General features: G+C 29.6%; 1 protein-coding gene across 4 annotated transcripts; it reads left to right on the forward strand.

Annotated features, from left to right (window-relative positions):
• The first annotated feature begins 28,272 nt into the window (after nucleotides 1–28,272).
• On the forward strand, nucleotides 28,273–102,904 carry LOC129963377 (uncharacterized). Of its 4 annotated transcripts, none has more exons than XM_056077724.1 (17): nucleotides 28,273–28,473; nucleotides 78,688–78,928; nucleotides 91,645–91,737; nucleotides 91,867–92,001; nucleotides 92,257–92,370; nucleotides 92,512–92,594; nucleotides 93,005–93,104; nucleotides 93,244–93,301; nucleotides 93,455–93,549; nucleotides 94,052–94,204; nucleotides 94,942–95,098; nucleotides 95,299–96,184; nucleotides 96,738–96,982; nucleotides 97,286–97,405; nucleotides 98,159–99,553; nucleotides 100,427–100,491; nucleotides 100,915–102,904. In XM_056077724.1, exons 2-17 carry the CDS (start codon nucleotides 78,728–78,730, stop codon nucleotides 102,007–102,009), a joined length of 4,995 nt encoding a protein of 1,664 aa, XP_055933699.1. In that variant the 5' UTR covers nucleotides 28,273–28,473; nucleotides 78,688–78,727; the 3' UTR covers nucleotides 102,010–102,904. The 4 variants fall into 4 exon arrangements, with proteins under 4 accessions (XP_055933699.1, XP_055933708.1, XP_055933692.1 ...); XM_056077733.1 differs by lacking the exon at nucleotides 28,273–28,473 and adding an exon at nucleotides 50,209–50,356; XM_056077717.1 differs by lacking the exon at nucleotides 28,273–28,473 and adding an exon at nucleotides 71,324–71,589.
• Nucleotides 102,905–120,219: the final 17,315 nt, after the last annotated feature.

Raw genomic sequence — 120,219 nt, forward strand, 5'->3', positions numbered from 1 at the left:
ATTTGAATATTTTTTTTTCTTCAAATTTTGAACGATATCCATTCAGAGAATGCTGTCCATCTGTCCGAATATCAGTTAACAAGATAACTATTAAAAAGAAGTGAGCTAAGAATCGAAAAAATTTAGTACTCAGAATTAACGCTTAAATTGTAGATGCGTTTCAGCTTGGAACGAAAGCTGAAAAGAGGTTGGCTGTTTGTCATTCTATATTTTTATAAGCATATTGTTATAAATTGGATTGAGCGAGGATAGAACCTGGGATCTTGTGGTTCGCAGTCCAGACCACGATACAAATGCAATTGCTCGGGTAGCATAGCTGTTAACTGGATTATAAGCTTTCACCACAGACTCTCCCTCCAGTGAGTCGGAGGTGAGACGAACGATATGGCTGTTGAGTAGTGATATATTAGCTGTTGATTCTAATGCGCCTGTACCCATTTGAGTAGCGTCAAGCGTTATGGTGAGCGTATGTGGGTGAGTGGTTGCTGTTGCTGCGTCAAGTGAGTCTGACGACTTTGGTTGCGGGTAGATGGCGCCACAACAGCTGTACGAAGGTTGAAGGTTCATCGTCCGAGGTCACCAATGTGGCTAATTGTGATGAGCGAGGATAGAACCTGGGACCTTGTGGTTCGCAGTCCAGTAACATGACCCCGATAGAAAAGCAATTGCTCGGGTAGCGTAGCTGTTAACTGGCTTATAAGCTTTCACCACAATATAAATGCAATAACAACACACAATGACTTTAAGATATGAAATTTAATATGTGATTTTGTGGCTATAATTGTAGTTTTGTTTTAAGTTTTAGTTTTCATTGGTGCAAGGAAAAAAGGCTTCCAAAATACTCATTCGAATCTGGTGCTCGTGGATTAACTGCTTGTGTTTATAGACCGCAATTAGTCGCCAAAGATTTCACACTAATAGGCTCTTTTGTAACTATTATTCGCCAATAGCATGCACTGGTAATTAGCAATCCATTTGTACAATCCGGGACTTCGGCTAGAGACAGGGAGAAGTGTATATATTCGACAAAAATCCAAAGAATAATAAATAAGTAAAATAAAAATTCAAAAGCAATAAAATAACAAACAATTAAAGGTTTTTTAAAAATTAAAAACAATATGAAATAAATATATTTTTAACAAATAATAAGTTTAATGAAAAAAAGTAATACTCTACCAAGAATTCTTCAGAAGACAATCTCATTAAAAATTAACCTCACGAGTGGTTTTTGTAAAATTAATAAGCATAAGCAGAAAATGCTAGAACATTTCATTCCTTTTTTAAATCCATATCAGCCTCATTTGGGTTGAAAGATCATAAATCTTCAGGTTATTCAAATTATCTGGCTTATTGAGAAATCCTATCCATTTATTATCCATTGATACCAGATTTTCTGAATATCAGTCAGAGATCCTGACCAATGGGATAAAGACATCATCCAGAAATTTGTAAATAAATAAAATAAGAGTTCGAAAAAAATTAAACTACAATTAAAAAAAGCAGAAAGAAAGAAATAAGCATAAATAAAATAATAATTTACTTTTTTGTTTATCTTTAAACTGGTTCATATTTACTTGAACATGCTTTTAATCATACTAGAATGGCCATATTTTCTGTACAGTGAAATTGTAAGAATAATATTTCAGAATTGAATCGAATTTCAATTCTGGAATCTACGATATCATGTTTATTTTGAGTGAGAGATTGTCTTTTTTATAGTCACGGAAAATTCTTAATTTTAATCGCAAGTATTTCTGCCAATTTTACTAGTAAATGCATGAAATAGTTTCAAATTTTTTTTTATTATAGTATAGCCTTAAATTATTATAAAAGTCCAGAATATTTTCCTACTGGACTTTTTGGCCACTCTCCTATATTTTTACAACTTCTTTATTTAGTCATAGGGGCGCTATAATCTATTTCAATAAATTCAGCATAGTCACTTTACTATATACATTATTTCCTTGGACGTATGAAATACCGTTTTGAATTTTAAGGGCTTAGGAGTCATCTATCTATCTATATATATATAGCCCCTATTACATTATTCCAATACTATATATACTAATACACTGTGCCGGCGTCCTGGCATAGGGGCATCCGTGATCTGGGCGTCCTGGGTTTGCGTCCTGGTTCGAGCATGGTTGTTCTTCATCAGTTCTATCTGTGAGATGTGCGAATGTGCCCCCCTGTAAAAAGGGGTTGTGCAAGCGAATGTGATGCGTGAGTAGCTAAGTCGTACTCTTTCTTGGCCCTAGTTGGCGCTACGAACAAAACAAGAGACGCTCCCCCACCGGCTTAAATCGCTGTCTCCGTAACAGCGGGCTTGTCCAGGGCAAGTGCCATAAGCAACAACAACAACTAATATACAGTACTATATTTTACCAATCACAATAATCTAATATAATATACACAATAATCGTGAAAAATATAGCCCCTCCCCCGATGTAGTCCGCACATAAGTAGATGACACTCTCTGAATGAAAGTTAAATAATACCAAACTATATTATTTATGCGTCTTTATTTCATCTTATATATTTTTAAATATTTTAAATCGTTATCGATTATATTGCTTTTGAATATTTTAATTTTATTTCGTCTTGAATATCCGCTAATCTGAAAAAATATCAAGGATTGCGTGCCCAGATGTTAGAACAACCCGGATTTAAGTTCAGATAATTTGTTTATTTTAACTAAATTGAAAAAATATACTATTGCTATAAATAAGAACAGAAACTATGCTTAGATTTTATTTCTAACTTTATGACAGGACTTAAAGAAATAATAAGTGTCGACTTAAAATAGATGAGGTAAAATACTATTGTATGGTGGATAAATTTTATCTACTTCCTGGTGTTATTTTTTTCCAGTAGAAAGCGCCAAGTTGATATTAGTATTCAAATGACATTCGACGATAGATAAATATGATAACCAGTAACATATTTTTCAACTAATTTAGTTTATTTCCCTTTGTTAGAAAATATGATGGTTGTTTCAATTTTAACTCACTAGGTTATCAGTTTCAATTGAAGATACCGCATCTTACATTTAAAAATATATATCATGAGAATTCCTAGTTTGAATCGTTATTTCATTGTTATTCATTTGTTATCACTTTTAACTTAAGTTTTTATATTTAGCGAAATATATTATAGATAGATAGCAATATAATTCAAAGTCATAAAATAAATGAAATAGCTTTTTAATTCAAAATATTGGGCATTGAAATGAACAATAACCTAAATAAAACATGAAATTCTTCAGAGGAAAAATGAAACGAAATCATGCTTCAGATCTTCATAAAAGAGATTTATAATAATTGAAAAGTATTATAACAAAGCTTGCGTGGATTTCTGAAAGTAATCAACGGGAGTAGTCTCAGCGAAACTTTCTCGCATATACACCTTAAAAAAAGGTGTTACCTCCCTTTTCTACCGCTAAATAATGTGAACGTTGGGAGGACAATAATTGTCATTACAGAGCCCCGATTTTTGCTTTTTGATTCCCGAACTCGAAAATTGGGTGGTTCGTAATATAGTAAAGAAAACCAGTGCACGCATATAAATAATCTTATACCACGTATTCCAAAAGTGTCTATTAACGCCTGCTTTTTGACGAGTTTTTATGCGATTTAATCGTTGAAATGTGGTTAATACACAAATTCCAATGTTATAAATTTGAGCGCCTTTTTCTTTTCAAACGATTTAAACTAAAAATTGTCACAGAACTTCAATTGTAGTAACGAGAAAACATACAAAATTTCATTTATTTAAGTCATGTTTTTGAGTTATCGCGTTTGCATTCTTGCAAAAGAACCGACCGACAGACCATTAATCTCTTGGTGGATTTCAAATTTTAATACATATCTACACGCATTTTTTTTTTTTGATACTACTTTTTTTTATACTACTTTACAATACTTTTTTTTTGTATACTTCATACACAAGAAAGTAAAAAAGGATATGTTTATTTTCAAATAGAATAAAGTCCGGATAATCAAATTACCAAAGATATCGCACGAACCCTAAAAAACTGATACCCTATAAATACAAGAATTTTCAGCAATATTTTCAGGTAGTCTAATTTTGCGCTTTCGTTTGATTCACAAATTATATGCTATTAATTCTTGCCATCTTTTTCTTAGAATATTTAAATTACGTTAAAGAGTTTTGTAATTCTTTTACTTTTTTTTATCTTTATTTTTTTTAAACTTAATTTTTTTATACTTAAGATATTGATACAAACTCTTTTGACAATGACCCCGGAATTAAATGATTTATCAGAATTCAGTTTTTCATAATATTTAGTATTGACAATATGCTTATATGGAAATTAAATTGAAATCGACATAAAAAGATACTTGGATTTTTAAAATTGGGGAGTTCAAATGGGGAGGATCTAAAAATTACTTCGCATTGTTGATAGGTTCCAGTATTGGCCTACAATACAATCATTATATTGAATATTTATACATTTATATCCAATTATAGATACCCTCCTCCCGTCTCAGGAGGCAGGAGAGGAGCAGGCGGGTTGATTAAAAAGAAGTCATTTACCTAGTTGAGAAAAAAATTGTAAAAGATGTAGATTCTAACTATTACAAAATTTGAAGATAATGTTAACACTTTGTCACGTATTATTTTCGAGTTTCTGTTTTAGAACATTCACTTAATCATAACAGTATTTATAACATCCGCTTAAATATTCTGCGTGCAAACGTGAAAATCATGTATTTATGACTCATAATAAATAAATAAAATATGCATTTTCAGAAAGTTATTAAAACATAAAAATAAACTCTGTTACATAAAATTTGCTCATATATAAATTAAGTTCCATAAAAAAAATTTTGTACAAGCTTTTATCCGCGACTTCGTACGCGTGGAAATAGATTGGAATTTATAGCATCAATGGCTTTATCTTTTGTTACTCCTGCGCATGCGTGAATTTTCAACGCCAATTGGGGTAACACAAACGTATGAATTTTCTACGTCAGTTGGGGTAACGCAATATAGATTATAAATTTTTAATTTCCTTTATTCTGTTTTATTTTAATTCAAAAGTACTTCAGAATAAATCGGAAAGATCGATTCATTAACAATGTTTAATTTTAATTGTATCGAACTCTAAGAAAATAAACCGAATCGTTTGAAATAATAGTCAAAATCATGTTAAGCCTTATCTCAGTGGCGTGGGGGGAAAAAAACCCTGAAGCTTTACTCATTTGGCGATTTTTGGCAGGAAAATTAGTTTTTAATTAATAAACAATTAACCACTCAATTAAACGGAATAAATAATAGCCTATGTCCTATTCCAGACTATAATCTATATCTCAGCTAAATATCATCCAATTCCGTTCAGCCGTTCTGGCGTGATTGACTAACAAACATCCATCCATCCATCCAAGCTTTCACATTTATAATAGTAGTATAGATTGAAGATTAAGAAACTGAAACCGGGGGCTGGAGATTTGAAATATTGTTTAGTTATAAAGGCTGCTATAGAAATCTAGCCCTGACCAAAGTGCGGTTAACGAAGAGTTTACTTACTGGATTTTGAACATTTTTATTGATGTAATACAGCCATTTAAGAACTCTTTCAAATTCATATAATATAACAACTTAATGAACTCATCTCATAGACAAGGTATGCTTACTCTGCGTGAGAATAGACTCAAAATATGATCCACACTTGGCCTTTCCAGATAATCCGCTTTCTGATTTGCGTGTATCTAGAAATTAGCGGTACAAACTTAAATAGAAATGCCGCATACAATATGTAAATGAAGAATGAAATTTCTGCGCGAATTCAAATTTCCCACCAAGTTTGCAACCGCCACACCGCTTGCGTGTGTCTGACTGCATAGTTTCCTAGGAATCATAGCATGTAACCTTGTAAACCTGGAAATTACCATTCCTCTCTCATGTTAGCTAAAGAAGTAAATAAATATATTACAGAACGTTTTCCAAGGCTAAGAAAAAGTAAACCAACGGACTAACAGAACATTCAGAGAAATATATCTACCCATCCCATATTAATGAGGATAATTCTATTGTTTCCCGCGCCGTGGATGTTCTTGTGACCCTGATTCACTGCTTATCGCTTTGTTTCGACAGAGGACATAAACCCGTTTAATGACAGAAATGGCATTTTTTAAGCACTCGTATTATCATTTTCTGTTTATTTTATTCGATTCTTTTATTGTAATCCTTTATTTTTGGAAAGAAGACGAGTTGTTTAATTGTGTAAATTACGGTCGCGTCGTTAATGTCGGATCATCGGAGTATAATTGAGTCTAATGTATTTATGATATGAAAGTGATAGAGTCGGAAGATTGCTATTTTATGCGACTAACGAACCGTGAACTCTCCTGGAAAGAATGGCAGGGCTCGTGCAGCGTATTTATTTTCTTTAAAGGATTGAATTCTCTTGAATTCTCAAGGATAAGGAAGAGACGTTTATTTTTAGCATTTTGCCTCCTCTTCGTTGGTTATTTTTTTAATCGGAAAATTTGTATCAGATTTAGGGATTTTATGCCCTAGGCAGAGCGTTTAAGGATGCTCTTTTTTTTTTTAATTAACTAGTTAATTAATTTCACGTCTGAGTACAGTTTTCAATTTAGCCAACATTTAAAGGATATATCTTTCCTTACTTTTTTAGTGACTCTACAATACTGTATATGTTATAAATTATTCAGTATTTTTCATGATTCATTTTCATACACAATATTATTTCAGCAGATGTTTGGTCTTTGCACATACTATAATATTAGATTGCCGAAATGAAAAGTGGACAAGTTCAATGAAAAGAATACTTTTATTGGAAATCAAAATAAACTACCATCGTTGTTGTAACATAGGGCGCGTCGTTTAGATAGCAGGTCTATGTTGTTGAAAGATGGTGGTTGATTCTTGAGAAAGTCCTTTACAGCTTCCTTCATTTCGTCGTCCGAATAAAAACGCATTCCGTGTGATGCTCTCTTAAGTGACTCAAAGATGTGGAAGTCGCAGGGTGACAAATCCGGATTTACGGTGGATGTTCCAACACCTTCCAGCGGTTCCAACACCTTCCATTTTTTTTTTTTTTTTTGAGCCGTGTGGGAAGGCACTGTCATGGAGAAGGATCACTTGTGTGAGAAGGCCTGGCCATCTGCTTTTAATTGCTTTCCGTAGTTTCAGAGTACTGCAGTATTGTGTTGAATCGATAGTTTCCCTTTGGGCAGAAAAATCAGTCAACAGTAATCCATAGCAATCGAAGAATCAGAAACCGTACAACCGTGCGTTGTTCCGTTCTGGACGCATCCGTGCATAGCACGACCTTACTTTCGATTATATTTCCTCTAATACGAACAGTAGTCCGCGTATGTAGTGCACACCTCCTACCACCCTTTTTGGTGGTGCTGCTATTGCTGCAATCATTCTGACACAATCGCAAGTGTCTACTTTTCATTTGAGCAATCCAAATTACAAAGTGAACGTTTTCAAGAATCCCATGCAACGAAGAAGCAGCTATTCTTGCATCCAGGTTATTCTTAGATTGGATCACTCCATAGGATATGATTTCCAATCTGAGAAATAATTCAAAACAAATTACATCAGGAAATTATCATAGAAAGAAAATATACTTTGATTGTATATTTAACATTATTACCATCATTAAATGGTCTTCAAACACAGTACAAGATAGATTTATAGTACGTATGATCAGTGAAATGATATTATTATTGGATCTTTTGCACAGATTCAATCGTACTGGCAACCTTTTGGGCATCAGTCGCAAAAAAGTAAGCAAAAATTGCCACATCTTATTAAAATGCATAAAATATGCAGCCTACAGAAGTATGCTCTGGAAAAAAGTTAAAATCATTCAATTCAATATTCCGTATTCCTTCGTTTTGTCTCAAGCTTTTGCTAAGAAAAATCATCTAACTACCTTTATTCATGCTATATTTATAATCTTTCAAAAAGAAAAAAGGTTAATGTAGGGGTATGGATTGATTTCTTCACTTGAATGTTCAGAGCTTCAAGAAACGATATGGTATTTTTACTAGAAAAAGAGTAGACTTATTTTATACAAAAAAAGAACATAATAAGAAAAATTAACAGAGCAAGTAGAAGTAGCTCTTTTGACAGGGGAAATAAATGTTGAATTCTTATCGGTCAGATTACATACTGGGTAGTGATACAACAATCCATACATGTTTAGAAAATATGGAATACGCAAGATGTTAAATCCCAAATAGTACTCCACATTTTTTTTTTTTTTTTTTGCAACGAATCAAATTTCCTGAAATTTGAAACCATTGAAACCAATATTTAAAAAATAACCATAAAAAAACCTTCTAGAAGTATCAGGCGAAAATTCTCAAATGATTATGCAATGTTGAAAGAAATCTAACCTACTATTAAGCCGCTCTGAAGGAGAAAAACTCCAAAAATCATTGAAATATTTCTTAACGAAAACTTTCTGAAAAACCATAGTGGAGAAAATGAATTCAATGTCTTTTATGTGAAGAATTGGCTTACACAAAATGTTCTACCTACTTTAATAGAAGTTACATGGAAAAAATTGCAGTTAAGAGTTAATTTACTTGTAAAAATTTACATGTAAATATTGTAAAAATTAGACAGTATTCCAAAATATTTGTCTAAATTCTATAGACTACCGTTTATATCTAACATTTTTTTTTCATCATAGATGTTTTGTTAATTCTGGATATTATAATGCATTTTATTTCTGTTTATAAAATACTATATTTTTTCCCACTTTTTGTCGATTTCTATAACAAATTTTTAAGTATTCCATATTTGTCACCCAATTAAATATTTCAGAAATTTACATCAAAATAATGTATTTTTAAATATTGTCTATTATTTACAGTAAATAAAATGTTCATTAGAAATTTTACATAGACAATTTTCGAATATCAACATTTTTATTCATAATCTTTTTGCCAAATTCCATAAGAAAAAATTGATATTCCATATCAATTTTGTTATTTCTCCTTCAATCAATTCTTTCTCTTTCTCTAACAACAATAGTTGAAGTGGATTGTTTAATTTTCAAATAATTTTCTGCGACATATTTTGAGATAAGTCAGTATCAATGCTGATTTCTTTATTTACTTAAATCCAGCTCTACTGAGTAGATGATAGTGCATTTCCGTTTTTCTCAATCAAAGAAAAGTCATTTTTTTTTTCAAATCAAAAATCGTTTGCATTTGTTTTTTCGGTTCAAAAATCGTTTGCGTTTGTATTTTCATTTCAAAAATCGTTTTCTTTTGAATTGTTGTTGAAGTTAACTGAAGAGCATCTATCTGACCTAAATTAATAACAAAGACAAGAAAAAATTATTTCTTTTTAGGAAATTTATAATCTACAACAATCTTGATAATAGACTATTAAATAACTACATTTAAAAAAAATATTGAGAATTTCCAGTGATCTCATCAATATTTTAATTAGCATGAGAACCACTTAATGCAATTTTTAAAAAATATATAAGGTTGTAATGATTTAGAATGTAAATAAAGCAGAAATTAAAAAATACTAAATTAATTTAACTAAATATCAAGTAACACCATGTATACCATATTTCCTAGTTTAATAACATTTCACCAGCTTTTAAAATTTGCCCCAAATTCCAGATTGATTCAAAATTTTCTCCTCTTTGCAAGAATCCATTATTTTAGAAAGTTAGTCATTCAGTTCTTTAATTAACTTTAATTTACTTCAGTTTTAAAGTATCTTAGATTTCAAGATTAAAAATATATTTTTAGTCATCTGAGTACTTCCTGTTATGCTTAATAAATTATGAACAGAGTGAGTCAAAGTAAAGTTAGCTCTCAAATGGGATAAATAAGTTGAGACCATCTTATAAAGTATAAGTTGTAACATCAGATGACCGGAAATATTTTCTATCGTTTGAGTGGTAGCATAATTTTCACTTATTCTGTGCAAATGATAAGAAAGAAAACTAAAAAACGATGCGAGGCATTGAATACATGCTATGACATTGACACAGAGATTTCATAATTAAATTTTGATGCATGTAACATATTGTCCCATTTAGACATTTTCACATAATACATTTATAACAATTGAGTTTAAGTAATCTTTTTAATTGAACTATGTAACTATCAAAGAGAATATTGAAAAATCAACAACAACCTCAAGCGGTCTTACAATTTATCTAAACGTCTCAATTCGTATTAATAACTTAGTACATATTATTTTGAAGGGCAGATACCCGATTATGCATATTAGGCAACTGCCTGATGTCCTGTCTGTCTGTCCGGCTGTTTGGATATAAGTTAACAAGATAATTACAAACGAAAAGAGCAAGATAGGCAAAATTTTTCACACACATTTAACATCTATAGTGTAGATACCTATAAAATTTTGAGCCAAATCCAATGAGAGACTGACCGTCTGTCCGTATGTACTTTCAGAAACATGTAAACGCTATAATTAGAAAACGCAATGAGTTAAAAATATTAAATTTAGTATGGGATTTTGTAACTACAAGTGTAGCTTTCCAACAAATATTTGTTTCAATTGATTGTGAAAAAAAGCATATAAGTTACAGATTCGATTTTCGATTGTTATTAACCGTATGCCAAGACTTAATAGCCAAATAATTCATCAAAAATAAGACGATAGTTTGAACAAAAATGCTAAATTTACGCCAAAGGCTAATATTTCGTAGCTATTGTACGCCAGTGCCATATAATGCATTACCTGTGATAACACAGGCTCACAGTCAGGCTGACGAATCGAGTGTAATGGAACGGATAGGGGACTATATACATCAACTAAGACTATAGCACAAAGTATTAATGTTATTCTAATCTATATCTATACTTATATATAAAACTCAATATGTGTGTGTGTGTGTGTGTGTGTGTTGGCGCTCTACAGAAAAGACCATTTGACCTACAGCTACCAAATTTGGTACATGTATACCTTGGAGGCTGGGAATGTGCACCTGGGATTTCTTTTTTTTTTAATTTTTAATTAGAATTTTAATTATTAATTAAAAACTAACTTTCCCGCCAAAGAAATCTTCATTTCCCCTCCACTAAATGAGTAAGGCTTCGGTTTTTTTTCCCCCAGCTAATGAGGTTAGGTTTAACATTTTTCGAATGATTGTTTCAAACGATTCTGTTTATTTTCTTAATGTTTGATGCATTTAAAATTAAACATTGTCAATTAATACATCTTTCAGATTCACTCTAAAGTACTTTTGAATTAAAATAAAACAGAATAAAGGAAATTAAAAAATTTCTAATCTGCATAGCATTACCCCAACTGGCGTAGAAAAATTCACGCATGTGCGTTACCTTAACTGGCGTTGAAAATTCACGCATTCGCATTGTATTCTGATTGTTGACAACTATTTTCAATGGATGCGGACTTCATTTAAATTATATTTAGGTTAGTAGTATGCTTTTGCAATTAAATTGTATTTATGTTAGTTACATATTTTTTGTATATGCTTATAGTTTTAAGTGCATCGTTTTTTTAGTAATTTTTTTAATCTGTTTTCGACCAATTATTTTAAACGATTCTGTTTATTTTCTTAGTGTTTGATGCATTTAAAATTAAACATTGTTCATTAATCGATCTGGTCATGATGAATCTGAGAAAATTTTGTTGACAAATTCTTGAAATATTACATAAATTAAGAAATATATTATTTAGTGCCCATAAAGTTGAAACGCTCAGTGACTGTTTTCAGCAATCATATTACAAAAAAATACTTTGTTTCAGTAAAAAATATTATTATATTAATTGCAGATTAATCCTTTCCACTTTAATTTAAAGTATATATTCTACGGGAGCTAACAGAAAATTAGAGAGATACATATTACGTTATGACTGAAGGCGTTTATAATATTATGAGTGAATTATATGACTATCAAAATTTGAAGTTTTAAAATATTTTGATGAAGAAGCTATTAAAGTAGGAATTGCATAAAATATTTAATTATTAAAATTTTAACGAACATTAAGATTGGCGAACCGGCTAGTCGCCAAAGGCGGCTAGTATTTAATAATTCATAGAATTTACTAAGCAACTAGGCTTATAACATTTTTCAATCAACCAGCCTGAGACTCTTCTCAGCCAAGCGGTTTTATGCTACTGTCTAGTCTGCGTAATCGGATATCTACCCCTGAAAACGACATGTACTAAATTATTAATACTAATGGAGACGTTTAGATAAATTGTAAGACTACTTTAAGCTGTTATGTTTTTTTCAATATTTTCTTTGATAGAGTTACACAATGTAATATTATTTGCATAAAGTTAATTCTTACTATACTATTTGTACACTTTGAACATTTCTTTCCTACTCGTGTTGCAATTTTTTAGTTGACAATGGATATAATCCCTTGAACAGCTTTTATCAGACTCAAGTTAAATGCCTGTGAACATGATTTAAGTATTCTTACATTTTATGTTATAACAATAATTTGAAAAAAAAAATTCTTTATTTGTTTGGATGGTTGAGAGGGTCATTGCTATGTAAAAAATTAATTAATGAAGATGAATATAAGAAGAATAGACTTGAACTTTAATAAGCATTTATTTTATGCAAAAAAAAAAAAAAAATGATTTTTTTCTCCATATTTGTTAGTCAATTTCAGCTTCCCAAATACAGAATATTTAATAAATCCTCAAATTTAGTTTCATTTGATTTAAAATTGTATCAATTCTATGTTCTAATTCAATTATTCCCTTTTTTATTTCAGTAATTTTTGATCCGGTTATTATAGAAATAACCCCTCAAAATATAACAATACTTATACTGTTATTTGCCTACTAATGTGTAATTCGTAACTGCTGCTATCGATTGTTTTTAATTACGGCTTTTTTTTTTTTGACATATTCTTTTTATTCATCTCTCAAACTTACAATCTTTAAAGCAGTTTTAATTTTATTTTTTCAATGATTTTTAAATTTATCGTTTTCTATTGTAGAATTCTCATGATGTCAAATTTATGTATCGCTGACGTTCGATCCCGCTTTTTTTAACATCGAATTATTTTCAGATCACAATGGTAATTTATAATAAATTGAACAAATGTAATTAGTATTTTTAATTATATTTGCCAAGCCTGATTGTGGAATAGATAAAACAGGCAATTGCCAAGGGTACCCGCGACATTTTGATATATTTTTTGTGGTATTTTATGTGTATATTAATTTTATGTTTTCTCTTAATTTAAAAGTTGCTCTGTGCTTGAATTGATTCAAATTAAAATGAAGTATCGTTTAAATGTTAGAACATCATTCCAATATTTCTAATTAATTATTATTCACAAATTTTAAAGTCTGCATCTATAATTAAATAATATTCAGATTGTGTTCAAAAGTCTTTTTTTAATTGCTTTTAAACTTGAATCTTGATCATTATTATGCGAAATACTGGAACCATTATTCTCAAAAATGATTTGGTATATGGTATAGGAAATATTGTCGATGGGAAAAGAGATTCCATGGAATTGCATTCTCTTTGCACCCATATAGGGTTTATTCGGTCCTGAATCTATGCGAATTTTTAAGCTGAAAATCCATTGCTGCGTAGTTGAACTCTGAATTTTAAATAAATCGTCAACAAGCAAATTCAAATACAATACACTCCGATTATCCGCGGAATTGGATGGCTCGGCCGCCGCGGATAACAAAAATCGCGGATTATCCGAAAAAAGCTAAAAACGGGTATAGCAAAAAAGAAAACAATCATTCCAACTTTGAACAATCGTTTTATATACAATAAAACGTAAAATAAACAGCAGGAAATGTTTAACTAACGCTGAATATTTTAGTATATCACTCAAAACTAACCTAAAATGCATTTTGTAAATGAAAACTGAAAAGTGCTTTGTATTTACGAGAGGCGTCAAGGATACACAGAAAAATTAATACATATGTACTGTTTTAATACTGTAATGTATTATGTAATTACAAAAGCATAATTGTAAAACTGCACCTTTTAAAAAAAATCAGTCAAAAAAAAAAAAAACTTTGTGTGGCCGGCGGGGATAATCCGCACCGCGGATAATCGGGAGTCTACTGTACAGGATAGTGTTTTATAATGGATGAAGATTTATAAAAAATTGATAAAAAATTGAAAATAAATGAATTATTTTTAGCTGTGGAGACTAAGTTTTTGCGTTCCAATTCTTAATTGTGGATAAATTTCCTTCATTGTGTTCCAAAACGAAAAAAGTTGGATAATTTTTGGATTAACAAAGCTTTGAATCATTATTTTCCTCATACTATGAAATAATTTAAGAATGAAAAGTTAAATATATAAAATAATGATAGAATAAATGAATTCAGAATTAAAAATTTATTTAAATGAGGTGAATATAAAACCACTATTTAAACACTTTTTAATTAAAATTTTTAAACTTAAATCAGATGTTTTCAATTCTCAGCAAATTAAAAAAAAAATGCTTTTTTAATTTAAAAAAAAAAAACCTTTTTCTGTAATTTAATTGCTGTTAATTTATACAAAACTAGTATAATAGAAAATAACCCTCAATGTAATCGATCGGAAATGAAACAGACTATATGAATAAAGATATCTTGATTTATAGCCAATTTGAATATTTGGGAAGATTGTCTGGACGGTTAAAACGACCTTGTTTGCTTACATCATTTATTAACTACCTACGCCAAAATTCTACCAATAAATCTGATTAATTCTAACCGTTATAGAAACAAGCTTCGTATCTCTTGATTCGAAGAACCTGACGGAATCCTAAATCATTGAAAAAATCTATCACAAATAATATAATTATAAGTATTCTGAATTGGAGATGGACCCTTTTCCTTCATATCGAGTATACAGCAGAGTATTATTTTTTCGATTTCATTTAAAAATAAAACGATGATGATGAGCCATATCTAGAGATCATCAGCTTCCATATGGAAGAAACGGTTGGCGAAATCGGATAATGATTAGGGTTCGGTGATGTGTTTATTGGTTTTTCTTATTATTTTAAAGATATAAATGAAGATTAAAAAAATAAATAACATTTCAGGTGCTGATTATTATTTATTTTTATGTTTGTTATTTAGAAAAAGTCGAACGCATGTTTTAAATGCGAGTCGAACGCATGCTAAATGAGGATTCAAATTTCATCCATAGAGTTTAAAATCCATTTATTCGTAAGCAGATATTATATTATTCACATTTTACAGTTTGCGTTAGTTTATTTATTTGATATATTCCTTTATAAATCAGTTTTAATAAGGGACTCTTTAGATTTATTTATTCGGCAACTAAATTCTTTTTTCGCATTTCATATAATGGGAATAGTTACTTCAAAGGTATCTGATAACTAGCTAATCAAGTTTAAAGAACATCATTTTCCTTTTGTAGGGCTGTTTACTAAGTTTAAGTTCTAAAATTTTAAATAAATTATTTTTATCTCAATATATGCTAATTAATATTCCAAAGCTTTGATAGAAGCAATTGAGATAAGATTTGTCGCTTTTAAAAATCTGCGAAGTGATAATCTGATATTTAGGGGAGGGGGGTTGTTATTGTTTGTTTGTTTAATTAGATTGAAGTGCAAATAATAACAGTTAAGAAATAATAACAATTTTGAAGATCTGCAAGAACTACTTTGGAATGAAGCCCAATCGAAATAGCAGCAAAACCTCTTCGCTGTTCTTGCAACGACATTAGTGGAACAACGATCCATCCCGAAAGATTTATCGCGAATAGGGTGGATTTTCTGAAGATCTGGATCTTGAGGCATCGATTCTCAGAACATTAATATTCATTGGGGGAGCATATAGTTTAAGTTTTGCTTCAATAGAGTTTACTGGAATAACACACGACCTTAAGTAATCTATGATGGATAAACAACGTATTTCTTTGCATGCAGGGCCGGATTAAGTTCTCTAGGAATCTTCAGGCAATGCATTTATTTATTTACTTGTAATCTCTTTATGCGCAGTTTGAAATAATAAATTTGAAATAATAAGACCTTTAAGTTTGGTTTATTTTCAGATATGTTGATCTTGATCAATATCTCGTTTGTTAAAAAAAAAAAAAAAAAAGCAATTTTCAACAAAACAATATTTTTAAAAAATGGTACGTATTTTTTTTTTTCAATACCATCTAAATACTATTTAAATAGACGACTGAATAATAAAACAACGGGACGCTTTGAATTATAAAACAACGTTTTGAATTTGAGTTGAATTCAAGAACGTCTCGTTGAACGTTTGAATTCAACGAGACGTTGACGTCGTTAGGGTGCTCGGGAACGAATTTGCAGTCTTTGTCGTTTTCTTTGATTTAAAGCGTTTTTAAGAGAAGGAAAATAAGTCTTTAAAATATATAAGGGAGTAATCATGTTTTAAAGAGTTCATATAACAATATCTATTTTTTCAAATTAATTAATCAATTAACCAGTTTCAGTTACACCGGCGCACATAATTACCCCAGTTCGTTCCCAATTATCTCAAAGACTATGAGATAAGTGAAAACAGCTATTTTGACAAATGGTCACAGTAATGAACTGATTTGAAGAGAATGTATTTGAAATGATAAAAAGATACCACTGTTTCTTATCTCAAATTTATTTTAAAGCCACGCTGCCAACTATCCCAAATTACTGCACTTTTTTTACTGATTTTCAATAAAAAATATATTTTATTTCGTGAAGTATCGCTTACCAATTGTCATAGATGTCATAAGTTTGAATAATCAATCCATGCTAAAATTATCAGCATAGTCTCAAGTCTGGAGCTGCTTTACCTTACTGTGATATTTGTTATTAATACACCCAGAAACAGGTATATTCTTCCTACAAATTCTGTAATCGTGAAAGATAATAAATGTTTAATTGTAAATATCTTATGCAATCTGTAAACCAAATATTCTAACGGAGCATGGCAGAAAAATTAATCTTATTTCTTATTGTCGAATGGCAACAGTCAAATACAAACAAATCATTGTGGCGATAGGATGTGAGAAGCATAGAACCTGGGACCTTGTGGTTAGCAGTCCAATAACTAAACCGTTTTACCAAAACAGCTGTTCCGGTAGAAGAGTTGTTAACTGGCTTATATGCTATTCACCACATCATCATATGAACTTTTCAAACTACTTTGTTGTTGTTGTATTTAATTCAATGCTTTGCTCAATGAATCTGCAAAATATTATTAGAAATGCTCCGAAAAAAACATCCCTGAGTCATCGAAACTTCTATTCAGTCAAAGGAAGAAAACGTAAACGGAATCAAGATGATAAAAATCAGCTAAACCGGGCTGAAAATAGGTTTAACCGTTGTTAGACATGTCGCTACGATTTACATCATTGAAGTATAAAATCCATTATTTCACACCATGCGATAAGTCATTTTATGAAATAACTAAGTCTTAAATAACTGAATTATACGCTTTAACATATTATATACTGTTATATACATGTAACATTGTTTTGGTTGAAGCAGAATATGCAGGTTCGAAGAGACATGTTATTTTTTAAATTAATTTTAATATCCATTTCGTGAAAGCATAATTATTTACAAGCAGAGACGCGGACAAGGCACGTCCGCCACAGTGCGTCACAAAAGCAGAAGCAAGAAAAAGAACGAAACAAATGATCACTTGTCTTATATAACATAGGATTTTCGGCCACGCGTCAATGGAATACATGTGTTGACCTTAGACTAGGGCAACGGAAGTATCACTTTCATTTGATATGTAGTACTGATGGCGCCTTATTTTTACAAAGGAATTAATTAAACCGAAAGTGGAATTAGATCAGGAAATAAGAGAATATTTTACTATGGGCTAAATTAAGATAAAAGTTTGAAAATTAATTTGGATTAAATTAAGAGTTTAAAATATCATTACATACATATATTATATACTGTTTGTTTCAGTATCCTGAGTATCCTTTTCGAGAATTCTATCTCAATAAGGGGTGAGACACGGAAGAATGAATGCATTTCCGGAATTCTTCATCATTCTTTGATGTTAATTTCCGCCCTATTAATTATTTTTTCATTCAATTTGTTTCACGTTTTTTGATTTTTCATTCGTTTCTGACCACATTATTTTATTTTAATTCAAACCATGAGTGATACGAGTTTATTTTATTGTTAAATGTAAACATCTCCTTTTTCCATCGTTCCTCTCACCCCTATTTTGACGAATTAAACCGATCCTAACTCATGCGCAAAAGCGCCGAGGACTTTAGAATCCGTTAGGAAACAATATACATTTAAGTTTTCTCGAGTACTAATTTGAAGTAGACTAGTTCATTCCATTCATATTTTTAAAGATTGTAAAATTACAAAGTGAAATTTTAATGAATGTATTTTTCTTATTAGTAATTTCATGACCCAAAAAGTCGGTGTTTTGGACAAATAATCGGAACCCCGAACGCGACTTTTTCTTTGTATTCTTCTTTCATTGTTAATAGGTTTTTGTGAATAGTTATTTACATAACTTCCACTTCTCATACAAACTTTTTGGGGGGAAGGGGGAGGATTCTTTTAATTATTACTATTATTTATTCATAAGTTTTAGGTTTTCCACTATCTTTAGCATTACATTCGATTATTCCGAATTGTCACATTACTGGTATGCCTTCCATTATATTACATATTCTGTGGCCTATGATCGAAATAACAGATGGTACGAGAGAGAGAGCAAACAGAAGGTCACATCGGCAGGTAGGGCCTTCGAAACACGACACCGATGGCGGCGACCATGAATTTGTGTCGCTGGACGAGACGCTCTTCCGGCTCGTCGCCACTCAGCCGACGCGCACGCGAAACAGATACCTGCACAGGAAGTCCTAAAAATGTTATTGTTTTAAACTCTGTTGTGCTCCGAGGTGATGCAAATCGACAGTGACAGATGATGTAAAGGGATTAAAATAAATCAGAATCAGAGGTTAAATAGTTTGTTCTCTAGAAGGGCGTTTTTTAACCTCTTAGTGCCGGAATCCAGCTTCCTATATCAGTTTTCGTCGCATTCGAAGGAGGGTGGGGGGGGGGGGGAATTTAACAGAAATCTCCCCCCCCCCTGTACCTTTGTTTTAATTTTTGGAATTTTGAATATCAAATTTGTTTTCATATAATTTACACGTCGTCTTTTATTTATAAGCATTTTCTATTACTTATTTGATTGTATATGCATCATATTTTATTTTGTTTCATTGATTTATTTCTCATATTTGTTCTGTCCCCCCCCCTACGTTTTATATCTGCCCGTTACACTTAATTAAGATGCCTGCCCCCACGCATGAAATCTCTATGAAATCTTCAAGCAGGCCACTTAAGAACTGTTATCACAATAGGGCAAAAAAAAAGGTTTGAAAGTAAGATTGATAATCCAAAGGTATAAAAGATGCTCTGTTTTTCCGGGTGCTAGTTACTACTTCTCTTTTGCTATCCACAGATGCTGTATTCCTGTACTTCAATGGTCAATCGATTATTTCTTAAGAAAGATAAGAGTTGTACCTTCCAAAGCATAGCCGACTCCAACGGTATGCATATAGGACGCCAAGGATATAAGATCGATAATTCCGATCATAAATTTGAAAATTTGATCGCATTATATGGGTGTAAAAGAAATTGAAACAAAACTTATATGTGTGCAGATATAGTATATACTTTTTTTTAACTCGAAAAATGTTAATATATATTTAATTCTGAATATTCCGAAAAAACGGCTGACGAGAACTTGAATTTCGCAGAATTCTGATTTTTTACTTCGAATTTGCACAATTCTCCCATAGAATCTAACAGGAAAGTCACAGGGACATGAAACTACAAGGCGCCATTTACCATTTTTAACCCCACACGATTTTTTACAAATTTAAAAATATATTATATAAAAAATATTGGTATACTTTGTCCTTATTGAGGCTTAAGTACATGTACTAATATATGATAAGCACAAGAGGGACACCACAATAATTTTCAAAAGGTGCCAAATACTCTGGAATTAGCCTTATCCTAAGAATTGACACATTTTTGACACATCTGACACATCTGATTTTATATACAGCAAAACACATGTTAATCATATATTTCGCACTAGAAATTTGAAATATCATTATGGTACATCTAGTGATAAGGTCACATATTTGGGAAAGGAACTTTCAAAATCCACCGAAACCCGATTACACCAACGATGTATTTACTATGAGATGGGCATGATTTTCACATCCATATTGAATGTCCAGCGTTTGGCTTATTTCAAAACAATAACAGTGACACAGCCAATGTTGCTTAACAAAGATTCACTCCTTTTTGCTTTTTATGACAAATTTACTAACCCTTTTGCCTTTTACAATCCATAAGATTTTATGCCTTAAGTATTAGAGTTTATAAAATTTATCAGTAAATCTAAAAATTTCAAATATTTTACCATCGATTCTACTACAATACAAAAATATTTTTATTTTGGCAGAATTCAGTTTTGCTTGATATTTTAAATAATTTCGAATGTATGCATGTGAAATGAAAATTTCATTTGTCCAATGCAATGCAGGATTTTATTATATTTGTCCAATAATCGATAGGTGTTTTAAATTTTCCACCAGTCGAAGGCGAATCCAAGACAAGGTTATTCAACTTCGAAATTTATGACATTAAATAAGAAAACGAGTCTAAATTGTACAGCGGATAATTTAAGGTTACAGATGGTAGCAGAGTATTTGATTAAAGCATTTTCATTTCAGAATAATAAGTAAATAGAACGCATATTCCAATCGACATTGAATAGATATCTAAAAGTATCCACCCAAAGTGATTAAACTGACATTGAATTTTTTGTAAACATTGTTATAACCATCTACAAAAGCTTCCTGTTTCCTAGATATAACTGTTTCAATGTAATTGTTTCGTTAAAACGTTACTTTTATAGCTTTGTTAATTCTTCATGCTATGTTGACCAACCGTGCATATTTCCTATCAGATTTCTCCAGTGTTTTTATTCACATTCATTAACGAATTTGTTTACAATATACAAACTCTTCCCTTGTTTGCATGAACTCATTTTAATGAAAAGTACTTGGTGAAACCAAGCTTAGCTCAACAGTTTTTTTTTTTTTTTTTTTTGTAATTTTTTTTGAGAAAATATTTTGATACTAATCACATACTGATTACATATGAAAATTTTCAATTTTACCTACATATGAACTGGTCATTTAAATGAAAAAAAAAATCATGAATATACTTAGTTTAGCATGTTAACCGAATTGGTTAACTCAATAAATGCATTGTGGCTATTGGATGTGAGCCGAAAGTATACGTATTCGGAAAATGTCATATAGCGCCATCTTGTAAAATTTTGAAGTACCAGTAAGTTATCATCTTATGACAACAATGCAAGTACCACAAAATTTTACGAGATGGCGCTATGTGGGATTGTCAGTATGAGAGCAGATAGACTCCTATATAAATAAATAAATTAAAAAAATAAAACCTTATCTAAATATAAAATTTGATCCAAATCTAAGAGTCGTTTCCGAGATACACGAAATTTATATATATATACAAGAATTCCTCATTTAAAGTTATAAAATAAATCACATGTTGTTTTACCCTTTAAAGGGCCATTTTTTTCTAGTCATATTATGTTAAAATATTTTTAGGCTTGAAATTAGAATAAGAAAAGGGATTCATTTAGCTTATTAGATAAATTAAATTTGATTAATTAATTAATTTGGTTAATTAATAATTAAGTATCAAATAAAGACACATCATTTTGTGTAAAATAAAGAATTAAAGCATCTAAGTTTCTGACTTACTAAAAAAATTTGTCAGAACTTATGCCAACCTGCATAAATTCATACAAAGATTGATAAATTTGGTGGGAAGCATACTTCCCACGGCCCTAGAAAGGGTTAAAGGGTGGCGAAAACTATATTTATGATAAATTTAAGCTTTAAATCTAAGTGAACATAGTGACAAAACACTAGAAACTACTTACGCTTTCTAGTTAGTTATTTTAAGAGTAAAAAAAATTTGAGGTTCAGAATTCTAACACAAAATTTTTAAATAGTTACGAGAATAGGAACACGATTTCAATAGCAATAATAGTGAGGGTAACAAACAGGTAAAAAGGCGAAGGAAGGAAAAATAAAAACTTGCACTGTGACTTTGATCGAATTTTCGGTTAAATCTTTGCCCTCATTTCAGAAGGAAAAACTTAAAACCTAATTTTTGAGATTACCTAACAATCCGATTTCAAACCGCACCATAAGGAGGGAACAAGTGCAGAGAAAACTAACTTTGGCTCAAGATGAGCAGAAAGAAAAGGTGCATAATATTAAAAGATACATAAAATTACTATCTTATTCAAAATTTGATTGATTATCAAAGCTTTTACTACATGCAATTTAGAGAGTATATGTTATCGTTTTGTGATGACAGTAGAATTATTCTCTTGACGTCATTATCACATGATAAACAACACTGTGCCTGTCATCTTACATCTACCTAAATTTTGTCTTAGGCTGCTTTATGACTTTAGTATGACTGCTTTATGACTTAGTTCCGAAATTAAAACTAACAAGCGCAAGTGTTGTATAATGCGTATATTCATTTTATGGCGAATGGATTAGCGCCAAAACACAAGTCCATAATCAGCAATGGTTAGCGTAATTTGGCAATATAAGACCAGATTAAACTTTATATGGGCCATTAAAAAAAAAAAACTTCGATATTTTATGATGATGTATTTTTTATGATTTGAATTTAAATTCATTGATTAAAAAAAACTATTGATCTAAAAAAACTATAAACTATTTTTAATTAACAAATATTATGTTAAACGAAATAGCAAAATATTTAATTGAAAGTCTCCATTTAAGGAAATGGGTTTGGTAACTGGAGTATAAGAAATTTTAAAGGTAATTTTAATTAAAATAGAAACAAAATTATAATTAATAATACTTTTGATAATAACTACATTTATTAATTATTAATAATATTTATTTTCAGTTTTTAATACAATTTAAAAATTACAAAAAGCTTACCCGCGCTTGTTTTAAACTTGTAAATCAGTCATTTAGCTGTGACAAAGATTGGACCACAGCGATATCACCTGAATTTCAAACAATTTTTTTATTTTTCTTTGAACAAGTTCGAGTTATAACGTCATGAAAATAAAGTCATACAAATTCCTCTCATCCCGTTTTCTCACCGGTTATTTTACATCAGCAAAGGAAGAAGAAAAAAATAATAATAGAGAGAAGAATTAAAAATTACATATGTTCCTCTCCCCTCAAAGGACAAAAATGTCGATAGAGACAATTCTTGTATTATTTCATTAAAAAAAATCAATAAAATGCATAGGAAAATATTCTGCTTTCATTCATCAATTACCATCAATAACTAGGATTATTATTTAAATTAAAATTGACAGAAAGGTTTTTATGATCATTACCGATGTACTTTAGGTTAATCTAGCTCTCGAACTCGAAAGGTCATTCATTCTAGAACTTTTTTTTCTGGAGTAGAGATGGTTATTTAATAAATCCAGATGTGTCATATTACCCTTACTTCCTCCCATGAATTTCGATAATATTTAATTATTAGGTAAAAAAACAATAAAAAAAATTACACCTTTTATTTTTTTTAAATCATATAATATAAATAAAAGGAGCAAAATTTAAAATGATTAAAAACATTATAAAACTTGTTTCATATTTCAATCACTTAATATTTATTGAAAAAAATAATTACATTATATTTCTTCTCTCCCCCCTACCTCCGAATTAACATCTATACAAGTGAAGTGAATATTTATAGTATTTTGTTACACTGATAGACATTTCATTTTTCTCACACATCTTAATCAGTTATTTCCGATTTTATTTCAGCATAAACTAAAACATAATGAAAGTTTGATGAACTTCTAGGTAATTCTAGCTTTGAATCCGACGAGAGTACATATAAGAAAAAAGATTCAAAGTAAATAAAATTGCTGAGATTATTCAAACGTATAATTGAACTCATTCTAAATGTTATTATATTTCCTGAATCGCTTCTTGTTTATTCAGGCTGCGCATTCAGCAGATGTTCTCTGCATACTTTTAAGCTGAGTCGACGAACTTTTAGAAATTTTTACTAATCTATGAATTAATTCCTTATTCCTTGATCACATTCAAGTGCGAGATTCGCACATCTCGCATTCCAGTTTAATGCCTAATAATAGATTTATAACGCTTTTAACATAAATTCCGATACGAAGCTTATCGGTTTACGGCTGCTTTAAGAAGAAAATTTATAGGAAATGCTTTTCTGTTTATCGAACATAACGTTGCTTACTCAATCGTATAATAAAAAGCAATCCCACAAATAATTTTATTCTTATTTATCATAAAACGTAAGCTCCGAGATCAGAATCCATCACGAACACGAAACGTGTTCTTTTACGTCAACTTGAGATTAAGGCGGGAAAAAGAGCGCACTAAACAGTTTTTTTTTTTCTTCTTTCGAATGGTTGTGTCATTTCTTCTGTCTGGTTGTTCTTCTCGCTACGTCGAACGCGACATTCCTTCGTTTCTCGCAGAGCGCGTAAAAATATAACTGTGGTTATTTGTAGTCTTCATAAGTAACAGTCCTCCTGGCAACTATAGTATACGGGTCATAAGCGACGAATAAATGGTTGTAGACTTGGAATGTTGACCGCACGTTAGCTGCCTTAGGGCTGGAGTTGGCCCACATAACGCCAGAGTATCTTCACATTCAGAGGTGCATTTATCAAAGGCAGGCCGCTTACAATGTTTGATGAGTGAATTAAGGAAAATATAGGACATTTCATGTCTGGGTGGTTTCAATAGGAATAGTTTGCCCCAAACAGTCTTGTTTTAAGCAAATAAAATGATTCTATAGCAAAGAGTAACACTTTACTTGAAAAAATAATGATACTACCTATTTCTAATTACCATAATTCCATTATGTTTGAAAAGTGGAAAATATATTTTATCTGAATAACTGTAATGAAAGAATTAAATAATTATTCAAGTTTTTTTCTAAGTAGAATTCAAATAATTTTTTAATGTTTGAAATGAGTTGATTTGCCTTCTGAATTAATCCTTTTCTTACGTTTATCTATATCTCTTGTAGATCTTTAGTTTGCTAAATTGGCATTATATTTTTAATCAGTTCTTTTTAATATTACTTATTTTTGAAGTAATAAGTTAATCTGTCTACTTTATTATATATTGAAAATAATCAATAAAAGAGTTACAATACGAATCATTGTAAATACGATACAAATTAATATATTCTAAACATATTATCCATATTTAAAAATTTAACATCATGTTGTCCCGCTCAGTTTTAAGCATATACCTTGAAATATTTGTTGGCTACTTTAGTGTTACTGTATTCCAGCTACAAATCTCGCAATAATTGAAAATAATGGCTTTGTAAACAAATATCAATAATTGTTGATTATTTTTCTGTTAATAATATGGATTAATGACTTTTTTGTATATTAAGAAAAGAAATATATACAATCTCTTGAATTTCTAAAAAAATTATAATTTAAGTAGGAAATAACAGATTCCTTATATTTAATTGCCTAATTTTCTGTTTTATTTCTCAAAAAAAAATCTTATTTGATATAATTTGTTAAACTGAACATTTCCCAGAATAAGTGACACTGATTCCACACTATACTTTCTGCACTCAGCAAAAATGACAATTGATTTATATTTAGGCATTTAGGATCCACGATTCAATGATGTCTGTGCAAGTTGAATTGAAAACAAAAATTATTAAGCGCGAAATAAATCAAAATTGATCAATACAAAAAAAAAATAATCGCCGATTTACTAGTTTTCAAGCAGTGAATAAAATCCCTTATTTTCTCGTAAAATTTACTTTAAAAATAAGAGAAACTAGAATTTTTATAATCGGGATCCCGATTAGACTAGAGAAGAAAAAATAATTTTAAAGTAGACTAGAGAAGACAAAAGGAATTTAAAAGGAATTAAAAGTAAAAGAAGGACTTCGTTAGCTAGTACACACCATAATACACCTATATTATTAGGAAACTATCTGAAAGGACACATCACAATGGTAAAATGTTTTTGTTTAGGTAGAGATTTTGGCATGAACTGTAGTTTCACTGAAGCTGGCTCTTAAAACTCTCCGTAACTTTTATAGTTGGAATTCATTATATTTGTTTTATTTTTTTATCAGTTTTTATCAACTATAACATTTCCTCTCTAATTTCCAAAATTTATAGAGAAACTTTTTGTTTGCTAGTGGTTCCACTTATTTCCATTCAAAATGCAATCTGTGAGAAAATATAGCTAAGCGATATCTTCCTAAATAAGATTTAAAGACCAAAAAAGGCACTTACGGATTTCTACTTAGTGTCCACTTTCCACAATAATAAAGAAAATTGCAACTTATCTCAATAACAACTAACTTTAAGTCAACAACTAACGATTTTCAACGTAACAATGACATAAGCCGATTGATTGTGATTATTTATAATCGTAATCCAAAGCTAACCATTAAATAGTATTGGTAAATACAGTTGAACCTCGCTTAATAGTAACAAACAATTTTTTATCAAACAAACGAGCGAGAAACAATTTTTTTCTGTGGGAATCCATGCAAAATAGGACAATGCATTTCATTCCGAAAAAATAAACAAACAAATTTATAATAATGTAATTTATGCATAGTTTTGTTTACATGATAAGTTTTTTTGCTCAGGACATTGCTTGATATTTGAAAAGGAAAATTTTATTTCAGATATTTTCATAGTCTACAAATGAGTTAAAGGGTTTTTAAATTTTAAACTTTTTAGTAGTTGCAAAACTGTTCTCAGTTTTCTGTTAAACTGTTTTCATATTTCAGATACCGTTTGCACCTTGAGGAAAGAAACATTTTTAAGGGTATAAATAATATAGTTAGGCAATAACTGATATGAGATCAAAATAGTAATAAATCATATAAAATTTTAATGGATTAATTTTATGGGATTAATGAGTCAATTTGAATAATTTAATACAGTTGCAGAATTTAATTAGTAATATAAGGTTTTATTTGATATTTATTGATTAAAGACAAATAAAATTTAAATATATCTATTAAATATTTATGAATATGATATTTATTGATCAAAGACGATATTTTTTTAAATCTGGCTAAATATTTAGTAATTTGATATAGGAAAATATATTATTAATCATTATTTATTTCATTATTTATAGTTAATCATTATTTATAATTTTTTTATTCACTTTATTTAGAAATTTTTTTTATAATTTAGAAAAGCGTCATTAACCTTTTTTTTTCCCGCATACTCAAGTCACATAGTAAATCAAACATATTTTTATTTTGAGGTATCAAATTTATTTTTATTAGATGTACGAATTTTATAAAAATACAGAAAAACTCATTTAAGAAAAACTAACTGGGGACAGTTATGTTTAATTGTATTATCAACTAATTAAGGAAAAATTACATTTTTCAGTAATGTAAGAAATACTAATTAAGAATATTTAAATGGAAATTAGAGTATGCATAGAAAATGTTATGATATTCTTGTATGCAATACTTTAATCAAAGAAAAAATAATGTTGCCACTTTCCCAGGCTTAAAATTCTTTCTTTATTTCATTTTCTAATACATATTTCTACTTCCTATAATAATCTAATAGCTTAGGTCAAGAAAATGATACAGTTTTATAGATTCTATTTTAATTCTGTCCATAAATCGTATGAATATTCTGCAGATACTGCAATTCAGATCAAATCTATATCATTAGGAACCACCCATTTATTTCACATGAAGAGATTAGCGTAGTGGTGCACCGTAGAAATAGTTGACGTACTTCTAAAATCATTAGAGTTCGATAATTTAATCTCATAAAAAAAGAATTCGAAAGACGATTGACCCGCTCTCAAAACTGCACATGCGCTCAGGTGAGTCGGCTCTTGAGTGCAGTGACACGTCAAAGCTCCTAGAATTCCACAATGAAGAACTTATCGCTAATTTGGCAAAACGTATTCTAAATATATGTATTAAATTATAAGTTATTAATACATTTTCTGACTATATTTACTGGTTACTCTTATTTCCTGACCAAAGCAAATCTTATACCAAAGAACATCGTACAATTTTTTGAAGAATTATACTTAAATTCGCCTATTTGGCGATCATTCAGTGAGATTTGGCGACTAGTGGACCGAATATCGTAGTGTAACCTCGGCGCGCATGAAACGCAAACATTATGAATGGCGAAAACATCGTCCGTATGCGATGTTTAACTTCCGAAATTCATTTTTGACATGATCTTGTGAAATTTTTAGAGACCTTTTGGATTAATACTACACTAGAACCTTTCTTATTTTTGGATTACATTTCGGAAGAACATTTTAGCTCTTTTTGACACCTGCTTTTCAATTATGTGTTTCGATTTCAATTCATTGTGATTTAATATCAGAGGTAAGTTCAATACTCATTTTTGATTATCAGATGCTGTGATTACAATGAAATTTTTCTAAAGAAATATGATGCTTATAAAATGGTGAATAATAGCAACCTTTGTGATACGGATTTGACATAAATATTTTAATTCTGAATAGTTCGAAGTTTAATCGATCTTTGACTAAAAGAACTTTGATGACTGTTCTGCTCAAAACCCTATTCTTCTGAAGTCAAACAAACAACTGATTTTTTTTTTAAAAAAAACCTTCTGTTATAGAATTCGAAAGATCGCTTCAAAGTTATCACGAAAGAAACAGACTATAATATGAAGTTTCATAGAATAATTTATAAGGTATTTTCATTAGAACAAAATCTGATATTCCTATTAGAAAAATTCTTCCAAAAAGATTTCAAATATTGAAACGAATTATTCATAATTATTAATTAATCAGTCTTTCTAATATTTTAATCATGATGAAATCTGTGTATGAATCCATCACGTAGTATTAAATGTAAAATAACGATTGAAGATATTTTTGCTGCAAATTCAAAACATGTTTGTAAAAGTGGAATGTGCAATAGCTTCCTTCTGTGGAACATTTTTGTGATGTCCAAACCTTTGTTAAAATCCCTGCTATTTTAAAAAATTACTTAGATTATCATATTAAAAATGAATATAGTAATAAATCGTTTCTTTTTATTAAAATACGACGTGGAAGAAAATACTGTGTTTTGCATCTAATTACATTCTATAAACGCCAAATCGGATTTCCTTTTGTGGTAATTAATATGCAGGCAGTTATAAAAACATGGTTTTTTTTATATTTCTCTTTTTTCTGTATTTTTTAGGTAGCATTTGCAATTATTGAAATAGATTTAAGTTGTAAAAATAATCGAATATTATTTTAGGACTAACTTAATTAAAAATCTTGTACTTACCTTTTTTTTCTAGTTTTGAATCTTACTTAGAATCTTTTACAATGTTACTTAGAATTTCCTATTATTCGAATAAGGTTAGAATGCTAACTTTATTTAAAAGTTTCTATATTAAAGCTACATATAAATTAAATGTGAAAAGGTTGAAGTATATAAAAAAATTTTAATAAGAATATAGAAATAGAATACAGATAAGATTCTGTTGCTTTATTGACATAAATAAATAAAGACTAATTTACAGATCTAAACTAGAATCTTTATCGAACAATGCCATCGACCTTAATGAAAACTTTTTTTTTTTAAATCGTAATGAATACATAAAATGTATTCACTCTGTTTAGATTCCAGCTGTAAATTAAGTTTATTTTTTCTGGAGTTGGATTGTTGAACAATCAACTTTTACACAAACAATAACTTGTTACATCTATAACTGCACTACAAACAACTCTTATTCTCTTAGCCGCTTCGTTTTATGACTAATGTTTGCGTGCCGGCACTATGTGGGTCGAGTCTTTTGCTTCCTGGTCATTGTTTAAGTCGAGTGGTCGTTAAATAATGAGTGTTATTTTTACTTTAGCAGAGTCACTGTGTCCGTGACGGTCTTTCAACCTGGTCAACTAAAATCGTAGTTAAAAATTATTGCTGGGTTGGAAGTTGGAGTTTATAAAAGTACAATTGCAGGCAAGAGAAATAATCAGAAGTACAAAGTAATCGTTATTCTTTATTAATGAATGAAGCATTCTTAGAATGATGTAATAGAAATTATGAATAACATGAATATATGTGTTCATTAAAGAATTCTGATGCAAAAAATATCTGAAAGAGTTGAGAAATTCAAAAATTCGACCACTAAAATACAAATTTTTGTTCTTTCTTTTTTTAATCTCCTTTTTTTAAAAATAAAATATCATATTTGATATTCAACTACGTTTGAAATCCAATACTAACTCCGCAAGAATATTTTATCCAAGATTTTTGAATTCGAATAAATATATTTTAATTCATATTTAACATAATCTAAACTAATAATAAATATAATGTCATAATTAAAACAAAATGGCGAATTGACCGAGAATTCTATATTGAAAAAGTTTTAAATTTAAAAGAAATGTTGAAATTTTTTGAATAAAGTTAATATATTGACCAAACATTGATAATTTCTTTTTGAATCCCTCTAAATCATACGAATCATTAATACATTTAATAACATTTTTTTATTATTCTTCTTGAATATAGAATACTTCATATAGTTTTCTTTACTTCATATAGAAGAATAATTTTGAATGATATTTTTATTTTATTAAAATTTGCGATTTTTAAAAACGCAGAATGGGTCTTTTAAAGACAGAAAAATAATGTTATTTTAGTGATTAAAATAAAAGTTAATTAAACTATGAAAAAATAAACTATTTGTAATTAAAGTATGAAAAAATGACTGAAAGAGTGGAAAAAATATAGTATTTTTGAAAAAATAGTTTGTTTTATAATAAATTAAAATTGGCACAATAATTGATTTTTAATTAAAAGTACATATTATAATCAAATTATATTATTATGCAAAGTTATTTTAATTATAATCATAAAATATTGATTAGTAAAATCGTCCCCCCCCCCAGCCAGCCAGTTTAGTGGGTTTTGAAGCCCCGAGAAGTATGGGGGGAGGGGACAGTTCATCAAGATATTATAATAAATAATTTTATGAACTTTATGATTATAATTAGAAATATTTTATGATTCAATAAAGAAGAGAACAGATACAATATGTATTCTTATATCAATAATAATACTTGCAACATGCTAATATAAAAGCAATAAATAAATAAATAAATTCTGTAACTTTATTTTTTTTAATTTAATTTTGGCGAATTTTAAATTTTTGATCTAGTACAAAATAGGTTGGTGCTGGGGCTCCTTCTTGACCGATTTTAGGGATTCTGTTTTTCCAGCTATTGTATGAAATAATATGCAATAGTTTATTATGTTAGTGAAGTAGTGTGGAAATGAGATTTATTTAGTACAACAAAAACTTTCTAGCCTTTTGTTTTTAAGAACTCATTATTTGAAATCTTATTTACCGTCTTTGATGTGACGAATTATTTCAAGTTATATATAATACCTTAACATGTAGATATATTTCTATTTTTCTGTTGATCAGGGAAAAAATTATTTCGGTACAGTCAGTGCTAAATTAGAATTTGTCCTTTTTTTGAAAAAATTCCACTGAAAATTTATTTTGTTTTCTAGAATTTGGGTTCAAAGGTAATCAGTATTTATATATAAGAATTTTTTTTCTTCAATTTTTATCGGAAAGTTTACATTTTTATTCGGAACTTTTTATTTGATCTTATCAGTTTAATTAACTAACTTTCACATGCTGTTTCCTGCAGTTAAAATCGTTATTAGATGAGTTACTTCATTTAGGTTCTAAGAACGAAAATGCTATGAATCGCGTTACATTCTTTCATAGTTCACCTCTGAAAAACGCGGTAGAGTAAACGTTGATGTTAACATCTGATCTTTGCACCAAGTCTTGTAGCAACTAAATGACGCACCTTTCAATTTGAACCGAAAGGAGTTAACAGGTGCGGCTGACCCAAGGAAGCAAACGAAATGCATGCAAGTGATAACTGGAAAAGCCTCTTATCTTCGGATGCATTGAATGGAGGAAAAAAAAAAGAATATTAATAATTCTTTACGTTTTATTTTAAACAACGTTTAGTTATAGTATAACATATTGTTATTATTGTTTTTAATAAGTATATTTTAATTAATATTTGTTTTTTTTTAATTCTTTAAGATCTTGAAATAATTTTTAACCTATAAATTTGCAATTTTTTTCTTTAACAGCTTCAAAATTTATTTAATCAGACAGTACATTTGATTCATCCATAAATATGACAACTCAATCAAAATTCGAACATCTTTTATTTTTATTTATAAGATACAATAAAAAGTCTAGTAAATTATAGAAAGTTTGCAATTTAGTGCATTTTTTTAAAAAATTACATGCTATCAACTAATATTAGACAGTATGAATTAAATTTTATATATCGATGAATTATTTACATTCGTTTATTAAATTCTGTTTGGAAATATTATTTTTATGACAAAAATAATCTAACATTTATTTTCCAATCTTGAGTCATTAAAATGTGGCGTGGATTTTTGATAGCAACACATAAGTCTATATTTTAAATCCTAAATTTTTATAGAATTGATTTCATGTGCAGTTGTACCTGTGTTACAAGTATTCGGAATTGTTATTAAAGGTATCTATCTCATAATATGAAATTGGCTTTCTCCTTTTCTCTATAAATCCTCTTTTTATAAATATTATAAATTTGTTATCGGGTTATATAGCTTTTTTACATTGGTAGAAAAAAAATTTGAATTATTTTTGTTTTCCTTCGAAATTTTTGTCTTTTATTTAATTGGTTTTTGCTTCTTTTTTTTATCTACTTCCTACAATATCCGATTATTCTTGTGCATGTTGCTTTATGCGATAAACTGTAAAAAAAGCTGTCTACAATAGCATAGTTTAGTGCATATTTTGAGCATTTTAATTTTTTATCTCTTAACTTCTTTTTATTTTAAAAAAGAATGATCTAATAACCAGAGAAAAATTTGAACTTTGTTCGATTTACTTCTAATATATAACTAATATGTATTATGGCACTTCTAATTTTGAACATTGTATAAATAGCTTAATTTACTATTTATTTAGTAATAATGATGATGTTCTTTCTTTAATGATGTCTTAAAATTTAATTAACAGGATTATGGAATATTAAGTAAATTATTATGTGTTCATAAACAATATTATGGAATAGTTGATAAATGATTTTACGCGTTTAAAAATAGACAAACGTGTTTAATTATACTTTAATTACTCGATTTAATTGCAGTTTTAATAAAGTTAGCAAAAGAGCAAAATTAGTTAGCAAAATTTTTGATTCGAACCTTTTAAAATTAACCGAAGTAGGATATCAAGATTACATTAACATGCTATTCTGTTAATTTTCCACCGTAGCTTAATAACAAAAAGATAAAATTTTAATGTATATCATTGCAATTATCTAAATAACCGAACATTCCTTAAAATTTTTTTTTTATTGATCGTCAGTAAATGCTTTTATTCTTTTAAGAAAAAGAATCATCTGTTTTTATTATGAAAATCTCTTGTATGTGCTTAAACATTAACATTGGGTTTTCATTATTTAAACGTATATTTTTTTGATAAAATATCGATCTTATCATCCATTTGGGTTGTATTTTTTTCTGCATAACTTTTAGTAAAAATGGTTTCAATAACTGAACTTTTAAATAGATGAAACATTTATGTTTTTGTTTATAACTCACTCTTTTGCCTCCTCTTAGTTCTACGTTTGTGCATAAAAGGTTTCATAAAATATAAGAAAATTCTTCTTTTATAATAAAAAAAAAACTAAATTTTGAAAATGTTTCCGCTTTTGTCTACTTGTAAAAAACAAATATCATTCGTATACAAGGGTAAAAAAAAAATATCTTTTTTGTTTGTGCATTCATAACAAAACAAATTTTATTTGAATCAGAAAATTACACAAAATGACTACTACATAATCCTTTTGTCAAATATCCTTAAAATTACACCTGATTTGCCACTATCATAATTTGCGAGATAAGCATATGCTTGAACACTCGGAGTTTCTCGGGATCATTGTACGATTTGTCAACACACAAATCACTATTTCCCACTCGGAGGAGAGCAACTCAACCGGAAGTCGTATGTCCAGCTGCGTAATGATTAGCAGAAGTTTGTCCATAACACTAACGCATACATCACCTTCTCTTGTTGATGTTACTAGACGGACGGAAATAATGTATTAAAAAAAAGAGGTAGGAGACATTAATTTCATCCAGCTCTCAGGCTTTAAAAAAAGAAAGAGATAAAAAAAAACACACCCAAGTTTCCGCTACTGTAATGATCTCCGCCCTCTTTTTGTCATTTGCTGGAACTGAACGCCGTCCAAGATATTGTTTCCTTATAGCTGACTCAGATTTTAGATTTTTTTTTTCACTGCTTTTGTCCTCCCATGTTAAATATTATTTTTGTTTTTCGCTCCCTTCTTCAGATTACTGTGTCATTTCACGGTTTGGTTAGTATCGTTGCCGTTTTAAATGCCTTTGCGTATGCTACTAGTTTTTTTAAAAAAATAAAATGTCTTCTATGAAATAATGCGCTCGTTGTTCGAAAAGTTCGTTCAACCATCATTTGAATGAAGGAGAAAAAAAAAAAAGTATTCAAGATTTCTTTAGTTTTTCTTCGTGTTATCGTAAAACAAATTCTGCAGTCATTAGCGGGAGCTCCTTCATTAACTTGGCAAACTTTTTACAATTTCTAAACTATCATATTTTCATGTATTTAATATGATATATTAAGAAAACGGGCATCGGCGAAGTAGTGGATCAAAGATGATGAAGTTGAACCAAATTTTCTAAATAAATACGCATTACTTTATTTTATTTAGCATTGGATTATATTTTATTTCCGTAACATTATTAGTTACATTACTTTTTTTGTAGAAATTTCAAAATAAATAATTAATTTGTACTGAAGAGAGCCAAAACTAATGATTAAAAATATAAGAAAATAAAAATTTCAGAGTTTAAAAGGAAAAAAGTAAACATGACTCTCCGAATTTTTAGTAACTATAAAAATAAAACAAACTAATTTCTTATTTAGTTTTTAATATGTTGAATTTGATTGTTGCTTATACGCATTCTTTAAAAATTGTCTGGGTTATTTTCTAATTAATTAACTATATTTTTTGTGAGTAGTTTAATCATCGGTTAACCTTCTATTGTAAATTTTGTGAATATTCTTAATTTTTTCTTCAAAATTTCTCTTAAATTGATTGTAATGTTATTGCAACTTTCATTACAGTTTCATCTGAAATCATTTAAATCATCATTTAAATCTGAATTCCATCAATGTCGTAAAATGCGTTTTTTATTTTAATTGTCTATTTAAAAGATTTTAATCTCGTATATATCTTATACAGTTAATATGTTACAGAATTGTTTTTGCATGTTTTCTAACATTTAATAAATAATTATTTTGAAAATATTATTTTTTAAAAACGGAATTCCAATATGTAAATGGCAGTTAACGGGATAAATTGTCATATAATTTTGAATATTTTCATTTTTATTGTGCTATTCTTCGTGGTCGCTTTAACCATGTGGTAAATGTCTCGTTTTCGGAATTGGAAGCCCAGAGGTTTGTGTCCCGATTATACTAAACATTCACCATACATTCTATTGGTGTCAAATATCATCTTATTGATATAATGTATAAAATGTGGACAGAAGAATGTCTCAAAAATTTGCCACCAAGACTTCGGAAAGACCATATGACCAGACTTCAAAATTTCACGTTGCTTCAAAACGAGATATTTATGTAACTAAATTGTGTATATATGTAATGATATTTTAAACTTTAATTTCAACTTAATTAATTTCCAAGATTTTATCTTAATTTAGCTCATAGTAACTTCATTCTAAAATATTCTCTTATTTCGTGATCCAATTCCACTTTCTCTACTTAATTAATTCAAGAGAAGCTTTATAAAATTGCTTAGTCAGCTAAATGCCGATACTTTCACACGCTCGGCTTGAAGGGGTAAAAATGTCCAGTAAGCACATTCTTTCTTAAAAGATCCCTGTGTTTCTCTTACATGTGATTGACATGCGTCAGAAATCCCTATCAGAATCTTATTAATATATTGGCACTGTGAAGAAATATTTTCCCTATCAAAATCTAAGGTTATATAAAGCGAGGGATAATTTATTTCGGCCTTTCTTCCCTACTGCTTTTGCAACGCTTTGTAAATAATCATGCTTGCCTCCCGGAGAGAATAAATCGAACTTTAAAAATTAATATATATATATATATATATATATATTCATTTTAAACACTTGTTGAGAAGACAAGCTAAAAATTTTTGAGGGACTAATTTTTTAATGATTTCTAATAATCTTTTAGAAACGTTTTTAATGAATTATAATTTTACTATATTTTTATTTTTATTTCGAAAATTAAACAATTTGTTTAGTTTTATAAAAAAGGATAAAGTTGTAATAAAGGATTTATTTAAAATATTGCTATATAAAGCACATTTTTGCATTCAGGAATGTATATAAATTATAATAAAGTTTATATTGTTATTATGCCTATAATCTTAGAATCTCGCGGAGTCTCCCTTTTGCGGTGCTCTTTTTCTAGGTTCGACTGCACTGTGCCTCGAAACGGATACATATTTGTGAGCAATTTTCGTAAAAGTTTCTCGCAGTGCAATACAAGTTTAGCGTTTTATTCCGCGACACTTCCTAAACAACCCAAGTGGTTTGACAACTCATTCGCGACACCATTTCTCTCCTTCATTCCATCTTTTATTTCGTTTTTGTTTTTTCGCTCGCCACTGAAGGAAACGTACAAGAGTAGAGGTTATCGCATTCTTCTGGGTTGCTCATCTTCAGGCGGATCCAGTCTTTCTCTTGTAACTTCTCTCTCTCTCTCTTTTTTTACCTTCCTTGATTGAGGTCTATCTGGAGTGTGAACGTATCAGTACCTCGTTTGGAAGATGATCGGCATGCCACGAATTCTCCCTTAAGACTATAATTATATTATACTCATTTTTTTTAATATCTGCCAGGCAAACACCTGATGAAGCCATCGGAGGATTATCTAGATTTTAATTTTCTTAAATGGATTGCTGAAAATACAGCAGTTCGCAGTATTCATTTGATCAAAGCAGAAGTCTGAAACTTTAAACGAGCGCAATATTTGGCATGACCATTCAAAAACCGTGAAATAAATAATTAAATTACAGGCACGGACATGCGCATATTTTTATCTGTTTAAATTGGTCATTATTTTCATAAATACTGAAATATTTTTGAAATTTCAGTGACAACAATTTCCGGCGAAAGCATCCAGGCATATTATCTAGCGACTAGTAATGCATTGCCTTGTATTTTTTCTCATTCAGTATGCGCAAAATTCAAATAAATCAGTACATTTAAAGCGCGTGTTTATAAATTGATTGTATTATTTAAATCTAAATGAAGCAGTGATTTTAGACATGTTCAGAGAAAAATTATGATGAGGATTTTTATCAATACTTATAAATATTGACGATCAAGCTTATGTAATCAACGATCTTTGTGTGAAAGCCAATTTAATTTCCATTCCTGGAAACATGAAATTTTCAAATGTTACCTTTTTGTGAAGTAATATTGGGTTGTTATATGTTGCGTTAGTAAAAATAAGAAATTATATCCATATGGCTAACCTTTCTTTCTGTTCATAAATGGCAAGATTTCTCATAAAATATCCTCGATCAGTATTATTGTCTATTGTGCTTTTCTCTATAAAGATTAATACGATAGATCTTAAAATCTACTTTATTGGGGATAATTCTAGTCAACTTAATTATCTTATTCCTTGGAATTAATGTTAACAAATTTCATTTTAAATAGTAAGTGAAAAGTTTAGCTATTTGTTAGTGTGAATGGCATCTTATAAATTAGGGAAAATTTATTTTCTTTTCATTTTTCACTCTTAAAAGAAGCTAATAGAAACGGATGCTTTCAAAATGTTCAAAGCCCTTAAATTCACATACATGCTCTTATTTAGCACTACTATTCACTTTTTAGAAATTATTTTCTAAATTGTGTTAAATAAGATACATTGTCAGTATCAACATAGTCATTACAATTTTTTTTCTTCCTTAACTTCAGTAAAATCACACTAAATTTGTTTATAGTTTTTTTTTTAAATTTATCTCATGGAAAAATAATAAAATGATAGTTTTCTGGTACGGTGTTATGCACTCTATTTGTTAAGATAGTATTGAGGATCATACATTGGAATCATGGATTAAGCTCTTGGTACTGTATATGATGTTAAAATTAATTTTAATGAAGTAGTTACTGATACAAAAACTGGAATTGCTTCTCATTTTGTTATACATGTAGTATATATTATATTTTACTCTTTCTGCTGTTGTATTTCCAGTGCCATAAAGCATTGTAATTTAAAATAAATTACAGAAAGTGAACTCGGAAAAACTATCATCGAAAAGCTTTTTATACAAGGAAGAGAAGTTAGATTGTTTACTTTTAAACTGTTGGCCAACCAAGCACTCGCCGAAAGTCAATCGGCCGTACTATTACTTAATGGATTTCTGCATATTGATAGATTCCTTTTTGTAAATTGTATGGTATTAAAAGTTATTTCGAGGAGTGTGAAATTCTATGTGCTATTTATTATTTAAATTGGACTTGTATACTTGCCACTACAAAATTAGATTATAAATTTATCATTTCATTTTGTTATTGTTTATATGTATAGACAATGTAGAGTTTCATGTCAAAATTCAGTCATTTAGATTCTTCATGAAATCTGCACCATTTTATGTCCATCTGTGCTTCTGGCATAATTTATAAGGCTGTTTCTTTTTCAGGTTTATAAGGAAAAAAAATGCCATACATAAAGTTTAATGAACTTTAATAAATATTTTTTTTAAAATCATGAGTGGCGGAAAGAAAGTGAAGATAATAAAAAATAATAAAGAAAAAATAATAAGTTTGGTTGGCTGAGTTAACTCGCGAAATTTTCTTTAGTCATTGTAAGAAACCGGATCGCTCAAATGGTAATTGTAGCTAAATTTAAATTTTTCTGAATGTGAAATTAAAGTCGCAGAACTAATTTTATTTCTCTGCTAAAGAGTTTCTCCGACTAGTTTTTGAAATTTTATTTTTTTACTCCTGTAAACTAGTTTTTCACAATCGCGGCCAGGGAAAAATTATTTGTTCTGTTTTATTTTATGAGATCGCGATCCATGTGCATACTATTAAGTATTGGATAAATAATAAATATTTCGATGAATTTTTTTAAAAATTGATTTTACAATTTTTTTTTCATTTCCTAACTCACATTTTCGAAATCCCAGCATACAAATTTTACTTTTAATTATAATTTAATATTAAAAATTTAAGACATAATTTATGACTGGAATAAAGACAGTTTTTACTTTACCAAATAATTCTTTGATGTTTTCAGATGTGAGATTTTTCCATGTTACTAATACATAGCAATTTGGATTTCGAAAATATTTAATGTGCGTTAGAAAATGGAAGACTGGAAATTTCATAGTAAACTGTAAATTTGCGTGCTTTTGAGATATAAATATGAAAGAAAAAAAAGTAATACAAAATGGATTCGAACCTTAATGTTTGCGTGGAGAAACACAATTCCTTATACATTATTACTCTTACAAGGTAAAACATAAAAAGTTGTTTTCAGGTAGTACATGCAAAGAGGATTTCATACCTAAATACCATTAAATTCAAATGACACGTGGTTGAAATATATCCTCATTGAACATCACCAAATCATTAAGAAGGCTCTGTCTAATATGGCAGGAAAAAAAAGCTAATAAATGAAAAAAATAAGAGAGAGATGGCATTGCTCAAACGCATTAACTTGAGAGCCATAAGTAAGTTGCAATTACCGATGTATGCGAGAATTAAAAAAACAGCCTCTCAATTCCCCTTGAATTAACATACCAAGATTCTCTCCCCCCTCCCCTTTTGCACATTAGCCACTTCTATAATGGCTCCTACCTGAAGCATCGTGACCCTCTGTGGTAGAGAGAAGACACAAGGATCGCGTGAGATCCAAGCAAATGCGTCTCCAGAGGCGATGGTGCACCCTCATTGGAAATCTGGACAGGTCTCAAGCACTTCTTCATGGCCCCCGGGACCCTACATCATTGCGCTGAAACGGAGATAGGGCATTCAGCAATTCTTCCTGCTCTCTTTATCAAAAGCCATTAATTTGCCCTTCTAATCTTTGATATCAGAGGACGGAGACGTTTTTTAGGAGGGAGCAAACTGTGTTTCGAAATGCTGAATTTTGGTTCAAAGGTAGTTTTGTTACAAAAATTCTGCGAAACTTTTTCCTTGAAATTTTGAAATCTTCTAATCATTGTTGCGAGAAATGTGAATGCATATTCTGCTGGGTAATTATAATATCCTGTGGTGTTAATTTAGCGCAATATAACCATTAATTTTGAATGACTGTTGCGCTATAAAAATTCCCAAGGCAAGACATAAGAGAGTTCATTGCGCTTGGTTGTTTAAAGGAAAATTAATATCACAACATTGTTTGCCCTCTTATATATGTGTGTGTGGGTGTAAACATTTAAATTTTGAATCAGATTCGTTAAACGAAGACAGAGAAGATACTTTCGAATTTTAAACTTCGTTTTATTCCATCCTGGGAGGCATGATTTATGTACAAGTAGCACTGACAAAACACATCCTCTCACAGTGTGCAAAAGAGTGAAAGAGAGCGTAAAAAGGGGGGGGGGGATATTTCTCCAGTGCTTATATACTGTGAGATTTTGATAGGGATTTCTCTACACGTGTCGACCCAGGTTAGGGGATTATAGGGATCCTTTAAAAGATTGTGCTAGGCTAGACATTTTTTTTATTCCTTCACTCTTGAAGGAATCGTTGACCTAAGCATTTTTACAAAACTTCAGTTGAATTAATTAAATAGAAAAAGTGGAATTGGATCAGAAAATAAGAGAACGTTTATAGAATGAAGTTAATATGGCCTAAATTAAGCTAAAAAATTAGGAAATTAATTTAGATTTTAAAATATCATTGCATATATATAATATGAGAATAATAATTTCAATTTAGCTACACTGTTTAAATAATTTCCTAATTACTCGAATTCTGTCTTAATTTCCATTTTTTTATCTAATTACTTCTAACACGCGCTGAACAAAATTACTAACTCCGTCGTTCCCACACCAGGAACGGATGGTAAAAATTCTTCACACCTTCATATCTTTTAAAGGTACCTAAAATTCCCTTGCCTAAATCGACACGTGTCAATGAAATATGAATGTACAATATCCCTATCAGAATCTCATTTTAAAATCGGTGAAGGGAAAATTTCGGGCACTTTAGCTCTTGTATCCCGATGTAGACTGATACATCTCTTATCTCTTTTCTCTGCACGTAATATGACTCCCGTGGTGAAATAAACCTTAGTTAGGATTTCAAAAGCTTCTTCTCGGCCGCGAATGTGCAAAATTATATTTACATATATGTGCACGTATGTTAGTGCTTATAACATAACATGATTTAAAGAAGCAGGTGTTGAATTTTTTTAGCAATTTCTATTCTTCATAAGAGCGAACATGAGAAAATATTTTGAGCTTAAATACTTTTTGAAAACACTTAACCGGCATAGCACTTTGGTTTCATGAGAAAAATAATAGCCTGCACAATTCAGAACTTAAAGTTTCAATAAAGTTTGAGGGATTAAAAAATTATTCTTTTACTTATACAAAACTATGCATTCTCTACTATTCTAGCAATTGTTGAAATTCACCAGTGAATTTCGAAACATATCAAATAAATCGGTGAGGGATTTTTTTTTGTTGCTAAATATTATTATTTCTTATCTACACTGGCAAATGTCGACATTCCATATGCGTTGGATAAAAATATTTTATTTCTTTATGGCAAAAATGCAATTTTTAAATCATATTTTATTATTTAAACTTAATATGAAATATGTCAAAATAGGAGAAAGTTTAAGTAACAGCTCATGCAAATAAGCTGTTGAATCTAAAGCGAATAATAGATTCTAAATAAATAAAAAAGAGAGAGTATATTATCTGCAATAAACTGATGCAGAAATTATGTGGACCTAATACAATCTAATTTGCTGCTTGAGTATACCATTTTAGTTTGGTAATTTATAAAATTTTGATTCTTCGACACCATCTAAATGCCAACACTTTTCGGACATCTGTACGACTACGACCAACATTATTGTATTATTTGAATGGGGGCGGGATTTTCTTTTTGAGATGAGTAATGTTTTCATTATTTGCAGCACAAGATTCTTTTTTTTTCTTTTGGACGTTAACTCTCGTTGTTCATTCAAGATTTATATGAAGACATGGTAGGTTGCAGTTCTCTTCATTATCTTTCTTTAGAATATAATTTTCGGTATGATCAGGCCTCGAATTTTCTCCATAACTATTTCTCTTTTTCTCTCTCTTTAACTCATCTTTTCGTTTCGAGTCCTTCCAGAGCTTATCTGTGCTAGTCGTCATACCCCGGCGATGGTTCGAATATACGAAACTATAGGAAAATATTGTTGTTGTTTTTTTGTCAGCGTTTTTGGTGTAATCGACATTAAGTGGAAAATATCAGCATTCATCAATTCCGATCTTTTAAAGTAATGTATACACACAATTTAAGTAGTTTTTCTTTCGTATAATTATGAAATTAGTTCATTGATATTTAAACTGTTTTAAACTATGCAGTTTTAATGATTATAACTATAATAATATTAGAGTTTAATTAAGAACTAAATTCTAGTCAAAAAGTATTAAAGCAGTTGATTCTTATTTTGAAACTAACACGATATAGTTCAGTATTATTTACATTGCATTAGAAGAATAAATATCAGTGAAAAGTAAATAATTTGGAATCGCTCAGTCTTCGAATGCTTTTAAGAGTGAGAGCGTAATTGTCTCCGAATGTAAAGCGAGAGGAGATATCTCGATAAATTTTGAATAATCTCGATAGCCTGAGACCCAAAGTATTTTCTATTTTGGAGAATTTTAAAAATCCCTATCATGAAACTTATGAATTAACTCACAATCAGAATATATTTTATTTTGAAATGTTACATTGCCGTTTTCTTTTAAACTTTTTTTTAAATCCCTTTTCTTTGCTCTTATATTTCCTAACTTACATTTATATCTTCAAAGTGTATAAGATTCTATTTCTTCCTTTTTTTTTTTTTTTTTTTTTTTTTTTTTGTAAATAAAGTATGTGGGCGTCTTTTTAATTGACTTCCTTTTACATTTAAATCCTTATATTGTCTAACATATCTTTAAGTAACCAAATAATGTAAATTTTTAAAAATTATGTTTTTATAATAATATTTCAAAATTTCATTCTTATGTCTTTTTCTTTTGGAGATAAACATAAATTTTTATAAGCAATTTTTAGAAAATATATTTTTTGAAATTTGTTTATGATAAAGTGGTGAAGCTGTTTTTGTATTATCTCAAATCCAGTGGCAAAAGAGAAAACAGGTATACATAACCGAGCGTTGGATTGAGATTAGAAAAAAAAATTATTGCATTTATGACATTTTATAAATCTAAATAGGATCTGGGGCCAAATAAATAATGCCGTGCCTCGGGCATTGCTTACATTTTCAAAGCCACAGATACTAATTGTGGACAAAAGTTGTCTGGGCACAATTTACACTTTATATTTTTGCATTTTTCCGAATCTGGTCTGAATAACTATGTTCTCGCTCTCTCTGCATGTGTAAAAAAACTATAAGCAATCATTGCTTTCCTCAGAGGGATGATGAAAGTGATAAATTTATTAAAATTATTTTGTTTTGACAAGGATTTTGATATCCATATTTCAACTGGGAAAATTCAACGAGTTAACCACGGTTGGTTGTAATTTATGAAGCTCGATAGTTAAAGAACAAGATCATTAAGACAGTTTAACATGGGTTTGACTACAATCGAATAAAATTCAATAGAAACAGCAATGTGGAGCAGAATAAACTCAACTTCGTAATTTCTTTGTATTCGGGTTTTGTAACTCAATTTCTATTTTCTTATATAAATTTTTTTTTTCTTCCATTGGAAAGTATTCTTTTAGAATAAACCTGTTTGTAAAAAGCTATTTCTCATTCTGGAACGATTACAGCTTATTCAGATATCCAGTAATGTTTCTGTTCTAACTTGTGAACCGACACAACTATTTAAAATTGCATTAGTACTTCTGCAAGTCTTTGTTTCGGAATAAAACTCTAGAATTTCCCATGGACCGTTGCAATTTTCCTTTTTTCTATGCTTCACAAGCATTTTTCCTTTTCTTAATCCTTTCTGGGTTTTTTTTGTTTTTTTTTTTCTCCATTGTATATTCAGTGCTTCAATCAGAAGCCGAGATCGTGTATCTCTGTATGTCACAATAGAAATTAAACACTCTTGATAACAACCAAATCGTGTTTTCCCTACGCAAACCTGCGTGAAAACAGCATTATTTTCACAGTTAGATACTCTGTGTTTCTTCTCTGTGAACCCTCACCTTTAACCCATTAAGGTTCCACAATCATAAACTGCTTTTCGAAAGTTTGTGGAAGCCCCGCAGGATAATTTTCTTGACGAGTATTCTCACGGTCAGGATACATCTTTTACCATCCTGACCTCTTTCATGGATATTCAACATGCTATTATTCACCCGATGAGCTTTTTGCATATTCGGTTTCTTTTATAACATGCTTGCTTTATTTCTATCTATTCTGTCCTATTTCAAACTGTTCTTAATCCACCAGAATGTTTTTACTTTAACTTTCATTTTGTTTATTATTATTTGAAACTTCTTATCTGATTTTGAAACAAACTTTATTGAATTGCTATCCAACTTACTTTACCTTTTTTTTATTCCATCTGTTACTTTTAAAGCCTGCTCTTTTTTCTTCTTTTTTTTGTGTGTGTATAAAGAAGAAAAATATGCAATTAAATTTATTTAATATATATTTCTTTAATATTGTAAATATCGTTAAGACCGCGCTAAAATACGAAAATCAAATGAGGCGACATGCTTCGAAGTTTAGTTTAAAATGCAATAAATTGCTGTTTTAGCTATACAGTGAGATTGTGTCCAATTAATATTTCATAATAATTTTAATGCATTATTGGACTTTTCAAACAATGTTAATGAAATTAAAAATATCTTTTAATTTCTACTCTTTTTTTAATAATTGAACGATATGTAATAGTAATTATAATATTTCAAAATCATTGACTAGAAAGGTTATGTGCAACTTCTTGGAGACGACTTGAAACCATGGATTTAAATGATGGAATTATTACGGATCACACTGTACCATGTCACATAGTCATAATTGTTCGCGATTAGCTTGAAGAACTTTCTGGACAATTTCAGCGAATGATTTGGTCAACTAGATCGCTTGATCTTCTTAATATGCCCCATAAATGTCTTAATCGAACATTTATGGGAAATTATCGAGAAGTCAGTTCGCTCCCAAAATTCTGAATCGGCAACACTTTCGCAATTATGGACGTCTTATAAAGGCAACATGGCTCAATATTTCTTCAGGGGACTTTCAACGACTTGTTGAGTTCAAGCCACGTCGAGTTGCTGCATTAAGTCGGGCAAAAGGAGGTCCGATACGTTATTAGGAGGTGTCCCGTGACTCTTGTCACTTCAATATATATCTGCAATAAGTACTATATAAAACTAAATATGCTTATATGCATTTGTATATGTGTGTTGGCGCTCTTTAAACCCAATTATTTGACCTATAGCCTATAAAATTTATAAAAATTTAGCCTATTTGACCTATAAAATTTCACATTCATATTTACGATGGAGGATAAGAAAGTGCACTTCGGAGTGATTTTTAAAAAATTTCAATTAGAATTTTTATTAATTTAAAATGGGGTGAAATTTTGGAAATAGGCATGATAGCGTCTGAAAATATTATTGCTCAAAAATTAATTTTATATCGTTTCAAAATTATAAAATTTGGCTTTTTAATGAAACTATTTAAAAAGCGTGCAGATTTTTTCAAAATTTTAGCAATTTTTTAAAATTATTTTTTGCATAATTTCTAACAATAGACTGCATTGTTGCTTTGAAATTCAAACCATTTTTAATGTTCCGTCAAATACTTAATCACTTGATTTTTTTTTCCATTATTGAAAGCAAAAGAAGACGGATTTTATTTAAATCCGCGTAGTTACCTAAACGACTTAAAACAGTGAACTTAAAATATCGCAAAATTATCGACCGCATATTTTATGTTTTTAATAGCACTATTTTGCCATGGATCTGGTCTCCATTGGAAAGATCAATGCACACAAAGAACAGAGCATAAAAGACAAAATACGGTTTTAATATCTAACTATTTGAAGATATCATAAACAGGAAGTATCTAAATGATTTAACTTTTCTCCGAATAATTCTCCACGAATATAACCAATATTTCCGGTGAGTTATAAAAGGAATTGCAGAAAATACTGCAATTCCTTTTGCAGTTCACTTTAATATGATTTCGACGAATGGAAGCTTTATGATCCGCATATTTATCGGGTTAAACTTGAGAGGAAATGAGTTACAAATAAATGCATTTTATTGGTTGTAATTTTCCTTCTGTTATGAATAATTTATGAAGGGCGGTGATATTTCCGTAACTTCCGGCATTTGCAAAGCGACATTCTGTACGAGTCATAAAATACGATACGATTCTGAATAGGACGATGCGCTTATAGATTTATCTTTCATGTAACTATTAGATATGATATCTTTATGGTTGTAATGTTTTGTTATAGAATTCCGAAAAATCGGTTCGAATCTACGAATAATGCATAGGAATAGTTGTTCAGATTGGAATTTTAAAGTTGAATATGAAATTTTGAATTAAATATTCTGCAGTGAAAATTCTGACTCTTTTGGCAGTTTGATGCCCTGGTCATTATTATTTTTAAAAGTACCTTGTAAATTTGAATTCCTTGGTAATTGTAAAATGCATCTTAATCAAAATGGTGGGCTGTCTATATGAGGCAGTTGTTATTATTCTTTATTTTTTGACAAGGATATTTTCTATAAAAAGGAATTTTTAACATTTCACATTTATGAATGCATTCTGTTTCTTAGAATTCTCAGCATTAAGAGTATCCTCTCTGAATCATTTTTCTGGTAATCTCATGTATGTTAATAAAATGGAATTAGTGGAAAACTTTCTCTTAATTGTATATAAGGCATGCATTTAATGAAATTTCTTTTATTCCTTGCTCTAATAATCTGTTATATCATTTCTATCCATTATATTATTTCTATTGAAAGGGATTTCTATTAAAGGGATGTGATGTTTATTATTTCTTTTTATCAATTTCGATGTGAAATATACATCTCATCGTGAAATATTTGAAAAAAGATATTTAATTTCAGAATCAACCAGCAAAAATATTTTGATTTACAAAAACAATAAAATTGTAGAAAAGGAAAATTAATAATTTCCCGATTCTCCAATTGCCCGTCTGTATCGTGTCTAATTCTGAAATCTGCAAATTTCCCTATGTTGTTATTTTTATTTATTGGAATATTTAACACAATTTACTATCGGTACAAAATCTCTCTGATATTATATATTTTGCTTTCAGCATTTATGTATCAATACTTTTTATATTAGTAATTAGATATGTTCCTGTTTTAATTTCTTCATTGATTATTAGAAATTTTCAATGATGCATCATACGGTAAAATTTAATGAGATTTTTTTTTAAAATTCTATTTTATTTATTCTGCGTAGAAAATGTCTTTTCTACCTATCACGAACAGATAACCCGTAATTTTTTTTTTTTCGAATATTGCCATGGTATTTATCATTTTTGACTTGACTTCAGTTGCTTCTTTGGAACAATAAACGTGAATAACTGTCATTTTATATCTACAATTTGATTGTGGCATGTTTACACAGATGAGACCATAACAAAGAGATTTTTTTAATGTACAGGTGAAACCAGATTAAATTCATAAATAATATTAAATAAAAAACTTGATTTTTTTTAAAGACATGTCTTTTTACTCCCTAATATGTATTTGCAGTATATAGCTTGATTGTGATCTGTCTTATTATAAAACTATCTGTATAAAGATGTGGTAAAAAATTTAGTTTTTGTACTCTAACTATTCTGTAATATTAGCGGACATTTTTAGATTCACAGTCATTTAAAATAAATTAGTGTTACAAAAGAATGCTTGCGTGTCTGCACGAAAGCAATTTATCTAGAAGTGTTAGAGAAATTTCTTCGACTTTTCAATCAAATAATGTTGAAATCTTTCTAAGAAATCGAATCGCCTGAAACAAGAAAATTAAGCTATGATTTGATCTCATAAATTTGTAATAAATGGTGATGGGAATAGGGTAGATTAGATGACATTTCTGAGATCTCCAATTTTTTAACTCTATGTGTTGGAACGTTGCACTGCTTGTATTGTGTTACCAAGAGCAACGGAAAGTAGTTAAGAACATTGGCTTAGTGTGACCTACATAGAAAGTATTCAATTTTGAGCCAGGAATGATTCGAAATGTAGCGTATTTTGAAGATCTAAATTTGTTTCAATATTTTAAGACAGAGAACTGAGTCAAAATTTAGTGCTAACATTTGAATCTGTCTGGTTTTAAAATTTCAAATGAAAGACAAATGTTAACCAGTTAATTATTTTTGACGAGTATACTCGTCATGGAAAAAGTACAACATTTTGAGTTATGACGACTTTATTCATCAGGAGTAATAAGTAGTGACAATTTTCAATTTGAATCTCAATTTTAGTAAAAAAATACATTTATTTGGAATTTACATATTTGTAAATTTCGAGATGTTTAAAATATTTTGAGGCCATGTCGAAATCAAAGGAAATAATAAAAGATAATTGGTAATTATTATAAAAAACCACATATAATATGAATTTCTTTTCTTAAATATATCGCTGTGTTGTATTAGTTATCCCAGAAGCAAATAGGCAACCATAAATTGTTTTAGACTATTCAATAAGTGGCACGCTTGGTAATAAAAAGCAGGATGAGGATCCTTTTGTACCATTCTTTGCTCAATACCATTCTCTAACAGCAAATTAAAATAATAAATTAATTTGTTGTGTTTCTTTTCATCTATATGCAAAAAATGTATTTTAGTTTAAGTAAAGAAATAAATGTGATTATTGAAATTAAAAAAAAAGTGATTTCATTACATCATAATTTCATATTTCACCTACTCCGTATTTGACGAGTATACTTGTCATCTCTAAATTTTTGAGACAGAATTTAGATACGCATTTTCCGAAGAGGTCGAAACAACTTTATTAACTGTCTGATCGGATATTGTCCATTTTTCTGAAATCAAAATACATGTTACAGACTTCTAAAATACATATTAATAAAATACATGTATTCAAAAGAATTCCCAAATTAAATATATTACTGTAATTCAGAGAAAAATTTCAGATAAAGAGACTTATTAAACGTCATTATTTGAAATAAAGTATATTTCTTTTTCAGTAAGCTTTACATCTATTTCATATGTATGCGAAATTGATGTTTAGGCGAAGAAAATTTGAATAACGCTTCTTCTGGAATGACATTTGCAAAAATTAAATATTTCATCATAACAAGTTAAAGAGCGAAAAGTCAGCCTTGACATTGACTTAGACATTCTGGAATGCGATTTTGAAAGTCAGCTTCGTATAAATTACGAATCCTGGCCATGCTTGAAGATATGTTTCTGTTTATCTATGAGCAGATGGAAAACACCAGATTCCCATTCTTGCCCTAAAAGCTACGTTTTAGTGCTCCTGTAAAGGCAAAATCACTGACATTTATCCATCAGGATGGAAATGATATTCCCTTTGTTTTATCAGCTGTTTTGAAAATTCTCTCTCGAATGGAATGCAGCTTGTTGCCGAAGTACTGGTAATGCACTGCATTCCTCTGAAATGTATATTACATCATTTCAAGACATTGCAACGACAAATAATATTAAGAATTAGACGTATTTCAAATTTCTTGTTTTCAATGCACTGGTTATCCCGTTTCTCACTTTGCTGCGTCGCAGTGTTACCTAAGTTTTATGATTGTAACTCTTTGATAACGGGTTATTCAGAAACTTGACATCCAATCGCAGAAATATCTTTGTTTTATTTTTAGCGAATATACAAAAGGTATTTTTAATCTTTTTTTTTTCTGACAACTCAATTATTGTTTTTCTGCTATATAAACGGGGTGGAAAAAGTTGGCGCATTTTTGGAATTTCTATGTCTTATTTATCAGGTATGTATTCCCTCCTCCTTTTCTCATATTGGTGTGAGATAATTATTAGATTTGATTTAGTTTAGTCATTCATATTACGTTTAATTGAAGATTGAAAACGAACTGAAAACTCGAAAATAGTTTTCCCTATTTAAGAATACCCAAAGAATCATTTTATAATGAGGTAAACGATCAGGTAATCTTCTAAATGGTTTTGAAGAGCGTCTAAAGAGATTGCTATTGATCGCCCTTTCCGATCGATCGAACAGTTTTTCATGATTTCCTAACATTTTTGCTTTTGGCACTTGCAATGTACAAATTGTAGTCTTCAATTCAATCTTAATTTCAATAATTTTCACAATAATAAAATAAATTTATTTAATAATAGCATAAATCAATTACTTAAATTATTCATTTAAATTTTCATGTATCAAATTTTTGAAAATTTAAATCTTTTCGGGTCTGAATTGAATAAATATTTTATTAAATTACTTATCTCTTGTAATTATAAAAAATGAGTATGTGCGCGTGTTGACGATTTATAGATCAGACCTTAGGGTTTGACAATAGGACTTTATAGGTTTGACGGTTTGATATAGACGATTATCAAACTCATGGTTACAAATTTGACACATATATACCTTAGAAAATGGAAATGTGCACTTCTGAGCGGTTTTCTTTAAAATTTTAAATATAATTTTATTTAATTAAAAATTGTTGCATTGTGACATTTTGCCGCTATTACTACCGAAAGGATTTTACACCATTTCTAAATTTAAAAAAATGTCTTTTTAATGATGTTAATATAATAATCGTGCAAATTTTGGTAAAATTTCGGGCAGTTTCTTAAAAATATTCTTTTGCATGATGTCCAGCAATAGATTACATTGTTGCCTAGAAATTCAGACCTTTTTCATTGTTTCATCAAATATTTGATTGTATGATTTTCTTTTTTTGCTGAAAGCTAAAGAAGAATTCTGTTTAATATCTGTGTAATTTGCGAGATGAATAAAAAAGTGAAACTACAATACCTCGAAATTTAAACGATAGATGAATTGTATAATTACTTTTTTAATAGCGCTGATGTTATAGGGATTATGAATATCATTTTATATCTAAACGATTTAACTGAAATTTGTAAAACCACTATCCTCAGAGAACCAGCTTGGGAAGACCAAAGACAACTAGTTAAAAATAAAATGCAGTTAAATTAATATATTTTCAGCTTCATACTCCTTTATATATGCGAAATGGAAATTAATGCAATTTTTGTTGCGTCTCACATTTCCCAGGGTAATATTCTTACCCCTTATTATCATTATAATTGAATTAAATTACTCTATAACACGACGCATTTAAATAAAAACTAGTTTTATTTTAAAAATTTTAAACTTGTTTGCGAGCATTGCAAGTAAAAGGAATTCTTAAAGATCAGCTGTCAAGCTTAAAATAGCTTCATTTTTTTTTTTTTCGTCTCAAATTATTCCCTTAAATTATATATTTTCATCATAAATTCCACGCTAAATCGTATATTTCTATTGCTCTTTTCATTCATAACAAAGAAATGTCCTTTTTTATACAAATAATGCATTTTCCATAAGTTTTACTCAAATTTTGATATTTCGAATGTGTTTTTCTCTCGATTTAAACTATCTAAAGTATCTTAACCCTTTGAACACCTTTGAAATTTTTGTCTGTTTTAATGCATTATGTAATGAGTCGTTTAAAGTGGACCAACTTGAGAAATACGCGGAAGAATGGGCGCAGACAAGTGGACCCACTTTCGATATTCCAACTTTTCTTAACGGCTACAATTGAAAGGGGTTAATAGCTTTCCATTAGGGTATGTGACGACCTCATTTTCAAATTCGCGATGGGGCATTGAACTGATTGAGCCTTGAACTGTTTTCTTTGCTTTTAAATCATAAAAAAATTGTGCTAAAGATTTCAGATTGCTTAAAGTATGTATTGAACTGTCTTCCTTTATAATTTTTTTTTCCGTTAACACTTTCCTATTGATAAAATATGACGCATTCTTGTTCACAAAGGGTTAAAAGGTCTGAATTAAAAATACATATATATAAAAAATCATATATGTATTCTGCTTTCCAGTCCCTTCCCCTCCCTCATTTCCCCCAAAAAATTCTTTCAAGACGTGTTACGTCACGCCAGGGATGCCTTCCATCCTTTTTTTTTATATAAGAGTTTACAGTCATTGTATGCATGCGGAGTTATTGTCCAATGTGTAACAATGAAACTGCTCCCCTATTTTATGCTCACTCAATCGGAAGGGAAGTTTGTAGGGGACGAGGCTCTTATAAAAGAAGAGTCCTGCCATACATGGATGACCCATTGGCCTCTTGACTTCTTTGTTTGGTGAGCATTCCTTCCGCGATCATCACAATAGAGTTGGGGTGCTTCCTCTGCATATAAAAAAAAGCAAGTTCGGAGCTTTAGGTGCGAAGTGAACAAGCAGTGGAGGCATTCACGTGCCGATGCATCGATAAAGTAGTACAATACGGCATTCTTCCTAGAGGCGCGTTCTTGCATGCAGACCGTTTAAAACAGACTTTTTAAATCAAACTCCATTGTCGTTGCCTAACAGGTGTGAAATTAAGTATCTTGACGACATGGATTTGAATGTTTGTTAGACGAGAATTAAAGATCAGAGGGGAGATAGGTAAGATGTGACGACGGTTGTTTTTGTTTTGCTGAGGCAATTAAATCGATACCGATATGATAAAAATTTAATGCATTCTTTTAATTCAAATCAGGGCGATGCTTAGAAGGCTTCTGTTTCGTCAAATCTGATTATAATGATGGTTCGAGACAACCCATTCAATCAACTGAAGTCGCGATTAAAAGTGACCTCGCTCTTCCAACCTAGAATCATAATAAATTTTCATTCTTTCATTTCATTTTTAAGGCTATAAATGCTGATTTTTTTCTAATAAAAATTAATTTTAAAATATTATAACAAATGGCATTTTTTTCTTTTTTAAGAGGTAGCTTTAATTTAGTAGATCTCACAATGAGGTTTTTTTTTAAAAAAATAATAACTATTTAGATAAATGTTCGCAAGCAAGTTGAAATATTTTTTAAACGAAACGAATTGCTATTTATATTCTAATGAATTATATCATGAATGTAAAAACATGGTATAATTCGATGCTGTGATAATAAAATATGAACACATTAATCTGCGAATACCACATATTGCAGCCGAGTTTTCAATTCAAGGAAATCGCGGAATTATCACCTGGAATATTAAGCTTACCTTATAATTTAGATAAAATCTTAAGTACCGAATGTCAAAGTCATTCTGGCTAATATTTAGTTGCTTAGCTGGCGTAGGTAATAAAACAAAACAAAGAATTCTGTTATAAAAGCATGATTTAAAAAAAACGTCATTTAAATTATGATTATTGATTGGGTGTAAAGAAAATAACGCATCAAAGCGCATTAAGTTTTGCATATATATTACCAGTCCATAAAATTTAATTTTTTTAAACGTTTATTTGAAGTGGGATTACAATTAAAAGAAATCTAGCCATAAATTTACATTCATTTTACTGTTAAAATAATTTTAGTTTACAATTGACATTATGAACAAGAACCTTCTTGCACAAGTAAAATTTTATTATTTTTAAATAAGCAGGAACGATAATTACCCTTTTTATTTTCCTCGCCTCTATCAAATAGACAGATTGTCAAAAATGCTAAAATAATTTTCCTTAAATTTTATTTTTAAAAACATACGCTGAGAATCAATAATTAGATTTGATTTTCCTTTGTATCGGCAAGATACATTTTATTGTAAATCATATCACTGCTTGCAAAATTAAATTAATAAAAGTAAAAAAAAAAAAAAAAAAAAAAACTTTGTTATTGGCCAAAATATAATCACTTGTCCAGAACGACACACTGGTAGAATTTCCCAACATTTTATACCTATTCAGCGTAGATATCATAAAACGCCAACGTTGCAGAATTGAGTCAGTTCACATTCACGTGATGCATATCAAATGCGCTGTTCCAATTCAATTGTGAAATTTTGTGTGCATCTTGCAGAAATGGAAGCTGAAACACCGCACATTTAGACGACAGGTACATTTATATTTGTAATTTGAATATTACACTATGAGAATCGACTTCATTTAAAATATTTGTAATCCTTTCCAAAAAGCCATAACCGAAAACATTTTTACCCGTCGTATGCAATACCCATATATATATATATATATATATATATATATATATATATATATATATATATATATATATATATGATTATATACAGTATTATATATTATACGATATACATAAATATTATAAATGATATGTATATTATTATTATATATATAATATAACAATTTTTGTAATATCTCGAATATACTTTCAATATGTAAACTGATTTCCGTGGTTAACCATTTCATTTAGACGAGAATAAAGTAGTAATTCATAAATGTAAACATTATATTAAATACTTGTCTTCGCTATTATTTTAAATATTCATGTATCAATTTTGAACAAAATTTAAAAATTAATTATGTAAGAGAACGATTTTTCTTATCAGTCAGTGGCTAATAGAAATTCCAATAACTCATTCTTTTCTGCTAGCATAAACATTAGACAAATAGGTAGGGTGTTGGTTTTAATCGATCCATCAAATAAGTTTTTTCCATTGTAGTCCACTGAACATAATTGATAGACATCGAAGCCTATTGTTTGCTTCAGGGTGGCAACGCATTTGGAAAATTTAACTGGGTCCAGAAGAAGTGGGATGCCCTGGAGCTCTTCCAGTAGCATAACTAGAAATAAATCTCTGGCGAAAGCTCTTTGTTCTTTTTTCAAACACAATGCATCGGTGATTTCTAAACTGTCGCCCTCTTTCTTTAAATGTTCTCAGGTTTCTGACTGAAATTGTTTCGTAAAATGAAATATAATTCCTAGGTTAACGAAGTGGTTTGTGAATGGTCTCAAAAATGCTTTTTGTCACTTTAAGGAGTAACTGATATGTTGACGGCATTGATTATGCTTGTTCGAAATGTGTGTGAAAGAAAGAATATATTTTCGTACTCTCACATTAAATCAAATTACTTATTCATTATTGAATAAGTAATTATTCAGTACAAATTACTTGTAATTCAGTACTGAAGAATATTTGAATAAAAATTAAAAAAATTTTAAACATATATTTGTTTATTTAATGCCACATATTTCTGCAATTCAAATTATGGGTATATGTTTTTGAAGATTTCTGAAAGGAGAAACTGGCACCGGTAGTCAAATATCTTCCAAATGATTTGGTGCAGAAGTTTGTAGAGGGAGGGATGCCAACGCGGTGTCATCTTTATCATATGATCACGGTTCAAAATTATGTGACCTTCCCAAAATAGTCTTCTTACTGCTTCAAAACGGTATATATGCTAATATATAATTAAATTAAGCTAACCTGTTTATAATTCAGATAATAATAAAATTGTGCAGAGTTTAAGAAAGACAAGTATCTACTTTCAGCAATAATTATTCATCTTTTTATCAATCATCTTCATCAATTAAGTTTAAAAATCGAATGACATAATTTTATAAATTCAATCCTGTATTCTGACCATTTGTTTTATGAAGGGCATTTGGAATATTTATAAACTAATTGCATCTAAATTTAAAAGTGGGACGGAGTAAATGCCAATCGCGTGACAATTTGACAAAATTGTCAATACTTATACCCAGTATATCTTACCTTATTATCAGTACGAATTTGTGGTTTATATAGAAAAAGATGTTATGGAAGTTATTAAAATGCACATTGCTTAAAGTTTGATAGCGTTTTAACCACGTGTTCTAGGGGAGTTGCCGATAACGCGACTGATAAAAGATACATGAAAGACAATAAGTGGACCCTTTCACCTTACGGTAGTTACGCCAATGAATGTATTGCCTTATACCAGAAACCTTCAAGGTTTTTGAAAGCAATTTTTAAAGGGCGTACACCCAAAATAGGGCTCTAGTTGAATTCTGCATACGCCCTCTCTTATTATGTATTCTTAGACTCTTGAACAAGAAACAAAGGGTTTGCCCCCCCCTTTCTGTTCTTTGATCCCATTCAGTTTTGGGTCACGTGTTTGCCTAGGGTGGACGGCTCAAGAGACTGGAGAGTCAAGTGATGTATAAGTTTTTTGTCATGTGAGCAATAAAAAGAACTCTACAGATTCTTGTGGTTCTCCTGAATGAAAGGAGAAGCATAAAGAGTTTTAATATCACAGATGGAAGACAGGGAGCATCCCGATGAACTGCACCTTGCATCGTTTGTGCATCTGATTAAATATGTTTTTCATGACTTGAAACATATTCAAGAACAGACTTCATGGGCGTTTTGGTGATGGTGAATTTTTTATTTATATCTCCTCTTATGAGAATCTTATCAATGGTCTTTATGTTTTATTCTTCTTGATACACCAAAAAAGCTTCTACATTTTATGACTTAAAAAAAAACGTGAATTGAAATAAACTGTAACATACATAGTTGTCCAAGACATAATTTCTGTTCAGAATTTTTTTTTTTAAATTTTGGGCGAATGGTTTTGATATTATATGTTTATAGATAAGGTTAAAAATAGTAGACAGGATGTGAAATTTCTTATAATGTCTCTGTGAGGATTTACTTAATATAATTTAGCTAGCTCGTTGATTAAAGAGGGTGTTGTGGCATGGAAGGTGGTGGCGTTGTCTGTGTATATGGTATGTGGTAGTTCTCTTCTACTGGCAAATATTTGTAAGACCAAAAGAAACTTCAGATGGTCAAAGAAGAACACTTCAGGCCAGAAACAAGTTCGATGCGCAAAGCTCTAGTAGTGGAGCATGTAAATAACGTGAAGTAAGCTGTATTTGAAGGTTTAAAGGTCCTTATATAAACTGGGCATGCAAAATCTATCCCATTAGTATCGAAAGATATAAGGAGTAAGTCTGTCAGCTGGAAGGGGTGCTTCTATTTCATTAGAAGTTAAAACATGGGTCAATTTGCACGGTTAACAAGTTTTAATCATTCGCTTGATGGCTCGGCGACCTCGGAGTATTCAAAACTCTGAAAGAACTACACGAACACTCAAGTAATGTAAACGAATGTGTGTCTAATCAACAAGTGCACAAACTAATGAGATCCTTCAAGTAAGATTATTGTAGCAAGTTTAGTAGTAATAGTTCAAGTAACATTGTAATCAAGTAGCAAGCAAAACATTTTAACATAATTACTTTTAGCTTGAGTGGCATCACCCTTATTATTGTTGTTATTCTATTAATTAATTTTTTGACTTGTAACGTCTACGAATCGTGAAGAAAATAAATATATATTATACTAACGTCTCTCAACAGAAGGAATGGAAAAAGAAACGAAGGAACATCTTAGAAAATATTAAACTTTTTTTTTTAATCATCAGCGAAAATTTTTTAAATATCTAATCGAAAACTTTTATCATTAATCATATCAGGTAACGAACAAACACTGCATTTACATACTCTCTGATTCATTTTCTGAATTGCCTTAACTTTTCTTTGAATTCAAAAAAAAAAAAAAAAAAAAAAGGAAGAGAGAGAAAGAAAAAGAGGAAGGCCGGGCGAGATTGAATAATTCCATTTTCAATCGAGCGCATTTATTAAAAAAAAAACTATTTAAAGCCACGAAATGAATATTTTATATTATCATATCTATCATTTGAAAACGTAATTCAAAATTAATTTAAATACAACTAATCAGCGAATGAAAAGTCTGTTTTATTTCGTTCTGCTTATTTTTTAGCACAAACGTTAATTTTAAAACACGTAATATTTTAATCTATCCCTGCATGTGGAATTGAAACCATAACCGTAAATCTTTGAAATTGAAATACTGTACATAGCAATTTACATTGTTTTCCAATAAAGCTATACTTTGTTTTTCAAAGCACGTATAACTGCAGCCTTCCAGATAAATGTTTTGATACTTTGACACTTTAACGTGATTGTTTTGCTAGGTTTTCAGTGTTCTTTCTGGGCTACTTCGGGAGCTTACGTGATGAACGAACCTTGTTTTCTCAGTTTCTCTAATTAAAAGTATCGCACGATTTTCTGCGCCAATTTCTAGATCGTGATCAATTGGTTATGAATCATGTAAGGTGTAATTATTTTCAAACGCCTAAGCTTACGTGTGTTACATAGCGCCACCTTTTAAGTATTTATTTTTTATTGAAGAATCAGTGGCCAATATGTCGATTACATTGTTCTTAGAAATCCATAGCCCATGGGAATGTTCCAAGTTCAGTTGCTCATAAAAGTAACTTTAATTTAATAATGTTGAACAGTTCTTTGTTTCTGGAAATGATAGTAAATGATAGTAAAAAGAAAGGATCTTCCTACTCATTGATGATTTTCTAAAAAATATTACTCTAATTTTTTTTTAATGTTAACTAACTAGGACTCGTTACAGCATTTTAATTTAGATATGGGAAGATAAGTGTACAATTTCTGTACAACAGCTGTATTGGCTTACTATTCGTTTCAGGAACCCGAGACTTAAAACGTTTCGACGTTTATACTTCGCTAAAAGGTTGTACGCAGAAAGATGAGTGGTTATTAAGTTTCCTAATTCCCTTTATCTATTGCATACCAAATGCAAATTTATCCCCTTTTATCTTCCCTTTCACCTATTTTTTGACAAAATAAACACTTCCTGATGCATGCGCAAAAGAGTGAAAGGGTTCCGAATCCGAGAATGAACAGTACTTGTGGTTTTTCTGAATTAATTCGTTTTTGTTATTTGAAGCTAAAAGGACAAAATTCGCAATAATCTAAAACGTGGTAATTTGAAGTCTGAAAGGAGATTAACAATTTGTAAATTTTTGATTAAGATGGAATAACAAGAAAATCTTTACTCAAATTTCCAAATTAACTGTGCATGTGTAAAAATTAATCAAAGAAATGTTGAACTTTTATTTTTTTTCTATAAACCGTTTTATTTTTTCCCACCTTACTTCATTTTCATGTTTGTTGTGAAGTCGTCATGGAAGTATTCTAAATGTAAATCGTTCCAGCTAGTTACGATTGCCCCAACAGTATTATGAAATAATTTTAATTTTAAATATGGCTTCTGCTAGATCTCTGGTTATTTTCAACTGGTTTGACGGTTTATTGTAATGGACATAGTAAAATTAATTATTGTCAAATTAAAATGCACATATTCTGAATTATCATGTATCTGCCTTAGAACAACTAAGTGTTAAAGTTCATAAAATATTTTTTTTAAAATTCGATCCTTTTTATTTTATTTTTAAATTTCACGTCTTCAGCAATTCTTATCTGCTGATAAGCCACCCGAATCTATTCTATATTGGAATAGTTTGCTGCCTGTGAGGTGTGTGTGGATTGGTCTCAGCCGGAGAAGCGCATTTACACTTGGATGGCTCTGAACAACAAACGCATATGGCGTGAAGAAAACCTTTATTCGATTTTGCAAATTCCAATCAATTCACAGAAGGTTACGGTATGATGTGACTTTATTAAATAGTTTATCCATAATCCGTATTTCTATGAGAAATTAAATCGAGAATTCCATTGACATGCACAGCATAACTAGATTAGCTCTTGTGCCATAAATTACAAAATGGCAATAACAGCAATCCATTATCATAATCCATAACTAAACATCTTTTTTCTTCTCTGTTATAGAATACTTTAAACCCACCAATCTTAATAGATCATCGTATTAGTTTAGTTTGTTGGATTTAATGGCACGAGAGCCAAGTATATACTGCTCTTATCATATGGTTAAAAAAAAGCTGTTTAAAAGAGCTCTAAAATAGTTCAATCATATCAAAAATCGCTTAAAATTTATGGTAAAATTGTAAAACAATGACGTTTTGCTTTTTACCTACTATTTAGAAATTAAATATATCATCGTCTTGGGTACAGCAACTTTAATAGTGATAAAAGTATGTATAACATTTTTGTGGGCTTTTCTAATTAATGTTTAATTCTTAAGTCGTAATGTTAATGTTTAATTCTTAAGTCGTAATGTTAATGTTTAATTCCTAAGTCGTAACGTTAATGTTTAATTCCTAAGCCGTCTGAATCTCAGTGAATTTAGATACTAAGGATCGTCATACAAGCTGGTCAGTCATGACAATTCAAGAACCTTTGCCGAGGCTGAAATCATGGCCGTTTTTTGTTGTTATTAATTGGACTGTCGCACAAGAACGACATGGATTTTAAAGTTCAAAAAATTTGTTACACTGATTTTATTTTATCTGAATCTGAATGCTTATTTAATTATGATTTTAAGCTCGCTAAAAGTATGAATTAAACTAGAAAGTTATAGATTGATTGTGTAATAGAGCTTAAACTTGTATATCAGTTCAGAATGAAAAATATTCATGCCGCTACAGTGCAAAAAATCTTAAACTATATATGAGATAAAAGTTGCTAACAAAATCACTTTTAAAATTGGTGGTGTTAAAATAAAAGAGCATTATATTTAATACTTTTATCATATTATACAGCGCTATAGCAATAAAAGTACTATATATGCTTTCGATGAGCAGTATGTAATGACATTTTTTAGTTCCTCAATTATTTAATTAATTACGTACTTTTATTTAGTCATATGTAGTTAGGTCCTTAGTTTAAGTTTTGATAGGGGGCTAAAGGACTAACCAAGGGCTGTTAAATTTGTTGAGACTATCGCAGATTCAAAGACAATATTTCGTGTTACACCCTTAACCGTTCAAGGAATTTGCGTCATTTGATTATTGAGCTGAACATTATTAAATTTAAGTGAGTAGTTGACAATAATAACCAACTTCTGAACTTGATTTAAATTACTAAATCAATTTTATCACATATTTTAAAATAAATTTATGAAATAAACAGCAACTGACGGAATTGTACTTCTTATTTATTATAAAATACGGATGTCTAAATATACGACGAAAGGAAGACCTTGTTTTCCAGCGTTTTTTATTTGTATCAGTATTTCTATTGTTTAGGTAAACATATTTTCTCAAATGTGACTTGACTTGAAGGAAATCAAAATGCGGTCATTTGTAGCTGAATCGAATTTTTGATTTTTTTTCTTTATAAAACAATAGGAAAAATTGGAATGACACTTTACGAAATTCTCTTGTGACTTTTTTAAAGTTTTGCCTCCTTTGAAGTGGGGAGAAAAAAAAACAAAAAAACTTCCAATTTCCTTGAGGAAAAAAAAGCAGCTAACGAATATCTTTCCCGCCTCTCTCCAGGTGTAATTCATTTATTTAATGAATGTTCTTCTTGATGAAGGAATGTAGGCACCCTGTGTTTTCTTGTCCTACATGTACATGAATATATAATTTGACTTGCTAAACAACTTGGACAAGATCGAAAGGTTAGATAATTAAAAGTGCAAATACGCTGTCGAAGCTGAATCTGACAGAGCTAAAGGACTTACAAATTTTCAGTCCGTGTATTGAGAATAAGAACCTCTTTCCTCCATTAAAATTGCCTCGCTTTGTATATGGAGAAAAACAGATTTGGGTTTCAAATTATTACTGTTTATAGAGGAAGTAAAATTTTATTAGCTCAAGTGTCTTGATTTTAAAAGAATGGAGTGGAAAAAGTTCCGCTCCTATTCTTCTTGTTTCTCGCTAGTTGCTTTATTAATTAAAACTTGTTTGTGGCAGTTCTAACTATAAAATTTAATATTGCATAAATGTAATTATGAAGTAAATATAGAACATCAGTTCACCAGTTGATTCTAAATATAAAAGCAATTTTAACGAATTCTTAAAAGTGAGTTATTTTGGGGGAAAGATAACGCATTGCATGCAGTACTTAAAAAATGCATGGAGAAAATAATTTTTAGGAGTTATTTTAATTATTAAAGCATCAATTTTTAAAAATGCACTCATATTCATAAATTCTGCATTTTTATAAGTTATAATGGAAAAAGATCATAAAAATTCTTAAAATGTATGTGAAGGAATATCTTGTCTATAATTAAATACAGCATATTAAATATTTATTTGCATATTGGAAAAAGATATTGCATATTAAATATTTATTTTTTCTGGAAAAGATATTTAAAAATAATAATTAATAAATAATAGATAAATATTTTTGCATTTGGAGAAAAGATATTGCATATTAAATATTTATTTTTTCAGGAAAAGATATTTAAAAATAATAATTAATAAATAATAGATAAATATTTTTGCATTTGGGGAAAAGATATGGTATATTAAATATTTATTTTAATACGCAAAATGGAATATAAAGGCAAAATATCTTGTGGCCATGAAATAATTTTCCTTATTTGAAGGCATCTGCAATTAAAACTAATGAGCAGAATGAAACCAAATTTTATATGCTGACTAATGAAGGTGTGAAGAGTTGAATTTGACGCACGCACGCAATCACACACACGCACAAAATCTTCGATAAGAGAGATTTTTAACGAAAATGAGTCAATGCTTATAATGAATATACGAGAAAAAATATTTCATTGTTTTTAGAGTGATTAAAAAATGAATATACAGAAATGAATGACATACAGTATGAAATTTAAAAAAAAATATTCTATTATTTATCAACATTAAGATCCCTTAGACCACATGGGTTGTTTTCGATGAACTGTTCTTCCCTGTTTGCAAAATATTACTTCGACGACTTTTGGTGCAGAGTTTTAGGTAGATTCCTATACGAAGATTACCTATTGCAATGGGTCTCACGGCACAACTTTAGAAAAATTTCTGCAAATCTTCTCCAATCATGGTCTCTAGAACTCAAAATAACCCGTCGTTTAAAAGTTATGCGTAGAAAGCGTTCCCCATATTATCTTGCGAACAAAATAATTGCAGTAATTTCGTTTGGATTTTAACCGACTTGGAATATGCTGTTAGAAATGTAGAAACCTCGGGTGAGTTCGTAAATGGGTCATTTAGCTGAAAGGAGTTGGAAATGATGGGAGGTTGAAGTTTTTATTTCGCTTTAATTTAATGTCCTAAAATTGCCGATAGATAAATCAAATTAGCAAAATTAGCGCCTCATTAAGACGAACAACTTTTGTATTTAAAGGTTTTCAATAACTATTCGATATCTTAGAAGTTAAGGGCTAAAAAGGGATTTTCAAGCTCTAATTTTGCCTAAAATTAGATTAATCAAATATTAATTTAGATGAAAAGGAATCTATCTTTGCCTTCCAGCTTGCCGAGAGGATTTTTTTTTAAAGGAAAGGAGAAGATTTATCCTCTCATGCCTTGGGCATTTTTATATAAAATTGTATTTCAACTCGTTCATTAGTCTTAGCTACAGATACCTTCAAACCGTTCTTCATTTGTTGTTTTAAATGTTTTTTTTTAATGGATAGCAATTGAGTGGCTTAATATCATGATTTAAATACTATTTTAGAATTAATTGAAAATCCTTAAATTTAGATAAAATAATTCTAAAAATTTAATTTTTTAAAAAATTCTTTCAGCTTTTAGTTTATTAAATTTGTGCCACATACAGAAAGGCAATTCATGAATTTTTTTTCATGATTTTTTTAAAAAACTTTTTCATTTTCTGTGTTACTCTTTCTCTCTCTCTCTTTCACACACACACACACACACACACACACACACACACACACACACACACACACACACACACACACACACACACACACACACACGCACGCGCACACACGCACGCACACACACACACACACACACACACACACACACACACACACACACACACACACACACTTTTTTGATTCCTCTTTGTATATCCACTTCTTGGGCATCTCGTATATTCGCGGTATCTTTAGATTCAGACGAATCCTGATCCTTGAGCACCACTGAGTGGCGATATAATATGTATTTGTAGGTGTCTAAAATATGCACAAAAAAAAAAAAACTATATGAACAATTTTTATTTTAAATACAGAATTTTATTAAAAAATTATTATTGATGTTTTACATTAAATATTATTAAACTGTATTATTAATTTAAGTACAATAGGATTATTTTCGGGTCAGTTTAACTGGATATAATGATACGTCATATAAATTTCCTTGTATAATCAGTTTAAACTGCAATTATTTATTAAATAGAATGCCAATAGATATGTATTTTTCTGTTGCCTCCATTTGTATTTATATTTGATTTTTTTTTCAAATGAATAAATTGGAAATAATAGAAATGCGAATTGATTCATTATGAATAGCCCCTTTTTGCTTTAAAAGCTTTAAAGTGAATATAGACGGGAAACAATGACGTTGAAATTGAAAGACCAGGTCAATATTCTTTTCGAAGTTACAGACACATCGTGTGTCTGCGTACGGAAGCACTGGCAGCTGAATCGAGCACCTGTTATCCGAACTAACAAGGAAACCACGGAATCGGTTGGAAACGCGCATTCGTTTGGTTTGTGGTTACTTAATTTTTTCGGAATAAAATTGTAAGCAGCTATTTCTGCTTATAACTGAAAAGATATCTGATATCTGAAATAAGAAATGTATGAGCCGAATTAGAATGCCACACATGAACTACTATCTCTTCGAAAGTGGATCCCCCCCCCCTCCATCATTAATCTTTTAAATCTTACAAGAATTCAAACAAAGAAATTAGGGAGCGGTATTCTATTTAACTTTCCTAGGAAAAGCATAATATATTCAATATTATAATCATTAAATCACGTACCAATATAGCACTTACAAATATGCAAAGAAGGGTCATGAAAATTAATCTAAAATTAAAAGCCGTATTAAGCGACAAGCCTTCATCACCATACGCCTTTCTGTTTCGGTTCCACCCAGATTTGATTCATTAGAATGGCATGTTGAATAAATGACGATACTTTTTATATGTTGTTAAATGTTTTAATATTCTGAGTATCATAGCAAAGCATTTCAATGAAAATGCTTATAAAAATTTACCATGAGAATTCGAAACAATCTGTTTTAAAAAATTTGATATTTGTTCACATATTTCAGTGAATCTTTCCATGCACTTTCCTATTGGTTGAAAAAACAGAAAAAGACAGATTCCCTGTTAAAAGTAGCGACATATAAATATCTTTCAGTTGTTTTTTTTATTCTTTCAATTGAAGAATGCGTAGATTAGGAATTACAAATGTGTCGTTGCTTTTACTAGTCAGCATTGAAATATAGTTTATTCGTTAAAACCTGTTATGCTTATTTTGAAATATTAAATTTTCAAACTCACATCTAAAGATTTTAAAATAATAATTAAAAAAAACTTACTAAAAAAATTAACAGAACAAACTCAGTTCCGTGTATCGCAATCAAATTGTTCTAAATCACCTGTACAGCTTTTCTCTTAATCTCGGTAATGGTTTCGTTTCAAAACAATTTCCCCTTTTTGCCTCAAAACGGAAAAGATCAACTGATGTATAATAGCCATGCATGCTGGGGAATAAGGCAATCATACTTTGTGGCCACTCAACCGAAAAAGAGGGGCACTGCTCCCCCCACAGCAACGGTTGCCTTCCACGGTTCGTCTCGAAAAGATTTGCGAAAATAAGGAAAATGTACCCCCGTAATAATAAACATCCACGCGCACACCTTCGTCTCTGCCCACCTGTTCGCCCAGATCCCTGTGCACGAGCTACACTAATCCCCCGCTTTCGCCTCAAGAGCCGCTTTTGCTTTTGCCTTTTTTCTTTTTTTTTGATATCCAGCCAGATTGACGGAAAGGTGGGGAGAATGTTGTGGGTTTCAGCGGTGCGGCCTTCTACGGTCCCAAACTACTTGCCATTCGGGTGATCTCACCCACAGATTATTTTTGGAATCGATGATTCAGTGATGATATTGTTCCACGCATTTGGGTCATTAGAGCTGTCATTTTTTTGTATGCACTTTTGTTTGTGCAGTGATTGTTTTATTGTGGTCATTCTTTTAGACAAAAAAAAAAGCTCTTAACCAAAACATCGCATAATTTATTAATACACATTGTTGTTTATGAATTTTATCCAAAACGACTTTTGTCTGTTAATGATGTTCTTGCAACTGATACATATATGTAAAATATTTTCTGAAGAAACAGGCGTACAGTTCTTACTAATTTTTATTCTTCATGATTTTAAGGAAATAATCCGATTTTTATCTATTCCCAAAATTTTTCAATTAAAACTATGACGAGCACGGTTTGGCATATCTGCTAGGAAGACACTAAGCAGAGAAAAGAGTGACCGTAAGAAAGTATTTTGAACTTATATAGTTTTAGAAAAGAATTTACCAACTTAGCATTTTGGTTCTGTGGAAAAATATTAGCCCGTACTGTTCAAAATTTAAAGTTCAGCCTGAGATCGAATGCTTAAGAAACTATTTTTAGAACACAGACTAATTAGAAATTGTTACTATGTAAAAATATAATTATGTTTGTTTATAAGGTATGAAAAATGTATCTTCTTAAAATTAAAGTCCGATAAATAAATAAACTTTATTTATTTTTGTTTATTTATAAAATTGGATCTACTGTGAGATCTTAATGAATACTGCTGCAATTGCAATGGTTATAAGATCATATCACAAATTATGTTTTGATATAATTTATTAATTTATAAAAAAAGATCGTAATTGATTTTATGAAATTATATATATTATCAATCGTTAATAATGTAATCAATAAATTTATATTTATAAATATAAATTTAAAGACCTTGATTGAAAAACAGATTAATATTAGGTGCTAAGCGCTTTGTAATATCCAACGCTAAGCGCTCTGCACTTATTAGCGCAGTAAGTGCTACGCAATATCCAATAATATAACTAAACTATTATTTAAAATAACGTATAATTCTTCTCCTCGTAATAAAAAATAGTGCAAATATTTGCTGCAAATGTATAGCATTTCTGTATTTATTGGAAAGAAAATAATTACATTTTTAAATATGTATTTCAATCTCATTTGAGGAAGTAAGTTTATTTATTCGTATGGAATTCTAAGTACAGATTCAAATTTGCATGTATTCTCAGATTCTCAGTGTTCTTATATGATTCGTGCAAACAGATTAATAAATTGTTATTTATCACTGTCATTATGAGTCAGTTCTTTCTCAACTATTAATCAAAATTTAGTTACATCTCACCTTAAATATTACAATAGGGGCAGTATAATTAACCCAGCTACGTACGAAGACATTGAGATCAATGCCGTGACGACGATGAGACATTTCCGTTGCGCTGCTCCATTCATGTCAGTGTTTTCTCTCGTGATGTTACCTTTTCACCTGTCAATCGCTCTTAAAAACAGCTGCTACGTAACAATACTATTTTCAGACATGATGAGTCATAGAAAAGACGTCACTTGATTACGTTATTCCATTAGTTTTGTTATCGATGAATGAATCACTATTCTTTCTCACGTACGTTTTCTAAAATAATTGTGTGATATTACCTCTTTGTAGTTTAAAGGAAATTGAAAAAGTCACAAGAATGAATTTTCTTAAAGAAATGGGAGGAAGATCTATAATGTCTGAACTAAAATAGGATATTCAATGTAGGGAAGATTCAAAATAAATATTGGATGCTTGAAACACTCTGTTAAAACCCTTTTTGGTTATAGATGAGAGAAATATTAGAAAATAATATTAGAGAATTAGAGAATAATATTAGAGAAAATAATTTCAAAGTATAATAATTGATTTATTGAAACAATCTCTTGCGTAAGAGATTGTTATTGATTAAATCTTGCAAGTAATATGCTTTCTTAGATTTCAAATAGTAGATTTGAAATCCATCAAATACTAGCATTTCTCCATTGCACAATTGTGTACTGTGAAATATGTATCATCACAATATCCTGCAAATTAATGAAATGTTTTAAGATTAAATAGTTTGTAAAAAGTTGTCAAACCATAATAAATTTGAAATTGGCAAAAATAAAATTGAAAAGCATTAAAACAAAATATTCATGATCGCTCCATGCCACATCTATCGAGTGATGTCATTCTAAACTGTTTTATGCCATTTGGTATGGTGTGGAGTGGAAAATTGGAAATCGAACCTACCTGATTTCCCCCGCACCATTTGATACTTAATGAATGTGGATGGGGAGAGAGACGTTTGAAGTGTATGGCTTTGCGTTGGGCATTAGTAAAGAGTCGATGGCCTATGAATGGACGAGCTAACAAAGTGGAATGCCGCCACTCCATTGGCGAGGCATAGAGCGATTGTAAATGACTGGATTTATGTGCAATATTAATCTCTGCGTGTCAAAAAAAGTAAAAAAAAAAAAAGTTAAATTTACAGTTGATTCCTGTATGCTTTACGATACCCGTTATGAAGATCAAATTGTTCAGGAAATTCACTTCCAAATATACTTCTATGTTGATAAATTTCCCGAGAATCGAAATATTTAATGATGCTTAATTTTACAACGTTCATATATTTTTGATTAGCGAATTCAATATTCTTTTTATAAACTTTTCTCCATAATTTTATAGGAATTTTTCTTTCCAAAAAACATTAGTTTTTAATTTCTTTTTTAATGAGAAAATGTTTTGAAATGAGATGCAATTAATATAATGCAAAATGATCAATCAAATAATCATTTGCATCTGTCAGCAAAGTAAAGCAAAATGCTTCCAGCAATTTTCAGTTAAAAATAAATTTCATAGGCGAAAAATTAATATGTGGAAAGAACACGACCAATTCTTAAGGTTGAGCATGGAAATTTGCTAAGATCAGGAGAAAAATTAAGATGTACTTGCCGATATTAAATGGAGAGTAAAAAGAAGTATCATAGTGTATTATTCATTTATACAGATGCAAGTTGTTGTCCTTCCCCATTACTCAATTTCACTTTTCTATAAAATAAATAATTTTGCATAATATGTATTTATGCTGAAACTTCCATGGGTTGAAATATTTTCATAATTGTTTTATCTTTTATGCATGCTTTGCGTAAATGCTTTTGAATTTATTTTATTTTTTAATTTTAAAGGTTTGACTCTCTTCGAGAACTTTTTTATTTGTTTCAGCTCTCTGGTATACAAATTGATAATTATATATATATATTTTCTTTTTACAACTTTTAAATGTTAACTTTTTAAAAATATGTAAATCATAATAGCCTTTACTGGAATAAAATGCAACTATTAATTTTTAGAATATAATTTTTTCCTGAGTAAACAGCCCCAACGCCTTATCACAATATTGCAACCGATTAATATTTCCAGAAGTAACCTGTGCTTGAATTCAGAAACAAGAACTAAAAATATAAAGCAAAATCGAGTGGCGGGAAAAATCTAGGCACGCTCCTGACCCGTGTCAGTGGTATTCTTTCTTTTGCACTTTTCAAGGTCGCTCAGAGGTGATTGGGAGACTTCTTGAGAGGGTCTACTCATGGATACCCCCCATGAAATAGAGGGAGGAGAGGCCCGGGAGAGTTTTGGCGGGAACTGATTTGCTTTCCGAACACATCTCTTCAAACCTGTTCCAAAGAGCGAAGACTGGTTAGCATTACTCTCGTAGGTCACGCCCCTTGCGTACGCATGCGCGCTGCACGAAGACGTAAGAGAAGTACGCTCCATGTTGGCTACTTCAGCACTTTTTTGAAGCATTTTTAGATTTCCTAAAAAAAAAATAACGACAAGCATTTATAAGAAGGGATTTTAGTACTATGAAAACTTCAAAAAATATTATTTATATTTATAAATAGTTTATAATTTTTTAAATAATAAATACATTTTAAATTTATTATAAATAAAAACTTTTTGGATTTCTACTTGTATTGAAAACTGCATGTTTGTAAGAACAAAACGCTAATGATCATTTTTTTTTTTTTAATTTTGTATTCCGTTTTTTAAATTATTTGATAAAATATCTTCAATAAATGTTTCCATTAGGTTGATTACAGCTGCTTAGCAATTATAGTAGTGGTTTGTTTGCTGTTTTAATTTTTTAAAAATTGAAATTTTAACATAAATTACATTGAAATAAATTAATTTTTTTAACAACTAATGTTTACCTACCTTATTTAATTTTTGTGTTCTTGAATTCCGAAAGAAATTTAGGTCTTTGATGGATTTTCAAGTGAAAGTTTGAGAATTAATTTGGAGCCAGTAGAATGAAATACATTCAGTATTTTTAGGTATTCTGGCCGCAATATATTCAATTTTATTTAAAACTGATATTTTTTAAAAAATCATTTGAGTTATGCCTTTGTTTTAAAACATTGCCTCTAATTTAAATTTGGAAATATATTTTTCATATAGCCTCAATTCTTATTCCATTAGGCATTCCGTTAGTATTTTCTTTCTCTGATTTTATTCTATTTCCATACTTTTAGAATTATAGTAATTGTTACTTAGATTTTGGAAAATCAGATTTTTTCAAAGACTTTTTCCGTTTTTCTTAATTTAAACCAACACAGAAATTCATTTCTTTTATTGGTGTTTATATTTCATACTTATCATGTGATTTGCTTGGTTAAAAATCTCTCTTGTTGCACGAAAAAATATTTTTTCCTTCATATTTCTATATAAAAAGACATTGTACGTACAAGTGTATTGTATCTTTTTTTTTTTTTTACAAGCAAATATTTTGAGCAAACATCAAAAAAATTTATTAATTGCATTTAAGTTTTGATATTGTAAATATAAATTTCATAACTTAAATAAAATAAAAAGTTATATTTTCGGATGAAAACACTTGCAGATTATTTCTTTATGCTTTCTTATTTATTTCTCTTCAATTATTTTTTCAGATTAACTTACAATCTTTATTAGAAAATAATCTATTGTTCTTTTTTATTTTCAAAACGGTTTTATTTCTTAAGAAATTTGTTTTCAATTATTAAATAATATTTCGAAACTTTTGAAAAAATTTCAAGTTCCAGAATGTATTTTCCAATTCAACACGATATTTTGCAGTGTTAAATTGAAGTTGGCGCTATAATTTTTCTGCCAAATGTCTTCGCTTCTCGTCTGCTTGCAAAGGAATCCTTTTTGCAATACAGCAACCCTGGACGCGTAGTAATCCCAAACTTAACTTCAGCAACAATTTTGTTGACACTTTGACATGGCTCTACGGGATCTTATTAGATCTTTGGCAACTTAAAAAAGTGTTTTGAAACATAAGATAGCGATATTTAAGGATTAAATTGTGCACAGAACTTTGCAATCGTATTGCATTTATTCCGAAGTGCTGCGCTGTAGATTTCCATTTGGCGATTTTCTGCGTTCTACATCACCGTTGCCAGGAGCAACCACAACAACATGATGGAAACTAATTTTGCAGGTGAGTTTGATTTCAGATAGCTGGTCGGTTCTGTTTCTCTTTTTTTCTTTGCAATTTATTAAAACGAAATGCTTCGTTTTTTTCTAAGTTTGCTTATGAAAGCAAATAAAAATTGCATTTTGCTATTTTTTTTACAATTGTAAAGAAAAATTCTTTTATTCGTTCATGAATTAAAATAGAACGAAGCTTATTCCATTTTTAAGCAGAGCATGATTTCAGTAATCTAAAATTAATTTTCGAATCAACAGCATGTTTTGGAATAATTATCAATTTGCCAAATTTTAATTTGCAAGGAAAAATTTCTAGATGTCAAATTTTATCAAAAGTTATATCTTAACATCATATAATTACTGTTTCTCTTAACTTTGTATGTGCGGTTTATTTGCTACATATTAAATACTCATTCAGAAAACATTTCTTTTTCTATGTATGCGACAATAGGAGCTCTGTATGTTTTAATTGATCTATGCTTAACCTTCCTGTGATTGAAACTGGTGGGACTTAGAACTTGAAAACATTAAAGTAAAATAAAAAAAAAAAAAAATACTCATTTGTATGCGATCTTAATATCCGTTTCTAGCTTATTACATGAGAAATCAATAAAATTAATTTAATAAGCATTCATTAAAATTATTGAGACCGAATTTGCATATCTGACGACATTACTTGTCATTTATACAAATAATATCTCTGAGTATGTGTTTGATTTTAAAGAAATAATAATAAAAATAAAATAAATACTGAGCGTTCTGTTTAATATGTAACATTACGATGTAATTTTGATATGCTATGTAGACACTCAAGTGATGTTATAGATGACAGCCTTTTCTTAAACTTATTCCTTTTTAAATTTACATTTGTATGTTTTAATATGCGAGTTGGAGTCATTTCGGCACACACCCTTGTGAGAGGTGTGAGGGGAGTATGTAAAACAGTTCAGAAGATCTGAAATATATTTTATACTTGAAACAAAAGTATGTTTGATATTAATATATTTGAGTAGTGTTCAATTTCCTGTGGCTATTTTAAGACAAGCTTGAACATCAGGAACCGAGATTTAAAAATAAAATAGAACTTGTTTAATTGACATTTTTGGAAAGAAATGTTTTTGAATATTCGAATCTTAATTTCTATTTTAAAGTTGAGAGGACCCAATTTCATATATCTTAAATTTTAAGATAATCCGAATTTTTATTTTGGTCTTATTAGTAATAATCATTATTTTTTCGTTGCATTTTTCTTGTAGGGATAGTGTAAAATCATGAAGTAATATATATTGCTAGTGTAATATAAATTGCATTCAGTGTAATATATATTGCTATTATCAGATTGATAATAGCAGTATATATCTCATTGATTGAACGAATTTATCGGAGAAAAAATAGAAAAATCTTTATTTTTCTCCCTTGCTACATGCGCCAATCAATTATATTATAAAATAAAAAAAATTAATAAATTTAGTTTGATAAATAATATAGCATTCTACGTGAATGGGTTGTGTTTTATGATTGTTATATTGTCAGGTTAATTCAACTTAATTAGATGCAATAATTGAAACTAATTTTAGTACCACAAACTCAAAATAAAGATAAAATATTTTTAAGATATCAGTTCATGCTATATCAAAATTGCTATTTAAAGTTATTCAGTTTATATTTTGACATTTTTTAAAAGTATCATTCACCTAGTTCTGACTAATTTAAATCCATATTTTGTATGAGGAGGCTTAGAAATCGCATAAAACATGTCCATCTTCTATCGTTTCTTTTATAGGTAAACAGTATGGAGTAAAAGTCTTAAGAAAAAAGTTTAAAAAAAATACTCCTAATAGTCCCCCCCCCCCATCAATTTAATCTAAATATCTACAGCATTTATGATTAATAGTTAAAAATATTGGTTAGATGTATTTGTACTTCCGGAACAATGTAAATAATTTATTTTTAACGTTAAACCACGATCATATATCTGTTTAATTTTGATAAATGCAGAGTGTAAATTTTTGTGTTCCTCTCCCGCCGAATTCTAAGAAGTCCCTAATGGAAAGTATGTACCTGTGTCCTTCACGTCTCCGTCCTGCTAGTGTGACAAGTGGGGGTGGAGTGGAGAATGGAGGGTAACTGTAATGTTAGTATAGTTCACTAAAAAAAGGAATTTCTGCGGAAATAATAACCTAGGGGGTCTCCAAAGGCTATCATCTACCTTCTCTTGGAACTCCAAGAACTTTCCTAGTAGATAAGCCCTGGAATGCATTATCTTATTATGACCGTTTCCCAGTAAAGTATTTTGATTTCCCCATTAGTTAAGCCATACAAGTGCGCAGAATAAATCCGTGTTTGTTTACTCAGTCATTAAAAAAAAAAATTATTTTAATAGTGCTGTGTGCGTAATTAAGTCTTCCGTTAGATGCACATTTCTTTTAAAAATAATAATTATTTATTAACATTTTTAAACATTTTCTTATTTAGAAATCATTTTTTCTATCATCCTTTTATTTTCTGCCTTTTTTAGGTGCATGCAAAAAGACAATGCATCAAGTCTATATGTGTTCAGTACTTTCACGTTTTGTGGGAGTTCATATTTTATCTTTTTATTTTTTTTCTCCAAGAATTGTTTATTTTAATACCTTAGAATGTGACTAAACCCTTTTTCCTATTTAATTTTTTAGAAGTTTATAAAAAAAAGTTATAAATCATGATCTTTATAATTATTTGAGAAATATACACATTTGTCAAATCTTCAGCAAATTAAAAAAAATAATAAAATACAAAGATTTTCTTGTAACGTAAGAAAGAAAATTATTACTTTTTACCCCTTCCCCCCATTTTTTGTTTCCATGTTATGTTAAAATTATAATTCTAATTGCCCGCATCTTTTGCTAAATTTTTGTCGGAAAAGAATTTGAATGATGATAATGTTATTTAAAGTTTCTTTTCTTAAAGTAACCAGTCATTCCGGATTTGTTTGTAAATTGAAATAAATATTCCGACTCGCCCTGTTCTTTATTTTTAAAAAGTTATATTTAACAGGATTTAATTTTTTTTAAGTTGTCGCTTAAGAATGGCCCTTTTCGTTCGCTAATCAAAAATCTGTTGCCTGTAAAATACTTTTTTTCTGGAATCGTGTACAATTTCTAAGAACGATTTTATTTTCCCGTACAAAACACAAGAACTATTAAATATATCCTTCGCCTTTTGAGAACCAGTGTCGAACGTAATGTACTACTGTTCTTTGTGACAGTTAATTTGATTGACAGGTACTTGTTAAAATATAAGATTTATTTCTTTACTTTTGCGCAGTTTTTGTTCATAATCTGTTGATTAAATCGTTAAAACCAATCAACTTTGTTACTTTCGTTATGCCTTTAAAGTATAATTGCATTAACAAACCAGTAATGACATTGATAACAAGGTCAAACCTAATGGATAAGGCATCTTTTGTGGGCCTTCAGCCGTGGTCACTTGATTTTTTCCCCCTCCCTGCTTTAGTTTTCATTTTACGTTTTAGACGTTCTTGAAAAGCTTCTTGTATAAATGTTTTGGCATCGTTCCCAATTTGTATTCGGCAAGATCTCATTTCATGTTTCTCATTATGCTTCCTATTGACGAACATACATTTTTTCTACCTCTTGTCATCCAACCTTGATTTAAATCGATGCTCTTTCACGACCCAAACTCGTACAACAAGATTAAGAAACATAAGTGTAAATTTATGGGAAAACAGTTCAAACTTAATGTTTTCTCGACTAAGAATTTAAACTTCTTAATTAAGTATCGATGTAAGTTGGGACCTTCCCGGTAAGTGGGGGGAGAGGAGTTCTGAGAAATATTTTCTAACATATAAAATCACAATTAACATTTCATTGCTATGAAATTTCGTATTTTGTAAAATATTTTTTCTTTTTCATTTAAATTTATTTAAAACTTTTCGGTGCACATAATTCATCCTATATCCTATCCTATCCATCTTTTAATATATATATATATATATATATATATATATATATATATATATATATATATATATATATATATATATATATATATATTATTTTTTAGTTGAAACTGTGTGAAAATTTTTGTTTTTCACATATATATTTGTTATCGTTCGAGCGTTATATTATATAAAAAAAGTATTGATTTAAAAGTATTCTGAATAATAAAATTCCATTTGTTTTAAAAGAACAATTAAATCCAAATTATCTAATTAAAATCCGAACTTAATTAATTGAAATATTTTTGAAGGTTTGCATCTAGATAGTAATAAAGCACATTATTTCAATGTGTTAAAGTTACGATAAAGAAATACGACTGATCGAAAATTTTTTTGCTTACTTTTTCAAGAAAAATATGCCTGAAAGTTTGTTGTCGTTAGAAGCAAAATGTGAAGTAATATTCGTAAATATTCTTTTCGTATTGAACATAAAATATTATATTGATAATTAATAATTTCTTTATTCATCCATATTGCTATTAAGAGGTTGCAGTATTCTTTTTATATTTTTTCAATAATTTTCAATTAAACATCTTTTGACTTTATCAGCTGGGACTTTTCAAAGGGATTTGACTATTTAAGATAATATTAAAATAATATTACAATTTTCTAGGTATCTTACAAATGAATGAGTCATGTTTGTGAAACCATTTCGTTTTTTGATTGTAGTGGATTCGTTTATTGATTAAAAAAAAAATCTCCAACCAGAATACTTATTGTTCTGCAGAACTTTTCGATAGGAAGATGTTTGCCCAGAAAGAATCCGCTCCGTTCAACAATGTGTTTAATAATCGGAACATTAACCTCTTTCTGACATAATTCGTAATCATTCTTTCGTTTCACTATTGTCTTTGTTTCGAGCTATTTTTTTTTCCTTGTCAGCTATGCGAGTAATTTGTTTTTTAATTTTTTGTAATGTTTGTAATGTGTGTTTGTCTTAACCTAAATAATTTTATTTTGTCTTACCGATAATACTGTTCTTTTAAATTAGGAAGAATGTGTAATTTTAAAAGTAAATGTTTTCTATAGGTGTTTTTTTTTTTTTTAAAGATTTGAATTTAAAATTTTGCCGATGTATTACGAATAACTTAATTACTTAGTGTAAGGTTTTGTAAGTCGTTAAATAAAATGACTAGACATCCTGTTTTTGACATACTGTTTTGATTTTTTGTATTACTTTTTAGTAAATAATTCATTAAAAAAGGTTTTAATATCTTTTGAAGAATTCATTCAGATTTACTACACAAAAAATATGGTCATCTTATTATAGTATATAATAAATAGTTCATTATTAACCATATCGTTTAGTTACAAGCTCATAAATACTAATAGCAATGCTCTATTAAAGTATTATTTGAATAAATATCTTTATTCAAGTACTCCTTGGTGAACACTGAGAGACCGCATGGATGTAGTCAAGTGACCAAATATTCCAGAATAAGTTTTTAATTTATTATCCTGACTTGAAAATAAACATCCCCAATATCTAATAAAGATCCGGGCTGATGTTCAGAATATCCGAAAATTTTATCTTAAGTAATTAAAATGTTGAACATATAGTAAAGGTACATGTTAGTTCATGGTACAAAGGTAGTTCCATGGACATGTTAATTCGTAGAATGCAATTCTTAATTTTTTAAACATTATTTTTCAACTATTGTATGGATCTATTTGTCTAACCTATTCACCATCTGAATTGGTCTCGTCTCACTTGAGTGAAATTATACTAAACACTGAATTTCAACATCGAGCCGTGAAGGTGAGTAATACAAATTAGCTCAGTTATATCATAGTATGTCTAATTAAAGGGTCTTTTGTGATGCATACATCCGGCGATTGCATCATTTTTAGGTATTCTAGAATAAAGATAAAAAGGTTTTATCTATAGAGATAGCAGATTGCTTAAAAAAAGTCATTCCTCGATTTAAATACTTTTTTTCTTCAGCAGTTTCGATGTAAATTACAAGAAAAAAATGTTTTACATAAGTTTCAATATTCTTTAAATTCTTATTCAGTGTTTCAGAATTTAGAATTTTGGAAGTAAGAATCAAGAGTTTTAAGCAGATTAGATTTTTAATTAATAAATTAAAAGGATTGATTCGTTCAAATCTGGAAAATTTATTAATAATTTATGTTGTCATTTTATTTGTATTAAATTTGTTATTGGAAAATTTTTAGCTTGTTTAATTCTAGCAAATCCAAACTGAAACAAAAAATAAGAATGAAATTAAAATTCTTTTTTAATAAGGTATTTTCGTAGTCAAAATTCTAATAAAAAATACCTAAATATACATATTTAAAATTATTTGTTGTTAATTTATTCAAATATCTACTTATGTTTGTAAACTTTGAAAATAGACAGATTTCAACTATCTACAAAAAAGAAAGAAAAAGAAGGGGGAGGGGCTCCATATTGAGTGACCTTACAACATTCTGCAAACTGATTTATTCTATTTAATGGTATTCCCATGTTTTATTCTTTAGTAATTGTTAATCATTTATATTTGAAATTTACAAAAAATTCAGTTATCATTAATAGCTTCTGCGTTTAAAATTGTATCATCTAATTTTCTGTTAATATAGCAACTATAATCGAACCAGCAATTCAGTCTGTGCCGTTTGCTATTTCTATCCATTATTTTTACATCTTCATGATATGCAACCTTAGAAAAATTATTTTGGGAACAATACTGGGTGTATTCCCAATCACAATTGAAGCCCTTGTGAAAAGGTCGGATTAGGCACAATCGTTGATCGCTTTATGCTGCTTCTTGACGCACTAGGGAGGCCACTCACTCTCCCCGTTCAAGAGCCCTCGAGTGTTTGACGCACGAGCACCCCCATCTCCCGCCTACTCACAGAGCCCTGTCTACGCAAGAACACCAAAACCGATTTTGAATACCTTTTATCGGAAGATTATTTTCCCTCTGAAACCAGATCATGTGGGATAGAGCAACGATCTTGTACCTTTTCTGTTGAAAAGTGGAGAATAGCTTGAATTTGTTCTTTAAAAAAGTGAATGATTTATTTTCAAGTGCTGAAGTGATTGATTTGAGTTAACGGATTTCCGATAGCAGCAGGAACTAATAGCTTCTTTTTGTGTTCCAGCTGAATTGTGGAAAATGCTGTGAAGTCCTCATTCCAGAGGATGAGTCCTGGTCCGACGCCCGCTCTGTCGGCCCTACGGACCCCCCAGGCGAAATGCCTCACAGTAGGGGGTCGGGCCGATGGAGGATTCCTTCAGTATGTCCAGCTTCTCAACCCTAGGAACAGCATGTCCATTACAAATACTAAAGGATTACTTAATATGCCGGGTCAAAACAACTGCTTCCTCAACAGTGCTGTACAGGTAAGATTTGTTCATATGCTTTCAGTTCATAGATATTGTAAATTTTTAAAAATAGATTTTCATTCAATATCAACTTCCAAAATTTAAAAGAAGCAGTATCATTTTTTATTTATCCTAATGTATTTTAATCGTAAAAAAAAATCGATTTTTGAATTAAACCCATCTTTTTGTGTTTGGTCATTTGCTTATTATAAGTCAAAAGTGTAATGAGATACGTCGAAAAAACTTTTATATGTAGTCATTGTACCAAAACTGCACATCTGTATCAAATATTAAATGGAATCTATTAACAATAAGAGATACATTTTAATTTTTCATAACTATGTTATGAGAGCAAGTAAAACCGCACTATGAAAATAATTATTTCGTTATTGCTGTTGCATTAACTATTATTTTATTATTGCCATTCACATCGAAAACATTACATACAAATATTTATACAATTTATTTGTGTGCTTAGTACTGTGATCACAATTAAAAATGAACTGCGAAGAAAATTAACGATTATAAAACAGGTGTTGTTAAATACATACATTTTTGGATTTTGATAGAGCGAAGAATCATTTATAAGTTCCACTGTTTATCGTCGGAAAGCTTCAAAAATTCCGTACTGAAGGAAAATCAATAACAAAAGTAATTTTAAATACTTTTATAAGAATTCTTTTTTTTTTTTTTTTTTTGTCAGTTGGAAGTATTTAATTGCGTGTCGTCTGGACAAAAATATTTTCGACTACATGCTATAAATGGCAACTTTATGTGAAGTAAATGAAGAAAACATTCCCATTTTTTTTTAAAAAAAACTTTTACCTGTGATGTTTTTAGAATTCTTAATACAAGTACCCTCTAGATTTTCATTTCATTTATGTCGTATCACAACTGGTTGTTTCGGTGGGGGAATTGCTACATTTGCATAGATCCAAAATTTACAGTCGTGCAGGGATCGTCTGTAAGTAATTTACTGCCGAATTTTAATTAAATTGTGCACTTTAATTTAGAAATGTTTCCCATTACATGGAACTTAGGGTGAAAGGAAGATGTTGGTTATTAGGGGTCTTTGACTCCTTTCAGGTTTTTCTGTCTTTCTATTCTTTACTTATTTTCTCTTTTTAAAATTCTGGAAGTGTTTCTCAAGACTCTTTTACGACAGAGAAGAAAAATGGAGTTTTCGTTTATTTTGCTTTTCAAACTAGAATATTTTTTTAGGGAAAGTTTGTATTCCTTCAAGCCCATCTGACTTGCAACTGGTTTTTGTCTTAAAAGGTTGCATAGGAAGGTCTTCTTTATGCATTATTCACATGGCTTTTCATATAAGCTCAGACTTCTGGCGCTAAGCTCGTACTTTCACTTGAAGTTATTGCTCACGAGATGTACGTGATATGTGACGAAAATACTAACTCATTTCTATGTTACCACGTTGAACAAAAATCTTGAAATCTAAGTATTTTTGCACATTTACTGAAATAAGTTATATGATACTTTTATTTTCTGTAAAATATGCTTTTTACTGTGGGAAAACTCGCAGCTCTTTTTCATTTTTTTTACTATTAAAATGTAACTGTTACATATTACTTAGTATTTGTTTTAATAAAATAATCATTGAGTCAAAAGGAATTCAAAATCAGTTAGACTTCTGCGAAATATATAATTAAAGACCACATTTAAAGCTTTTAAAGTGAAAGTGAATATCGGTTGATAGGGATTGTATTCTAACTATTTTTCCATGTAACATGCATTTAACACTTTTTTAAAACGATGGAAGAACATAATAAATTTGATTTTAATAAATAATTAAATATTATTTAACAAATGTACTGAAATCTGTACATTGCTTCTTCATATAATACATTACTTCGAGGGAAACATTATCACTTAACATTTCCATTAATGATAATAATGCAGTGAGACTTTGGCTGTTGTATATATAGCAAAATGAACTAAGATGGTAATTTAAAATGCGAATTCTGCTGTTGTTTTGGGGGTAATAAATTTGATCTGCAATATAAAATAAATTTGCTTTACATTTTTTGAAAATTCAAAAACGCAAGAAAACAGTATAGATACTCTCCAAACTTTAATTAATGATACTCGCCAAAAATTAATTAATGATAACATTTGATAAATTGCAACAAATTGGTTTTATTATCTGATAACGTTTTTTTCAGAATGTGCAATCGTTATGAAGATTTTTTGGAATGATTAAACCTGATAAAAAATATTTCTTTTATTTTTTTCATAGACATATCTGGCATTTTAAAATAAACTGATTCCATAAAATAAAAAAAAAGTTCTTTTATATCTAGGATTCATTTGCATGGTATTAACCATAAATATCTTCCTACACTATTAGCGGATTTATCTTTTGAATAGCGGGTTTTCACACCTACGCTTACGATAACTTTTACGCAAGGGTAACTTATAATTCTTAACATGGCTTTGCGCTTTTAAATTGTCGGATTACAGATTCTCAGTGTCACTCTATTGTACTCAGCAGATTAAAGAATTTATTGATCAATAAGTTAGATTTCAAAGAAGGACAAATTATAATTGTAGACATTTATTGCTTTTAAAAATGGATTGAGCATTTTTTGAAGTATCTTTTTTTTTCCCCTATGTTAAAAAAATAAAATTAGGTCGAATAACTTTTAATAGCTTTCTTATTACATTCTTATAATTTCAAGATTTTAATTATGATGAATTCTAAAAAGGGAAAATGTCTCTCAGTTACAAAGTAAATTTGTTGAGGTTTTGAAATTTATGTGTTTCTTATTTTTTAGTCATTTTTGTGTTTCTTTTCAATTCTATTCAACCTACTAAGTAATTTAAAAAACATTTTTAAAATTCTTCATTTTGTATTTTAAGCCTGTAGGATAAAATGCAGATACAGTTACCCCCCCTTTTTTTAATGTTCTGTTTTTCTGAACTCATTAGAATCGCAATAGAGATGGGGGGGGGGAGAGGAGGTCGTAGGGAGCGCTCAGAACGAAGGGCTTCAGCTATGAATTGAAAGTGAATGTTTAGTGACGCAAATATTGATTTGAATCAAAATTTAAAATATTAAAAGCTAATTTAATCAAATATATCATAATGATTACATGTTAAAGATGCTAGGACGACTTTTGAAAGACGAAACATAATGGAATCGAGAGAAAAAAAAAGTGAGAGTAATTTATATTTTCTTATTTTAATAACGAAGTAGATTCTAAAATTGTATTTTATTCCACTTTGAGAATGATTTTGCCTTTTCTATGAAGTTTCTATGTCAATAAATTTTGATCAGAGTTGAACTATCTGATTAATACGTTGTTCAATGACATCTAAACTGAAGAATTCTAATGATATTTCGCAATATATGAACATTATTCATATATTGCGTTGTCTTTTTGAGCTGTCGGTGCTGCGTCAGAATTGTCTGGAACTGTTTATTAAACTTATCACTAAGAAGTCAGGTATTTTACTGCGCCGCAAAAAAACTGCTACTTACCGCGAATCATGCATCCCCTGTTCCGCGCCCCCGGTATCTGTTCGAAGAGTCGCAGTCATGTTATGCATATGCAATAAGTAATTCTGACGAACCTGAGCAGAACCGTGGATGCGCTTGGCTGATGCTTAACGATTACTTTTCACTTTCTGGAAGTTCTTTATAAAAGCTTTTCTCTGTTTGTCGCTGTTATTATTCTTGTAACATTTTAACCCCAAGCCCTCCATTCTTTTTCCTTTTAGGATCGAAAACGTAAGCATGCGTTTCGAACGAAATTGAAAAAGATCGTTATGGGCGATTTTCATTGGTTTTTGGAAGTGGGTTTTTAAATGAAATGTTTTTCATGAATACAGTTTTGTGTAATAAAATTTGAAGTTAATTTTTTTTCTTCTTTTTCGAATATTTCTATGTAATAATTCTGCCTTTTCCCCCGCTGAATATATATTGATTTTATTTCACATTATCCCCCCCCATCCTTTTTTTTTTTGAGAAGAAAATTGTAAAATAAAATTTCTTGATAGTATTTTCTAGTGACAATTCTTTATTATTTATGATTACTAATTTTTCTAAAAATAATTTTATTGCGCAAGAGAGTAAAATAGCTTATGTATGAAATAAGGTAAATAAATCATATAATTGAATTGTCATTCTTAGTGGTATTGAATTTCAAACATCCTTCAAAAGAAAATTTTATCCAAGGTTAAACCTACAATGCATCCTGTAGTCATGGGGCTACACGTTTTTATTTCCAGTTGTGAGCTTCGCACGACTGTTCTAAAGAGAAATAATGAGTGTATCGAAATTCTCTTTTAAATGCTATTTTGGCTGTAGAAAAGGCCGATATATGGGAATATCTATACTAGAATTAGATTTAAAACTGGGAACTTGGAAAAATACTAAGATGGCTGTTGTATGAATAGTTTTACCATTAAAAATACTATCAAAATATTTTTCTTTTTTGCATTGTAAAAAATATATTGATAAAAAGGAACTTTTATATTTATTGTAGAATTATTATAATGCGATTTCTGTTATTGGGATATAGTTTAATTCGTAATGTAACCATTTGACACATTTAAAAAGAATTCAAGAAAGAACTAATTAAAATTATTTTTAAACATTTTCCTCTATTTATATGTAGCTATTCAAAGCACATTCATTTCTTTTGTTAAAAAATAATAATAATAAAATAAAAAGTCGTGCATTCTAAGAGTTAAATATAAATGATTGGTTCCAATTACTTTCATTTTTCAGTGGTGTTGGATACATAGCATGATTTTCTGCACTTAGTTGCCAATAGTGATATTAGAAAATATGAATGGCGCTCTAAGACATTTTTTGTTTGTTTACATAATTATCTCTAAAAGGCGTCATAAAACGCATAAAAATTTTGTTCGCCTTGGTAACTAGTCCATCTACACCTTCTCGCTTCTTTGTCTGTTACCATATCACTTCCCCTATAAATGAATTTCGAAACCCTCAATATCTGCATCTTTAAGAATGATTTATGCGGAACTTCTTTTAATATAAACTACTATCAAGTTACACAAGTTTCGCTTTATCTTCTTTCTGTTTTAAATTCATGTAGTTATTATTTTGTTTTGGGAACATCATCTCTCATTTTATTCACAGCTCGCCTTGTGTTAACTGCTCGTTTTTGATTTTTCTTCGCCATGCGACTACAAGTTTCTAAATGCAAAACTGGAGCAAGATTAGTTGAAGGTGAACAAGGTTGAGTGTCGTAAAACACGTCTGTCAGTACGGACGAAATAAATATGATGATGACAAATAATAAGATTAATTTTTACCGCACATAGTAATTTGCTTATAGACGAATATTCCTAATTTCTGTTTTTTTCCTCTCTTCCCTGCTTTCAATTAATTAAGTTTCCTTTTAAATCCTGTTTCTTCTTTGAAGTCAAAATTACCAATTGTTCATTTTTAGGTTAATGAAATGAAACTTGTAGTGTCATAAGAAGAATAACTGTCTGGTGGTGTGCATATTGTATAAATAAGTTCAAGGTAAAAAATATTTGATTTAAAGAATTGCATATGCAAAATTCGATATCTTGCAATACATTTTCAAATTGGTTCCAGAAGTATTTGTAATAATAATTTAATATTGAAATCGGAAACTACGTTATAAATTTTGAAAAATTTATTCTTTGAACATTTCTTAGATTCAATTGAAGTTGAAGTTGAGTCTTGTCAAAATTAATTAGAAAATTTTTTTCTTCATATCTGTACATAATTTAAAATAGTTTTTCAAGCCCCCCCCCTTACAACTGTATGCTTACGCTTATATTTTACACCGCTACTCGAAAATAAATTGATTTTAAAAGGCATAAAATAAAATTCTAAACTGGATCACGCTTAAATGCAGTATAGACATAAAATCAGAGACCTTCAAAGAATAGAAACTAGACCCGAATTTATAAATGTAATATTATATAAAGCTATCCGAATTTATAAATGCAATTAAATTGCTTTTAATAACTCTTTATTTCTAATATTCATTTTAAAAACTAAATTCAGACTGACTATTGAAAATAAAATTTATCTCTAGATCATAATTTGAAATTTTTTTGTTTATCAATAAATTTTATTATTATGGGAAAGTAATTGTATGGGAAAATTGCAATTTATTACACCATGAATTAGTAAATAATTAGGTGTTTAAAAAATGTACAGAAATATAAATAGTATTAGAAATTTAATGCATTTTTCTTTAGATTAATTTTGTAACTTTGTTAGCGATGTATAGGAAGTACTTTTGTCGCGAATCGGCGGTCACACTCGTCTGTCCGTCCAACCGACCGGTTTTTAATTGACGAATGGCCGAGTCGTTTTCGAGTCGCTGCATCATCAAGAAAGGGTCAGCGACACTTGGCTACCTTTTAATGTCATCATTAGACCTGCAGTGTAGTTCCGTGCATTCAGGAGTTTCGCTAAAACAACGCTTCTGAAGCGAACAAAAATTTAAAGGAAGAATTTTTAAAATTAAAATAAAACTTTTATATAATTATCATTTGTATACAATTTTTCGATTGCAGTTTGTGTATTATAACTCGATATTTAAGCATCGTAATATTTTAATTTAAAAATGACATTAGATATTCAAAATATTGCTTTCTTGCAGTTTCATTTTTTTCCCTTAAAAAATATTTTGGTTATTTTCTTATTTATTTAATATTGACTTCCAGTTCATTAAAACAAATCGGTATTCAGATGAAAATATTCATGTATATAATTAGAAAGAAATAATTTTCTTCAAATCTTGAGATTTGTGCAATTTTTATACTCTTAATCTAAACAGAATAAAATGAGATATTTTAAAATCGCTATAAAATGTAGATAATATTAATGCTGTACATAATATTAATAATTTACTTTAACACGAATCATACAAATTTATTTATTAATTTTTCTGTAATTATTTGCAATTTAATAAGCAATATTTAGGTATTAAATTTTACTATTTAATTATCTAAATTGAAATTTATATATAACGAATATTCTGTTTGATACAATATTGGAAATTACAAAATTCAGTTCTAATTTCTGTTATTTAAAACCTATCTTAAATGTGTAATAAGTATAATGGGAAATGAAACGTTGCAATAATGTATATGAAATTTGAATTTATTTATTCCTGTTCTTTATATTGTAAATTTTCTAGAAACGTCTAGAATTATCTAAAAAAAAAATGCAACAGTTACAGATTAATTTTTATAAATATATTTCGTGTTACAAAAAATATCGTCTATTTGTCATTTCATTTGAAATTAAACAAAATTCTATAAGTAGCCTTTTAAAATTAATTAATTTTTATTTATTAACATATTTTACTACTGTAAAATTACACCGAATTTTTGTAATTGTTTTAATTAAACATTTTCCATTTTAAGATTAAGCATAAATAAAAGCTAGTTTAAAATATTGTGAAATTGTTGAAAGTTTTTTCTGGTTGTAGAATAAATTATGACGAGAATAGGATTTTAGCGGAAGCTAATTTGAAGGTTACTTTTGTTTATTGTCCTGCTCACAGGTAGGCATTATTCCGGTTGTATTAGCTCTGAACTGTAGTGAAAGTGGGTCAAATAACTTTTTCATCCATGTTTTATTTCACTGTTTAAAATGGGCAGTATATGTGTATAGAAAATTACATTTTGATTGATAGACATCGATAATTTAAGAACTCATGAAATTTGACTTATGACAAATGCTTTAATTGTAGATTTCTAATGGAGTATTTTAGCCAGCATATCACGGGGTATCGATGGAATATCCCTTTATGTAGGCGATTGCTCTTAGATTAAAAAGTAGATCGAAAATAACTCCGGCAAGTTAACAACTTTAACCTTCCCAATATGAAAACCTTCATTTGAAGTTTTTTTCCTTTATTTTTCACCTTGTTTGTTAATACGATGTATATATATATATATATATATATATATATATATATATATATATATATATATATATATTGTTGTCATTTTGCGGATTGCTTCGAACTGGAATCTCGCATCATCGAACAATCACCCCCCCCACACACACACACACTCCCTCGATGACCTGCATGCAACTTTTTGTATACAAATGTTAAATTGTTAGATTTATAAACTAGTTGTAAGCGCTCATTATCTCTGTAGCAGAATAAAACACGATACATAGAGTCTAACAATATATATTTTATGACTCTCTACAGACTTCATATGAAGTGACTAGGAATCCAGATGGATCGAAATTCTATCCATTTGGGCATGGGACTTTCGAAATCTTGATTAGATTTAAAGTTTAACTAAGTAATTTATGATGTGCAATGTAATTTCAGTTCATAAGTGTTATTTCAAAGTTTTAGCAAAGTACTTTTCGCTTGAGGATGGAATTAAGTTTTTGATCTGTTGTTAGCTTTAATATGCGATATTAATTGGAAAGAAAAAGGAAAAAAAGAAAAAGAATAAATTTCATAATTTCTGTATTGCTGCGAATAAAATTTAGATTCTTACTTTCTAGGTAAATATTTTATGGGCATTCTATTTAAATTCTTCCCTTCTAGATGAATATTTTATTGATATTCTTTGGTCAGACCGATACTATTTCCATGTAATTTTTAGATAATTTCAATCTAACTTATTTATCACTTTATATTAGAGAGTCATGAATCAACATCTCAAATTTATTCAAGCATCCGATTATCTGAAGTTTACAGAAAGCTATTTAATAAGCTATGTAAAAAGAGTGAATACATAAAGAATATAAATTGCCCACATTATGCTTTTGTAAAGAATAGAAAATGAATTCTAATTTTTCATATTATTGTTATTTTCGGGATGGGAGCAAAGGAGGATTCATGCTTATAGAAAGTGTTATCTTTTAAACTGTATTCTGTTTTCAAAATAAATCGACTAATTAATTGAAAATGAAATGATTCTCCTATTCAGCGGCAGTAAATTGTGGATTATAAATGTGAAGACACTCAATCAACAGCCATTTTTCTGAAGAATGTATTTGTGGTGAGAGGTTTGTCCTAAACCAGTATTTTAGTATATCTGCTAATTGAATAAATTTTTAAAAAATCTATGTAATATTATATAAATAGTAATTTCTCTTTATCTTAAATTCAGATTCTTTAACTGAGGTTGTAGTTTTTCATATTTCTGGAGAAATGATTATAAGATTTTTGCATGTTCCCTAACAAGTTTAGAAAAAGAAAAGAATTAATTCTTCGTCACATGAGGGGGCCTTTTGCTTTTGTTAATACTAAGATATTTTAAAGAGGGACGGAGGGAGGGTGAAGAGAAGGCTTCTTGAAAGATACTGATAAAAATCTTTTCTTTTAATTGCCTGCAGCGGTGTCACTACAAAATGTTCCCAGTGCTTTGTTTTCGCTGTCTTTCGACGCCGGAAACGGGGTTCATTACAGTGGACACGGTCGACCGACTGACTCCCCGTCCCCTTTTGAATTGCTTTTTCACTCTCCATTCTCTTAATCTCACGATAGTACTCTAAGTCGCCTGGGGCCATAATCATGCAATGAGTTTAATTGTTGAGATTCGTGGGCCTCCACTCCCGATTGCGTGTTTTTCGCGATGTCTGGCCTCGACCGTTTTATCTAGTTTTCTTTAATTTCCTTTGTACGCTTAAATCAGCTTACTGCACCCTCTCATGAAAAAAACATGTGCTGTTCTCGGAACTCTTTAAGATGAGTAAATGTGTGGTTTCTAGTTTATTTGAATATGTTTGTAAGTGTTGTTTTGTTCAGTTTTTCATCAATTCATTTTTTAAAAATCTTGTTTTAAGAAAGGATATCGTCTTTTCTTTCATTGATTTAAACAAATATTTTTACATTAAATGACAAGAAGTTGTGTAGTTTCTTAATGGGTACACGCTTTGCAAGTATATAAGATTCAAAGCAAATTGGAAAATATAACTGAAAACTTTCTCTTTTCATTGAAACATAGTTGTTCATGCTGAACATTCCAGTGCAATTTTAGCCAAGTTCAATCCAAAACAGTCTAGAGCCGATGCTGAGACACATTTTAAACCTGCATGAATGATGATTGTTTCAGATTTACTGAGAATGAGACCTTTGTTTATTACAATATTAAACGCGTTTATTACTTTTCAGTTTAACAACAATAAATTTCTTAACCTTTTCTTCAGCACGCCATTTTAACTGTTATTCGTAGATTGTCCTTGCAAAATAAAAATATTTTAATTTCAAAGCTAACATATAGCAAAATTCCATCTTCTCGGACTACTTAATTTAATTATCTTCTTTATTCCCTGTTCAAAACTTCAGCTTCCATAAACTATTATGACGATTTCGGTTAGAAGATAGAAAGTTCTTCATTTTCTGTATTATTTATTGAAAAGAAATCGTCATCAATTAGTAGCAAAATAACATATATAATCTGTTTCATTTTATTTCGTCTTGAAAATTATTATTAGATTTCCGTGATTCGAAGTGTGAAAACTTTTTAAATTTCTTCGCTTTCGGCTGTATGTATTGTATTTTATCACTTGCAGTCCTAAAAAATTCAGAAAAAAAAAGCTCTCCCTCCTACCGGGGTTTGGTGTGGTGTTTCTAATCGCTTTCCCTGGCATTCCCTCACTTTGCGTGTCAACACTCCGTGCCACCCCGTGCATTCCTTCGAATGGGAGATGGATCAAAGTGCCACCTCTCGACCTCGGAGGGGAGTTGCGGTATTTTTCCCCGAAAAAATTTTTATGGCCCGAGCTTGTCCCCCCTCATTTTCTTCCAGGGGAGACGTTGGCGTTTTCTTTCTTATTTTTCTGAAAGGGCCATCTGTTCTCCTTCACTAGTTCAGTTTTTGAACCCTTCTTCGTCCCCTAATAGAGCGGCGTATTCTGTATCAACCGCTCAAGGAACTGTAAATGGACCTTGTCGAGTGATACGTTTATCCTACTTGTTGAATAAATAACGTCCCGCAGACATCTCCAAGGTCTGACTTTATAACTTCCATTTCCCGTGAGGGTGGTTTTGAAGGTTTCCTTCCCTCTTTCACTAAATAACTCTTGAGAGTTCTTCATTGATGGCGTTGCTCTTACCAGATGATATTTGATTCTCCTTTTATTGGCCATTTATGTCCTCTGGGGGAAAAAAATTCCTTTGTACTTTTATTATCACCCATCTCTGAAATTTATTTATGCTATGTGTATTGATAATGCTAGAAATGTATGAATTTTTTTGGGAGGACATTTAAAGGTTAATATTTTTTTCATTTAAATGTTAATCGATTTCGTAAATTCTTGAATATCATTTGCAGAATTTTCATATAATTGAATGAATATTTTCAAAATTTGCACAAAATTGGATCTTTATCTGTACACAAAATACACCTAAATCTCCGATTCCGCCTGAGGTTAAAAAAAAAAAAAAAATCCAAGATCGATGTTAATATGCCAAAAACTGGAATGTGAATTCTTTCATTTAGAATCACTATTCCCTAAATTTTATTTTTATCCGTGGCTAATATGTCTTACCCGTCTTAAAATATTTGAAACTGCATGTACACTGAGCAAAATATTATTGAAAATATTATACTATTTGTTATTTGATTGAAAGAAGGAACAAATATCAACGATTACTAATATATTTTACCATCGATTTTATATCAAAATTCAAGTTAGAGCCGAATGAAATATTTTGGTTTCAAATCCATTTCGAAAATTGGGTTGACCGATATCTAGTAGTTTGTGTGTTTTGAATGTACGAATAAGATGTCGTATTATTTTAAATTGCTTTAAAAATTTCATTTGAAATTTATTTCAGACGTTTGTTCTGTTTAAGAAACTACCTTGTCATTCTATTAATCGCTCAATTTCATTTTCACTCATTGTTTTCCTCCTCCTTCATTTAAGATTTCACACACATCTATAATAAAGACGATCGACGGTAACTATTATCGAGACGTGATGGGAAATGCAATATCATCTGCGAAAAATATCCTAAACGAGACGCGTGCCCGACGCAATGCCCATTGTTTAAGCCATAAGAAGGAGTTTGTCCGAGCATAACGCCATTCTCTGGAAGATAAGTTAATGTTCTTAAAAATAAGGTATAAGTCTTTAATTCGGCACGCTCTGCCGAGAACGACATCCGGTGTTGGAAATTTTGTCTTGGAAGAAAACCGATTGTGGTGATAATGTGTCGTTTTTCTCCTAAGTGCCATTGATGTCCAGGCGATGTCGATTTTAATCTAATGTAAAAATCGTTTGAGGCTCAGAACTTTTTTCTGTTTGTGTAGGAGCTTGCCTCGTGCCGTGCATCACGCCATTGCCAATTACCGACGGGGTCTTTATTAAACACACCGGTACTCTTATTTGTTTTTACATTGGAACTATCTATTGTTCATCCTTCCAATACTTTTTTTTTCTTTCTGATGTCGATTCTGCCAAATGGAAATTCATCCAGTATCTAGAAGCAGCCTGTAGTACAACGGTTTATGTCAGATAAAAGCTGCAAATTTTGAGGAATATTAGCCGGTACTATTTTCATTGATTTCTGCTGTTTAAAAATTACAGCATTTTGTTCTAAAGAATTTTGAAATATTAATCTTTTTTTAAATATGATAGAAAAATCTTTAATTCTGTTTTAAGATTGTCTAAGCGAGAATCTATTGGAGATGTATATAATCAATTGCATGAAATTGTTAATAAATGATTTTGTTCTTAAAAATTAAATCAATTGAATTTCCTCAATTTATTTCAGGTTTTGTGGCATTTAGACATTTTTCGTAGAAGCTTTAGAGAGCTTAATGGGCATGCTTGTATGGAAGATTCATGCATATTCTGTGCTTTAAAAGTAAGTCGAGGATAATTTTTTTTTCATATATTTGTTATTTATAATTATTTATTTGTATTTAGCGATGTTATTGCCATTTAATTAAAAATTACCTTTTGGGGTTAAAATGTTGATTTAATATTTTTTTAGGAATTATTTGCGCAGTTCCAATACAGCCAAGAATCAGCCCTTCCACCTGATGCATTGCGTCGTGCATTAGCCGAAACTTTTTGTGATCAGAGAAGATTTCAATTAGGATTCATGGACGATGCAGCTGAATGCTTTGTGAGTATCTTTTCTCGTTTGCTGTGATGAAAATACAATACCTTTATGTGAGTCTTATTTATTCCTGGTATCTGCATCAAATAAAATTGTTGGTTAAAAAATGCATGTGCAAGAAGTTATCCTAGAAAAAACTTCCTTTGCATGTATATAATATTTTAATAATTTTGGATTTTAAGTATCTATGATAGAAATGCTTTTCTTTGATGTTTATGTTGTGAATTAATTTTTAAACCATTCCTTTTGATCGAATTATAGGAAAACATTTTAATGAGGATTCATTTCCATATTGCTAATAATGAATCAGAAGATATGTGCAGTGCTGCACATTGCATACCCCACCAAAAATTTGCTATGACATTAGTTGAACAAGTAAGTTTGTCTGTTGTCTCATGAGATTATTACTTATGGGGAATAGAATTTCTCTTGTCATTTATTATTTTGGATACATTTTATTGGATTTATTTTAATGAATGGATTTTTGAGTAACAATTTGATTTTTGTTTTTTTTAGACCGTGTGCCACGCATGCGGAGCTACTTCTGAACCTTTGCCCTTCACACAGATGGTTCATTATGTACCTTCCTCAGCACTTTGGTATTTTTTTTTTAATTTTTTTTTTTGACTTATTAGGACATTTTGCAATCAATTTTTAAAAGTTTCATTTGAATTTTTTTCCCCCTTAAAAGTTCCATTTGCTACCAGTTTTATTTCACAAAGATGCTTCATAACTTTTTAGATTTTGACTTAAAAAATTCTTTTGAAGTTTTGTTTAAGCATTATTAATTAAATTGAAGCTTATATATGATGACTCATTAATTTACCATTATTCTATTTTTTTAATTTATGAAGCTGTAAAAGTAATTTATTAAAATAATTTGGAAATGGAAATTTGTATTTCATCAAAATGTGGTATTTGGTTTTTAAATATTAACAGAGTTTTTATTTATATTAATAATTTTTAATCCTTTTTTTTTGTATATTAATGTATTAAAATTATCCCTTAGCTCTCAGGCAAAGTTGATGAAGGAAAAAAATGAACCTATGCCAAATTTTAGTGAATTACTTAAGAGAGCAGGTGGACTTGGAGATCTGAGAGATTGTCCGGTATGACATTTTAAATTTATCATTTATAGTATGTTTTAGATTTAGTTGAATGAAGAGCTGCATTTTTCAGAATCTAATATACCTGTGATGTAAAGCAAATGATGGAATATTCAAACTAAATGTTTTCATTCTTTTTTAGAGTTCATGTGGTGCTGTTATTCAGATTAGAAAAACACTCATGAATCGACCAGAAATAGGTATGATTTCTCAATCTATATTTGTTTTTAATCAAATTGTTGAAGCATGTATGATAAATTTAAAATTATATGTCTAATTATAGTTCATGAAAAAGTTTTTTTCTCCTTATTTTTTTCCCCTCCTAATTTCTTATTTTTGCTTTTCATAAACAGTAAGTGTTGGACTTGTTTGGGATTCTGAACGCCCAACCATTGATCATATTATGGATGTTTTCAAGACTATTGGAATGTCTCTTAAACTTCAAGATGTAAGCAATATTTTATTATTTAAGATATTTTTCACATTTATTTTCTTTGCATTTCATTGCCACTGAATGCTTGTGTCTTATTTACTTCTTAATTCTCATTTGTCTGAAGTATTTTGAATTTTTATTTTCATTTATTATGAATATTGTATAATTTTTATTTATTAAATTTTTCAGTAATGGCTAGATGTGTATTTTCAATCAAGTAAATGATAATAATAATACTTTTTTGTGAAAGTGTTTTAATTTGAACATTTACATTTATAATCAGTAAAAACTATGAACTCAGTAATTTAATAAATAAATTTTTGAATTATTACTTTAATTTGCATTTCCTGCATAATGATGCAAGCTTTTTATGAATCAGAAGAGAACATTAAGTTCATTTGTGCTATGATAACTAATATATTATGATCCTCATAGCTAGTATATTATCCATTCATTGTAATATACTACCATTTTCTACAACAGATGTCATTTAATTAATTGGTGCATTATTTTTTAGGTATTTCATTCTGTTGTTGACAGTCGATGGGCAGCCTCTGCAACTCATCAGCTTGTGGGAATAGTGACATATTATGGGAAACATTATTCAACTTTTTTCTTTCATACGAAATTAAGAGTGTGGATATATTTTGATGATGCTGCAGTTCGAGAAGTGAGTGAGAATATTTTATTTCTTATATTTGATTTTAACTTGAATTTCTACTTCTCATATACAATTATACAACATTTATAACCTGATGTTAATAATAAAATTCCAGTTGCTAATAATTAAAAAAATAAGCAAGAAAACACCTACATAAATATGTGCAGTAGATTTTAAAAAAATTCTTCGGTTAAAATACTAATTGCTAGTAATAACAAAAATAAGCAAGAAAACACATAAATATGTTGTAGTTAAAAAGAAAAATTCTTCATTTAGAATATCTAGAACTTTTTTAGGAAATAACTTGATGTGACATATTCTCTAAAGAATTTTTACTTCAGCATTACTTTATTAGCAAAATTTACTTGTCTTATTCTATTTTTATATACTAAATATTGCAATGAATTTTCTGTTAACATTTTGAAATTAAAACCTGTTAACTTTAATTAAATTTTTAATGTTAAGAAGTCAAAATTTGAATAATCATCTACTTTTTAAAAAGTTTTTTTATTTAATATTGCTTATCAATGACATATTTCATTACTGAAGGGTTTGATACTGTTGAGAATTATTAATATATTTGCTAAATGATAGAAATACTTTAGTTGGCCTCTGACAATTTTATTGAGATCTTATTTAGTGGTAGGGGAAGGATTATATTTAAACGATCATATTTGTAAGAAATATTTAAATTTTATTTTGTTTATTTTTTGATAATAGTAATTAAAATTTTTTTTAAAATATAGATTGGACCTAAATGGGAGCAAGTGGTTGAGAAATGTTGCAAAGGACATTTCCAACCTTTGTTATTACTTTATGCCAATCCTCATGGAACACCAGTAAACACTTCTACTGCTCCAAGATTAGTAACTGTTGTTCCAGGACACAAGAAGAATTTAAATGGTAAAAAGGATTTTTATTATCTTGATATTGCATTTGTAACATTTTATATAATCCTGATGCAAATTTTATTAATGTATCCATACATACAAATTTTTTAATTCTAATTTTTTCTTATAATTAAAAATGTTGAAAATTAATTCTTTTTTTTTTTTTACTGATTTTGTATTGCTTAAATCTAATTTAAATTCTTTCATTTTTAGCTCAAGAATCTTGTGGTTTAAGTCTAGGACATGATAAACATTCTAGGATGGGTCAGCATCAGACAACAGGCAATCAGAGGCGAGCATTAACTCCTAATCCAGAAGTGTCAAGTGATATGAATACAAATATGCAACCTCGTAGAGCTGTTACACCAAGTGGGGATCTTACTTGGTGGGATGAAAATTTAAAAGAACAGGACAATGCACCTGCTGCCAAGAGTTCTCAAAGCAAAGATGGTTCTACCTCTCAGAGTTTTGGTAGCTATGTAAATGAAGTATATCAGAAGTTGCATTGTGTTCTTAGAAATCCTGATCACAGTTTTTTGCCAAATACTAATACTGGAGACAGTGCTTTGTCTTGGAAAAGCCGTTTAGCTGCAAGGCTTTCAGTACCAAACTGTTCTTTTAATATATCTAAAACAAACAGCAGTTCTGATGATAATGGACATTTAACTTCTGTAGGTGATATCCTACAGTCTGCATCAAAAACAGCCATGCCTGAAAATGCATTCCATGGCCAAGCTAATTCAAATTTGCAAACTTTGGATTCACCTGAACATTCTATTGATGGTACTTACATTAGTCGACAAACAGTGGAAAACATTCTTCAGTTGCAAAAACTTCAACGACAGAGGTCAATGAATAGTAAGATTGGGAATCCAATTGCTGGACAAAGGAACAGCAGCAGCAGCTTGGAGTCTTTGGACAATGTATTTTCATTGAGAGACAAAGGTCTGCCAAGTCATCTGAAATTTGATATTCCAGATGCTGCAAATGTTGCTAGAAGGAGGGACTCTGGGAACTGGAGTGGGGATCGAAATAGTGCCAGCTCATCCAGTACAACTTCATTGGATAATCCCTACTTTTATGTGGTGGGAAACAAAAAGTAATTATACTCGTCATTCTATACATGAATAGGATGTTTAATTTGTGTTCATATTTTATTTTTATTTTTTCCCTTTATAATATGTTTGGCAATATATTTTTCACACACACATGCGAGTGTTGTTCAAAAGCTGTAATTAAAATTAGGTCTTTCTTTCTCTTGTAAGCAAATTAAAAATAACTTGCCAAATTTCACTTCAATTTCAAAATAGAATTATTTTGCTAATTAATCAGATTTCTAATATCCACTGTGAAAAGGTGAAAATCTCTGAAATAATTTTTAAATTTTGTTATCATTTTCGTATATGTATATTTTTTAAATTTACTTTTTTATTATTTTAATCGCTTAATGTTTTCTAATATAGCATTTTTGAAATATATATACAAAAAAAAAAAAAAAAAATCCTTCCTACTATCTTAATTTCGTGTAATTGTCGGACTAAAATATTTCAAAAATAAGGAAAGATATAAATATTACATTTGTCTTCAAAATTAACCTTAGAACTGAATTATATTCATTTGATTAAATTCTAATGTTGCTGTTTTTTATATAGATTCCCAGCTGGTGTAAGAAATAGCCGACCTGGAGAAGCACCATTTTTGACAGATCCTGGGTATGACTCATTTTCACTCTCCAGTTCAGATAGTTACCCATCTGCTATCAACAATTCTCCTGGTAAACTTGATTCCAGACTCGGACAGATACCAGAAAATGTTCAAACAGCCTTTGTACCTTATGACATATCTCAGTTGCAGTATTGCCTTAAAGATTTGAAGTCCAATGAGCATTTTCCTTTTGGTGAGTTACTTTAAAAAGATTTTTTTTTTTTTTTTTTTTTTTTACAAATTAATATAACTACTAAGGTTTGAGGAGATAGTTTAATTTTTAAAACTTTGTTTTGATTGATATATTCTGTTAAGTGCTTATTTTATTGATTGAAAAAAAAAATTGAAAGCTGTATTATATATTTTTTAAAAAGTTTTGTTGAAAAGTATATTTTCAATTTCAAAATGGAATTTCAATTAGAAGATAAATGTAAAATTTTAATTTGGTATATTATTTTTATTCTCAATTAAATCATTTGTTTCCAATATTTTTCAGGCTTTAAAGATGAATGTGATAAACTATGTGCTGAAGCAGATATATTTGTTGCCAAATCAATTGAACGAGAAAATGTTGGTGATATATCAATGGCTGCTCTTCTTAGTGATACTGCTGCAGGTATGTCTATATGATAAACATTTTATTAAACAAAAGAAAAATTAATGCATTTGTTTTTAGCATTAATGTTTATTTGTATAATTTTCTGTAGCTCGTGATTCCCCCCCCCCCCCCGTATAACTAAAAATATCACATATCAAAATAACTCTTAACGTTAATTATGATCTATGGTAGTTTTATTTTTATAAATAGGATACTGATTATTACAAGTTTATTGCTGTTACCATACTTACTTAAAATCATTTGCAAAGTATATGTTATAAATCAATTTTACCAAAATCATGCTAGATTTCAATCTAAATTTAGAAAGAAAATTTAATTATGAGTTACAACTCCAAGAGGGGTCACATTGGTAAAATGTTGTCAAAAGTTAATTAATATTGTCTCTTCTTTGAGAATTCAGTATTTGAATAGAAGACTACATAGTAAGAAAATATTTTTAATAAAGAATATTTTTTATGAAATGTTTTTAACTGTTTACAATTTGAATTTATTTCATGAATTAATAATTTATGCCTTTTATTATTTTTTTAATTTCAATGATTTACAAAATTTTTAAAATAGAAATAAGGATATGAAAGTTTTTTTGAGTAGGAATGAAAAAAGTTTTATATATTCTAATCTAATAGACTTATGTAAAATTGTATATATATATGTATATATATTGTATATATATATATTGTATATATAATTGGGAAATTTACGAATTATTGGTTTTAATAATATTTTAATGTACTATTCTTATTTCTTTAGCTCGTGCAAGAGCTGCAATGGATGTGCCATATACGAATAGTCAGGCATTGGCTATGGCAAAAATGAAGCATAGCATGTGCTTAATTAGATCTTCAAACTTGCATAAAAAACTGAAAGAGGCAGAAGTTGCATTGCGGCGGAAACAAAAAGAAGCTGCTTTGGAGTCATCTCGCAAAGAATCCTTCTCTGTTTCAAACAATAAATTGCTAGAAAATACACAAAACTTCAATAAGGAAGGGCCAGAAAATTCATCTGATGATGTTTCCAAAAATGGTCAGAAACGGTCAAATTCAAAACATGGTGAAGAACAAACAGGCAATGATAAGAATATTGAAATCTATGCTACTTTACCTAAAAGAACACTGAAAAAGAAGGGGGCTTTGTCATCTTTTATGGAATCTAGAACAGGAGATGAGAGTTCTGAAGAAAAGAATTCTAAAGACAAATCTAAAACACTAGAAGATAACAAAAAGTGTTCTTCTAAGAAAATTGATGGTAGTGTGAGTGATAAAGATGACAAATCTCCAAAATCACCAAGTGGTAAAAAGAAGTCTCATTATAAAGTACAAAGTAAAGACTCGGATCTTAGTGATTATTCCAGTGAATGGGAGCAAACAAAGAAAAATTCTTTGTATAGAACTTACTCTGGCCCTACTTCCAATGCTAAAAATGAGTTGTCAGATCTGAGCTCTGGTAGCACCCAAACTTTCAGTGACCATCCATCTAAAAAGCAGCATAGAATTCGTAGGAAACTGATGGGAGGCTTCATGCGACGCAAAAATCGTAGTTTACCAGATCTCAGAGAAGGTCAAGATCCTGGTGGAGAGACTGCCAGATCATTTGATGATTGCTTTTTTACACAAACACCTGTGTCTTGTAGGAAAAGACAAGAAAACGTTTCATTCACTCGTGGGGAAAAGAAAGTTACTCATCAAGATCCTAACAATTCTGCACCTGCTAAGTTTGCTGACAGCAAATTGTCAAAGAATAATCCTGCTAGAGCAAACACACCACCACCCTATAAACCCCCTCCCGCCATAACTCATTCTAATTCACTTGCATCACCGAAGAAAAGTATTCAACATTTTAATCAAGATATCATAAAACCAGATATACAGCACCATCATTCTGTGACAAATTCTGCACCTCATCAAGACATCAGTATAAAACAGAGAACTCATCCACATCATGCATTGCTCACTAGAGACCCAAAAAGTCATAGAAAAATTAGTCTTCCCACTCCCCCACATAATCATCATGAAATTGCATCAGGTAGTGCAGTTTGGCTAAAAGAATTGCAGTTAAAACAAGAAGAAATCAATCGAAAACGGAAATTACAGGAGGAAAGAGAGAGATGGATTAATGAATGCAAATCGGGGATTGATGGAAATATAGGTAATTATAGTTTGATCTTTATTTAATTATTAAAAAATTAAAAATAGATTGGAAAACAAGTCAGACTTCAAATCTGATATCTTTTTTCATATTCAGCTCCATAAATTTTACTAAAATAAATAATAAAGAAAAAAAGTTACTTTATAGTGTTATTTAATGAAGTCTGTGATACATATTTTTTGTATGGTTTTCTGATTTTTATTTACTCTATAAGAAATATGGTATTATGATTCTTTTCCTGCATATCCCTTCACTCATCACCCCCTCATAATGGGAATTTACACATAGTCCTGAGATCAATATTACAAGTTAGATCAGTTACAAATAAGGCTTTATTTCATGACAAACTGTTGATTTTCTTACAGAAATCATAGTCCCCTGCCTGCCCTCTTGCAATCAAAGACACTTCTTTTCATTTACATTTTTAAGTAACAAATACATAAATGTGAACATATAATATAGAATCTTTATCTACAATCTGGAAACATTTTTTAAAATGTCTTACCATGTAATAATTGATGAAATCTTTATATTAATAAAAGTTAAAGCAAACTTAATTCAAAAGATGCAAATATTTTCAGATATAACTTTTAAGAATTATTACACTTGTTTTTCTTTCATTAGAAATAAATGCAATTAGATTTTTAATTTTTTTTATTTCTTAAAGTTATTTATATTGTGTATGGAAACTGAAAAAATTGTTTATTAGTACTAAATATTGAAGCATTTCCCAGTTTCCCTTTCCAGTTAAGCAAAATCACTATTTTTTTTTTTCCTTCTAGAATTGAAGATATTTAAATTTAGCTTATTATAAATTTTTGTGTTTATTAAAAAGTTGTCATTAATTATTTAAAAAAAATTCTTTTTTTTTAGTTGGTCCCATCAATAAAATTGAAAATGTGAGAAGTGTGGAAAATCACAATCAACAGAAACCTGCTGTAAGTAATTTTTTTTTTTTTTTTTTTTTTTTCAAATTTTATTTTGAGCTTGAGATAAATTCTATTGAATATATTTTTTAAAAATTCATTTTAGCAATTTGTATTTAGCTAAATATAAGTTAAAATTAAACAAAAGTGGGAATTTTTTGTATGCAAATGTATTTGAGAAGGAAATGCGAGATATGTTTCAAGTGTATTATTTCCAGTGTGACATTTAAATGAAAATGCTTTATTCCATTGATTTCTAAAAATTTACATATCTTGCAAAAGTAATTTCACTAATTTGATTTTTAATATCTAATTATTACTAAGGATTAAACTGATTTCTTATAAGATATTTCCATAAATTTGTTTTTAAAATAATGTTTATATAGTGTTTTTATAATGTTATAGTAATGAAATAAATTATTTTGTATATAATAGGTTGTGAAAGAAAATCATAGCACACAAAGTTTGCCCAAATCAGTGACAAGCAGTGTGAAAGTCAATCCTGCATGCTCCGAAACTGAACAACCAAAATCTGTTAAAGATCTTACTTCCAAATTCGAAAAAATATCATTTCCACCTAATTCTCCTGAATCAACAGCTGAAGATAGAACAAATCATTTTGTTTCACCTTCCTCATCTCATTTAGACAGCCATTTAATTCATCCAGTGACTGATCACAAGACATTAACTGTACAGCATAAAGACATTGACAATTCTAGATCTCCTTCATCTACAAATCTTCCATATACATCACAGTCCTTAGAAAAACCACTTAAGCAATCTGAATTTCCTACCAAAGTGGGTGCATCAGACACTAAAGAAAGATCAAATAGTGCAAGTGTTGCTAAAGTACCTTATTCTACTCAGACTACTTCAGGTTCTGTGTATAATCCTCATCTTACAGATGCTCAGTTAACAAATGTATTGAGAATTGGAGGAAATAGATCCTCTTTCAGAAACTCAAATATTAACTCTGAAAACTCTGAGGACAATGTTTTAAATTACTCTCGTGATATGCATGCAGCTCATGAGAGTAGGAGACCTGACAAACCACCTGACTATGAAACAGCCATTCAAAGGCTAGAGCTTCTGAGAAATGATAGGAATTTTTCAAAATTGTATTCAAATAACTGTATGAATTTTGAGGCCATTCTGGAGCAAGCAAAGAAAAGGCGTGGACCTAAGAAAAGTGTCACTTTTTCGGACAAAGTTGTTTTGGTGGCATGTGCAGGGGATGAGGACAATGATTTCATTCCAAATCCCTTGTTAGAACGTGTGTACAAGCAGCATTTTATGCAGAAGCCATGTACAGAATCTACAGCATGCTCTAATCAAGAGTTTGGTTCAAATTCAAAAATGGGAAAAGATATATCTGTACCTGAAATGCCTGCTATGGATACTAAACCTCAAGAATCTTCCAAGCAGCAAATCCCCTCTCCATGTAATTTGTGCCACAAAAAAACAGTAGAATCTCCGAAGTTGTATTGTCCAGATTGCGCATATTATATGTCAAGGTTTCAACAGAAATGAGATTATTATGGTACTTCATATTGTTTCAATAAGTGTACAGTAAAATATATTAATTGTAAATAAGATGAAATGCTCAAGAACATAATGTAATTTTTGTGCAATACATGTTTTTTTTTATTGATAGCTTTGTTGAATATTCATTATGTAAATTTTTTTTTGTTTTGTGTACAGCTTTTAGAATTTAAATTGTTATTCGCACATTACATTTCAAAATGCATGTCAGTATATTAATATATCTGTTAAACAATTTCCATTATTCATTTTACATTCCTTCTGATTTTATTTCGTATATTATTCCAATTATGGAAATTCCTTTTTTACACAAGGGATTACTGATTCTTATTTCATTTTTGCAATGTATTGAAATAATTTTCATTAAAATTCCATTTCAAAGCATTTACATAATATATATAAGAATGAGTTCGGGCTGTGATACGTGTAGTACAAAATTATTCCGAATATAAATGCTATTAATTTATATAAGGTGTGAAGTACTTAAACAGGTTTACTTAATTTTCCATCTATTGGTTGGAAAGTCCTTCTGAGCATATCTAAAACGAATGTTTAAAATTTGTGTCTATTATTTAATTATGCTAGCATTTTAGTATTAAAGTATAGTTGAGCAAGTTATAAGTAATAAATGTAAAAAAAAAAAAAAAAATTACAATTTAAGAGTTTGAGCATTATGTAAAATTTATCAAGTGTTGTTTTAATAAAAAATGAAATTCTATGCATTTGTTTTCAATTTCATGCTCTGCAAAGTGCCAAAGTAGAAACAAACTCATAGTTTGAAACATAAAGGTATTTTTTTACCACCGATATTTGTTTCATAGATTTTATATTTGTACAAAAGATAATTGTGCATATGTAGATTGCTTCTGTTTTGTTTAATAATGTGCTAAAATATATTTCAATAAAAAAAATATTTTATATGTGTTTATTTTTTGTCCATTATTCAATCTAGCGTTAATTCTTTCAGAATAGTTAAATTATTTTTATACAAAAAAAAAAAAAAAAAAAAAAAGCAAAAGATAAAAGAAATTAGGTTTCCCACCCCCACCCCCTTTTTTTTTTTCAAAAAAATCGAATAAAGTAATTTTTAGTCTGATAATTTGTCTTAATATTAAATCAAAAAAGTAATAACAAAATGTAAAATCATGTTTTTATTATCAGTTTCCACCTGTCTCAATATAATTGTATCAATAGAATTTTATTTATTGCTTTGGAATTTGCATTGGAAAAAATGTGCTTTTAAATTTGCGATTGCAAAATGCTAAACTACTAAATTAAAGGTAGTTTTTTAAAAGACCATTGCAAAATTAACTTTGTTGCATTAATAGCAGTCGGCAAGTCGACTGAAAATAATGCAGCTTGATCTACTATTTCATCAAATAAAGAAATGCGAAATTGCGTCCTATATCATACCATAATATTAATCGGAATTACAAGCCATATCTATTTAATTTTTGAATCTATTGGGATTCAAGTAAAGGAAGCATCAGATTACAATATAAAAATACACAGATGTTTTAGTTATAAAATTATGAGATTTATGGAGTCATTTTCCTATTAAAAGAAAATTTATTAAAAACAGTTATTAGTTTATGATTTATAAGTTGGCAGAATTATTTGTATTTTGAAAATATTATTTTATTTTTAGACAAAAAATTGCTACTCTGTTGCCTTATATTAATTACCTTTAATTGTTTTGCATTGAATATATATTTTTTTTGCTGATTTTAAAATCCAGATTTAGAATTCATTTTCTTTGGTGTATTTTCTCCTTTTTCTTTCTCCTCTTTAATTTCAGTCCCCCCTTTTTTTTCTCTTATATAGTGATAATTGAATGGTTTTGAATGAACTATTACAATTATTGATAGTCTGATGTTGAAAATTTTTTATTGTATTCCTAAGGCAGAGAGAGACAAAATGACTCCAGGATTGATTTTTTTCTCACTGCTGACAAATGAGCTTAGTTTTGATTTTTTAACAGTGTCTTGTCTTTATAGAAGCTGTTGTGAAGTATCTAAACTAGTTAGTAGTGTATTAGAGAATTCTAAGATTATAAACTTCTTTCCCCTCCTTCTTTAAAATGTTTTTTTACGGAATGTAAAAATTATTTACAAAATTATTAGATGTCCCTTTAAATCTTTGTAAAAAAGAGAGAGAGAAAGAAAACACTTATGCCTCGAAATGTATAGTTCTTTTTAGTGGAATTTGGTTTCTTTACGAATATTTAGCTGAATGTTTGATATTCGAATCGTTTATAATTAATCGTGATGAATCTTGTGCACTTTTTTTAGATACAGGTGATAATTTTTTTGGTAATTCGTGTGGTTATATAAATTAATTTAACAATTTTTACCTTTTGTAATTATTTGAAGAGAAATAATAAATCAGCCGATTTTCATACCATATATACCAATAATGCTGCTAAATTGATAGGCTTTAAAAATTGCAAGTGCTTAAATATGTTTATGAATTTAAAACTACTCATAATTATAGCAAGCAAAGTAATTTGAAATAAAATTATAATTATTTTAAATTAAATGTTACTGAATACCCAATAAAAAGGAAAACTCAAACTAATGGTCATAAAAAATGACTAAATTTTTTAAATAATTGCAAATATAGCGAATATACATAAAAAAAAAAGAATATCTTGCAAGATAAATAATGGTTCACTATAAAAATTAAAAAAAGCGTACCCAAAATCAATCAGCGAAAGATGGAACTTATCAATGGAAGTTATCAATGTTTCATCTTCCTTGTCGGCCTGAAGTTCTCTACGGGCAAAATCCAATTTATAGCAATTAATCTTGATTGCTCTTCTATCTTGTCTAATATAGAATTGAAATCAATAATTACAAATTCGTGCTAATTAAATCATTTACAAAACTGCTATCTGGGGATAAGAGGTGAAAATTTTTGACGTTTAGCAAATTTTATTTTTTGCTTTAAATATTGTTACGAATTTCCTGCGATGTGCTTAGAGTAAATTCAATAAGCAGAATCCTTTTAAAAAAATAAATAAAGCTATTTATTTAACGAAGACTACAAGAATAACACTGCGCATTCAATAGCTCAGTCACCAGCCTACATCTTGCTTGCTGTCTACGGCTCCAATACAACTCCTATCTCACGATGAAAGCTTATCGGGGTACCCGTCCTTGGAGTAGGACTATCCCCTTAAATGACATAACTGGTAGAAACTTGACTTTTAGTATTTTGCCATGATAACTGTGATGGGTCTTGACTCAATGGTGGAAGGAGAGCAAGTGGCATGGATCTTCAAGCGAAAATTGGTCCTTGAAGGTGAGGGAGAGTGGGAGAGTTGTCTCGGCCAATAGGAATGCAGGTTGTCAGGGGAGTGGGAGAGGGTGATGCAGAAGGTTTTCGGAGCTCGGTGAGGGATAAACTATTGTACGTAGGTGACCAATCAGAAGGCTGGGATATTGCAGAGGGTTGACTTAACTTTTGGTGGGACTTAGCCGATCAGTGCGTTCAGGATTATCATCTTTTTTTCTTCTTTATTTTCAGTTTTCTTTGCGAGCTTGGCTGCTTCAATTAGTTTTGGGAACTCTTTCAGTATTTCTCTGAGATCTTTAAGTATTTGGAAGGTTTCTAGGAGAGAGGGGAGTTCTTCAGCTGCTGTCAAAGTGGGCTCCGTGTTCTGTTTTCGTGGTGGGGGAAAGGGTTGAGAGTCCTGTTTTCTAAGGTTTTTCTTCATCATTTCTGCATAAGAGGGTCTTCCATTAATAGTTGTCAGTTTGGGGAATTTGGGACATCCTTTCCAGGCAGCTGTGTGACCAGTTTCATTACAGTTAACGCATACTGGATCCATGATCTTTTCAGTGATATTACAGTCTCTTGTAGCGTGTTTGCCACCGCATTTGATGCACTTGGGTGCTAACCTACAATTTCTAGCGGAGTGGTAGAATCCAGCACAGTTGTAACACATTGTTGCAGTTGATTTTCTTTGGTAACTTTCAATCTTGATTTTTAGGTGGAGGATGGATTTTTCATTGTATATACTGATGGCATTTTTAGTTTTCTTGACTTCCAACAGGAAGATGGGATATAGGGACTGCTGTTTGTAATTTCTAAGTTGGGAGATTCTGTTGATAACGTAATTTCTTTCCTCAATTTCCTTTTTGATTTCCTCTTTGTCTGCGTTAATTGGGAGTCCTTTAATAATAACTTTTAAGGGTCTTTCATCTTGGTTTTCTGATAAGATAAATTCTTCCTGTTTTTCTGTTAAAAGTTCTATGATTTGGGTTCTCTCATCTTCGGTTGCTGGGTGGATAGCGATCATATTTCTGATGAGTTTGTTTTCTGTTTGGGGGAATTTCCTATGGATTTCTTGGAGCGTAATATTGTATTTGCTTGATAGTTTCATATTTATTGCAGCGGGCCTGTTAATAGATTTTTCTTGGTTTTCGCTAAGTACTTCATATCTGTTTGATGTGTCCATGTTTTCAGCATTATCCTCTATTTTCTTGGTCTTAGCTGCTTTTTTGGGGTTAACTTGTTGGAAGGTTTTTGTGTTATCATCATCTATTTTGTGTTTGGCTTGGGATGGTTTGTCAACTTCCATTTGTTTATCTTCATTTACGGCTAGATTAATATCAAAGTTGGGGTAGTTTTCGTTGGTGGTTTTCGTTGTTTTTTCGTCCTTCCTCTACTCTTTTTTTGCTTGGATATTCCCTTCTGGTCTCATAAGTTTCCCATAATTCGGGGTAAATACCGTCGAAGACTTTTTTCCTAGGTTTTATGTTTGTCGTAGCTTTTCGTACTTCCGGACTAGTCCGAAAATCAGAAATTCCCTGTTTTTCTTTATTGCTACTAGTAATACTAGCCCTGGGATTAGCAACATATCGGGTAGGATCGTCATCGCCTTTAAAGCCTACTACCATAATTCTACGATTTCTGCCTGAGCTGCTCGTTGAGAGATTACTTGAGCATCTGCTATCAGAACGTCCGTCTCCCTCCATGACTGGAGACCGAATGAGAAAAAAAAAAAAAAAAAAAATGCAATACAACTCCTAATCTTTCGTGCTTGTTTTTATATGCTCTCTGCCGGAAGTGACGTCACTAACAGGAAGTTATGTCATATTAGAAAAATCCAGAACCTTGGGGAGAATTCAAGAAATCAGGATCCCTCTAGAAAATTCTCTCTGTCGCCAAGGTTTCCAACTTCCGTCGCCAAATTTGGCGACAAAAATTAGTTGCCTAAAACATCGCCAATGAGCCAATATCTCGCCAATTTGGCGACTTGCTATTGAAATACAATGGGATACATATAACATTCATTATCATAAGACAAATTACACCAATTTACAGAATTCGTAACAATATTGTTGCTTTTTATATTTTAGTTATATTTTAAATTTCCTAGAATACCACGTTCAACGTAGATAAGTTTTGAAAATAATTATACCAGATTTGTATGAAACAACTACAGAAAGCGATGTATGAAACGTTCTAAAAGAACTTGATTTTGGATTATATACTGGATTGGATTATATACATAAAGATTATACTTTTTTTTTGTTATACATAAATTTAAATTTTTGTTCGTAATCTCATAACCTTTATCGTAGTGCTGCATAGGCAACATTTTTTTTTTCATTGAAGATTTATTCAAAAAATTTTTTTTTTATTCAGAAAAAAAGAAAGAAACTAAATGATAATAAAAAAATGAAATTTAAAATTTATTTTTGTTAATTTATAATTTTTTTAAAATTTATTTTGTTAATTTTTGATAATTTTAATTTTGTGACTTGCCATTTTCTTATGAATGGAAAAACTAAAAATAAATCATTGCAAAAGTAATGATAGTTAAGAAGTTTCTAAGATATAAAAAATTGAAAAAAAAAACAACGAAATATTAAAACCATTTGTTTCAAATAAATTGCAATATGATTAGCAAAATCATATTATTTGAATATTCTTATTAACTGAGGGAGATATATCATACCAGGGCGAGTGACGATCTAAATGCTTTTTTTTTCGGGAACAAAGGAGGAACTGTGTTTTATTTATTTGAGTTACAAGAATAGTGTACTCAAATGCATTCTAATTAAAATGAACTTTCTGTTAAATTTCGAATATTTCTTGCATGTTTATTTCAAATTTGTTTGCAGATCTGTGAGATTCATTTTTTTCTTTCGTTGGTTAACCGACTCACAAGTCAACAATTCTCAGTTAATATAAGATTAAAAAAAAGAGTTCCCTTTTATAAGAAATGTATGTGCCATTCCCTGCACCGACAAAAGAGTGTGACAATGACCTCACTGTTGACCTTAGGCCGAAAGAATAACAATGTTTTGTAGAAACTTCTGTGTATTTTCGTATTTCCATTAAAGTATTTTATTCAAGCGAGATTTTCTTTTTGCTGAATTTTTGAAGATGCCAGCTTCTGTACACATTTTTCAAGTATCGAGATAAACAAATGCCGTTTTTTAGAATTAAAAATTTAGTTTTTTTCAGCTTTCATAAATATTTATTTTGTGTCATGTTTTAATGATTTAAAGAGAATTCATTCTATAGTTTTCTATAAGCGTTATTTTTTTTAAAAAATTGAACGTATTTGATAATAAAAAAATGAAATTTAAAATTTATTTTTGTTAATTTATAATTTTTTTAAAATTTATTTTGTTAATTTTTGATAATTTTAATTTTGTGACTTGCCATTTTCTTATTAATTTAATATTTTTTAAATAAAAGAAAACATTTAATACTTCTTATTTAAAAAGATTCCATACTAAATAAGGAATAACTATTTAAATTCAGCCAGTTGAAATTTTCTAAAAACATACGGAAATGGATGGTTTAATCGAATGTAATTTATTAAGTGCTAGCTGATTCCAAGTTTCCTGCCATAATGAGCGTATATATTGTGCAAAATACATTTTTGCATCAAAATATGGAAGATCTCTTTATGTCAGAGGGAATGAGGTGTCTTTGTATCACTCTGCCCCTTCAACTCCCATTGGACAAATATCTCTAATCATTGACAATGGTTCAAGACAGCGATATGAAGAAAGATTAAGAACAAAATTTAAAGAATACGAACTAAGATTTAGGAACAAAGATTACGAACAAAAATTAAAGACTACGAACAAAGATTAAGAAGAAAAACTTAAACGATGCAAAGGCGATGCGAATCATTGCAAAATAGCTAAAACTGAAACTGCTTTGAAAGAGGTAAGAAGTCTTATTATTTTACTCAGATTTGTTGTATTATTTTCTAATAAAAACATGATTTTTTAAACTATTTCTAAGAAAGCTAATAAAATCTGCAAACATAAATTAATAATAAAAGTTCATGATAAAATAGAAAAGTGTATTCAATGTATTTGAATATAGTGAATATTTTAATTATGAATATCAATTCTATTTTAATTGGACATCGAAGCAGTTATAAATATATATGTCGTGATAATTATCTTGTCTAATATAACAATTTTAACTGTAGGAAATAATATGGATTGATTATGGTTAAATTTTCCTCAATTATGTTGCTACATTTTTCAATAAATAATTTTGAAATAAGAAAAAAATCTTTATTTTTATTAAGATACCAAAATGAAGGGAAAAAAAAGCTGAAATAAAGTATTCTAACAAGTTGTAAAAATGCATTGAAACGTAAAACTTATTGACCATTTATCAAAATGGGAGCTTAATGATGTACATTGTCTAGGGCCACAAAATAGTTAAATCTGCCAGTGATAGTTTTACTATTTATTAGTTATCGAAATTCAACAAATTTTGGAGATATGCAAGTACAGTAGACTCCCGATTATCCGCGGGCGGGTTATCCGAGGTGCGGATTATCCGCGCCTGCCACACAAAGTTTTTTTTTTTTTTTTTTGACTGATTTTTTCAAAAAGGTGCAGTTTTACAGTTATGCTTTTGTAATTACATAATACATTACAGTATTAAAACAGTACATATGTATTAATTTTTCTGTGTATCCTTGACGCCTCTCGTAAATACAAAGCACTTTTCTGTTTTCATTAACAAAATGCATTTTTGGTTAGTTTTGAGTGATATACTAAAATATTAAGCGTTAGTTAAACATTTCCTGCTGTTTATTTTACGTTTTATTGTACATAAAACGATTTTTCAAAGTTGGAATGACTGTTTTCTTTTTTGCTATACGCGTTTTTAGCTTTTTTCGGATTATCCGCGATTTTTGTTATCCGCGGCGGCCGCGCCACCCAATTCCGCGGATAATCGGGAGTGTACTGTATTTGGTTCATCTAAGTTCAAATAGATTAATATCGTCTTTTGAAGCTACGCAGAGAAATTTGGGGATAGATATTACAATTTTGAACTTTTATCAAGGGAACCTGCGTCGGCATCTTCCTCTTCGTAATTTCATGCCACGTCAATGAGAGAATACTTGCTCCTCGACGGTTCATATTCATGTTTTTGATTTTTCACCCATTAATTTGACTGGCTCAATCATAGTTGATCATGGCTTAAAACTATGCTATCTGGGTTAAAATTGTCTTCCTGTTTCTTTAAAACTAAATGTTAATATAGAAAAACAACAACAACAACCAAACTAACCCATTTATTTTATTTGATCTGTAGAAACAAAACAAATAATTCTAAATGCATTCTATGAATCACAGTCTATGGAAAAGGTAGGGAAATCATATTACATTGAGGAATTTCTTTGTTTAAAGAGATGGTTGAACAGGTAATATTGAATAGTGAAACATCAAACGTTTATGTTTAAAAATAAAAGAATGTAGAACTACTTTTGAAATAGTTCTGAAAGTGATGAATGAAAATAAAGTCAAAAATAAATAAAAAATAATAAAAAAAAATTTAAGCCAATATTTTCAATAAAATGGATAAATTTTACCATAAAATGTTTCTGTTTAAATAATTAAATTGCAAGGTTCATCAAGGGTTTGAAACTAAAATTGACAATGTAAATACCATTTTTTTCTAGACTTTCTATAATGGCGCCATCTGTTGTATTAAAAACTAAAATTGTTTATATAAAATTTATAACAATAATAAAATATGTTGTTAAAATAAATTTGAAAAGTTATTGAAAGAATAATTAAGAATATACAAAACAATTGTAATTAAATTAAATTGATAATATTACAAATATTTTCTAAATTTTAAGATCGAGTAATATTTTTTAATATTTTCGTCCGTTACGGTGAAGAAACTTTGAAATTTTTTTTAACTTTTTAATTAATGAAAATTCTTTAAAAATCTTTAAAAAATCTCATCGAGATGCATATTAATCAGACTCTAAAGAATATCTATGTCAAATTTGGTATCTCTAGACAAAACAGTCAATAAAGAGCAAGCATACACTGATGCACGCACATGCGTGAGCCCACACTCTCCTTTGTCATTATTATTAGAGATATAAGGATATAGAGAAATGTTTAAGTAGAATTTAATTAGATTGAATAAGATGCTTTTAAAATTTTATACGCTTCAATTGAGTTTACGGCATGGCTATTTTGCCATTTATTGTAATCAAGCAATAACGATTTTAAATTTGTTTTTCTAATTAACTCCTAAATATCTATTTTTGAATTGGTATGAATTCAATGATTAATTAATAATTGTCACTGTCACAATGCTTTTTTTTTTAATCTTCTTTCATTGGAAATGATAAGAATGAATGCATGTATGAGGGAATAATAAAAAGAAGAATGAATTAAATACCTTAATATTCTTAATTGTAACCATCACTTTCTTCTAATTAAAGTTTTTCTTTCAGGTATCCAAGAATTTAGGTTTAAATTATTCTTTTTTATTTCTCACTTCAATTAATTTTGTTACTAGATCTCGGTGATTTTTGCAAGGCGAGTTTGTACGTTCCGACTAAAATCGGTGCAGATTTTGAACTTTATTAGTTGGGGGAGGGGGGAGGGGTGTCTTATTATTTGATTTTAATTATACTCCAATAATAACAAATAATTGCGCTCTAATAATGTGCTTTACAAAATGTTTCCATGAAAACTGTAATATTTACTTTTCCATATCTATTTTAAAAATAAACAAATAATTCAGTAATACAGGCAATAGGAGTAATCTATAAGGGCTGTAGAGATGTAATACCCCTTAAAACGATATTTAAAAGTTATATTCTTTTTTTTAATCGAATTTCCCTGCACCTCACCCCCGCCGAGAATTCGGATAACAGAAAATGAGAAAAAGGGGAGGGGGAGGGTAGAAATGTAAAAATAAGTAAAAATGAATAAACAAGTAAAAGAATAAAAATAAACAAGTTATGTCCCCTGAAATCCATGAGACAACTGATTGATTAATTTACAAACCAACGTAACCCTCTCTCTAATTAAATTTAGGGAAACAAGAATTGCAGAAAGGACATAACCTGGCTTGAATCGCAGGTAACTAATTGCTTTTTTTTTTTTTTTTTCATTCCCAAAGTTCTCTTCGCTCCCATTTTATTTTACTTTTTCATTAGTTGTTTATGAATTTCGTCTTTGATTCTGGTTGCAGACGATCTTAATTTTCAGTTTTCCTTTTACTTTTCGTTTATTTTTCGATAAAAGGTATGAGGATCTGAAATATTATGCAGATAAAAAAAATTATAAAGGATAATGTGTTATCAGTTATTATATGCAAAAACAAACGTGCTATGAATTTGATGTCACAACCCACATATTTTGGATGTATGAATAATCGGAACTTTATACACATTTATTTATTATACATTTAGTACGCATATTTATAATGTTATTAGCTGATCTTTTCATATATATATTAAGACGCAGTTAAGAGTTGATACATCGTCGTATTGATCGTTCGATAAACTCTTACAATAAATGAGGTTAATGTTGCCAACTCTAAAATGTTAAATAAAATAAAGATTTTAGATAGTGTAGATATTCAATTCAGTCTTTTTAAAAGAATACAAAAGAGTGTTACAGATCAATTATTGCATCTTATTTGGTATTTATTTTTGTCAGTGCATTAATCGAGTTAATTGTGCAAGGATCACATTTCTGAGGAAGGAAAGAAACTCTGATAATTTTATCTGTTTGATCATAATTTCAACATTCAAGTAATTTTCTTTCAACAAAATTTCGAGACATTTATACAATTATGTCTGAAATATAACAAATTTCATATGTGACCTTGAAATTACACATTTATGCTACTTATGGGCAAAGTGGCTTAAAACCAATAGGTGTAGTTTCCCCAAAACTTTCTCGCACACTCTCTAATAAAGGTGTTATCTCAGAGAATGTTTTGCATGGCATTGGCATACAGTAATCACGAAATATGAATCTTAAGATTAAATTTAGTATTCTTACTGTATGTATCGTGTGATTCTTGGCGAGTTATTTGGCGATTATGGCCTGGTATGCAGTTAATAGCATTCGAAAATCGAACTTGTATTTTAAGGGTGTTTTCAGCAACTGATTTAAACAAAAAATTATTAAGAAGCTACACTTGTAATCATAAAATCCCATACCATAAAACTGAACATATTTAACTCATCGCGTTAACATTTTTCTGAAAATACAGAGCAATAGACGGTCAATTCCTTGTTGGATTTGTCTCGTATCTGCACTCTAGATGCTCAATGTGTGTGCCAAATTTTATCCATCTAGGTCTCTTCAGTTTGTATTTATCATCTTAATTTACTTTCGAACATACGGACTTCCTCTGAACGAATTTTAATCAGAATCTGATAAAAATCTGCCAAATAAAAATCTTCACTTGCACAACCCCTTTTTACAGGGTGGGGGGGGGCACATTCACACACCTCACAGATAGAACAACCATACCCTAACCGGTATTCGAACCCGGGACGTCCAGATCATGAGGAAGATGCGCTACCCCTATGCCAGGACACCGGCATAGGGGTAGACATAGGGTTTGGTGTAAAGACTGAATCCAAATTTTATCCATCCAGTTCAATGCATTTATGAGTTATTTTTGTAACAGATAGATATACGATCATTTTCCATAAACGTGTGTTTCGAACTCAGGTAAGTCGAAAACGTGCAAATTCGTTAAAATCTGGAGTTCGAATTTTTTGACGATTACTATATTTCCTCTATACTATGTATACGAGAAAGTAAAAGCCCTGCTATCTCTGGACAAATATTTTTTACAATACTATTGATTTCTGAGCTGGCAAGTTACTACTGAATACAGGAAGCAAATCACGAATCATTATCAATACTATTCAATATCTATGAATGTAAACAATGTATTATCCCATTTATAAATAAATGATGTTTGACAAGGATAGCAAAATACTTATATCTTCTGAGATTATTTTTCTTATCTGAATTCACATCTTAATCGACTTTTTAAAACTGATTTTTCCTACTTGAACTGATGAATTATTTGAAATTGCCGAATTCACCTTACTTTAAGGTGCTTAGTATTAAAATAAAGTTGAGGAAATAAATTCTTCACTGTCATTTCCTCATATGCTGTTTTTTTTTTACGAATTACGTGCCGCTTTTTCTGATAAATGCTATTAATTTAAATTGGTTAGGCGCTTTTCAGTCCTTTTTTTCCTACATTATTGAGTTAAATTGGAATTTTAATTTCTTGCTTAATCTAAGGAAAACTGAAAAGGATAGCTTGCATTCATTTTATTATGATAGCAATCATCATTTACATCACATTTATTTCCATTAAAATCTGAAAAGAATCTATCGTAGTTTAACTATAGAACTGATTTGTATGAATTATCTACAGAAGTCAAGAGGAAATTGATTTGCTGATAAGGAATTAGAATTATTAATATTTTACACAATGGCAATACTTAGTTTTAATGATTATATGTTTCGGAATAATTTTTTTGTCAATGACAAGGAAATAAGATGTTTAGTGTTTGAGGACAGAACTGAGAGATCGTCTATTGAATTTGAAAAATATAGTCTTTTAGTTTCTGATAAATTTATGTCCATTTTTTCCCCTCGTATTCACCACATATCGAATATCACATAGCGAATTTCTTCCTTCTAGTTCAATGATTTTTTACTTTATCGTATACGTAGTATAGAGAAAGTATAATAATCGTCAAAAATTCGAACTCGAGATTTTGACGAATCTCCACATTTTAGACCTCACTGAGTTCAAGAAACACATTTTTGTAAAATGTCTGTTTGTCTGTGACAAAGATAACTCAAAAACGCTTTGAGCTAGACGTTGAAATTTGGTATGCGGTCCTAACTCCAAATTTGGTGATTTCTATCAAATTTTGATTCAAATCTGTCCACAGGAAGGTCGACTGTCCAGCTGTTCGAATATAAATTAACACCATAACTACAAAATAAAGAGAAATAGATAAGATTCGGTAAATAAATTTTATAGCTATAATGTAGACACCTGTCAAAGTTTGAGCTAAATCCAGCAACGGGTTGACTACTGGATTTTGTAACTACAAGGGCAGTTTTTTTTTATAAATCTTTGTTTTAATCGGTTTGGAAAAATGTGTCTGAACCACATGTTCAATTTTTGGATACTATTAACCAGGGATTAATCGCTAAATAACTCGCCAAGAATGACACGACAGATTTAGAATAAATGCTAAATTTACCCAAAAGTTTATTATTCGTAAGTATTGTACGCCAGTGCCATGTAAGGCTTTCTCTGGCATGACAGATTTATTAGAGAACATGCGAGAAAGTTTTGGGGAGACCAATACCGCTGGTTGAATTTTCAAAAAGCAGACAAACAGAATTCTTTTAATTTTTCTTTCAGGATTTGGGAAGGTCTAAAATTCCGTAAAATCTCGAAATCGGAATTCTTTGACGATTGCAATAATTTCACATTTTTTTAATAGTTCTCTGAAATTTTTAAGCTCTATTTTGAACCATTTGAAAATATGAGGTTAAAGAGAATGAGTCTACAACTCTACTACTACAATTCTAGTATGTCAGCATCAATACGCATTATTTGCACGTCTACTGAGTGTAATTTAACGAATGAATAAGACGTGTTGTTATTGTTATACAAAGAGTAGAACTACATATTCATTTTTTTTCTGGTTCATTAGGTTGTTTTGTATAGAAATAGGAGCATCACTGACAGCTATTATTTAACAATCTTTGCAATTTTTTACTTTTCAAGCCAGATAAATAGTAACTAACCTAACGTAATAATTATGTGTTCTAAATGCTGTTGTAAACTTTAATGGGTTTAATCAGAAAGTTCAGAAATATTTCCCTTAAAAATAATTTTTTTTCAACTTTTTTTTTTTTTTTTTTGACGTATTGCTCAATTTTTAGGCATGATTTTGAATCAATTGCACTCCCAGATGAATATAATTTGCTTCTTCTTCTAGAGTTCTTTGTCCTATTCATTAAACAAATGCACTTTCCTATGATCAATTTATATTATTTCTGCATATGAAACTCATAATGAGACAAAGTTCCTGGAAGGATGTTTTTTTAGAGACCTTTCCTTTTCGTTGTCTGGAACTGAAGATACCAAGGACCATTGCAGAAATTCTCTCAACACGTCAAAGGATTTCCTTATGCAACTATCCATCAAATTCGAGCCAGATTCCTTTCACTTAATTATTTCCACTATTGAATTCTCTTCAATGCCATTCTAATTTATTATGTATAAACAGCGTGATCTATGTAGAAAGAAATTTCCTACCTGCCTTAAAGAGAGCGATGTAGGGGTATCTTGTTTCTGTGCTTCAGGGATTGGTTTCCTTCCTTTGACTCCGATTTACATGATTTTCACACTAATCTCTTTCTATGGTTTATTTACTTTTAAAAAAATTGTTTAAAAGATTATTATTATTATTATTATTATTTTTTTTTGAAAATACTATTTTGGTATTTCGATAATCTGAGCCCCTACTAACCATTAAATGTCTAATATTTTAAAAAAAACTGATAAAATTTTTTTTGACTTTAATTCTTTAAATAAGTCAAAGGGAAAAAAGTTTTAAAAAATTACATGTTGCGTTTGATTTACGACTAAGAATTAGTTTGTTGTCTACTGGCAATATTGGGTTTTAATTGAGAAAAAAAATTTTAAACAGTGATAGATATAGATTTAATTATCTTATCTTTCAATTAAAAATGTGTGATTCAATAATGCAGAATAAAATATGGTGTTTTTAGTTGTAGATATAAAACAAAAATAATATGATGATAAATGTTTTACCTCATGATGTTGTAGAATAATTTAATAACATTTCTAGAACACATCTTACTGACAACAACCTGGTATTGTATCTTCAATTTTATTTTCGTAATATTTTTGAAGTTAAAATCCGGTATATTTCTTATAGATAACAATCGACATTTAAGGATAAACTGAGGTACCAGAGAATCGAATTGTGTTTTACATTTTTTATTTTCATTAAAAACAATGAATGCTTTAGAAAGTGAATCAGAGTTGATATTGAAGTTGATTTGCACGCTGTGAAAGTTCTGGAGTTCACATCGAAGGTGATCTTTATAACTCACAAAATTATTAAGAGGGTAGGAAAAATAATGGAAAAATATTGTTCTTAAGAACTGCAATGATAATGTGAGCAATATCAATGCATTTGCATGGAATTATGGCATTGTAAATACATCGGAAGTTTTCAGATTGCTTGGTAGGGAAGGTGGAGATAACTGTTAAAAAATCGTCATTTCAAAATGCAAAGTTTTTTTTTATATGATAATATCATAAGAATTAACAGATCAGATTTTCATTTAATTTCTTTGTCAGAATAGGATAAAAAAAGGAGTAAACATGCCTCGAATACAAAAAATTTTTATTAATAAAAATTTTAACCGCTCAAAAAAGTTAGGAAGGGGAAAAAAAAAAAAAAAACCTGAAAATTTTTGAATTTATTCTTGGCGATAAATTGAGACTTTAGCACATAGCTGAAATTACGTAAATTTTTGTTGTCGTCATATTTATTATTGTGAAATAATAGAGCCTAAACACTTTTATCAATCTGTCTTAACTAACGTTTGCTTTGTAACCAAGCAGTACTACAAATATATCTGTACAAATACGCCACCTACTTGACCCAAATATTATTTTGCCATTTATTATACGATTCTGATTATATTGTCGCATTGAAATAAGGCAATCGATTCTCTATGGCCGAATGGTCATAGCACTGATCTCATAATCAGGAGATGGCGAGTTCGAATTCCACTAGAGACAATGCGATTCACAGTTTGTGTAAATATTTAATTCCTTGATTTTATGGTTCCCTTTATTTCATGTTCCAGAAGATTCTGGGCATTTCTTTAGTTTACCAGACAAGTGTTCTGGACTTTTCTTACTGTCTCCAGAAAAGTATTCTGGAACTTTCCCTGCTAGTATAAAAGCAGAAGATTTGTCAGTCCCTGTGTTCTCAGTTCAGAGTTGAGTTAATAAATTGGTTTAGCTCTACTTCTTGTGTGTGTCATTGCGTTCCACACTAAAGTATCTACGTAATTGTTATACAAACGTAGTGAGAAATCACTTTCTTGCAGCACGAGTCATGTTATAACCCAGATCAGTTTAAGATTATATTACAATAATTAAAATTTGAATCCCATTGTTGAGCAATTCACTGAAAGAAATGATAATGGAAATATTTATTTAAACATTTGCACAAAACGAGTTTTTTTTCACATATATATTTTTTTTCACGGAATTTCAGAAAATAATTCTATTGAAAGAAGAAAAAAAAAAACGAACTAAATGAAGACAGTGATATTTTTAGTTTTCCACAGGATTAATTACTTAATTTTTTTGCCCAGTGCTATTTTTATTTTAATTAATTTCTTACATCAACTTATTAAAAATACATTTCTCAGAATTAATTTGCAAAATTAGAATAAAATTGTTGCGAAATCTAATTTTGATTTTGATTTGATGCGTTTTCTGATTTAAAAAATCGAATTTTTGCATACTGGCCACACGAATTATTGTCTACCAAATATAATTGGATTTCAAACCTTTAAAAACACTTTAGCGTTTTTTTTAACATGATAATATATTTAGGCGGACATGTTGTAAATTTAGCGTTGAAAAGCTTTAATATAAAAGCCGAAATGATGCAAAATTTAACCAATATAGGAGTTCATTAGCTAAATGAACGTGATTATAAAATGAATAATAAATGTGTGTGGAATATAAATTTCGTAATTTAATTAGGATTTCAAACAGTTTATATATGTATAAAAACAAAAAATTGTAATGAGAAATTGAAATATGATATTAAAAGAACAACGAAAAAGCTTTAATATCTAAATATGCAAATTGTCTACTCTAATTGTAGCCTAATAGCTGATTTCTAAATAATTAGAAATAGGAAATTGCTCCAAAGAACATAAATATTTATATTTTCTGCTGTTTGAATCAATAAATGCATTGCTGAAAAATTAAAAAAATTACGAAGATTACATTTATATAAAGTTCCCTGGTTTTGTTAGCAATATTTCGTAGAGTATTTTTACAAAATATGGCTAACAAAACAGAATATAAAGCTAAAATTTTAAATAAAATAAGATTCATACTTTTTCAAACAAAAATTGAAAGAAATATGAAGTTCTGAATTTCATTTTTTTAGACCTGTTAATTTCCACTTCAAGGAAGCGTCGTTTTTTTATGATTTTTTTGTCTTAATTAATACTTTTTTTACTATAAATATTAAGATATTTTTCCTAACAGAAATTTTTGAATGCAAAAATAAAGACACATTTTCTCTTATTTCTTATATATTTCTTGGGTTTATTTGGAATTCAATAGCTTTGAATAATCAGTGGTCAGAAAACCAAATAAATTTAACAAAAAGCAGGGTTCTTTTTATATGCATAAAAGAAGATTATTTTTTTTTTATTTTGACTGTTTTCTGTCTTTAAACCTTTATAATTCATTATCAAAAATGTTACGAAACCTTGAAGTTAATTTTTTTTTTCAAATCCTCTACTAGATGGCGCTATCAAAATTTTGTTATATTAATTGATTAACTGATATTTAAGTTCTCAGCATGTTAAATTAAGCTTATTTCTATCGAGAATACCAAGGAGTATAAGACTTCGAGGTGGTTAGTACATCAGGAGAACTGGAAAATCGATTGCAAAATTTCCATTCTTATAAATGCGAAACGAGTCTAAGTACATAAAAGTGAATGAAAATAGCATTTGTAAGCATTTCTGCGACGCCTCATTAAAAGAAATTTCTAGTATTATATTGATTTTTTTATGCTATAATATG

The sequence above is a fragment of the Argiope bruennichi genome, chromosome 1, assembly GCF_947563725.1.
Source record: "Argiope bruennichi chromosome 1, qqArgBrue1.1, whole genome shotgun sequence".
Lineage (NCBI taxonomy): Eukaryota > Metazoa > Arthropoda > Arachnida > Araneae > Araneidae > Argiope > Argiope bruennichi.

Excerpts from the sequence above, each read along its gene's own strand:
- LOC129963377 (XM_056077724.1), top strand. The coding sequence starts at position 78,728 with ATGAGTCCTGGTCCGACGCCCGCTCTGTCGGCCCTACGGACCCCCCAG. Across the intron at positions 92,595-93,004 it reads GTACCTTCCTCAGCACTTTG|CTCTCAGGCAAAGTTGATGA; the intron begins GTATTTTTTTTT and ends ATTATCCCTTAG. Across the intron at positions 94,205-94,941 it reads ATGATGCTGCAGTTCGAGAA|ATTGGACCTAAATGGGAGCA; the intron begins GTGAGTGAGAAT and ends TTTAAAATATAG.